The sequence below is a fragment of the Cryptomeria japonica genome, chromosome 7, assembly GCF_030272615.1.
Source record: "Cryptomeria japonica chromosome 7, Sugi_1.0, whole genome shotgun sequence".
NCBI lineage: Eukaryota > Viridiplantae > Streptophyta > Pinopsida > Cupressales > Cupressaceae > Cryptomeria > Cryptomeria japonica.
The window spans coordinates 417,367,493-417,511,671 of NC_081411.1; the positions used below are offsets into that span (position 1 = coordinate 417,367,493).

The 144,179-nt window shown below is 37.8% G+C and overlaps 1 protein-coding gene across 1 annotated transcript; it reads right to left on the bottom strand.

Moving 5' to 3' along the window:
* Positions 1 to 3,141: 3,141 nt before the first annotated feature.
* On the bottom strand, positions 3,142 to 88,869 carry LOC131033391 (metacaspase-5). The gene is made up of 2 exons (XM_057964615.2): positions 88,312 to 88,869; positions 3,142 to 4,414 (listed from the first exon to the last, which is right to left on the bottom strand). Exons 1-2 carry the CDS (start codon positions 88,685 to 88,687, stop codon positions 3,477 to 3,479), a joined length of 1,314 nt encoding a protein of 437 aa, XP_057820598.2. The 5' UTR covers positions 88,688 to 88,869; the 3' UTR covers positions 3,142 to 3,476.
* Between the last annotated feature and the right edge of the window lie 55,310 nt (positions 88,870 to 144,179).

Below are 144,179 nucleotides of genomic sequence, written 5' to 3' on the forward strand. Positions count from 1 at the left end.
TATATCATCACATGGATCTAGTTCTAGGGGTAAGCTTGCCAAATAAGGTAGTGCACAATATGACACTAGCAAAAAATAAATTGGAGTCAACGAGTGAGGACTTATTGTAAAATGACTAATTAGAAAGAGTTTAAGCCCATGTGTAGCACTTGTGATACTAGAACCTCAAAAATATGGTGAGTGGAGGATGTGTACATACTTTAAGACAACAAACAAGATCATTGTAAAGTATAGATTCCCATTGCTAAGGATGGATGACATCATGGACTATTTGAGTAGAGCAAAGTATTTTACTAAGACCCATTTAAATAGTTGCTATCATTAGATTAGAATCAAAGAAAGGGACGAGTAAAAATCTGCATTCAAAACAAATAAATGACTTTATGAATGGTTGGTTGTGCCTTTTCGGTTAAATAATGCACCAATTATATATATGAAGTTCAATGCAATAGTAATTAAAATTTGGGTAAGTTTGTGATTGTTTACCTAGATGATATCTTGATTTTAAATAAGACTATGGATGACCACCTAGAGCATATCATATTAGTATTATGTTGAGAAAAGAGAAGTTTGTTGCTCAATGTAAAAAAATGTATCTTCATGAAGAAAGAACTAGCATGATTTGGGTCTATGATCTTAGCTCAAAAAATGAATATAGATCCAAAGAAAGGAGTGGCAATTATTGAGTGGCCTACAATATCAAATGTTGAGGTAAGATCTTTTCATGGTTTGGCAAGTTTCCATAGGAAATTTCTTTAAAAAAATAGTGGTCCTTGTACACCACTAATGGAGACAACATGGGGAGATAAGGAGTTTAAGTGGACATTAAAGAAAATAGGTGTTTTGAGTTGAAAAAGAAAAAAATAGCAAAACAACCAATGTTAGCATTGCATAATCTAACAAGGTATTAAGGTGCACTATGATGCAAGCAAAAATACAATTGGGTTAGTGTTGAGCCAAGAAGGAAAACCAATAGCTTATTTCAATTAAAAATTTGAATGATGCAGGGAGGAGATATTCAATCTATGATTGCAAATTCTACTTCATAATTCAAGAACTAAAAAAAGTGCAAACATTACTTATTGCCAAAAGAGTTTTTTTTGTTGAAGCATAGGATGAAAAATCAAACTAGGTTGCATATGCATTGAATAGGAGACAATTTGCTAACAAAAGATGAGATTAGAGATAGATGGATTTAAAGAATTGAAATACTTGTATGAGATCTTGATTGTGTGGAGGTATGAAAGCATTTAATGAAATGATAAGCATTGATAGAAGCAAGTGGTTGAACTATTTGATTCAAAATGAAATGTGGTTTAAGGGTAATTAGTTGTGCATTCCAGGAAGTTCAATGAGGGAAAATTTGACTCAAGAAAAGTATATTTGATAATTTAGCAAGACATTTTGGAGTAAATAAGAAAGTGACAGTGGTGAATGCAAGTTATTTTTTGCCACAAATTTGTAAGGTGAGGACATATATTCAAGGTTGCAAAGTGAAGTAGTCAAAGGTTGGTCTGTATTAACCATTACCAATTTTAGAGAAACCTAGGGAAGATGTTAAAATAGATTTTGAGTTGGGTTTGCTAAAACACAAAGAGGCCATGATTCCATATTTGTAGTCATGGATAAATTTTCTAAGTTGGCACATTTTATTCCATAGGAAGAACAATGATGTGGTACATGTAATTGATTTATTTTTCAAGAAAGTAGTAGGATTGTATGGAGCATGAAATAATATTATTTCGGATCGGGAATACAAAATTTGCTTGCTCTTTTTGTAAGAGCTTATGGAAGAAGATGGGGACAAATTTGAAATTCAATTCTACATATCACTCAGAACAATGAACCAAGACGTGTGAAAAAGTTGGGGTAATTTATTGAGATTTTTGGTTAGAGAAAAACTAGAGAATTGAGAGATGGTACTAGCACAAGTAGAGTTTGCATATAATAATACAATGTATAGGAGTTCAAAAGAAACACCATTTACAGTAGCTTATGGCAGCAACTTAAGAAATGGATCAACAAATGAGAGACATTGGTAATGAAAAAAAGTGGAGCACAGAAACAAGAGAGTTTGTAGGACATATGAATGAAGTGTGCATATAAGTAAGAAGTCACTTAGAGAAGATGAATGGTAGATATAAAGACGAAGTTGATGAGAAAATAAGTATAAGTATTTTACGGTTGGAAGTGAAGTAATGGTGTACCACGATAAGGAAATATTTCCAAGTGGGACATACAATTAGCTAAAGGTGAAAAAGCTTGGTCCTTGCAGAATTATCAAGAAGTTTGGTTTAGGAAATGCATATGAAATAGAGTTACTAGAAGAATTGGACAAAACATTAGCATTCAATAATATGAATTTGTATTAGTATCATTAAGGAAAGTCTATAGATAGTAGCTTGGAAGTACAATAGAACAATCAAATGCCACAACAACGCAACAAGAAGATTGAGGCAATTCTAGATAATAGGATTGGGGAAGTAGAAGGAACAAATAATACGAGTATTTGGCAAAAAGGAAAGGAAGTCGTGATGAAGTCCCATCATAGACTTTAAAGGTTGAGGTAGCCGGACTTGGTTTCCCTTTAGCCACTTGAAAACAAGGGACTCACTTTTCAAATAACATTGAGTGTCTAATACAAGAGCATCTCAAATTGTAAAAACAATCTTCCATCACCCAAAAAAAAAGTCTCTCACTTTATTGTTTATTTGGAAGTTTTCATTCACATTCTAATTAATATCAGTCACTGCAAATTCTACTTTATATCATTGCAATTGCACATCTCAACTTTTGGTTGGGATTATATGTTCTACACTATAATCCAAAAGACCATAAATGATATTAAAGTGTTCTCATCAATATATCTATCTTAGCAGTTATGAAAAACATTAAAGGGGGTGTTAAATCTTTTTCCAATAGATAATAAACGTTTCATTTCAGTGTAATTTTGCTTTCTATATTTAATTTTGGCAAGTACTCTTATAGAATCCAGATATGTTGAAAAATTCAGGTATTGTTTGAATTTTGGTGTTTCCCAATCAATTGTCTTTGGATTTATATGCATGGAAAAGATTGCTAAGACAAAAGCCAGGAGCACGGAATTTTGAGAAGAAAGCAGCACATGCCTTGACCATTCCATAAAACGTGAATGCAGTTCAGTAATTGCAATCCCTTTGGAAATGTTCATTTTTTTAACACTAACAAAAGTTTTTAGAAAGACTACAGACTAGACCAGATAGTGAGTCAGCAATCAAAAATAAAATGGTTTAAATGGAACTATTTATATTGTCTTTCAGGAACCGCTAAGGCATTTAATCCACAGGAACTCAAAAAATGCCTATAAGTTGTCCTCATGGGCCCTATACGATTTACTAATGAAACCACTATCAGAACACATATTGCAAAGTCACACTTATGCAGAAGCTATGGTTTATAACTTTATACGCTCAAATGATTGAGTCATGATTTTTAAATCAACAAATGAAGGGGGCATCTGCATGCCAATCACTACAGTAGAGACCTGGGCGCTGTGTAAAACCTTGGTCTGAGAGCATCTTCCGAGCTCTCATCACTAGCTCACGGTTTGCCATGGGAACATAATGCTCAGAAAGGATTGCTTGAATCGCATTACTTAAAGCTCCATATGCATTATTTGGGTTTCCAGTAGGATTTGCATCAGCAGAAGTTTGATCAGATTGGCAACCACTGATCAACATTCCCATATCTTGAACCCTATTCTTAGTAGATCCAGCATACACTTCATGGGTGCTGGAAACATTTTCCTGCAATGCCGGCTCTAAATACCCAGAACTATCGCCACTGTCTTCCAATTTCTGCTTCAGAAACTGCTGAGCCAAATTTCCAATGGCCCCAAGGAACCCACCATCATCATTTGACTCCAGTTTGGTCACAAGAACTTTCACAAACTTCTTCACTTTGGGGCTTGCATCCTCTCTGAAAATGTCAAAAAGAGTTGCCCGGATTTTCCCAATATCAATATCTTCTCGACCAGTTTTCTCTTTCAGAATTTCAATCAATATAGACAGAGGAAGAGACCTGTTTCTAGCTTCTCCTTCCCTATACCTCAGCACCTTCACTGTTTCTTCTTTATTATATTCACTGTGGTGCTTGTGCCCATGTCGGGAAGGTAGATGAATGCCTCGAGACTCAAACGCATCATGCACAGCATCGTGCACAGTTTCAGATAATAAGTCTCTGAAGCCAAATCTTCCTTCTCTCTTCTGCTCCCCATCAAATTGGGCTTCCCTATTCTGCTCGTTCCTATTTTTAGTACTATCTCCAATTTGTTCCTTTTCCTTCTTAATTAGACCCCCACTGTGGCAAGAATCTGCAACTATTGTAAAGATACAATCACTTGGGACCTTGTCGACGAACTCGCGAAAGTCATCATCTGTATCAAAACAATTTCACGCCTTAGATTCACATTTTCATCTTATGTCTTAAATTGCATCTTTGCAATCACATATCTAACAATTATATATATAACGCTTTTTATATGCATTGTATATATTTAAAATTATGCATACATATTATAGATAATTCATAACAACCATAATTGAGATGAACTTAACTACAACTGAAATTCAATGTATTTATAAACTTGGTAATATTTGTAAAAAGTTCCAATTACACAGGAAGGAACCAATAACAAACCACCTAATGTAAATAGAATTTGAGGCTGTCCACAATTTGCAATCTGAGAAGATGCACAAACAGAAAAAGTGGGGATTGTTGCATCGCTCAAGCTCACTTGACCAACTTAGGTATTTCCCTCTGAAACAGTGAATTGGTTTGAATTTGTCTCCACTCTTGACCGTGTATCAGAAATCTCAAGATTCTGAAGTGCTACTTTTTGAAAGTTTGGAAGTAGTGGAATAGATACAAAGCCCCGTAAACTTGACTGGAGAAAAATACTGCACAAATGAGCTAAGATGCAAGTCGAAAAAATTAGATATTGGCATAGGTGTTCAACGGCTTTCATTTGTTTGTGATCGGTTGATTAACACTTGATGTTTAGCGTCTAGCATGCCTGCGATATTTAATGCACAGAAGTTTAAAGAGTTGAGATAAAAACTATTAGTTTGCACAATGGATATCAGATTTTCTATATTAAATTATGTAAAAACAGTCTTGCATATACCTTCAATATTAAATTATCTACATTAATTAGTTATTATATTGCTTACATCTTGGATATCAGATTCTCTATTTTTACTGGATACAAACTAGCCTAGAGGTTTCACCACAGTTGCAATCTCTGCCTGTAGTCACAGCATTAGTACTGGGATAATTTGCATCCCCTTTTGGTATGTTGATACCAGGAAACAGATCCTGGAGAAGTTTCTGAACGCAGGTTTTCAAGCAATGAAAGACAAATGTCTGGAAACAGCACTATCAGAGAGCGTCATAAATTATAATAATCATGGACCAATACTTTCACCTTCCTAGCTAAAGACATTTGGATGAGGACCCCTTAAGTCATTTTATTTCATGGCTTCTTGTACAAAAGCAGATTTTGATTCAGAATACTATGGTTAAAGGGTATATCTATCCTTTCCCAGGGCTTCAACTGTGGTAGACTGGTAGTTATATAGATAAGGAGGAACTTTAGCTTTTGCTTTGCCTCTATGCTGAATCCATATGGAAATGATCTGTTACTTGGTTCAACCTTAGCTGGATCAGTTTGCCAGATTTGCTTTCCTAGATGAGCACCTTTTCAAATCTGTTTCTCTAAAATTACCTGGATGGTAAGCCTTTCCCTGATTTGCTTGGAGAGAAACCAGAGGGTTTTTCCAGAATTCTGCTTTGCCTGTGGAAAAAAAGACAGTCAGGATTGAAGCTTAACTGATAGATTCTTTGAAGAATAAAACCAACAAAACATTCTGTGATGCCCCATGCTGAGAACTCTTTGGAGTTGGTCTCCATTCTCAAAGATCTCTTTGAAAATAAAGGAGAAGTTTCTGGTTGGGAAAAGTTACTGTTGATCAAGCAATAATCCCCACTAATTGAAGAAAAAAATTTAATTTTCATGGTGCATTTAAGGGACCTTGTTAGCTGTAGGCAATGGTGGCATTTCCAGAGATAAGCAAGGGAGATCACTTACAATTGTCATCAGAATATGAGGAGTTGAATGATAATTTTGCTGAGGCCAAAGCTCCAGTCTGGACTCCGAATAGCAATCAATGACAACTGGATTCCATTTGGTAGATATATTCTCCATTATGCAGATTAGAAGGTTTGGTAATTTGGTATTGACTTCAATCCTCGAAGTGGCTTTAAGATGCAATCATATTCCTCAAATGATCAGCCCCTCATTTTAGTTATTGGAACTTGACATCGATACCTTTTACAATTTTGGAAAATATATGTTTTAGGAGGTCTATTTTGCAGTTTGTTTATAATCCCAACACTTGCGATTAATTTTATTGTACTTGTTTCCCATGTAGGAGTTATTTCACTCCACCTTGAGCTTTGAAGTTGATCATTTCTATGACTAGTTCATCTTCTGATTGTTAAAACCTTGCTTCTAACAACACCCATTCTAACCCAATTTCAGACTTTCATATCTTCATTCTGAACTTCATTTCTTTTATTGTTATTGGAGGCAACCTGGAAGCTCGGTGAGAAGGAATTTTTAATCCTTAGGCATCCAGCACCTAGCTCTCATTCTCCTTCAGTTGTGTGCTTAAAAGGTTTGAACCTGAGGAAAACTATTTGGTTTTAACTTTTGCCTTCTCACTTTCAGTTTCTATATCTTCCTTTGATACAGTCCAAGACTCCAAACAATAGAGTCAATTTGATTAAGTGTAGATAATGATCCCAAACGAAAACATTCAATCTTTTATATTCTCCAAAAACGGAATAAGTCGGCCACAAATGCACCTTTGCAGCTTCAAATTTGAAAAGTGATCATGGGCAAGAAAGATTCTACTTTGAAAGTAATTGTGCCAAAAACAAACTACTAGAATCAATACGACACGTGTTGGAAAGTTAGGAGGGAAACAGAAACATAGGAGGAAATATCAAGTATTGGGGGTCAACCATATCACAAGACTCAAATTATAGGATGACAAATCGGGGGTCAAGCAATGGGCATGCCAGTAAGCGGAAGTTTTAGAGTCTAACAAGAAGGGAAGAGTGGAATTGGAAGAAAAATCATTCTCAATAAGGGAAAACACATAGCAACAGGGAAGACACAAGTATAGACCAAATTTGTATAGAGTTAAAGTTGACTCAAAATGAGACATGATGAGTTGTCCTTACTCAAAATTGCTTGGCCCCAAGAAAATACAAGTTCGAATATTCAAACATGTGTAGGCCTTCCCACATTGCATCCTCCATCGAAAGATCTTTCCACTGAATCAAGTATTCCTTGGTGTATGCCGTCATCGTCAATTAAAGGCAACTCATCCAAGGGTTCTATACATTTTCCTAACACCTATTTGAGGCAAGACATGTGAAAAACATTGTGTATCTTACTTCTCTCTAGTAGCTCCAACTCATAAGCCAATTTGCCAATACTTCTCAGAATTTTGTAAGGCTTGTAGAAATGCGGTTTGATCTTTTCCAGCCCACTTGCCTTCAAGTAAGATTGCTTGCATGGCTGTGTTGACGTGTATTTTGTACACAATCATACACAGAATAAAATACCTAAGGGTATCTTATCCTCTCTTGAATAAAGTCGCTAACTGCTGAAGATTCGCATGAAGGATCAGTTAGGATGACTTCAAGGTTCCTTTTGGCAGGGTCTCTACATGTGGATAAGCTCGCCGTGGTATGATGTGATTTGCTGGAATCACAAGGGGACTTACATTTGGTGATTGAACTTCCGATCTGCTTTGCTGGGACATGGGCTCTTACTAACTTAGATTTGAAAAAATGAAAAAAGGATAAGGGCGAAGAGAGGATCTAATCCTAATACTAAGAATGTAGGAGCAATGACTTGATTTTTTGATGAAACTCTAACTAGATCTTGTTTTGACATCAATGGAACATCTACACAAGACTAGTGCGATCTTCTAAGGGAGCTTTATGATGTTCAAATCATCACCGCAGGCATAGATACCATCCAAGTTGATGCATATCAATGAAGAAGCGACAAATTGAAATTGAGCTTAGGCTGAATGATTCCAGTTGACTACACAAGGCAAGTCTACAATCAACAAACTGCTAGTAGTATGGATATACGAATTCCACCATTAATCAATCGCATTTCCTCCATTCATCTAATCATCTACCATCTAAGATTGAAGACTCAACAAGAAACCATGCAAATTGCAAGAAAACGACATATTTCACCATTACTTCAATGAAAATGGAGTTTGTTTACAATCAATGGCAACAATTTCTTGCCTTGTCCTCCTATTCTACTCTAATTGCTATTCTATCAACTATATTCTAACTCTTCCAACTATTTACATGCTATCTCTAACTTATTGCTCATAAAATTAGCCTTTACAAATGAAATGCCTGGGCTTATATAGTGCCCACAATACAATTTGATGGCTTAGATCAATTCAAGATCAATGGCCAAGATTTTACAATGAAAACCCTAATTAGGGTTTGTTACAACCATTACATAACATTTAATGCTTGACCAATGATAAAATTGTATTGCTTGGACACATGTCCCTTCTAGAAAAATCGACCAATGGATAGCCGGAGTAGGTACATCGGAGTTTGTGCCACCTTCCATGAGTTAGGTACATTGAATCTGGACATGCTGCGGTGGACCACACTGACTGGAGACGTGATGACTAGGATGCCACCTTGTCTGACACTTGGTTGATACTCAATTTGGTAGCGTTGAGAAGTTATCTTTGATTAACTCTTCTAAAATTATTTGCTTCTTCAACGAGCCCTTGTCCTAACTCCATGTGTCCTTGATGCGCAGGATGATGATGTACCTCGCCTTGGAACGCTGGATTGAAAGAGGTCACCCCTGTCCTGGCTTGATCGTCCCGGCGAAGACCGTCCTGGCGAAGACCGTCCTGGATCCGACTTGATTTTCCTTGAAGAGATCTCCATTTGATGCCTACACAACATTTCAAAATTAGTACCATGATTTTGCAATACATAACATAAATTAGAGAGCAAATTTTAGGAAACCTAATAATAAGTCCTTTATTAATCATTTCCTAAAAACGACTATTGAGCTATGAATTCAAAATTTCAAAATTTAAGGCTATGACGATCAAAATTCAAAATCAATAAAACAAATATCGCCATACCTCAGTTGAGAGCTAACTCTAGAATGCAAAACAAGGAATTTGCCTAGGCAAAATCAAAATTAGATGGCTTCAACGTGATCTCCTTTAAATGAACGATCCCTTTATCAATTCATCACCCTTGAGGATATCTTTGACGTGGTTTTTGATGTCCTTGGCAAGTTCGCTCAAGTGGAAACTCGAACTCCTTTGATAATGCTTGTACCTTCCCTTTGAAATTCGCTCCTCCCCTTGAATGATCTTGGCGCCTTCCTTTGCTTGAAATGACTCTAACACACAACTCGCACTTCTCCTTCCAAGATCGTATGCTAATGAAGGATGTTAAATGATGATTTGAAATGAATAAACCACCTTCCCTTTATAGGCGCTTACCTTCATATTGATCTTAGGCCGACTTTGGTAAATAAGACAAATTTAAAATAAACTTAAAAGGCCGACCCTTGTAAAATGAAACAAATTTTAAATAAAGCGCCCCACTTGATTTTTTATTAATTAATAATTAATTATTAAATGCCTTTATTATTTAAATTAATAAATTTCGATTTTTATAAGGCAAAAATAATTAATAAATATCAAGCGCAAATTTTAAATGCCATTTTTAATTAAATTTGCAATCCATCGATTTTAGCATTTAAAATAAATTTAAAGAAATGTGTTTGAGCACCAAATTTTTGAAAATGAAATAATACGTACCTCATCGCCCTGGTCCCTGACTGAGGGACAGGAGCGATCCATCAATTTGGTCTTGATCCTTGCATTTTTTACGTTCAAAATCTTGATCCTTACGTTCAAATCGGCATTTTAGCTGGGTCCTTCAAGTTTGATTGACTTGTTTGTGCGAAGGAATGTCTTTAAGATGTGATATCGCCCTGGTCCCTTGGAGAGGGACAGGAGCGATCCATATGTTCTAGCTAGGATTTGCCACCTTTCAACCTTTGTTCCTCGTTCATTATCTTCCAAAGGACGTCCTTGACCTTGCCTATCCTTGCCTTGTCTTGGTTTTGACGGGACATGAGTGTTTTGATGAAAATCGCCTTGGTCCTTGTCCAAAGGACAGGAGCGATATGAGTTCCTTGCACAAATTGGTATACTTTGACGTTCGACAGCTTTGCATATCACCTTGTTAAGACGCCTTGGACCTCATACGACCTTGCAAAACCTTGACCTCACGTGATTTTTGCATGAATTGGCCAATATAATAAACATCGCTCTGGTCCCTTGGAGAGGGACAGGAGCGATCCTCAAGGTTTTGAGTTTGTTCTAGCGTTCTTCAACTTGCCATTACCTTCAATGCGTGAAATGACGTCCCTTGATTCCTCTTGGTGGCTTGATGCTTGTTTAACTTTCGAAATCTATGCCTTTATGCAATTTTCGCTCTGGTCCCTTCCTGAGGGACAGGAGCGAATTAGGATATTTTAGAGCAAATCCCTCAATGTGGCGATCCTTGTAACTTTGTGCTTGATGGAGATGCTTCGAAACGTCCTTGGCACCTTGTTCTTCGCCTTGGAGTGATTTGAATTTGAAGAAGAGGCAATATAATCATCATATCGCCCTGGTCCCTTGGAGAGGGACAGGAGCGATTTTGCTCTTGTGGGCTTCATCTCACTTTATCATCTTCGCAAATTATCTTCAACGGATCCGTTGTACCTCCTTTCATTCATCCATGCCCTGGGATTGATTGTAACTTGGCAAGAAAACCATCTAAAGTAAAAATCACTCTGGTCCTTGCCTGAGGGACAGGAGCGATATTAGATTTTTAAGTCCCTTGTTGATGTTTGATAATCTTCAATTTGTCTTCAATGGGTTCAATTCATATCCTTTCTTGCCTTCAAACATAAACTTGACTTGATCTTTGCCCAGATCGTACCTTATGAAGAATTTCGCTCTGGTCCTTCAGTGAGGGACAGGAGCGAATTTGACCCTCTAGGCAAAAACTTCATCATTTCATTGTTTTTGATCAAGTCTGGATGCTCTATCATGCTCATTTCGTCCTTCACCATGCCTTTGATGTCTCGATTCGTCCAAACAAGGTCAGGAATGGCTCAACTAAGCATTTTCGCTCTGGTCCCTTGGTGAGGGACACGAGCGATTCGCCTTGGTCCCTTGGAGAGGGACAGGAGCGCTTTTCGCTCTGGACCCTTGGAGAAGGACACGAGCGAAATTTGACTTTTCGCACTCTCTATCAGGATAATTTTTATGGAATATAACACTTTAAGTTATATTCCATATATACTTTCAGGATGTTTGAGAGTGGTTTCAGACCTCCAGGAGTTATATTGCAAAATCTAGTTTTTGGAGGTTTTTTCAGTTTCCAGACTTAGTCAAATTCAGGATCAGGACATTCCAGACTTAGCCAAATTTCAGGATCAGAACCTCCATATATACTTTCAGGATGTTTGAGAGTGGTTTCAGACCTCCAGGAGTTATATTGCAAAATCTAGTTTTTGGAGGTTTTTTCAGTTTCCAGACTTAGTCAAATTCAGGATCAGGACATTCCAGACTTAGCCAAATTTCAGGATCAGGACATTCCAGACTTAGCCAAATTTCAGGATCAGAACCTCACTCAAGCCGGACTTACTTATCCATGTGATCCCCTGGGCGACGTTCAAAATGCAAAGGCTAGCTAACAAAACCCTAAAAAAAACCTAAAGAACAAACCCTAAAAAGCAAAAAACATGGGTCCCCATTTGCAATGGGGCGATGTGTGAAAACGTCACAACAGGCTGCAATCTTACCAAAACCATGTCTCTGATCTCAAATGTTCTCTCAATTCTATGATGCTCTAGATACATCTATTGGTTTTCATCTTGTTGGAGATTATTCTTGAGTGGTTTCAAAATGTCTTGACTTTGTTTGATCACATCACTTGCTCGCAATACTTTCTTACCCACTGAAATGAGATCAATGAAGCTTTGAGATTCATACCTATACAAAACCATGAGCAATGTCATCTTGATTAACATGTGATAGGTGGTGTTGTAATAGTGCTCCCCCACGTAGAGCCACTTGATCCAAGTCTTCTACTAATCAGCAATATAATTTTTCAAATAACCTTCCACCCATTTGTTCATAATCCTAGCCTGACCATATGTTTGTGGGTGATAGTCGGTGCTGGGGTTGAGCTCAATTCCTGCTAAACAAAAGAGATCTTACCAAAACAAGCTCATGAAGCAATTGTCTCTATCACTCATGATGCTTTGGGTAGTCAATGGAGTTTTATTACTTCCTTTAAGAACAGATTAGCCATTTGTGGTGCCTTAAAATTTGAAGAGATAGCAAAGAAATGCACCTTCTCCATTATTCTATCCACAACAATATATAGACAATCCTTAACCTTGGACTTTAAGAAGTCCCATAATGAAATCCATCGAAAAAAATTTCCATTTCTGCTCCGAGATGGGTAAGGGTTGCAAAAGACTGACTACAAATGTTGTTTCCATTTTTTCCTTTACAAATGACGCATTCTTTGATATGGGTAAGGACATCATCCTCAAGTCTCTTCCATGTGAACCTTTCCCTAATCTATTTGTAGTTTTTGAAATACCCAAGGTGGCCCACCAAGAGAGTATCGTGAACTACCTTCAAAATCTTTCCCTTCAACCTTGATTTTGGTGCGAAGTACACTCTTTCCTTGTAGAGAATGAGTTCATTATAGACAATGTAATTGTAATCCAACAATTTCCCTTCCAATACATCAATTGTGAGCACATGTATACTCTATTATGATTTCATTCTTCCAATCTACAAGATCTAAGACATGGAACACATATTTGGCCTTCTAGATTGTGCAATAACCTCAACATTCTTCTTTCCTTTTGACATAATCAATATCAAAATCACATTCTTGGAGTTTGCTCACACTTTTGCTACCACATTTAGATCCTTCTAATCGAGAAAATATCTCAAAATGTTGTGATCAGTTTTGATCACAATTTATACACCCACCAAGTATTGCCTAAATTTGACCAATGCGTGCATGATGGCCATCATTCCTTATCATAGATGGAGAACCATCCTTCCACCTCTATCAGTTTTCAACTCTCAAAAGCAATCAAGTGATTGTTCTGCATTAGCATGACTCTAATTCCTTCTCCTAATGCATCACATTCTCGTGTGATAGGAACAATGAAATCCAATTTTTTTGTAATGTCCCCAACTCAAGCCATGAGGCTTAACTATGCATTAGTTGTCCTTTCCTTGGATTACCCAAGAGAAAGATGACTTAGAGCAAGGCTCAATATTCCTCCAATATTCCAAACCATGCATTTGTCCTTAGAACCACAATGAAGCTCCCAGAACAATGTGCCTTACTGCACAAAACTCCCCAATGGCGGCTTCACAATCACATTATTCCCTTTCTTTGCTGGTGTCAATGAGATGCATAGCAAAGGAAGACAGTCAGCTAGTGTCTCCCAATTAATTGCGCCCTTATTTCTAATATGTGATTCTCCCAGCACTTAATGATCTTAGCATCTAGTATGCCACACTCAAACCTGCAAGTAACTCTACTTTAAATGGCGAACAGGCTCAGAGCTGTGTAAGAAGTAGAATTAGGTAGGGTTGTTGTCCCACCTAAAAAATTCTACTGAGGTTTTTTGTCTCAACAGTCAAAGCATTCGTGTAATGCCATTCTTTGCAAAATGATCTTGAATGCCTTCTTCAAGTGAGCTACCTATATATATATCAAATTCCCTCCTCAAGTCAGCCCGAGGAAAATATATCCACCACAACATGTTAGGGCAGGTTGGCCTAGTCGACAATGCACATGTTTTAACAATTATCATTACCATAGTCGGCCCCCAGCAACTATTTAATAATTTTATTTACTTCTTGTCCTCATTTTTGAAATTTCAAAAATAGGACAACCCCTATGAATTTTTCCCTAAAATTCATAGTTTTCATCTCAAAGACGCATTTTATGATGCTAAATCTCTTCATTTGTTCTTCTAGTCTTGTATGTGTGTTTTATCGTTCTTGTCCAAGTTTTTAGTCATTTTTTATTATGTTTTTCTCTCCCTTTTGTATAATTTCGGGTTTTAGGTCACTATTTGCAAGTGGTGGGAACTTTGTGATAGCATTGCAAGTTAAAATATTAACTTGTAATTGGGTCTTGCAGACCCGATTACAAGTGGATTGGTTGTTTTTAAATAACATTTTTCGCTTGTAGTCGAGGGTTTGGAACTCGATTACAAGTTGATCTATTGTTTTCATGTTAACACTTACTTGTATTCGGGGGTTGAAGACCCAATCACAAGTGGTTTCTTGCGAAAGTAAGCAATGTTATTTATTTACTTGTAGTCAAGGGTTTAGAACTCGACTATAAGTTCATTTTGTAAGAAGCGGAAAGAGTAATGCGTTTTCCCTTGCTTGCGTTGGTGCTTCTCAAGCCCATATTCTTGGGAGGAGTTACATTAGTGATGCAGTGATTGCATTATAGGAGTCTTCTTTCCAAATCACCTATATGAGCCCTTGGGGAGACCATTTTAGGTTTCTTTTAGTTCTTTGAAGTTGTAAGTTGTATTTGAGAGCTAGGCTATTTCCATCTTTCTAGGCATGTTCTTCAATGTTTTTTCTTTTCTTGTTAGTCTTTTTTTCTTTGCGAGTGTGCTTAGACATGTTCTTTACTTTTGCGTGTTTTTAATCGCTTTGTGCAATAGGGTTTCAGCATTCAAACAATGTATTTGAAAGCCATGATTTTCTTCTTGCAAGTCTCCTTGTTCCATCCATGTATGCGCATGTTTTTCTTATGCATTTCTAGCGACGCCCATGCATTTCCTCGTGCGCTTTCTTGTAGTCGGATCTCGCAACTTCGTATGCTATTTGCATTTCCCTTTTGTGCCTACGAATCATTTACTTGCAGTCGGGTATTTCAAACCTGATTGCAAGTCTTTTCCTCCCATCAATTTGTAGTCATGAAAGCTTGCATTCAGACCTTTAAGATTCGATTGTAAGTTTGTCATTTGACTTTCACCATGATCACTTGTAGTCAGGTCCTAGAGATCCGATTGCAACCTTATCAATATCTTTCCCTTGTAAATGCCAGTCACATTTGCTTGCATTCGGACCTCTAAGACCCAACTGCAAGTGTAAATATTAGAATGTTTTCCTATTGATTGCAAGTTTCCATTATTTCCATCTTCCCAATTGCAATCGCATTCACTTGCAATGTACATCTCTAAAGTTGAATTACAAGCCATTACTTGTCATTGGGTCTTGAAGACCCAATTGCAAGCTTTTCATTACCACTCATTTGCAAATTATGTTCACTTGCAATTGGGTCTCCAGGACCCAATTACAAGTGTGAAGTATGAAATTTTCATATCATTTCATTAGTCATTTTACCTTTCTGAGTCTGCATACGCCAAGTTCGCTGACATCCACTTGCATCCTGTTTTTCAAGATCCGCAATGCTGTCCTTGTCAAAGCCTTATCCATTAAGCATTGTTCAAGCTTTTCCATTCTTTCCTCCTTCATGATAAATATTCAAATAAGTCTAGGGTTGAGTATTGATTTTCCAAGCAAGTGTTATGGCATCTCCGATAGCTTCTAAACATGTTCTCACGCTTTGGAGTTTCCATCACAGTGTTGCAGATTCCTGATCGATGACAGAAGAGTTGGCATCTCCTTCCAATAAGAAGATGAAATACAAGTATGATAAGTATTAGAATGAGATTGCTCCTTCTCAAGTGAGCTCTCCGATGGATGAGATTAAGGATACAAAGATCAAACATGTTGACATGTCTGAATTTCTCGAAAGAGTAGAGGGATCACCAAGCCATGGCATGCAGTTGCTCCTAAATAGTCACATCCATTTGGTTTCCACTTTCCCAATGACTGCCTTGGAACCAGAATTTGTGCTTGCCTGTGCCGCTCATTTTGATAGTGGATCTAGAACAATCAAAGATGATGATGGCAATATCATTATTAGATTGGATGCAGAGACTATTGACAAGATCTTCAAGGTTCCTGCTGCCCCGATGTATACGGATATCTCTATGAAGAGTGCTCTGGATCATTACAACCAAAAGAGGTCAGATTGCATAAGACATATCAACTCCAAATGGCTCAAGACTCCTAGGACCTGTTTTTCTAGATGGCTCAAGACTCCTAGGACTTGTTTTTCTAGATGGCCCAAATTGTATCGATTTGATTTCATTGAGGAAGTCAATGATATGATCACACTTCTTGTCATATTCTCGTGTAGACAGCAAGCAATGATTAGAAACATTAAATAATACATGTAAATAAATATATATATTTTCAATACATCAATTATTTTTACCGCTTAAAATACATTTTATCTTAACTAGTGGGAGTGATGAAAGGACGCGTCCATTCCCAAGCCACCTCCAGAATAGACGCCATGTTTCAAGGGGAATCGTGTGGTTTCAAAGAGGTATAAACCCGCACCCCAAGGAAACACGGGAGAGGAGGTGACAAGGAGAGACGGGCAAGGAGAAGCATCCAACAAGTAACTTTGTTACTCAGTAATAATATTTATTTCAGTTTTCATAATTTATGATGCCTAGACAACCATGAGGACTGCCCAGGGAACACATCAGTCAGCAGATGATGTGAAAAGGCTAGTCGTTGGTTCTTGTTAAATTTGTGACCTAGTTCAGTAATCAGCTTTGGAGCATTTAATTATTTGCTAACATTAAGTAGACCATAATCAAGTAAATGCAAGAATGAAAACAAGAGAGCAAGAGACCAACACAAATACCTTGGGAAAACCTCCAAGGAGGATAAACCCAGCACTAAAGACCCACAGGTCAGATTATGTATTTAATCTTAACTGTATCAATACAATACTTAGCTTGACTCTTCAGACCTGCTCCCTTTTAACATATCAGATCTGCCCCTTCTAATTACACCAAGTCTGCATCAAGGAATACCAAATGCCTTCTATCTTCTTGAACTAATTCGCACATTCCTCTTCTATATTTCGCACAGTCCTCTTCTATATTTCGCACCTTTAATTGCAGAGTTATTTCGCTGATTGCATGAGGAATGATTGATTTGAGTTTGCATTTGATCTTTATTTATATGAGCTCTTAACCCATATAACTCCTAAGTCGGCCTTAATGGATTTTGACGCCAATTTGATTTAATTGTGGGGTGGAGAAATGGGGCTGGTCCTGTCTTGGGGGCACGTTACCCTTTCTAGGATAGGACCCAGTCCTAGATGGGTTCGGATGTTGCCTTAAGGCAATCCGAACCCTTCTTACCTAGTTATAAACAACAGTTCTTCCCAGCGATGAAGAACCAGCGCCTAGTAAGCATCCCTCCCCATTGCCAGCAAGCTGGTACATCCCCAGGCCAATCCGCTTAAATGTCGAAATGATGAAGTATGTCTCTATGCAAGTTGTATTAAATCTGCTTTCATTCCTCATATAACAGTAATGAATATAATTTAACTAGTCGCCCAGATTAATTGCTAAATTGGTTCCATGCCTAAAAATGTCTTGCCAAATGAACTAAGCACATTTGTAATGTACAAAAGGGTAAAATGAACTTAATCTTCACACCAGATAGGTAACCTGCAATATCAGGTTTAGTATGCTGCATTAAAATACACTTTAGTGACAGACAGAAGAATAAAAAATAATTCTTTCATTCTCAGACACAACTAATAAGTAAAGAAAAGGAATACTAATTAATGATAGTCATGTTTCTGCAACTAGGCACAAATATAATGAATTAATCCCTACAAATTTATATATAATGGATAAATGTTAACCAAGTAATATAGTCATGAATCTATGTTTTCTGTAGGTATTTATTATCTTCCTGATATCCTCTATTTGTTAGTACATTCAAGATAATGAGTGCAAGCCAAGGGTATGCTGGGCCCATCCGCAGGTGGCCCTATTAGCCCTAAGAGATGGGATAGGTCTAGATGTGTAGCCCAGCCAACCTGGAAAGTCCTCAAAATCTAGAATGGATCGTGTATGTATTTTGTGTTGCAATAATTATGCCACTGATCTAATATTACTGCTAACATATAAAATGAAATATCTAAATGTTGCAGGAAACCGTAAATCCTTTTGTGGCCCTAAATCCAACCTTCGGTGGATAGATCAAGCCCTAATTATCAGGAAGGTGAGGTAGGAACATATAAAATGAAATATCTAAATGTTGCAGGAAACCGTAAATCCTTTTGTGGCCCTAAATCCAACCTTCGGTGGATAGATCAAGCCCTAATTATCAGGAAGACGAGGTAGGTACAACAAAGGTACATTACGCTTCTCAACAGGATAATGGGGTTGAAACAGTCTAATGTATTTGAGATCTAGATGTACAAATACATTGTGGTCATGAGGAAAGGGTAGTTCATATCTTCTGAGGTGAAGTTATCAGTGATAACCTGTGCGAGCAGCTATCACAAGTTTCTACCACTCTCACCTTCTATATGAATTCCTACTTAGTGTACATAGCAGCATCACTTAGATTGCTGGTACCGGTATGGAAATATTATGAGTAACTCACTTTGTGAGATATCCCCTTTTTTTTTCAATTTTTCCAGTTTTCAAACATCACAAACACCCGGTAAGGTTAGGAAATATAAACTCAATGCTGCTGAAAGAGAACCCTTCCACTTTCTGATCACCAAGACCCAATGTGTGAAGGTGAGAGCATATGGTGAATAGGGGATTGTTAGCTCCAATAATCAATTGAAATTACAATGTCGAGCGGCAAGTCAACTCCTTCCGCTTGTCCAGCAGGCAAAAACAACTAATAGAGAATCACTCAACCACTTTTCAGCAGGAGGACGATTATTACAACTAGGAAATAAATCATTGAACCACTTATGCAGTGGGAGGACAATTATTACAAACAAGGAAATTGATCACTCAACCACTTATGCAGTGGGAGGACTGAAGTACAATAAGATAAGATAGGCAGCAAAGCCAGCCTCTTCCACTTATTCAGTGGATCTTGTGATACAATTCAAAATAAGGTAGTTGTTAGTACTACTAATCAGCTTTACATTACATAGCATGAATTTTCAAATTAAAGATATCACTGTCCACTGCTACAAAATAATTGTTTAATGCACTCCACAAGCTACAAAGACCAACTATCCCCAAAAAACAACCTCACACTCCAAATTTCAAAATCTGATATACTTTTCCAACAAGCTGCATAACACAGACCAGCAACTTCTAATCACACTAAAATGCACACAACTCCTCCAAAACCCAAGGGAAAGACTCGAAACTGATTGCAAATGATTTCTAGGAAGAAAATGACCAGACTAAGACCAACAAACAGCAGCAAACTCACTCAAACCATTTATGCGTGCATTTCTAGGCAACTCCAACATGGTACGGCCTGGGCATGAGGGCGATTTGCATTATAAAATTCATTCTCCAAATTAAACTCTGGGAACTGGCATATAGAACTGCCTAAGGCCTAGGAAAATAAAGAGAGAATACCCAAAAGCCACAAAGATTCACCCATAGACTTATGATAAGAAAACCACTTCAGCTCTACAACCGACCAGCAACCTGAAAACTCACAAAACACCCAAAACACATCAGTAAACAAAAAATGTTACTACATCAATGAACACCATCTATTCTTCAGGATGAAGAACAGTCTCACAATCTCAACTAGTTGCTATCTTTCAAGCAAGAAGACAAGAACCAGCTAGGAGGTATGCTTTCCTCGAAGCAATCACCCTGAATTTGGCAACACTTCATTGCAAATAAACACAGATAGTCTCAAATGAAGGCCAAGGCACATATTTATAACTTCCTCCTCAAATCGAACTTCTTTTCCCTCCAATGTGGGATTGAACAACAACATTCCAATTTTCTTAATTTGCATTTCATTTCATTTTTCCCAAAATCACCCATCACATGGTGGCAAATACACTTTATAAAAAATACATTAATAAAGTGTATTATGGCATCCATAGAATAAAGTGAATTATATCATAAAATTATCTTATTTTCCTCCTAAGGCGTCTATCTTGCCTTAACAATAATTCACTTATAAAATATTTTCCTCAACCAAGAATCGCCAAACATATAATTAAGGAAATGATTTTAGATATCAATATAACTTAAGCAATCCCCCTTAAATAAATCGTCCAACCTTTGCCTTAAGTTATTATTTAATTTAAAACACCATGTTTCAACAAATACTTAACTTGCCAAAAAAAGCTCCAAAAATGTTGGAAGACAAACTGCTCAAACTGACCTGCCGGAAATAGACATCTGAACTAACTGGCTGAACCCCTACTAAAAATAGTACTTGCTAAAAATAGTAAGTGTTTCCAAAGTGATTGTTACCACATTCTGAGCAGCCATCGCAACTTACTAAAAATAGTAAGTCCAGAAAAGTCTTCAGATTCATTTGCAGGTTACACCATCACGAAGCTCTCTGTAAACCCAGAAAAACCCAGAGAAATAAACTGTCCTCGCCTCCACCTACTAAAAATAGTAAGTTTGTCAAACTCCATTGCTTGCTATGCATGTACCATCATTGTGAAGCTTTCTGAAAACCCGGAAGGAATCCAGAACCCAAACTGACAAACTTCAACATGCAAGCCACCAAAAATGTTGAAACATCCTCCCAGAGGTAGGAAACCCTAATTTTTGCTTGCCGACTAGCCTATGGGCCTCTGAAATAGGCTAACGGTCAACTAAGTTGATTACTGTTCAGAATGGACATTACACTTTGAGACCTAGTAGGATCCATTACAAGAGGTTGCAAGATGCCTTCTTTGGCCATTTCATGTGCTTATTCGATAAAACACTCAAGAACAATAGAGTATCTGAGTTATCTTGGAAGAAGGTGAATGAGTATGGATGCTTAATCCTATAGTTTCCAATGTTTCTTACATGAAAGTTGGATGTTTTGAAGATCAGCCATACATGCTACCCAAATATCCTACTGAACAAGATCATCCTGATGGAGTTAGCTAGGTAGCTGATGATAGTTCATGCAGTTCAGTTAGCCAATCATAAGTTAGGCATCAATATATCCTCACACAATCCATTGCAGATTGGCCGTTATTCCTTGACAACTTCAACAAGAGCCAAAGCAATGGAGACAAAACATTAAGAAATTAAGTTGAAGAAGTTCAAGGCAAGGAAAGATTTTGAATATTGAGGGATGAAAGACAAGATCAGGAGAGCCTTCACCCATGTTCATCGCCTTGAGGATTTATGGGTTGATCTTCACACAGAAGATGTTAGAAGAATGGACTACAATAGGCTCACCTTGGAGCAAATTGTGGATCTAGATCTAACCAAGATTCCAGAAGGAATGATTGATGACAGGAAAACTCTTGATCCAGAATATATAGAACAAAGGGTTGCTGAGGCTCCTCTTCCATCTCCTCAGTGGTCACAGAAGGAGTGTACCTCTATCTTAGACAGGTTTCAGCCCATCCTTGCTAACACCAATGCTTGGCTAAAGAACAATAACATCAAGACCATCAAGATCAAGGTGGGGGTAGAAAGTGATTCAGCAGGACCAGTTGGGCATAGGTCCAAAGTTAGAGTCAAATCCAAAGAAGGTGCTTCTTCCTCAGGCACCAAGATCAAGATAAGGGTGAGTAGAGTCTTAGTTATCCCTCCACAAGAGGTGTCACTAAAAGGGAAAGAGAAACCTCAAGTGTAAATCCATGTCATTGACCCTGAAGATGAAGCGCACGAGGAGAATACAACAAGATCCCCTCCTACTATGGACTCAAATTCTCCTCACACAATCATTCCTCAATTGTCATTGGATGTACCTATGTCTCCAATTGACTCAAATCTGGATTCTTTTTCTACAGTCCATGTGGATCATGTTATGCCAAGTACATCTACCTGCACAATTGTATCATCACCAATTGCAGATACTTCTCATGGCAACTTGGAGAGCATCTTTGATGTAAATCCTTCGTATGCCATCCTATCTAGTATATCAATCCCCAAAATTGATACTTCTATTGTAAGCTTTGATAACTTCATGTCTGAAGCCTGCCATGATTTGTCGTCTGAGCAAACACTTGTCCCTGTCCAGACTGAGGCTTCTCCTGCAGTGACAACTGTGGTACAAGTAGACCATGTTTCTTCACAAACCACAGTTGTTGATACAATAATGAACTCATTAGATTTACCCCCATGCTTGATTTCAATCACTCCAAAAAGGAAGAACCAAGAGATTTTTCCTGATATATTTGATTTTCAGCGGCTTAGGAAGCCTAAGCCAAGAGCTGCTAAGAAGGCAAAGACAATCTCACATGTGGTTGTGGATAGCAATAAGATGAAGTATGAAAAAGTGGTAGAACCTCTAGGTGAGAAACCGTCAGAAGAAATGCAGCTATCTGATTACAAGCTCACAAGAGTGGAACTAGGAAAATAGACGCATGCTGGAATTATGCATGATGCTCAATATTCGGTGGCCTCATTAGTTCAAGTTATGATGAGCTTCTGGCAAAGAAAGATAAACTCAAGGAGAAGAATGCGCAGCTCATCTCGATGATCCAAAAGATCATTAATTCTTCAGAAAAGGTTGATCCCTTAACCTCCTCTACTTCTGAAGAGTCCATCAACCAATTAGAGAAAGCTGCTCAAAAGGCCAAGGTGGTTGATTCTTAGGTAGATTAGTTAGTTGATCAAAGTACTCAAGTAGTGAGGAAATCATTGCAAGTAGTGAGGAAATCATTGCACGTGTTGAGTAGTGTGAGGAGCAAAAATAAAGTTGAATTAAACTCAGGAAGCTTTTGGCCAAAGTTTGGAATCCACGGAGAAAGATTTGAAGATCTGGCATGAGTTGGATCAGGTCAAGTTGGGCACCTTGTGCAGCAATATGGTGGTACCTAATAGGGAAACTTACATCGAATTTGAGGAGCTTATGGTCAATAAATCATTGGATATTAAGGACCTTATCAAATATGTACAGGTTACTCTTGAAATGAGTACTGAGAAGGAGAAAGATGTCATCTCTAATTCTAAGAAAATGTCTTGTGAGATTTTAAGTCAGGATGGAGAATTGCTCTCTGAAGATTTGATACTTTCCAAGTTGGTGACAAAACTTCATCAGGAACTGGAATCAGAACAGTTTACAGTGGCCTCAATTAATAGGTTTGTGAATTGTCAAGTCTTTCTTGATAAGATGTCAATTGTTCTTTAAGAACATAGAGCAGCGAAAGTTAGATATTTCGATGTCATCATCAAGACTATTGTTGTTGCAAGAAATACAGTGGGTCCAGATTCTGATGAGTTGCATAAATCAATTGACAGATTTCGATCTTTCATGGCCAGAGATAGAAGAGAATAGGAAGTGTCTCATGACATTTGAGTTTTGTTTTATGTATTTTCTTTTTAACAAATTACATGTAGTGTTGAGACTTGTAATTACAAGTAGTTTTATCACTTGTAATCTTGTAACTTGTAATTGCATGTAAACAAATTACAAGTTGGTTAGCAATAGAACTATGATTTGAATAAGTCATAGTTAGTTGTCGAAAAAGTCTTAGTTAGTTAGACTTCTCCCACTTTTTGCTCTCAGCCCCTCTCCTATATATACAAGAGGGTGCTCATTGTAATATTTATCTTTTTTAGCAAGCAAGAAAACTCTGCAGAAATTTACAGTTATAAAGGCTCTGTGCTTCATACTTGTAAATTGTTTTATCAAGTAATATCAAAAAGGCTTTGAGTTTCAAACTTTGTGTTGAAGTCATGCCCTTATATCCATTGTGTTCTTGTGTCATAGTGGTATATTTTTGCACATTTACTTGAGTTTGTAATGAGAATGTTGAAAGAAGCTTTAACCTGATTTTTTGCAGACTTTGTGATGCAAATAGTGAAGGTTAAATTGGTGCAGTTAAGTGTAAAAAGATGAGAAGAGTTGCAAGACTTTGTGCTTGTGGTTGTTCCCATTTGAAATAGTTCAGAAGTGCACCATATCAGCAGACTTTGTGTTGTTATATGTTGTATGTTGTTCTTGTTTAAATCATTTTGAAAAGGTAGATAAGATAGTGGAAAGTAAAGACTTTGAGCTTTGTTCCTATTTTCTCATCCCGGGGAAGTGGCGGAAGACTTTGAGATTTCACAAAAACTTCACTTCCTTTTACATAAACATTCTTGTTGTTATTAAAGCTCTTTAAACTGTTGTATTTGTTTTCTTAATTGCTATTTTTTTTCTAGGAAGAGAAAAGAATATCATCTTTTCTGAAAAAAAGAGAAAAGGGTGTTGTCCCACCCAAGTTAGATTAGTGTTTAGTTAGTAATAGTAGAAAAGGGAGAGCCTTCCCTTAAATTAGGAGAGTTTTTAACTCGCACGTTGTGGTTGAAACCACAATTTTGCACATCTTCCCAGGTGTACAAAATTTTCAACCAACATTATTAATTTCTTTCTTTATTTATTTAAAATATGGTGGCCGACCTTCTCTTAAAATTAGGGTCATCACAATCCTCCCATCCCGAAGATTGCTTGTCCTCAAGCAATCCACACCTGCATGACAAAACTGAATGCTAGGATCCCATATAAACCTCAAACTCTGCTTTGCCACTACAGAATGCTACTCTAATATAAACATCTCTCACCCAAACTCCATCAGCATTCTTATCAATCTTGGAACAAAGGAGTGTGTCCTCCATATAATCAGAGTGCATAATCATAGGAATTTCTAGATAACCCTGCAATTCTTTTTCGTGCCACTCAAACCCAAACAAACCAATTATCCTATGTTACCCCGATTTTCCGGTACGGGGACGACAGGGGGACGACGGGACACGTTTCCGGGACGACAAATGTTTTTGCCAAATTTGGGCATGGCGAGGGATGGCAAAGGGGACGGCTATATAAAATATAGGGAAAATTTAAAATATATAGGAAAATTCTAAATGTTCATATGAAAACATGTATAAAGCATGCATATATACATTACATTCATATGAAAACATGGATATAGCATGTGTATGATACTATGAAAACATTTTAGAATGTAAATTTTGAACATACAACACTGTCAATACTCGATATGCAATTATGCATTCATAATTCAGAATTTCAATTCATTCACATTGTCAATATGCATATCATAATAGATATTAAAGAAATAACATACAAAATGTCAAAATGCCCAAAGGCTACACTGCTGCCATATAGTTTCATTGTCAATTACGATATGAAAATCAAAATAGTACTAATGAATTAATATTTTATTATTTTGATTTCCTATTTATAATTTATTATTTATTAATTTTAAATTTTTAAATGTTTACCAATTAATTTAACAATTTAACATTTTCTATTTATAATATGAATTAATTTTAAACGTTTGATATGAATTAAATTTTAATAAATTTAAAATTTAATTAATGTTGCCTTTTAATTTTTTTAATAACAATTTGAATTAATAGGGGCCCATATTAGAAAATTAAAAAAAAAAATATTGAAAATATGACATTTTTTATTTTTTTGAAATTTTTAATAGTCTTAGATGTGGGGATGTCTCGCCGTCCCCAGGACGGATTGGGGACGTACCAGTCATCCCCAGCCGTCCCCGAGATGGATTGGGGACATACCAACCATCTATGGATGTCCCCGGGACGTGTGGACATCCCCTCGTTTTGGGGACGTCCCCTCTAAATTCTTGGCAATTTGGGGACGGGGGGAAACGTCCCTTGGCCGTCCCCAAGTACCCAAAACGTCCCTAGGACTGGGACGGGGTTTTTCGGGTCGGGGACACGTCCCCAGGTTACAAGGCAATTATCACAACATCACATCTAATTTGTTGCACAGTATTGCATGGACCAACCATTCTCATATATTGCGAGTCATCATTGCAAAATACAAATATGTCCATGCCTAAAGTTCGAGTTGATGTTGCTTAGGCATTACTCTTTCCTATCATTGAGGGGTCCTATTTGACATCTTGAGGTTATGATTTTTCGTTTTGCTCCACTATCATCACCTCATCCTTGACATCCTCTTGTTCTTCCATATTCTTCCCCTTTCAGGCTCCACCTGTGCTACTTTTGACTATTCTTCCTCCTCTTGAGTAGTGGATTGAGGCATGGTCTCTTGCAATGGAGCATAATAATCTTTTGTTGTCCCCATCAAATTCATAAAAAGAGGAAAATTTATTTTGTCTTGCATATCTTCAATCTTTTCAATAAGGTCATTGTATATCTCATAACAAGAAATCACATGATCTATTTGTTATGATGTTTTTACACATCACCCCATTGCAAATGGGGCCCCACTTTTTTCTTGTTAGCATAGGTGTTTTTACTCAGTTTGCATAGCTTCTTAGTAGTTTTGTCTCCTAACTCTTAAGGAGGGAAGTGATGTCTTGTCAATCATGAATGGGTAAACTAAGTTAGGAATTCAAATTTTGAGTCTAGAATCCATGAACAAATGTCAGGATTGGGATTGAAGGTCAAAATTCAAAATATTGTCGAAGTGTAGGAGAAGTTGCAAAATATTTTCAATTGTTGTCAGGAAAAGTGAAACGAAGAAAATGCTAAGTGTGAAGAAATGGGAGAAAATTTCCAAGGAAAGTGATACTTGGACAAGAAAATTCCTTGTCAAGGTCGGATTTTCTAACCTTGATAAGATAGGAAATAAGGGAAATTCCTTAATAAGGTTGCAATTTTTTTATAAGTCAATACTTGAAGTGTGGAATTCCTAAATTGAGGTTTGACATCTTTGTGTGGGTAAGGAATTCTGAAATGGAAATAAGATATTTCATGGTTCAAGTCTAAATTGTCCCTCTCCAACTTTCAAAATATTGCAAATTCCTTGTCTAAGATGAAAATGCACCCAACACTTCTCAAATTTCCTCTCCTTGGTGATTTAGCGCTCTCCAACTTGCAAAATTCCTTTGACAACATAGGAAATGCACTCCAAGGATATGAATTACTTCCAAATGTCTCAATTGTGCTCCATCTAAGGAAATTTCTTTCTACATCATGAAAATGTGCTCAAGGAAAAACATTAAGCATAGGGTGCTATTCCATGAGATAGGTGCAATCCCACCCTAAAAAATTAAACAATTTCCTACCTCATGATGAAATCACGCCCTAAAAACTCCTTGGCATACATGAAATCGTGCCCACAACAATTCTTGAAGGGTGTGGAAATGCGCTAAAGGAGAACTTCCTTCTCCCCTTCATTTTTGTGCCCAAGTATGCATAGGTAACATCGAAAACAAGGAAAGATAAGTCAGCTCAACCAAAACACAAGAGCAATCATTTTCCTCCATCAATTCTAAGTATTGACAAGCAGAGGAAGGAACTAATCAAGAGCAGCATCAAGTGAAAATCCTTCAAGATGAATTCATCAAATCATACAAGGAGACAAGTAAAGGAAGTGAATCAATTTCAAGTAATCCATGACCAAGTCCTAATCCCACCCTAGTGTGCAAGAGAAAGTGCAAGTTTCACATTTTTCAATGTTTATTTTAATTCACTTGCATTTTATTTGAGGATTAGCATATGTTTATATTTACAAAATTAGCGATTTGTGGTGTTTTATCTTTTCAGGAATCATGGCTAGGAACTTCAATAATGTACAATGCGAAGGATGAACATTCAAGGAGACATGAAGGATAAACATCAAGGACTTCACAATGTGAAAAGGACCAATGAAGAGGATTACTCTACAATGTGAAAGACTTTATAGCATCAACATGGAAGTAATCAAGTTCGAGGAAGATTAATGAAAAGAGGATCAACAATGCAACATGAAGACTCAACAACGACAAGAGGATCAAGGATCTGAAGGATAAGCATGGTAATGCGAAGACAACAACTACAACAAGAGGAAGCTTGCAGATTGGTGAAGAACGAGGCAAGCAAACAAATGAAGGAGAAAGATATCCCACTAGTACAAGGGAATCAAAAAATCAGGGTGAAAGATTCCAATGTTGAAAGCAAAAATGCATCACAAGGTAGTGAATTTCCGAATGTCAAGATTGAACGTGAAATGTGATTAAGAAAAGAAAGATAGTTTCAGAAGAGTTAATCAAAGTTAGAAACTTGATCACCATGATGATGCAATTTGGGAATATGAACCATCACAATCAATTAAAAGCTTAGAAATGTTGACTATCAAGAGATATTGATAAAGATTCAAAGACTTCTTTGTGATTATCGATGGAACTTTATAAGATATAAATGTTGAGGTGGCACCTATTCACATCAACCAATCAAGTTATGCCATGTCAACACATCCAAGTTCAATGAACCCGACTCATCCTATGAGGAGGACAACTATACATGTGGAAGGCACTAAATTCAATGTACCTAACCTCATTTTTCATTGGTTCGCATTCAAAGAGGGACATGTGTCCAAATTGTTGTAATGATCTCATTGGTCAATGGGTTGTTAGTTGTAACTAACCCTAATGAGGATTTGTCTTGAATTATCTCAGCCATTGATTTGTAATCAGTCCTGGCCCTACATATGTAATTGAGAACTCTATATAAGGCTCGGTCTTCTCATTTGTAAAGGGTTAATAGAGTTAAGAGTTAGAAGTAGAGTAGGAGGAGAAGACCAGAGATTGTTGCTAAAGCTATGTTGGAATAGACATATGACTTCTTTGACGATATGGTGGATTTTTGTGTCTTGTTTCAACGGATTGCATGGTTTCTACTTCTCAAGTTTTAAATTTGTTTACGTGGAGTTGATTAGTTGAATGGAACATCTTATTGTTGATTAATGGTGAAGCCTATATGTTCATACCATTTGGATTTTGTTGATTGCAAGTTGCAGTGCATGGATAGTCTAAACTCAATTGAAAGTTTAACATCAATTGCTTTATGCTCATTGTTCATGGTGTTGATGTGCATAAGTGATATGAAAATCATTTGCATACCCTAAGGAGATTGCACCATCTTTGTGTAGTTGTTTCATCATGGCAAAGCAAAGCTTGGTTTGGTTTCATCAAGTCAACAATCATTTCTTGCATTGTCAAGCGTTAGATTAGATTTCCCTACCCCCTTTCTCTTTTGTCTTTGTTTGAGTTTGAGTTAGTAAGTGTTCCAGTTCCAATAAAATATAAGTCCCTTTGTGATTACCAGCAATATCACATCATATACACTCTAAGTCTATCCATGTGCATTGTCAAAACATGACTAAAGAAACCTTGGGGTTACCTTGATCATATCAATTAGCATATAAGGTTTACTTGTTCAAGAGAGGATAGAATACTTAGTATATTATTCTATGTTTGAGGTGTCATAAAAAACACATCAACACTATTATGACAAGGTCTTTCTCACTCTTGATTTGCCATTTCCTTTGTGAACTCTTTCTTATTAGTTCTTCATATTTTGGAAACGAGAGAGCTAGCTTCAATTGTTCAATTGATGCATATATTTTTCATTGAAATGATAATCCGATGTTGTAATTAATTAAGGAGAGGAATACTCCTTATATAGAAAATTGCAAGACAATATTTTCATAATGGAAATGATCGAGAATAGAAACATGTAAGATACAAATTAAACTTCCTAAAACTAACTAAAGACGAACGACATGAAAGGAAGTTTCTAAATACTAACTCAACGACTAAGATGACCATTATATCAATATTACATTATTATTATAATACCCTCCCTTAATGGTCATTCTACTAACTACACTACAAAAGATGTGACATAATTTGTAGGTCATTTGGCCATGAATGCATAGAAGGTTGCCCCCTTCTCAAAATGCTCTGTGACATGATCTTGCTACTGAGACCCTCCCTAGTTTTGCAAAATTTCTAGATATGACCAAGTTTACCATAATCCTTCTAGTACAATCCTTCCAACATGATATTGGGTAACAAAGCCATCCCTCCCTTTATCTAGAGACATCGAGATTAGCTTCTCAAAACTTGCGCAAAAAACCCATCATGATTTTTTTTGGTAGAAAAAACAAAAAACAACACCATGATTTTTGAGGGAAAAAATCATAAACCCCTCTAGAAGAGAAAGAACCCACCATTTTTGTGTGAAAAAATGGTGCAAAAAATGAACCAAGAAACCACAATTTTTGAAAAGAAAATTGTGCAAAACCCTCCATAGTTTTTGTGGAGAAAAATCAAAAAACGCATCCACGATTTTTGAGGAGAAAATCATACAAAACCTACTAGTTTGTTCAAAAACTTTACTTGCATCCATCACAAGTAGTAAAAAGAAATAAAACTTCCTTGATTTTTGTGAAAAAATAAAGCAAAACCCTTCCATGATTTTTTGTGGAAAAAAATAAAAAAACCCATGAATTTTTTTACTAAAAAAGTTCGCCAAAAAAAAACCTAAGCTCTGATACCATTAAATGATAATTTGATGTTGTAATTAATTAAGGAGAGAAATAGTCCTTATATAGAAAATTACAAAACAATCTTTCCGTAACGAAAATGATCGAGAATAGAAAAACAAAAGACAAAAAGGAAACTTCTTAAAACTAACTAAAGACCAAAGACATGAAAGGAAGTTTGTAAATACTAACTAAATGACTAAGATGACCATTATATCAATATTACAATATTATTTTAATATTCATACCTTTCAACAATTTTTGCAACCTAAGATTTATTGTAAGTTATCGTTGCAGTCTCTTCTCCAACCTTGACAAAAAGACTAATTCCAAGATCTCTTAAGGGATGCCATGATCATTTTCCTCTTCAATCTGGCAATGCATAGGCTGGTAGGATTCCAACTCTAATACCATTGAAATATACTAATACAAAAATTTGCTATTTTGAAAGCATTTAACAATATTTCCACTTAAGTTACTCAATAACAAACTTACAATCATATCTTAATACTTGCAAACAATTAGCACAACCTCCATAACAGAATCAATCTCAAATACAAACTTGTCTATTCTCAGATCTTAATTTAATATTCAATCTTCATATACAATAGAGTTGGCCAAGTTATTCATATCGATTATCGTTGTGCACCAAGACTGTTGCCTTCACCACTATGGATGAATCGATTGATGAAGTGCATCTTGAAATGGCGTAGTTCTAGCTTCCAGACAAACACAAGGAATAAGGGTCGACAAATCTCTACATAGCTCAATATTCCCCCAATATTCCGGATTGTACATTTGTCCTTAGAACAATAATGAAGCTCCCAAAACAATGTGCCTTACTGCACTAAATTCCTTAATGGCAACTATTGCATTATTCCCTTGCTTTGCTAGTGTCAATGGGACACACAGCAAAGGAAGATGGTTGGTGTCCCCCAATAGGTTGTGCCCTTATTTCTAAAATATGATTCTCCCAGCCACTTAATGATGTTACCATTTGGTATGTTGTGCTCAAACCTGCAAGTAAATCTACTTTAAATGGCGAATAGGCTCAAAGTTGTGTAAGAAGTAGAATCAAGCAAGGTTGCCATCCCACCTGAAGAAATTACTGAGGGTTTTATCTCAGCAGTCAGAGCATTCGTGTAATGTCGTTCTTTGCAAAATGATTTCCAATGCCTTCTTCAAGAGAGCTACTTGTATATATACCAAATCCCCTCCTCAAGTCAGCCCAAGGAAATATAACCGCCACAACACATTAGGACGGGTTGGCCCAATTGACAATGCACATTTTTTAATAATTATCATTACCATAGTTGGCCCTTGATAATTATTTAATAACTTTATTTACTAATTTATTTACTTATTTATTTAAAATATGGTGGCTGACCTTCTATTAAAATTGGGGTCATTACAAGAAATTCACGAATTGGCCAAGCAAAAATAGAAAATCACAATGCACAAAGAGGAAACCTCAAAACCCTTTCATATTCTATACAAGGTTAATAGAAAGGTTGACAAAAAATAACACTTCAGAAAAGATTAAGAATGCCATCCTAGATCCTAACCATACCCTCTCAAGACTAAACATGCACAAGAAGGTCCAAATTATTGGCATGTAATCTCTCTTGCTCATAATTGATGCCAATTACAATTTTAAGGATTATAGCAGTGCCATGGATAAAAACATTAACTTTAAACATTTCATTGAAAACAATTACTCAACAAGGTGGTTACTCAAATTGTACTGAATGATAGATTTATTTATCTTTTGTTGTAAAGTTCCAACATTGATATTCTTGTGGCTTTGCTCCCAACTCAAATATTTCCATTATCCACAAATGAAGATGAAGAGATGTGACAAAAAATTGATGTCGATAGCTCCCTATGGAGAAAATTTAATTGCTTGGTCTCATTTACTTTCCAACTCTCATTTTATTTAGATTTTTGCCTATTTGAGGCCAATACTATTATGAAAACTATATAATTTTATTATGGACAATAAAATGATGGTGTAATCTAATTTGTTGCATGTATTATTATACGAGTAATTGGTAAAAATTGAATGAATTAAATGAATGATCGAAAGATCATTTATAGAGTTATAAGAGATCGATGTTTCTATTAAGAAACAAACGATGACAAAAGCAAAATTAGAAAAGTCTAATATTTACAATATTGACCATTAATAATTAACTAAAGATATTATTCTAATACCCTCCCTTAATGGTCAATCTGTCTACTTCACCAAGTTGCCCCCTGAACTTAACAAACTTATCCAAATGTAGGGACTTGGTGAGGATATCTGCATTCTGGTCCTCAATAGGAACATACTACAAATCCACGGATCCAACTTCAACCAGCTTGCAGATGAAGTGACAATGAAGCTCAGCATGCTTGGTTTGCTCATGGATGACTGGATTTTTCCAGTTTGAGCACCCCTTGATTGTCACAGAAGAGGGGTGTAGGACCTGCTTGAGACATTTGGATGTCTGAAAGCATCCTTCGAAGCCAAACCGCCTCACAAGCTGCTTTGACTATTCCTCAATATTCATCTTCTGTCAAGGAAAGAGTTATGGCCTACTGTTTCTTACTGGTCCAAGTGACAACACCTGTGCCCAAACAGAAGACATGCCCGGATGTGGACTTTTTGTCATCAACAGAGCCTTCCCAATCCAAATCCGTGAAACCAATAAGTCTGGGACCTTTGGTCCATCTATAGAGAATACAAAATTTTGAAGTGCCCTTGACATAGTGCAGGATCCGCCTTGCTACAACCCAATGATCTGATGTAGGAATTGTCATGAAACGGGATATGTAACTCACTGCATAGCTCAAATCAGGTCTACTGGAAGTGAGATATATAAAACTGCCCACTAGTTGCCTGAAATCGGATTCATTCTCAACTGGAGAACCGAATTTGGCCGACAACTTTAGGCCTTTCTCCATAGGTGTAGATGCAGGTTTGCAATCTTGCATTCGAAACTTGTCAAGTAGAACCCTAGCATGTTTAGACTGAGCGATGAAGATGCCATGAGACTGCTACCAAACCTCAACCCCTAGGTAGTAGTGCAGAAGCCCAAGGTCGGTCATGTCAAAATACTGGCATAAATTTTGCTTGATTCCCTGAATCAAAGATGTCGAATTGCCAGTGATGATCAGATCATCAACATAAATAACCAATGATGACATCACTGCTAGTAGTCTTGACATACAGATTTGAATTAGGACTCCTCTGGAAACCTTGATCTGTGAGGTACTTATCAATTTTCATGTACCATGTCCAAGGAGCCTGTTTCAGACCATAGAGTGCTTTCACCCATTTGAGTACCTGGTGTTCTTTTTCGGCAACCTTGAATCCAGGAGGTTGTGTCATGTAGACCTCTTCCTATAACTCACCATTCAAGAAGGCACTCTTGACGTCCATCTGATGGACCTTCCAACCACACTAAGCTGCCATGGCTAGGACTAATCTGATGGTCCTCATCTTGCTGCCGAAGCAAAGGGCTCCTCGTAATCAATTCCTTCACGCTGAGAGAAAGCTTTGGCAACAAGACAAGCCTTGTACTTATCCAAAGTACCATCAGCCTTGTATTTGACCTTATAGACCCATTTGCATCCAATGGGTTTCTTCCCTGGAGGAAGATCTGACAAAACCCAAGTGTTGTTTTTCAGCAAGCTTTGGTGCTCAGTTGCCATAGCTTGTTCCCACTCAGGTATCCCTTTCGCCTTTGTGTATGTCTAAGATTCATAGTTCATACACACTGCGAATGTTGACCATGAGAGCAAAATTGATATAATCAAGATGTTTGCTCGTCTTCTAAGCAGTTCTACCCTCGATGAGCTCATCATCATGAAGATCAACAATTGTCTTAGGCCACCATGTAGGCTGGAGAGTAGAAGTGCCAACATCAGATGCAGGAGGTGCAACAAGATCAGGTTCATCAAACAGAAGATCGGATGAATCCTGAGGAAAATCAGATCGTGCAGCTACAAGTCTAGGTGATCCTGCAGGAGAAGGAATTGGTGTAGGTGTAGGAACTGGAACAGTTGGAGCCCTCCCATCAAGTAGACCTAATGGAAGATGGACACCCAAGTTGAAAGCCTTGAAAGGCTGATCCTCTGAATCCACAACTGGAGGAGAGAGATAAAATGGCCCTCGTTCCTCATCAAAAATCACATCTCGAATGAAGATGAGATAATTTGTCTCGATGTCAACCAATCAGTAGGCATTGTGATCATCACTATAGCGAGTAAGCTTGAGTTTCTAGCTCTTGGCATCCAACTTAGTGCATTTAGCATCAGGGATCCAAACAAAAGTAGTGGAGCCAAAAACTTTCTAATGACTGATTCTGGGCTTGCGGCCTGACCAGGCCTCTTCGAAGTCTTCTTTACAGCTATTGTAGGAGACCAATTCAGAAGATAGACTGCAATATTAACTTCTTCAGCCCAAAACTTATTCGGAAAACTCTTGTGTGTTCAAGCATAGACCGGGCCATTTTAGTAATCATGCGGTTTCTCCGCTCAATGGCACCGTTTTGCTGAGGGGTGTAAGGTGTAGTGAGTAGGCGCTTGATGCCATGTTGTTCACAAAAATGGGAGAAGGCAGAAGAACAGAATTCTCCCCCATTATCAGACCAAAGAGTAACAATATGTTGACCAGACTCTTTTTCTACTAATGCTTTGAACTTTTGAAAGAAAACAAACACCTTTAATTTCTGATGAAGAAAATACACCCACATTTTTCTACTAAAATCATCAACAAAAAGTAGAAAATACCTAGACCCAGTAAAAAAAGGTGTATCCATAGGTCCACAGATATCAGCATGGACCAATTGTAATACCTTAGAAACTCTCCAGGAGTCGCCATCCGAAAACGGAGTCCGATGTTGCTTCCCAGCCTGACATGCTCCACAAACTCCGAAGTTCTGGGTCTGGATTTGTGGCAGTCCAATGACAAGATCTTCCCGAACAAGCTGAGAAAGATGGTGCACATGTAAGTGCCCATAACGTTGATGCCAGAGTGTACTAACAAAGGAGTGCTTGGCTGCCCTAGCAAGCTCTTGAGAATCACCAGAATCAACTAGTTTGAATAGACCATGATCCTCAAGACCCACAACAACAGTAGGCTGAGTCTCCCAATCAATGATACTACATTGATATGAATTGAAGGTCACGTCGAAGCCGAGGAGAATGTCCCAGAATTTGGCTGACTGAGAGAAGGTTGAGTTCCATTCCTGGAACATAGTACATGTTGAGGAAAATCAATTTCCTCCCTCCAGATTGAATCTGCACATTGCCCTTTCCGACAACGGTGTACTCTTCCCCTCCAAAAATAATTGAATTTGAGTAAGGCTGAAAATCAATGAACCAATCTCGACAATGAGTGAAGTGGCAGGAGGCACCTCAATCTATATACCAAGCAGAGGATTTTACATGGTCTGCAGGTCTTTTAGCCATGAAGGCGTAAAAGGTAGACTCGCTCTACTCAGTGTGCTCCGCTACATTTGCTTTAGGTTGTGAACCACTTTGCTTGGCCTATGCAGCCAATCGTTTATGGCACTCAAGTTTCATATGACCAAATTTATGGCAGTAATTGCACTGAACACTTTTCTTCTCTAGCCTTCTGATGACGGAGAAGAGGGTTTCTACTGAGAAGATTGAGATTTGCCTTTATCCTTATGAAAGGATTTGGCTGCGAATGCTTGTTATGTAGAGGATGAACTGGTACTACTACTGAATTGTTGCTTCCACCGTCCTGCTGCAGAAGTTTAGTGCAGAGATCAGCAAACTTCAAATCAACACTGGTTGAGGTGATGTTGAGTGTTTCGACAAAATGCCCGTAGGTTTTTGGAAAACTCTTCAAGGTGATGACAACCATGTCCTCTTCCTCCATATTTCGACCGATGGCTTCTAACTGGTCACGGATGTCTTTGATCCGATTGAGATGCTCCTGAAGGGATTTGCGCTCATCCATGACTATAGAGAAGAGAATATTTTTTGGAAAGAATGCTCTTCTCCTATGAGATGTCTCATGGAACGTCTTGAGATGCTCCCATATCTCGGTAGCTGTTTTGTCAGAAGGTAACTGAGGAAGCTGATCGTCGGTCACTGAGAGCTTGATGAGCATGACAACTTCACGATTTTGTTCATCAAACTTTGTCTAATCAGGACCAGCTGTAGTGGGACGAGAGACCTTTCCAAGGACCAACTGATCGATGACACGATACTAAAAAATTGTGAGCATCCACTACTTCCAAGTATTGTAGTTTCTATCGTTGAATTTTTGACTCCCCTCGAGTAGAATATTCGTCAAAGATGCCATCATTGAAAACTGAGGTCAAAGCTGGTTGACCGAATGATGGCACAAATATCGAGGCAAGAGATAGTCAACACGTGAAATCATATAAATGCAACGCATGCATAAAACGGAGGCAAAAAACTAGCACAAATTTGAGGCAAAATTGGGCATGGATCCCAATGTACAGATTTCGAATGACCCAAAAAATTCTGATAGAGACCTAGAAGAGGATTCGAAAAACCAAAAAAAAAGTGATCAAAACTTGGAAAAAAATGTTCTAGAAATGTGTGCCCTAGCCGCAAAAAAAGATAGAGGGTTCGTAAAAGCAAAGTTGAACTACTCGCCACTCGGCAAAACTCACCAAGCCCTTGGGGAAAAAACATGGTGAAAACTCGGCAAAAACTCGGAAAAACTCAGCAAAAAACTCGGCAACTTAAAAACACGCTTAAATTTAATAAAAAATGCATTTTTTTTGCAAAATTTAATGAGAAGATGCATCCAATGAGTCAATAAATGACAACACAAAAGAAACAAGTTGATTCTAGATATATTTAAATGCAAAGTGTCTACAAAATCGCATCCTCATGAGGAAAGCTGATGGCTGGAAGCCTGAAAACAATATAGTAAATAGTTTTTGTAAAACCAAAAGTAAATACATCGTTACAAATTACAATTACAACTTCCTGTTCCCAGCTCTAGCAAAAAATTTGGGAGAGGTAGATCTACAAGGTCCAGTCGTAGAAGTTTGCAGTGGGCGTGTGAGTGTTTGTACCTCCTCACTCGGTATGGCTGGCTCATCCTCCATCATGACTGAAGCTATGTTTCCACCTTCTTGTGGCACTGGCAATGACTCCTCATCCTCATCCTCTTCCTCCTCAATGCCATCTAGTGTGAAACCAAAGCCACCCCCCTTCCTCCTCCATAGCCTGCCTCTCCAAATCAGTGATCTCACCCTCGGAAAACAATGGAGGTTGGTCTTGTGATGTCCAATCACTATAAGGATCTATATCATCCAAGTCAATTGGACCACCTTCTACTTCCTCTACCTTCCTTACGCGCAATCAAAGGTTATATAGCACAAAGACAAGGTCATTGAGGCGTTTTTGCGCTAACTTGCTCCTCTTCTTCGTGTGGATTGCTTTAAACAAGCTCCAATTGCGCTTACAATTGGATGAACTGCAAAGCTGACATAAGACTTTGAGGGCAAATTTTTTGAGATGGGGGGTGTTTCCACCCCAATTTTGCCACCAAGCATCTACAAAATAAAAAAAATTGGAAAGTTAGAAAGCAAAGAGAAAAGAGAAAACATAATTTATCAGTTTATCAATCACTTTAGATCCCAAAATCCAAATGGCAAATGTTATACCTGGGGTTTGAGTGGTTCTTCCTCTCCTAGCCAGCTCTGAAGAGAATAGCTTATCCCTTCCTTCTTCATAATTTTGGAGCTCACTCACAATGAGGTCTCTCTCCTGAACATCATGTTGAACAATATATTTGAAATCAAAAATCTTCCCAAAGGCGTGAAAGCTAAAAGATCATCGGCCAAAATATCATGTCGAGCATCTCAGAAAGAGTTTCACCAAAAGAATAGTTTTATCGAAATAAAGCATAAGGAGTAAAACACTAAGTTAATATGTCTTCGGCAGAATATCTCTTTCGGTAAATGAAGGAAGCCGCTCATCGATATTCTAGTTTCATTGAAAAGCAAAAAGCAAACAAAAGGTGAGATCGAGGAAATACAACTGCCGAAGAGACTAAAAAAAAAACATTCATCGAAAAGCAAATCTTATCGATAACATTATATCGATAAAAACAGAGGGGTTTCATCGATAAAGGAAGGACATCGAAGAAAAAAGGTTTTCGGAGGGCTTGCATGATCTTTCACCGAAGAACAAAACTCATCGAAATATGATTTCGATGAAACTCGCGAATGACTCATCGAAAGAAATTTCATCGAAGAAAAGATGATTTCGAGGAGACTAGAAAATGGTTTTTCGACATGGGCCATTCGCCGATAAGGTGATATCGAGGAAAGTGAACTTTCGATGAAAGATCAAAGTGTTCAGCCGAAGACAAGGGTTTCATCGAAAACTCGATTCACGATCATTTCAGTTGAACAGTACTTCCCGCGAAGGAATTAAAAGCTCAAGTAGAGGATGTCACATCTGCAATTAAGTTTAAACATTTGAATAGCCGTTATGAACGCAGAGACATTAACTGTTGCACAAGTTGCCCATACAATTACAGCTGAATTGATCGAAGTTTCATAAGAACCAGATTGATGCCAAAAGACGGAAAATTGCAAGGAGTTTGCTGAAGTTCGTAAACGACAGACAGAAGAGCTCGACAATTCTCCAAGTAAGTGTGATTTCTCGTATTGATTGAAATTATGGAACCTTCTTCTTCTTCTAAAAAGAGTAGAAAAGGGAAGGAATTAAACCCTGAAGAGAAGCCCAAACGACAGAAAAAGGAGGGTAGAGCTTTAACTCGGGATTTGCTAGACCAGTGCCAGACATCCAGTGTGAGGTCCAAAAAAATCAAGTCAAGAGGAAGGGTTGGAAGATAGATTTGAACATCTAGGAGACATATGGACTGAAATCAGAGGACATGACTTGTTCTTATTTGGTTACAAGAGAAGGGATGCTCTTGAGCCCGTAAGTAACCTGTGGAAGAAAAATTTAGGGAAATTGGTAGTTCCGAATGTATTTGTGGATGTCGAATTAATAAAGGCTCTGGTAGATTGTTATGATCCAAAAACCAAAACCATATGTGACTACCAAGGGAATCCCATGGTGGTGATTAACAAACAGACTATTGATATGGTGTTTGATCTAGACTGGGAAGTAGAAGAGAAAATTGATATACAGAAATTGTCGCGAGAATTCTTTAACTTGGAGGACATCTATAGGACATGGAGACTACCCATTCACCGGCCAAAAGTAGGAAAGTCCTTTGTTCCATTCAGTAAAGATGACAAGGTGCCATTTGATGTCAACCAATTCCATCCGTATTTTAAGTATACATACTATGCTGCAGCCCAAGTATTAGGCTTGGAGGCTCATCCTCTCATGGATATTGGGGTTATGGTTTTATGTGTTGATCTACAATCAAAAGACCCTAGGTCGTTTGACTATGCTACTTATGTTGCAGAAGCCCTAAATCATGGATTAGAAAAGTTGAAAGGGGATCTTGTGAATGTTCATTTCTCATTGTATTCCTTATTCATGCACATCATTCTTTATTGTGGACAAGAAATCAATTTCTGGTTAGATGATTTTAGCATCAGAGCTTATGATAAGAATGGTTTGAAGAAACCAGTTCAGTTGTGGGTTTCTGCATGGGATCAAAGATTTATAAACAACCAATATTGGCACTTTCAGGAATATTTTGTGAAACCTCTTAGTGCAGCCTTCGGACAACATAGAGATTATACTTTGTCTCCTGAAATTAAAAGATTCCTCGGGCCAAAAGACTTCTCTCCAGCACAACTGGGGTGACTGGTATTGCCACCTTAATCATACAGAAATCAGGGTATTTGGGTATGAAGGAAAGCCATACATGCTTCCAATTACAGTACCAAACAGGGTGGCTAGCCTGGAGATTGTAAGACAATTGTCTGCTGTCAGTGCCAAACATCTTACAGATTTTGGTAAACAATCCATTGTGCCAGGGTTATTGGTGTTTTCTGATTTTATTGTTAAAAGTTCCAAAAGTTATCATTTACTTCAAAATAAATTAGATTATTATGGCATGACTCTAGGTGATCCTAGAGAGAACTTTGATCCTGAGGGATATATAAGAGTTGCAAGGGCATCACAGAAACTAAAAGCCGGAATACATGTGGCTCAAATGCCAGACGATTTAATCAAGAACCTTGAAAGGGAAGAGGCCAAGGTTTTGAGAGAAAGAAGCGAGATGACTTGGGAAGCCTTCAAGTGGAAAAGAGCAAGGGGGATGGTGGATGGAGACTTACTTGGAAACCTCCAAGATCCTTTGGAGATAGCCAAAAAACTACTTCAACATGAGGTAGAGATTAAGCATAGAGTGCCCCCACAGTTCCTCCATTTTATCAACACTGAAAAGGATAGTCAACCTTTGGCTCACATGTCACCAAAATCAGCTGCTAGTAGCATCCCTGCTGACTCCCCTAGAGAAGATTATCCCCCTGGTTTTGAAGCAGAGGTAGACGTGGACACTGGTGAATTTAATATTAGAGATGTAGTTGATATAAGGATGACAGAGCATGAAGACTTTGTTGCGGATGACGGGTTTGCTTCTTCAAGAGAATTCCTTTCATTCTTGTACCAGTACAAAGGGGCTCATGTGAAACGAAGTATGGCTGGGAGATCAAAAGAAGAACAGATGAGAAAGCTACAAGATGAGATTGATACCCTCATGAAAGATATGACCCCTGAGAAAGGGAGGAAAATATTAAAGGAGGTTGGTGTTATCATCTTTTCTGGTTGGGATATAAATTCAGCACTTCTGTTTGATGGATTCTTGAAGAAGCAGGACTTAAATCAACAGGTATTACCTCAAGAGATAGATAAATTGTTCCTAGGCTCAGGATATGATCCTGATCAAAAAGCTCTCCTGCAATGGGCACTGTATCCGAAAGGAAAAAGACCAATTATTGTGGATATTGAAGAAACCTTTGGACACCTTATGATCCATCAGGTTGGAAAGACTGACCCTAGGGTCACTGCTAAATTGAACCTGGATGTAGCCAAATTAAATTTGGATCAGACAGAGTTTTTGGTCAGGGAAAACATCACCTATAAGGGGTTATATGAAAGATCTAAAGAGGAGAATCAAAAGCTACAAGCAAAGATATTACAACTTGAGACAGGAACTCCTTTAAGTGAATATGCTTCATATCCCACAGGACAGAGCTTGGATGATGTCTCTGATGTTCTGTATTGGAAGTATCAAGCGGATAAGGCTACCAAACAGGTAAATAATATCCAGCAAAAGATGGATAAAATGGTTAATGATATCATTGAACACCGATTCAACACCATGCTTATACATGTTGAACATTATTGGAGGGTGTATACTGGAACCATAAAGGCGTTAAGAGAGCATGAAAGGTTAAAAGCACGATTACATGAAGTAATAAACAATATTGATATAATGACTCCAGAGGAGAAAACAGAAGGGATTTCGTATATGGAAATTCATGTTAAATTCGAAGATGTGCTAAAAGGAGATCTTAAAGAATTGGATGATGGGAGCTCTGTTGGAATGCCCTCGGTTTATAAAGAAGGAGAAGTAATATCTATGGAAGATTTGCGGAATGAACTTATCAGCATCAAGGATCGGGCTCTGTCAAAATTGGATCGAAGCAAAGACATGGCCCCTATCGTCAATCAGACGATATTCGAATACCTTTCACAGGGAGAGGAATTAAAGAAACAGAGCATCAAAATCAAGACTTTTAAAGAAGATGATTATATTCATCATTTAGGGATTCTTAATCTCTTTTTACTTAAGTTTGTTAGGAATGTTCAAATTAACAATTAGTACTTTGAAAAGACACGTCTTTTCATAGATAACATTCGCTCTCATATATATATGAGATAGATTTCTTGTAATAAAGGGTTGATAAGAAAAAAAGATGATAGTAATGTATGTCAGCTGGAAAGCTTCATGTTACACAAATTTTGATAGATACGTAATATAATCAGTTGTCTTTTCTTTGCATATGTGCTGTGGATTATTTCATTTGTTGTTGGCATTTGCTTGTGATATTATCTAAAGGAGATAAGGTTATTCATATTCTTTGAGTAAAATTCATGCTGTATGTTATAAAGTTGAAATAAAAGTTCTGCTTGTGAATTATAATTGTTCTTCGCAGTACTTACTTGGGTGGTCCCTTAAAGGTAGGGTTAAATTCATTCAAGCAACTTATGATATAAGCATTCAATCGATCTCATAGGAAATAGTAACTGACAAATCCACAAAGGGGTGGGTTTAAAAAAACTGTCTCACAAGATCACATAATAAGTCCTTAAAAAATATAGACTCTGTAGCCCAAACAGCAAAGAAGGCACTGGCCACTTATAAATTACAATTTAACACCATATCCATCACATTCTATTATAGGAATAGTTGAGTAGGAAACATAGGGTAAGTTGGTAATAGTGTATACATTTGAAATCCTAAGTATAAAGATCGAATAGCTTCTACAACAACAATCTTGAACTCATCTGCTATATCTCCGTCCTAGGAACTTATGCCATTTTGAGATAGGAGGGATCCAGATTAAGATACTAAATCTGCTATAAAAAGCATTAGTTGAAGGAACAACTAGTGAGTAGGTATACCCGCCTAGGTCCTGCAGAGCCTAAAGTGAGAGAGTTAGTAACCGAATAGGTTCACTCTATAAGTTGGCCAAGTCAATTGGAGGGTTTGATCATAGAAGTTGGCATTTCCTTAGAACCTATCCAATCTGTTGATTTGAGACCCAACACATCGGGTACCATCCTCTCAATGCATGTACTGAGGCCCTCCATGACCTCTCCATTCGAATCTGAGTAAGAACCCTCGAACCTAAAACGAGGGTTGAGGAAGTACCCTGCTGCATGAATGGGTTGGTGGAGCTGATTGTTCCACCTCCTATCAATAATTTCCCAAATGTGATCAAATTTGAGTTTATCCCCCTTGTAGTAGTTTTTGATAGACTCCTTGGCCCTATCCATGGCCTCATAAAGATATCCCATTGGGGTTTTATCCCCATCCACCAAGCGGAGAACTCGAACCAAGGGCTCTAACACCTACAATTGAAAAATACAAATTACAAAAAGTTTAATTAATGAAGTTACAAATTAGTATTGAGAGACTTGAATCAAGAATAAGTAAAAATTATAGTTTTGAAGTTACCTTCACAATCTTTGTAGTCCTTTGTGCAAATTGGTTGCCGAACACCATGAATACCACAACCTCTCCTCCAGGCTTCTTTGAATATGGTGAGTTAAGCCATTCTCCACTCTGTTGTGACCATTTCACACATCGCCCCATTAGAATGGGGACCCCCTCTTTTTCTTAGGGTTTTTGCTTTCCCTTAGTTAGGTTTTCTCTCTACTCGCTAGGTTTGGAGTGAGTGAGTGGTCACCTGGGCTAAATTAGGGTTTATCTCTGAAAGCTCGTATTAGGGTTTCTTTCAAGCTGAGTCTAGCCTAGTTTTGGGAGGTCGTTAGTTGTGAATCAAGATGGTTAGATCGAGGAAAAGGGAGAATAGGTCTCAGGTCAGGGTAGGTCTGGATTGATGGTTTTCTTGTCAGAGTCCTCTTTTCCTCTAGGTCCGAGTCGGTTGAGCAGAGTCAGTGGTCAGAGAGAGATGAAAGTGGTGATTTCAGAAACTGATGAACAAATGCACTTCATGGTGATTGAAGGAGTTTTGAAAGGATATGATCAAGGTTGTTGACTTTTGAGCCGTAATTGGGAAAGTTGATACATGTTTCACCTTGAAGAAGAGTTTTTTAACTTTGAAATGATGAAAGCCAACCTGGGAGGAGATTTTCGCTCCTGACCCTTCCAAAGGGTCCAGAGCGAAATTTTCCTTTCTTGCCTTCCTTTGACCTTGAAACCTAGCTTGACCTTGCCTAGACCCAGTATAATGGAGATTTGTCTTGATTGCGATAAGAGGAAGTTGATTTGGCCAAGTTTGTGTGAGAATGAGTTGAAAGGAAGATGAAAATCAACCTAGGAAGTGATTTTCGCTCCTGACCCTTCCAAAGGGTCAAGAGCGATAATCTTTGAAAACCTCAATTTCTTCATTGTTCAGGACAAGCTTTTGGTTTCTAAGGCATGCTTGGTGATGTTTTTTGAATGTTCTAGCCTTGTAAAGATTGAAAGATGAAGGATTTTAGTCAAGAGGATGAATTTCGCTCCTGACCCTTCCAAAGTGTCCAGAGCGAAATTCTTGAAAGCTCTCATTTTTCCTTGGCTAAAGTCAGGATCTTGATGGGGATGCATGAACAAGGGTCTATGTTTGCCTCTCAAAGAGAATTGGAGTTCAAAAGGTCAAAAATCAAGCTCAAATCATGATTTTCGCTCCTGACCCTTCCAAAGGGTCCAGAGCGAAAATCTTTGTAGCCCACATTTTCTTCCCAATTTTGTCTAAGTGTTGGTTTCTAGGGCATGTTTGAGGATGAATTGGCATGTTCTTGCCTTGAGATGGAGTTGATTGATTTTGAAGAACAAGATTTTGGCCTAAAGGAGAATTTCGCTCCTGACCCTTCCAAAGGGTCCAGAGTGAAATTCATCATAAACCTCATTTGTTGCCTTGAATGGACTTGAAACCTTCTTCCTCAGGTGGAAAATGGTCTAAGTTTGCTTCTTGAAGTGGTTTGAAGTTTGAAAAGTGAGTAATCTAGCCTAGAATGAGATTTTCGCTCCTGACCCTTCCAAAGGGTCCAGAGCGAAAATCCTTTCGAAGCTCATTTCCTCCTAAGTTTGACCAAATTATGATTTGCAGGGTATCTTGAAAGGAAGGACGGACATCTTGTAGCCTTTGGAATGTTTGAAAGCATTGAAGTGTGAAGGATTTTGGACCAAAAAGTGAATTTTGCTCCTGACCCTTCCAAAGGGTCCAGAGCGAAATTCCTAAAAAACACATATATTTCATTGGAGGAGGTCAAGTCCTAGGTTTTTTATGGCGTGGATGGAAGTGAAGTAACTTGTCTTTGCCTCTTGAGGTTGTTTTGAATGGGAGAAATGAAGAATCTAGCCCAAGTCAAGATTTTTGCTCCTGACCCTTCCAAAGGGTCCAGAGTGAAAATCTCCCTAAGATGCATTTCTTTCCTTGTTTGGCTAAAATTTGATGTCCAAGGCATGATGAGAAGGAGAATGAACTTGACCTTGCCTTTAAGAGTGTTTGGTAGCTATGAAAATGAAGGATTTTAGCCAGGAAAGGAAATTTCGCTCCTGACCCTTCCAAAGGGTCGAGAGCGAAATTCCTTACAAGCCTACTTTTTTGACCTTTCTTGGGCATAAAACCTTGTTCCTAGGGCGATGAAAGATGAGATTCTACCTTGCAAAGAAGTTTCAAGTTGAAAGAGTGATGATTTTTGGCCAAGAATGAGATTTTCGCTCCTGACCCTTCCAAAGGGTCGAGAGCGAATTTTCTCAAAATCTCTTTTTGCTATCAACTTTGTGCTAGATCAAGTGTGGGCTAAGGTAAAATCAAAAAGGAGTTACCCCTGAGAGTGACTTCAAGTTGCTAGAAACCATTGAAGTTGAAGGAATTGAGCCAAGTCAAGATTTTCACTCCTAACCCTTCTAAAGGGTCCAGAGCGAAAATCCCAAGTCCACCTACTTTCTTTGCAAGACAAGATTAAAATTTTGATTTTTATGACCTAGAGAGGAGTGAGGCAAGGTGTCCTAAGTCTTGGAGGTGATTTGAAATTGAAAGGATGGAGAAATAGCCCTAAAACAAGATTTTCGCTCCTGACCCTTCCAAAGGGTCTAGAGCAAAAATCCCAAAATCTACCTATTCCTTTCAAATTTATGCTAAACTATGCCTAGACCAAGGTGAAAGATGCCCTTGAGATTGCCCTTGAGTTGATTGTTGTCTCCAGAAATGATGATTTTAGGCCAGAGGAGGAAATTCACTCCGGACCCTTCCAAAGGGTCCAGGGCGAAAATCCTTCAATCACCTATTTTTCCTTGCAAAATCAAGTTAAACTTAGGTTGGATGAAAGAAGAGAAGTATTTCCTTGCCTTGTGAGGTGGATTGAAGTTGAAACGATGAAGAAATGAGCTACAATCAAGAAATTCGCTCCTGACCCTTCCAAAGGGTCCAGAGCGAAAAACCCTAAAAACACCTTTTCCTTCAAAACTTGAGTGAAGTCAGGCCTAAACAAAGATGAAAGAGGCTATTTGAAATTCCTTGGAACGATTTTTGACCATCAAAGATGCATATTTTGAGCTCAAATTGGAATTTTGCTTCTAACCCTTCCAAAGGGTCCAGAGCGAAATTTTGGATAGGTCCTGTCCCTGGCTAGGTTTTTGAGCAAATTTGACCTTTTTGGTCTTGTGAGGATCAAACCAATATTGGCAAGTTGAGAAGTGGATTCGAAATGAAGGAGTCTAGATGAATTGAAGTGAAGGAGATTGAAAATTAGGCCTAAAGGGTGAATTTCGCTCTTGACCCTTCCAAAGGGTCCAGAGCGAAATTCCCAAAATGCAATGTTTCCTTCAAAATAGTGTTGAGCCAAGTCAGTAGTCGAAGTGAATGGACCTTGGAGATTGCCTTGAAGAAGGTTGTTGATTGAGCAAAGGTGAGTTTTGACCTAAAAAGTGAATTTTGCTCCTGACCCTTCCAAAGGGTCCAGAGCGAAATTCCCATTCTCACCTAATTTACCCATGTGAAAGGTTAAAAAGTTGAAATCCTAGGCTTTGTTAAGCCAAAACAAGCATATGCTTGCCTTTCGAAGGATTTTGAAGTGAAGAAAATGGGGTAATTGAGGCCTAATAAAGAAAATCGCCCTTGACCCTTCCAAAGGGTCCAGGGCGAAATCCTTGAAGACACCTATTATTCACCTTGTTTAGACTAAGTCAAAAGCAAATTGCAAAATTATGATGACAAGAACATGAAAGATGGCAAGTCTAGGTTGTGAGGATTTTGATTAATGAAGTGAACAAAACCTAGATAAAAGTTCAAACAAGCCTCCTTGGAGAGACCTAAACTATGAACATTCTAATGCCTAAGGAGAATGAAAATTCATCAAAAGCCTTGATCAAGCTTTTGCATTCGCTAAGCTAGCCTATAGTTTTTCATTAAATTTGCCAATTAAAACACATTTGGGAGACTAAGACAAATTCAGATAAATTAAGGCACTTATAAATTGATCAATTAATTTTTCTAAGCCTTAAAATAAATAAAAATCCACCTTTAGCTTTGAAATTAATTTTAAAAATTAAAAAATCATATTTGAGCGCCCAAAATTCATTATTGTGCCTTTGCAAACAAGTCGGCCATGCTTGTGGAGGAGTTTTATTTTATTTTATTTAAGCCTTTACCAAGTCGGCCTAATGGCAAAACAAGGTGAGCGCCCTATAAAGGAAGGTGTGTTTTGACAATTTTAAATCATTCATTCATTTTCCCTTGTGCGAACTTGAAGAGCAGATTTGGACGTGCGAAATTGAGCAGGTTGGAGGATAATTTCCAGATTTTGGAAGATATTTGAAGGCTGGTTGAGGGCGAACTTCTTCTTGAAGGCTGATTGAAAATTGAATCCATCAAAGAGAGGACCAGAAATTCAAATCAAACATCTTTGTCCAGCAAATTCTCATTTTTCCTTCATTCATTTTTCAAGGTTGATAGCTAAAAAATCAGGGAAGAGGTATGTATAATCAGATTTTTGAAAGTTTATTCAAGATTTAGTTTGATTTTCCATAGCAATCCTTTGAAAGTCCAAGTCTTGTACAATCTGATTTCAATTCTCAATTAATATTAATTTGAAAATTCATAATTCTAGGATTTATCACATTATTTTCAAATTAATATTTAGTTAATTCCTTGAAAAGACTTAAATCCTATACCTTAAGATATTATGCTCAAACCCTAACTTTAAGCTTTTGTGTAGGTATCAAATGACGACCCCCAAGGTCAGAGGATCCACTACTCGACAGGCTCTCATCAAGGAGGATCAGAAGAACGATGAGTTGGAGACTAGGATCGTGTCCAAGTGGAGCAATATCGGAGACACAAATCTAGGAAACTTCAATGTGAAGAAGTTTCGGGAAGCGCCCTACATCGGCAAGCCGTCACCCGTTGCAAAGAAGATAATTGAGAGTGGCATTATCAAGGCCACCGGTTTCCCTCCTACAATCAAGTGTCATGAGTTGATGATCGAGTGTGCCCGGCACTATGATTCACACTCAAGGACAATCGTAGCCGAGGATGGAACTATCTTAGCCTACCTTTCAGAGGAAGCTATAAGCGAAGCTTTTCATCTCCCAGAACATGAAGACATGATCTACAAGAGCTTGGAAGGAGCTAGGTCTATCTACGAGGATGATCTTGATTCCTGTTTGAACTTCATCGACAAGAATTGGTTGCTCAAAAGTCGACCTCGCCTGAACAAGATTCCCAATACACCGCACAGAATCGACTTCCAGGAAGAATTCAAGGACTTGATAACCTTGCTCAATCGGGTTACGGGTGCTTCTCAAGCTTTCTTCTTCGACAAATGGATGTTCTTCTTCATACAAGTGATCGTCCAAGGAAAGGGAATGCTTAATTGGGCTAGAATCATTAGCAACAGCCTGGACGTGCAGTTGAGAAGACTAAATCCTACCAAGTCATTTCACATGGGTTCATATGTTATATATGCCTTGATCAGAAGTTTTGAGTATGCAAGGCTACCTCACAGAGGAGTTGTTGGGAGAGGACCTGGAGAAATAAGAGTTTGTGATTCTTATGTTCAACTGCATCATCCGTCAGGAAGTGACTACAAGCTAGTCAATGACACCTTCACAATGTATATCACCAGGACATTGCAAGGAGGGATTCACAATCGACTGTCTCTAGATGCGCAGGAGCTCGTGAAGAAGCATGGTGCATGGTTCATACAATTTCCAAAATTCACATACATCAAAGTTCATGGATGTCCTTCACCTCCCTACATGTTGCCGAGATATCCTACAGATAGGATAATACTACTTGAGGTGACTAGGCAGTTGGCAGCTTATGCAAAGGCATCAAGACACAAGCATGGAAATGGAATTCCCGTACCCATCCTACTAGGGAACTCAGTTGAAGTATGTCCTAATACTCAGGCCGCGGAGGATGTAGAGAAAGAATTATCTCTATATTCATTCACATCTTTTGCCTCAAGGGAGAATTTTGATCTTCATGGTCATATAGAAGAGACAATCGGGAAGAAGTACAAGCATGAGTTTCAGGTGGAGGACTTTTGGATGAATGTCCAAGATGATGTAGAGGTCAAAAGAAAGATGCATTCCAGGTTACCCTTGGATCTCATCAGGAAATGCAAAATTTACAGAGTAGCCGATCAAGCCCAGGACAGTGGTAGATACCTCCAACCATCCTATGAAAAGGAAGATAAAGAAGTGAAGATAGATTGGAATGAGCCAGAGGTTTCACACCTAAGAGCTTTGATGGCTCCCGTTTTATCTTGCACTCGCAGATGGGTGGATGTACAACATCAAAAGTTGAAGGAGCAGAATGTATCTATGACATTCACCTTGGAAGCAAGACTAGAAGAAGGAGAGGCAAGTGTGAGTGAAAATACTTCTCATTCCAAAGGTTCAAAGAGGAAAGGACCTGAGAAGAGAGAGCCTTCCAAGAAGAAGCAGAAAGTGAATCCTGATCGTCCACCAAGCACATCTTCTAGGCATGAAAAGGAAGCAAGTCAAGGAGAAGATCAGAGGCAGATAGTGTATGAAATTGATGAGTCTATGGAATCCATGGTACAGAATGATAAACAAGGAAAAGGACAGACACCTCAACGTTCATCGAGTCAATCTCCCTAGGTTGGTGCTAATGAGCAACAAGAAGAAAAGAATGATGATGAAGCAACATCTCCTTTCAGGGAAGATAGACCTCTGCCTAAAGAAATACAAGTGAGGGAAAGGAAATCTACCATTCCAGATTGGCTAAAAGAGAGGTTGACAAGGGTAGTTGTGGTCGAAGAAGAAGAACAAGTATTTGACTTGGAAAGCCTCATAGGAAATTCTCATGAAGTAATAGAAAAGAAGAAGGCCACAAAGATGTCAAAGGTAATTAGAGATGAGACAGGATCTAGAAAAGTGCAGATAGCTACACCAGTGGTGGACAAGTATGAGGATGAAATTCTAGCAGAAGAATATGATCTAGAGACATTTGATCTTGGTCCACTTACCTCCGAGCAGGCTATGGAAGAAGCAACTGATTCACTAAAAGCACTCAAAGACAGACTCAAAGAAGAAATGGAAAAGAATAAAAAGCTAGAAAGAGAGGTCAATGCTTGGAGGAATTATTTTAGCCATCTTAACCAGCCTTTGAGACGACAAGATCCAGCAATATCTCCTTTGCATGCACTTCCTCTTGAATCAATAAGTGAGGCAAAGAGGGTGAAGATCTTGGTCCAACTCATGAGTTCTTGGATTGATGAATCTTACAAGGTAGCCATTGAATTTGCAACAAGAATGATGAAGACGGTTCATCGAGCTATCCAAGTCCTTGAGATCATCCATAATCTAATGATAACTATAGATGCATTCACTCACATTAGAGACGTTATCATCCTAGTCTTGCAAGTGATAAGAGGGACACCGAGACAAATTCTAGCACAAGAAAAGATAATGGATGGAGGAACCCATAGCCTCTTGCAGTGTTCAGCTCTGCTCCAGATAAAGGAAGTTCTTTTCGAAGACGTCAACACCAGATGCAGCTGAGTTGAAGGCACCATCCATCCAGTTCAAGACAAGGTGTTTGAGGTGTTGTGTACCATCCTTGATAGACGGATTGAGATCGAGACAGATGTGGACATCCAGGAGTTGGAAGACAGAATCAAGGTCATCTTTTGCAAGGAAGAGAACATTGTCACAGAAAGGCAGCGAGATCAGATGTATGCTACTATGTTCCTGATTGAGAAGACCAAAGAACTTGAGCCTGGGTGGGAGACGACTCTTCTCACTGCTTTTGATCAAGTCCTCCACTTGGAAGAACGAATGAACAATCTTCCTGAGATTTCCATTGGTGAGATTGAGGGAATTGTGTCCAGATTCATTGAATATGCTAGAAAAGAGCATAGGAAAGGGAACAAAGTTCTAGATGAAAAGTTGTTATAAGATGATGTGGCAGCTTAATTCCTATTGGTCTATGTCTCCTCGTTATCTGTGCCAATTCTTATTGGCTATGGATTGATAATGTTTATCTAAGTGGGGACATTTTTGTAACAAACCCTAATTAGGGTTTAGGTGTCAAAATCTCAGCCATCGATCTTCTTTTGATCTAGGTCGTTCATTGTATTTGAGGATGCTATATAAGCCCTCACTCATTTCATTTTAAAGGGTTAGAAAAGTTAGAAAGTTAGAGAGAAATAAGTTTAATATTGTCAACAGCAAAAAATTGAGTAGTGAAAAGAGAAAGTTGAACAATTGTTATTTATTTGGCTGTGAGATCAATAAAATATTGAAGTTATGGTGTTTTATTGCAATCCTTGCGGCTATTTCCATGGTTGTTTATCTTCTTGAATCACTCTTAGTAGAGATAGCATTTAAATTTTAAGTTTGAAGGACGAATGTTGTGCTTGATCTTCGATAAGACTCACATTCCAAACCACTAGCTCCTTACTGATTGTAAGAACGCCTTGTGTGGTCAACTGGAAACATTGAGATTGATTAAGAGTTCAATCATCATTAGAAGTATTGATATGTATCTCCGTGATAGTATCTATCTCCTTGGTGATTTGAAAATCATTGAATCCCCTTAGAAGATCGCACCAATTCCAGTGGAGTTGTAATCCTTTGGCAAAACTGAAATTGGTAGAATCTTATCAAGACCAGTCCTCATTGAGTCATTCTTAGGATTAGTTTAAGTATCTCTTCCTTGAAACCTTTACCTTTTGATCTTTTTTGGAACATCTGTTAGTATTAGGAGAATCATGTTTCCTCATTTGGAAGGTAGTTGCACAAACAAGCTTTCTTTGAAAGTACGTAAGGCCCCTTGAAAAACAGTAAACACAACGACCACTGGTGCTTATCCGCGAGTAGAGATCCTACATAGCAGAACCTTGAAGTCCTTCCGATTGATCCTTTTTGCGATATCTTCAGCATTCAGAGACTTTACTCAAGAGAGGATAAGATACCTCTGGGTATTTTATTCTGTGTTTGGTCGTGTACAAAATACACATCAACACACTCACAAACATTTGTTTCAAAAAAGTCAATGCATCAAGAACACTTTGCAACGTCAAGAAAATCATTGCAAACCTTGTGACACCAACTCTCACCAAATCTCTCCCTTGGGTGTGTTGTCTCATCAAATTTAGAACCCAAGGGTGATTGTAAATATATTTGGTGATCCTCCTTGCATTTTCCAGAACTGGAGTCACTCACTCAAGTTTGCCTATGTGCTCCAAAAAAAGGTCAAGGACATGTGTTGCACAAGGTGTTCAAAAAAGAGTGGGGTGCCTCGCTTGGAAGTTTCTTCCTGCAAAAGAAGTTATTCTTAAGAAAGATGCAACCAAGTAAAACAAAGCAACAAGTACAACAAATGAAAATATTAGTAATGCCTAAAGGTGATACTTCAAAAGGATTCTACCTGCTGACACATATGTTGCTGCATTATCTGTGATGATTTGCACCACATTCTCTACCCCCACCTCCATCACAACCTGCTCCAACATTCCAGCCAATGTTTCTACATTTTTCACCATGCTGGAGGCATCAACTTACTTCAAGAACACTACATTGTCCTTGCAAGCAACCAAAAAATTTATAATGGTGTGGTTCTTGCCATCTGTCCGCCCATCAAAAAGAATGGTGCAGCCATATTTTGCCCATTCATTTTTTTGTTCCTCTACCACTTCCTTTGCCCTACCAACAGCATTTGTGAGCAACCTACAAGAACAAAGTGAAATTAGTTCTTAGTAAACAATTTTGATTTAATAAGCAAGAAATCTACAAAACAATTAAAAATGAAATCAAGTGGACTATTTAGTAATTTACTAACCTCTCACTCAACTCCTTGTGAGTAGGGGCCTTGTACCCCTTTCCTACAACTGTCATTGTGGTCACCAAATTCAGCCAATAAGGATTTTCTGCCACATTGAATGGAATGTTGTTGAAGTACCAAAAATCAGCACATGCAATGTGGCATTTCTCATGTGCCTCCCTATTCCATCCAATGGCCTCTAATGATGCTTGTGCTCCAGGTGTGTTCCTGGGCACAAAATAGTCACCTATGGACCCTGATCGTGATGCAACAGTGGCACTAGCATTGCTAGAGCCAGGTACTCTACTAGAGGAACCAGATGCAATGGGCGAGGTGGTGGTGGGTTTGCGGATACATGGGCCACACCGAGAGCCCACTATGCTCTGAAGTGCTTCTTATTCCTCTTCAATATCAATAGAAGCACCTTGAGATCCAGCTATAGCTGATCTCATGGCTAGCTTTACACTCTCCCTCTGCAATTTCTCCTCTTCCCCATCTACAAGTAGGGCATTCATTTCTCTTTTTATTTCAGGAGTGGTTCCTCTGCATTCTCTAGCATCATGTTTGTCTATGCCAGCAAGGTGGTATTTGAGGCAGTTGATGCCTCCATGAAGTACTCTTTCACACTTTATGCAAATAACTTCCCCAAGTTCGGGTCCCTCATATGCATACCTCCAAGCCCTATCTCTAGCACCTCGAGAACAGGTGCCTATATAACCGGATGCGCATGGTTCTAGTGGCCAATCATGACTTGCCATATTTAATGCTTAGTTAACCTACACATACAAAATGAAAAAAAAAAAGTTTAACATTTTAGTTAAACAATTTAGCAAACTATCTAAATTAGTTGAAAAACATTTAGACATCATTTAAAGTCAAAAAAGAAAAAAAAAACTATTAGGGCTTGATTTTGTTTTGAAAACTAGATATTCTTCAAAAAAATAGTGAAAACATCTACAAAACTTGTCAAAACTAGTGTTAAATCTTGTTCAAATAAGTTAAAAAGATATTAGACTACTTAGGAATGATTTCTAACTCATCTAAATTCAACAAAAAATAAACAAAATGTTTTAAAAAAGCATAGGAAAAAAAAAAAAAAACTAACCTAGGAATCTGATTTTTCTTGAAAATCCCCTTCAAATCCCCACTTGGAATCACTCAAAAATCACTCCAAATCACCTTGCAAGTCACTCCAAGTCAAGCTTCACCCTTCTCAGCCCAAAAACCAATCAAAAAACACAAAATGAATAACCTTTTTGCCGTTTTGCATTTTCAAGCACAGGCAAGCGAGTTTTTGACTCGGACTTGCCGAGTTTTGGCTCGCCAAGTTTTTGGCCAAAACTCGGCGAGTTATCTGGTGAGTAAAGTCGTTATTACTCGGCGAGTTTTTGCAACTCGCGGTGAGTAGTTCAACTATGCGTAAAAGAAACCCTAGATACAAAAATTCGGATCTTGCACACAGCCCGAGTTTATCCTCTCGAAAATCGCAAAGCCAGATCATGAAAATTCTGCTAAAAACAGAAGTTGTCAGAAAAGGATTTTTTTGCTGTCGCCGGAAATAACCCTAGCGCGTGGAAGAAAAGTTACAGAGGGCATCGAAAAAACGCATGGGATTTCAAAAAAATTGCCACCATTAGAAACCAACCAAAATAAAACACAGGGGTCACGAAAAACAAGTCGCAACACAGAGCCGGAACAAGTCACAATGCAAAAATAAAATGAGCCGGAACAAGTCACGATGCAAAAATAAAATTTGCAGGTCGAAGTCGCGTGAAGAATGAATTGTCGTCATCGCGAACAGATCACGAGAAAGAAGTCTACACAAAACGCGAACAAAAAAAAACCGCGTCGCCTTCATGCAAAAAAGCAAGCAAAGTCAAAAAAACCCACAAACCGGGTCACAAAAATCATTGATGGTAAACACAGAAGGTCGCGCGAGTTGCAAAATTAAAACGGATGCGAAACCCTTTTTACAGGCCCGCGGTTCTACATTTAACAAAAACCCTTCCGCTTACTGATTTTATGAATGCAGGAAAAATGCTCATGAAAAAAATCATGAACACAGAAAAAAATTTCGAAACAATTTTCACTAAAAAATTTCAACGAAAATTTTTAGAATTATAAAATTGTTCCAAAAAAACTTAATCCCACTTTGATACCATATTACACAGGTAATTGGTAAAAATTGAATGAATTAAATGAATGATCAAAAGATCATTTATAGAGTTACAAGAGATTGATGTTTCTATTAAGAAACAAACAATAACAGAAACAAAATTAGAAATGTAATATTTACAGTATCATACAATATTGACCATTAATAATTAACTAAAGATATTATTCTAATAACATCTCAAATTATGAAATATTGGGTTGGGGTTACCATACTTCTCTATTGAGTTAATTTAATCATAGTAAAATAGTTGTGGAAGCAACACTTAGCATGTGAATGAAAAGTGATGCAGTATCGAAAAAAACATGTCCTGCAATTTGAAATGGCTGATGCAAAAATAGTGCATATAATGGAGAGCCAACGTGCCAAACGGTTTGATTTTTAGGGGCGAGGTAGGGGTTTGCAAAAGGGCCGATTCCTCCCATGGCGACCACCTCAGCGGATTTGGGAGGATAGACCTTCTTACTCAAGTGTTTTTGAGAGAAAATGGAGGCGCTTGAAAATAAATGGTTTCAGGCGAGGAAAGGGAGGCAGCAAGAACTATCCTATTCGGATGCAGGAAAATGGAGGGAAGGAGCCCGGATTCGTGGAGAAAGTCTGGAAACCTAAAAGGACTCTTTCCAGGTCGCCAAATGTGCAGACCAAACCTGGTTGAAGAGTCATGCTGCACATCGAGGATGAGGAATGGAAAAATGTCGTCCATTTTCTTAGAGAGGGGTTTCTTCATCAAATGGGCGAGTGATTGACCAGCCATTCCTAAGGTCAAAAAATGGTGCGAAGACTCTTGGGGCCCAAGTTGCATTGTTAAATCCCTCCCGAACGATTTTTTTCTTATTATTTGCAGGGATGGTAAAATGAAGGAGGAAATTTTGAACGGCGAGCCTTACATGCTAGGAGGCAGAGGAGCTTTTTTAAAGAACTGGGAACCCAACTTTGATCCCTTCAAAGCTAGGATAGAAGAAGTTCCACTCTGGATTCGACTGTATAACCTTCAGTAGGAGTACTGGGAAAAAGATACCTTGCAGATGATTGGGAACAAACTAGGTAGATACCTGACGTCAAATGAAGTAGTGGACTCCATCGATTCCAGTGTCTACACCAGAATATGTAAACTATGGCGTCCCATCCCTCAACTGCCTCAGGAGTTGGAAATAGTAACAAATGAGGGCATTTGGCTACAGAAAATTGAAGTAGAGTCAAACATAGAGTTATGCAAATTGTGTAAGATGTATGGACATTATGCTTCGAAATGTTGAGGAATGAGAAAGGCAAACAAAGAGGGAGAGGAGATGCCCCCCACTATAATGGATCCTATAGAAACAAACCAAGAAAAGGAACAAATTGGGATAGAGATGAGAAATCCAAAGAAGGCTTCCAAAGAGATGACGGCGAATCAAGTAATGATAAATAATACATTGCCTCCAACAGCAATGCAACACGCAGGTGTCGCGAACGGTGGGGTGCCTAAAAATGCCCCGATGCAATCTTTGGTGGCCAATAGCGAGATTATGGAGCTTAGAGTTTCAGGGATGGGGTAAAATCCCTTCCTAGAGGACTTGAACTGTTTAGAAAGAATGAACAATATGGGGTTGATCCTTGACAGCTCGATGGTGGGATCAACTCTATGTGTTCCCTCTGGAGTGAATCATGAGAAAGAGGTAGAGAATATTGAAACGACACCGAACAAAGTGTATCCTAGGCGATCTCCTTTGAAACAAAGTCACTATGGGCCTGGAGCAATTCAAGACATAGGGGAGATGGGTTCCTCTCCCAGAGAGGAGAACTTTCGGAGTGCCCTGAAATCACCCAGAAGACTTAGTTTTGATAGCCCTAGCCATCTAAATCAAGAGGAAGATTTTTTCGACGAAGATGAGGTTGACATTGTGGAAAAAAGGACAGTCGAGCAATCTGAATCTTTGGTTACTGTTGTGACGTATTCACACATCGCCCCATTGCAAATGGGGACCCCTGCTTTTTGCTTTCTAGGGTTTGTTTTCTAGGTCTTTTAGGGTTTTGTCTGTTAGCCTTTAGCTTTCGAGTGTCGCCAGGGGGATCACCTGGATAGCAGGTTCTACTTGAGTTAGGTCAAGTTGGTGAGTGATGAAGTCTGGAATGTCCTGATCCTGAAATTTGGCTAAGTCTGGAAAACTGAAGAATCCTCCAAAAACTAGATTTTGCAATATAACTCCTGGAGGTCTGAAACCACTCTCAAACATCCTGAAAGTATATATGGAATATAACTTAAAGTATAAGTGACAACTTAAATGTTATATTCCATAAAATTATCCTGACGGAGAGTCTAAAAATGTCAAATTTCGCTCCTGACCCTTCCAGAGGGTCCAAAGCGAATTTCGCTCCTGACCCTTTCAAAGGGTCCAGAGCGAAAATCTCCATAAGACATTCTAGTTTGACCCAAACTTAGAACCAACTTGTTCCCAGGCATCTTTGAGGGCAAAACACTTGTTTGGATGGAAAAATGTGAAAATGAAGTCAGGATTTTGGCCAAGATTAGGAATTTCGCTCTTGACCCTTCCAAAGGGTCCAAAACGAAAATCTCTATGAGGGGTATTTCTTGCCTTGTTTGGTCAAATTGAAAAGTCTAAGGCATGTTGAAAGAGAAAATGGGCATATTGAAATCTTTAAGGACGTTTGAAGGAGTTAAGGAATGAGTGTTTTAGCCAAGGAAGGAAATTTCGCTCCTGACCCTTCCAAAGGGTCCAAAGCGAAATTCCTTGCAAGCCTATATTTTTAACCTTGCTTGAGCTTAAAACCTTGTTCCTAGGGCGAAGAAAGATGAGAATTTACCTTGCAATAAAGATTGGGTTCGAAAGAATGATGATTTTGGTCTAAGAAGGGAAATTCGCTCCTGACCCTTCCAGAGGGTCTAGGGCGAAATTGAGCAAAATCTATCTTTTCCCTTAGTTTCATGCCAAATCTAGAGTGGATCATGATTAAAGAAGGCCTTAGGAATGACTCCAAATTGCCAATGTTTATCAAGATTGAAGGAATTGTGCCCAAATGAGAAAAATCGCTCCTGACCCTTCCAGAGGGTCCAGGGTGAAAATTCTTCAAACACCTATTTTCCCTTGCGAAATCAAGTGAAACTTGGGTTGAACGTGAAAGAAGAAGTGTTTTTTAGCCTTGAAGGTGAATTGAAGTTGAAAGGATGGAGGAACATGCTCAAAACTTGAAAATTGCTCCTGACCCTTCCAAAGGGTCCAGAGCGAAAAACACTAAAACCATCCTTTTCTCCAAATTTTGGGCAAGGCCAAGCTTAGACATGGGTATAAAATGACATTTGAATTGCCTTGAAGTTGGGTTGGATTGCTAAGGATGCAAGTTTTGATGCCAAGAGGAAAATTCGCTCCTGACCCTTCCAAAGGGTCCAGGGTGAAATTTCCAAATCCTCCTATTTTCCTTACGTTTCAAGATGAGATTTTGGTTTTCATGACTTGAAGGGGAGTAGGGTAAGATGTTTTATAACATGGAAGTGATTTGAAGATGAAAGGATTGGAAAATAGGCCTAAAACCTAAAAATCGCTCCTGACCCTTCCAGAGGGTCCAAGGCGAAAATCTCAAAATCCCCTATTTTGCCTTGCAGGAACGAACCACGCTTGGATGGAGTGAAAGAAGAAGACCTTTGCCTAACCTTGTGGAGATGGTCCTGGGATGTCAAAACAAGACTTAGTTAGAATTTCATCAAAGGTCATTCATTGCTCTTACATTCTTAGTGTCAGAATTAGATCCTTTCCTCGCCCTCATCCTTTTCCTTTTTTTTTTTCAAGATCTAGACTAGTGAAATCCTGTGTTCTAGCAATATTCAAAGCAAATCAGACGTTTATTCATCAAGTGTAAGTCCCCTTGTGATTCCAGCAAAATCACATCATACCACAAAGAGCTTACCCACAAGTAGAGAACCTACATACAAGAACCTTGGAGTTGCCTCGACTGATCCTTTGGCAAGATCTTCAGCAGTCGGGAAACTTTACTCAAGAGAGGATAAGATACTTCCGTATTTTATTCTGTGTTCGCATGTGCATAAAAAACACATCAACAGTTACCAAACCTCTCATAGGCGAAAAGAAGAAAAGGGGGAAAAAGTCTAACAGAGAATTACTGCTATTGGTTGGCAATGCCAAAGGACAGAGAAAGTTGTGTTCCGGGAAGGGCGGTACCCTTCTTGGGGAGCAATGAAAATCCTATCGTGGAACATCAGGGGCTGCAATGCCCTTGACAAGAGATGCTTGATAAAAAGAGGCATTTATCAGGCAAAACCAATTATCTACATGCTCCAAGAAACTAAGCTCAAAGGGAACGACATTTCAAGTTTCAAAAAATCGTGGCCGGATTGGGATGGTGTCTTCGTTGATGTGGAAGGGGCATCGAAAGGATTGGGTTTCTTAAGGAAACCTCAATATGCGAAAGGTGAAATGGTGCTTTCCAGCAGGTGGTGGGTGGTGCTTAAGGTTATGGATCTGGTAGACAGAAAGGAGTTCTTAAGTATGGCATCAAATCTCTTCTTAAGTTCTGTGTGTGATAGGCTTGTAATCATAGGAGGTGATTTTAATGCTATGAAAAACCCCATGGAGAAAAGGGGTGGGATAGGAGGTTTTGGTAGGTTCCAGCAAGACTTTGCGAATTTTATTGCAAACAATAATCTTATGGAAGTCAAGTTCAAAAGTGGTCTTTACACTTGGACAAATCGGCAAGTGGTGGATGCTGTATCGCCCAAAGGCTAGACCGTTTTATTTTATCTAAGAATTGGAGTAATAGCCAAGTTACCTAGGAAGCTATCATACTTCCTTTCACGGGTTCAGATCATTTCCCAATTGTTCTAGCATTTCAAAGTGATGTGGTGTTGTTACGGTGCCCTTTCAAATTTGAAAAGATGTGGCTCAAAGATGAGAGCTTGTATGCCTTAATCTCAAAATGGTAGCAGGAAAACTCTTACTATAGGGAAATAAAGGTTGTGGCTTTAGTTCGAAAACTTTAATTCATTAAGGAAAGACTGAAAGAATGGAATAGAACTCACTTTGGCAACATCTTTGCTGAAAGACTAAAGGTCGAAACTGAACTAGAAAAATCGAATGGTTCAGTGGTGGAAAAGGGTATGTCAGAATGGGACTTCCATCAAGAAAAGAAGTTGCCCCAAAGACTCTTAGAGATTCTATCCAAGGAAGAAATTTACTGGAGAAAAATCAAGGGAATGTTGGCTTAGGGAGGGTGATCGAAACATTATGTCAAAGTGAGGAGGTGTCTCAAGCGAATCTACCAAATCAAAGATAAGCACGACAATAATCTTCTAGAAAGGGAGGATATAAATAGAGAAGCGGTCTCTTATTTCTCTGGGCTCCTTAATGAGGATAGCAGTTATAACATGGAATCGGAGGAGGATGTTTTGGACTTCATTCCAAACATGATCACTGACAAGCAGAATGAGTGTCTAATGCAGAAAATAACTTCTGAAGAGGTCAAGGTTGCTCTTTTTTCAATGGAAGGAGACAAGGCCCCAGGACCCGATGGTTTCCCTTCTTTCTATTTTCAAAAGTTTTTGGGAGATTTTGGAGGACCTAGTGGCAGTGGTGGAGGAGTCTAGGGCTAAAAGGTATATGTCCAAAGAGCTAAATAACACATTTATTGATTTGATCCCGAAGAAAGAGGAGATTCAATCCTTCGACGATTTGAGGCCAATCTCTTTATGCAAACACCATGGCTCCCTTGAAAAAAAATGAACAAGATTTGCAAGTTGCTGATTCTAATTTCTAGAGGCCAACTTAGGACTAGTAAACGAGGTGACAATGACTTGTTACAATTTGCCACGGAAAAATGCAAAAGAGATTTTAGAGAAAGATGGTAAGGTAAAAGCAAATTGAAAGGCACAAAATAGCGAGTTAAAAGCATATGTTGCTCATCTTGTGAATTTTGTATCCGAGCCAAGAACGAGCTCACATCCAAGGCTGGATGAAGGATCTCAATGGCAAGAACTTGAGGATTTGGTGTCATATGGAAGAACAATTCAATAGCGGAGTAGGAACGTTTGTGATGATGGCACAGGAAAAAATGAAAATCTATTCAGTTTGTTGAAAGAGCTACAATTTACCATTTGAAAGTGTAGACACCTAAAAATGGTCAACGCTTGCGGAATCGTACTTTAACATTTGCGCATTGCCTCATTTTAGGTTTTTGCATCGCATTAACATTTCTCCTATGTTACGCACTTGATTTTTATCATTTGCAAGCATCGAGTCATTCTTCTACATTCTTCATTTGTCTCGCTTTCGAATTTGGTCTTATCGATAACAATCTTTAATCATGATTTTGGTCGATCTTGTCAATCTCTTATCAACTTGTCAATCTCGTCGTTTTACGATCGATTTGTCATCGATCCTTGTCCTCTTCAATCATGTCAATTTGGATCGATTTGTCATTGTTCCTCGACGCATTTATCAATCAAATCATTTAATTAGAATCATGATCGATATCAATTTTCTTCAATCAAGACCTAATTGTCATTCTCGCATTACTAATTTATCTTCTAGGGTTTTGTGATTTAATCGTTTAACCTTGTTTGTCATTTCTTCCTCTAGGATTAATAAATTATTTATTTATCCTAAGTCTTCTTGTCACAATTAAATGTTTATTTAATTGGCTAATTATTCCTCTTTGTGAATTAATTAATAAATGAAAAATTATTAATTAATTTACCTAATTTCTAATTTTCATCAATTTTTTAAATTCCTAATTTCTTAATTTCCACCTTTTTTCTAATTTCCTAATTTTAATTTCCACCTAATTAACTTGTCTCTAGTTCTCCCTATTTTTGTGCTTCATGCGTCATACTCTTGACATAGCAAGATGTCATAAGGTTCTAGTTCTCTAAGCTTTGCATTGGCAATATGTCATAATTCATGACATAGAAGGTGTCATAACCTTCTTCTTTTCACTAAATTTTGCCATTTTGAAATCAATTGCCTCTAATATCAATTATCAAAATTAGGAAATTAGAAAAAAGGTAGAAATTAAGAAATTAGGAATTTAAGAAATTGATGAAAATTAGAAATTAGGTAAATTAATTAATAATTTTTCATTTATTAATTAATTTATTGAGTTTGAAATTAGAATGTTCTCTGACTGCTACTATTTTTGTAATGTCCCCTTCTCATTAGTCCGCAGATATTCACGGGATTGGCCTATCACTTGAACCTTGTAGGCCAAGAGGATTGTTTAGGGGGTCGTTTTGTAGTAATTTACGATTTCAGATTTCATGTCTACTTGATTTTATGGCAAAATAAGGAGATTACACGTATTGTGAGACGTGTGCAATTTAATTATAATATAATAATATTTTAAAAGTGCAATTAAATTAATGTGTGATAAAATAATAAAGTGTACCTACAGGATAAGAAGAGAATCTTCTAGAAGGAATCACATGATTGGATATGAAAAGAATAAATAGAGGAAGGTGGTTCATTGTTGATCATCAGTTGTTGCGAATATCTCTTCTTGTGTAGACTTGTGGAGCCAAGGGTTTCTGCAGACAATCATTTGGGAACGAAAACTCCCGATGGTTTGCATAACTAAGGAAGTGAGAGATCTTCCGAGGGGTTGCTGTTTAGAGAGGGAGACAAATCAGTCTTCCTAAGTGTGCTTATCGAGTTTATTATATTTCCATAGTGGATAGGTTCATGCTATTATCAGATTTTCAGATTGAAGGCCCATAGCATATCAATTTTGATGGGAGTAGTGAGCCAATTTTATTAGAAGACATCTTGAAGAAGACTTGTGAGTTGCTGTTGTAAATTTCTAGGTCTGAGACAAAGTTCGTATTTCACCTCATAACCCACGAATTGGATCAGATCTCATCAAGAAGTCATCAAATCTTCCTACAAAGGTCAGTGATATTTTTGGAGGAATTAGGCGATTCATCTTGAGGCAATTTGGAGGTGTTTTTGTGGAGGAATCAGTGATATATCAGTCTGAGGCAAAATCGTGGCAGTCAGCCTATACCTTCGATTTTGCTCATATCTCACATTTTTGGCATCAAATCTCCTCAATAAGAATAGCACTACATTGGCGAAGGGAAGGCGATCATTTTAGAAGAAGATTGGAGGACTTGCAGCTGTCATTCATGAATGTATCAGACCTCCATTAGCAGCAGCAGGGGCGATTTGTTAAGGAGGACAAATTGACTCATTGGAGGCTCCATAGTCCGTGATATTGCTTGCTTCTTCAAGGCGCTAAACCTCAGGTTCTTTTGGCATTATTAATTCATTGTAATCTCAGTGTGAATGGATGAGTCCATAGCTGTCACTTGTCTTCAGAAAACCTGAAAGTGTTCATCATTGAAGGTCTATGTATTTTGATCATAATGTTGTCAATGTAATGTCCTATTTGAGCATCATATGAAATAAGAAAGGAAGGAGTATTTGGTTGCATCATCATTCATGATTTTCTGAGGTCTTATGTCAATTGTTTGTCATAATGTCAGCTAGCTGTAACTTCATGTTTGTGGACCTAATCTGATATGATATATCATAAGATAGTCGTATATGCATTACTAGTAAACATTCAATCAATAATTGTCATTTGTAGTTGTTAAATTATGAGAAATACTTGTGTGACAACCTTCATACCAGACTGAAAATTTCTGAACACTCTGTCAGCATAACACCCAAATCTCAGAACAGCATAACAAACAGTTTGGACAGTTAAATATTCCTTGTTTCAGTCATTTCAGAACAGGGGATATTTCAATTTCCTTGTGTAATGGTGTTCTAAATAGTTCAAAGCCAGGTGATAGCAGATCTTGGGGGTTATCAAATTCCAAAGTGGATGGGTAATTGCCAAGTGCCATCTAAGTTGCAGGAAGATAGAGATTGTTGACTGGGATATTCTACCTTTCTACACCTTTGTCATTCACGTTTACTGAATATAATGTGGATATGCTGGAGAGTTATTTTGAGCATTAATCACAACTTGAGTAGAAGAATCAGCCTCCAATGTCAACAATATGGATTAATTGATGAAGATTGTAATTAGAATCGGTATATACAGACTTAAGTTGTGTAAGCACCAAATATTGTTTATAAGTAGCAATATTATTTTGTTAACAACATAGATAGAGAAGAATCAGAAAAAAGCCTCCAATCATGAAAATCACAGAGTTCTCAGATTGAGTTTGATTGGCGAGGGGAAAAGATAGCACATTATCTCCTAAGTGTCCAAATTATTCTGATAATTCAAATTTAGATACTTAATAGAAAATGACGATTCATAAACAGTCATTTTTAACTATTTTATATTTTGAAGTCATTATAATTTTGATCAAAATTAAAAGCATTAATTGTTTTAGGATAAAAATATTTCCTTAGTTTAGAAGGTAGGGATGACTTGTCCTTTAAAATTTTAAAGCAAGAGCTTATTGGGATTATTTTATTCTTATTTTTCCTTTAAAAATTCTTCTCGAGAGCTTATACAAAACTATCTTGAGCACATTAATGGTAATGAAAGTTTGTACAAAACCTATGTTACAAAAGTTTTCATTCAGCTTTGAAGTTAGTCTATGTAATATCCCAATTACTTTTTTTTTGTTTTTGAGGCCAACAATAGTCATCAACAAACAGATAACCCGTTAAGGTTAGAAAGCATAAACTGAAACATGCTGGAAAAGCAACCCTTCCACTTTCTGATCACCAAGTGCCCAATGTGGGAAGGTGAGAGCATACAGTGTTGAGGGGATTGTTAGCTTCAAATAACTGGAAACAATACAATGCTTGGGCAGCAAGCCAGCCCCTTCCGCTTATCCAGCGGGAATGCAAGAAACTTGGCGGTGAACCAACCAAGAGAGACACACAAAGGCACAAATCACTCAACTGCAATATTTCAGTCGGAGGACTGAAATTACATAACAATCTCAACTCAACCGCTTATGCAACGGGAGGACCATTACACTCAGACATCACTCGACCACTTATGCAGTGGGAGGACTGAAATTACAATTTACTTGATAATAGGCGGCAAGCTAGCCTCTTCCACTTTTCAACGGGGTGAGAATTACAAATCAGAATTGGTTAGTAGTACTACTACTTAACCTTACAATAATAAAGATGATGTGAGAAGAGAGTAATGCTGAATATCCAAATAAGAACATGAAATTCTGCTAACATCAAATCTGCAGGCTGGAATTGCAAAACCAGCAACCTAAGGAATCACTAAAATGCTCACAACTCTCTCAATACTTATCCAAAACACCCAAAATCAGTCCCAAACCCACACTAGACTAGTTACGATGACAACCAACCAAAGACAAGCTATCATAACTCCCTTATTAATTTGGCACACATCCCAATGCACTTCAAAACCCCACGCCTAGCTAAGGAATTTCGATTTTATCTAATAAATTTAAAGCTCAACCAAAGATGCCACAAACTTACAGTGTAAATCGCCAGTACTAGGAAGGATGAATGAGCCAATACCCATAACGTTCAGTCACTCTAGCAGAGGTATGATCAAAAATGCACTTCAGCCACAGGCAAACCAACAAATTCCAAAATCGCTCCAAACACCAAAAAGGACTAAGATACGCACTGAGAATATGGTAGATTACAGCACACAGCTAGGTAATATATTTCAAGTACGAAACCAGGAAGCACTAGGGAGACGCACTCCGAAGCCTCAAAGTTCTGATGCCAATCCGGCAACATAACAATGCAAATTTTCAAGATGCCAAGAATGGGAGCCCAAGGCTCTTATTTATAACCTCACATCACCAAATTCAAATGCAAATGCTTCAAATTCATCTTTCCCCATTTGCATTTCATTACATCTCATGTGGACCCCAAGGATGGCGCCATTCTTCAAGTCAAACCTCACGCCAAATAGCAAGGACCATGATTTTCACTTAGCAAACACTTGAGATGAAATAAAATAATATCTCCATTAATAATTTGACGTCCCCTTCTAGACATAAAATTCGCCTAGCACTTAGGAGATATTATGCACTATTTCCAAAGCCAATAAATCAATAGTAAACAAATCAAATTAATTAAATATTAAACCTTAGGATAAGGAAATAATATTCAATTATGTCACTTATGACTCCAATACTGATTATTGTCAAAACTAGGATGAAGCTGAGCCAGGAAGACCACTGAACTGCTGTAGGATCAGGACACTGTCCACTGCCAAAAATAGAAATATGCCATACTGCCACTTACTAAAAATAGTAAGTCATGAACTACTGCTCCGAAAAGCATGATCTTCGCGCCCAATGACAGAGCATGGAGAGCTCAATAGGACAGTATCACCAAAATGGCCAACCCCTGACTTACTAAAAATAGTAAGTTCTCACCTCATCAATGCTTTGTTGTCCTCAATTTTTTATTTCAAAAATTGGACTATCACATAGAAATTTTTGTTAAAAAACGAAAAAATTTACTCTATGGCACACTTCCCGAGGTAGAAATTCGCCCCATCCTTGGACTGGATTGATCGTTGATCCATCCTTAGGCTACGTTTCGAATTTCGTCGCGTTTCGAGTCCGTTTGCTATGTTTTCGCTTCAATGTAGGGGAATTTTTCGATGATTACCAGTCTCTGGTAATTTGTTTTTCAAAACCCCCTTGAAGCTTTTAGTCTTGTAGGGGAATTTTTCTCCAATTGCAAGTTTTTGGAAAACTAGTAATAAGGGATTTAAAACCCCCATTACTAGTGGCATGACTTTAAGTGTTTTGTAAAACTTGTAAACGGGTTTTTAAAACCCCTTTACATGTCTTTATAACTTAAAGTTATTTTTATAATTTTTAAATAGAACTTGTAAATGGGATTTTAAAATCCCTTTGCATGTTTTAAGTAAAATCACTTGTAAAGGGAATTCTATTTCCCTATTACAAGTAATTTTACTTGTAATTCCTTTTCTAAAACCTGAAATTTGCCTTAGAGGCAAAAATATGAACATTTTGAAAACTTGTTGTTTTATTCCTAAAACCTGAAATTTCTTCCATGCCTTTGCAAGCTAATTTGGGTTCGAATTTTTTGGAGGAAATTTAGGGATTCCTTCCAAGTGTGGATTCGCTGCAACTTTGAAGGATTCAAACCCTTCTTCCACGCATTTATCCAACTGATTTTCACCATTTGTCTTCTTCAACGTTTTTTTTTCTGAATCTTGCATTCATGCGATTTGCCATGGTTTGGGGACTCGAATCTATCTATTCCTAAGGCATTTTTGGCTCAACTATAAAAACGTTGGATTCTAAGCATTTATCAAACCATTTTATGCGCATTTTTGGTTTCGGATTTGCAAAAAAGGCCCTAAAAACCAGTCACGTTTTTTGCAAGATTTCGCACCTTTCTCATTTAAGGTATGCTTTCAATCCTAAGTTGTTTTTGCTTTGTCTTGTATTTAATGGTAAATGAAATCAGTTTCAAACCATTTCTTTGGCATTTTTACATGGCGTTTTTATAGCAAATCGGTTTTTCTTTGGTCACCATGCGTGGCTAAGTTTCTTCCTTTGTTTAAATGCTATTTAAAGGGTTTCATCTTCCATGTTTGGTTGATTCTACAAGCTTGGATCTCTCCTCATCTTTGCAAAGGTAATTTTTATTTTTGTATTTCTTTCTTGTTTCTTTCCTTGCATTTTCTTGTTTAAGTTTTAGTTTTTTTCATGTTCATATTGGGTTTATGAGAGGAAATTCCCCATTTTACAAAGAAATTTGTAAAGTAAAAGTTGTTCTTCCCCTTTGGAATTTCTCCTTCTTTACTTGCATTCGGGTTTTAGAAACCCGATTGCAAGTAAGAGGAAAATTTGTGTTCCTCTCTTTTTGGACAAAGACTTAACCTTCTTTGGTCCAAAAAAAAAATCAAGTTTCAAAATAAGAAAGATGTGTTCTTCCCAATTTGCAATCTTCCCAATTTGAAAAGAAATGTGCAAGTATAAAAAGTTCTAACTCTTGAGTTCTTCCCTTTGTTGGACAAAGACTTAACCATCTTTGGTCCAAAAATCAAAGTTTCAATGACGAAAAAATCAAGTTCTTCCCAATTTCGGGTTTTGAAATCCGGATTGCAAGTTGAAAGTCATTCCCATTTTTGCATGGCAAAGTTCCAAATGATCTTCTTGAACTTCATTTTTCACCTCTCCGCTTCCAATTCCCTCATCCGTACTTGTCATCTTCGTCATTTCCCGCATGCCTAAAATACCATTTTTCATCCATTCCTTCGATTTTCAGTTTGTAAGTAAGTTTGCATTTGGATTTAGAAAACCAATTGCAAATGTGTTCTTCCCAACTTCCAAACTGAAAATTCATAATTCATTCTCCTTTCATGCTTCGTGTTTTGCGAGTATAGTTGCATTCGGAGTTTAGAAACCCGATTGCACGTTTGTACTTCCCTCTTACTTGCAAAACATGTTTCAAAACCCGAAATAAGTCAGAAGCTTATCTTTCCACCTCTTATATTTCCTCTCACAAAGCCCAAGTACGAAAGTTGAACTTTCCCATTTGGAGGAGTAAAAATGTCTGAAGATACTGACTTTGATATTGCCTTGATACTCTTGGATTTACATTGCAACGTTTCCAGTTGTTTTCAGATGACAGATGTGCCATCATTTCCCACTCCAAAGAAGATGAAATACAGGTATGATAAATACCAAAATGAAGTCCCGCAGTCACAAGTTTCTTCCTCCCTTGATCATATCAAGGATACTGAGATAGGGCATGTTGACATGTCTGAATTCATACAAAGGATTGAAGATCCGAAGGAGGGAGACATGCAACGGTTGTTGGACAGCCATATCCATCATGCCGCATCCTTTCTGGTTGCTTCCCTAGAACTAGAATTTGTGTTAGCAGGTGCTCATCATTTTGATAAAGAGACACGAGTTATTAAGAATGATGATGGGGAAGTGATCATTCGCCTGGATGCAGAAGCTATAGAGAGGGTTTTCAAAATACCTTCTGAAACTTTCTATATAGAGATCTCCAAGGAAAGTGCAGCTGAATACTTTGCTAGAAGGGAAAATGACTGTAAGCGGCATATCAACAAATGGATTCATGAACCTCACACTGCGCTTACCAGATGGGCTAAGTTATATCGATCTGATTTCAAGAATGAGATTGGCGATACTATTACCCTTCTGAGTCGTATGATGGGATTGGAACATTCCAATGTTTTTGAACCTTGGATGTACCAATTTATTATGTTAATAAGGCAGTCTCAGCACATCTGTTGGGGTGAGATCATCAATGATGCTTTGTGTGAGCAACTTGCAGTCGTCCCTACTACTTTCACCTTCTACATGAATTCATATCTCATGTATATTGCTGCTTCACTTAGACATTTTCCAGGTCTTTCCACCAAGGGTGACCGCATGCTTGTACCAATTTGGGAATACTATGATCAGTTGCCTCTAAGGCCAAGTAGGTCTCATTTCAGAAGAGTTCAAGACGCTTTCTTTGGTCATTTTCCTGTGTCAGTTTGACAAAACCCTGAAGAACAAAAGAGTTTCAGATGAAGCGTGGGAAAGGGTGAAAGAATATGGTTGTTTGTTTCTCCAGTTTCCAACTTTTACCTACATGAGAGTTGGGTGCTATGGCAGGCAGCCTTATATGCTCCCACGATACCCAACCGATAAGATTATTCTTATGGAATTGGGAAGACAGATCATGGCTGTGCATACACATCAATCAGCCAGGCACAAGGTTGGTATGGGTATTTCTTCCAATAACCCATTAAAGATTGGTCGATATTCTCTAATGACTTCAATCAAGGCCAAGGCTATGGAGACTGAGTTGCAGGAAATCAGACTCAAAAGATTCAAACCTAGAGTTGATTTTGATTACCGAGGCATGAAGGAAAAGATCAAGAAGACCTTCATTCATGTGCATCAAATAGAAGATATTTGGGTTGATCTTCGTACGGAAAAGGAGATTCGCAAGATGGATTATTGTCGACTCACTGCAAAACAGATTGTAGACCTAAACCTCGTGGACATGCCACAAGGGATGATTGATGATGGAAACATTCTTGATTCTAAGTTTGTCAATCAGCATGTTGATGAGGCTCCGATTCCTTCTATTCATTGGTCCCATAAGGAAAACACTTCTATCTTGGATAGATTTTAGTCAATTCTTGCCAATACCAATATCTGGCTTAAGAACAATGGTGTCAAGCTCATCAAGATTAAGGTTGGTAAAGAAGAAGATTCTACAGGTCCTCTTGGGCGGAAGTCTGAAATTCAACTGGACAATAAAGAAGGTGCATCCTCTTCTAGTACGAGGATCAAATTGCGAGTCAGCCATGCAAGTGCTTCCTCCCCAGGAAACAACAGTCCAAGGCAAGGAAAAGTCACAGCTAGAAATTCGTGTGGTTGATCCTGAAGGTTCAGAGGAAGAAACTCAATCTGATAATGCCCCTCAGTCGCCTTCTACGGAATCCCCACACAATTCCCTTTCTTCACTTCCTGTTGAGGTACCCATGTTTCCTTCTGTGATAGATGTGAGTTCTCAATCGGTCCCTTCAGTTTCATAATCTCCACAGGATGTTCTTCCACTTTCAGCAGCAAAACCATCTCAGGATCGTTCTCAGGAAAATTTGTTGAATATCTTTTCGGATGATCCTTCATATGTGCCTTTGTTTGATATTGATACTTCCATGACTTGTTTTGATGAGTTCATGACATCTTCATCACATCCTGTCGTCACTCAGCAAACTATGGTGGCTGTTCAGACGGACACTTCTCCCAGGGTCACCGCAGTTGTTCAAACAGAAACTGCTTCTCCCTCTTTTCCAGAGTCAAAGTTAATGGCTTTACCTCCATGGCTAAGTTCCTTCATTGCAAAGAGGAAGAAGCAGGTGATCTCACCTATTGCCTTTGACTATCGACAGTTGAAACAATCAAGACCTAAAGCTGTTAAGAGGGCCAAGGCAATTTCAAGGGTGATTGTTGATGAAAATCGGATGAGTGGCAGAAATCGCTGAACCAACATCAGATAAACCAGTTGAAGAAATGCAGGCAGCTGATTATCGGATCACAAAAGTGCAACTAGGTAAGCAGACTCATGAGGTTGTCAAACATGATGCTCAGCAAATAGTGGCTACATTGGTACAGCGGTATGATGAAGTTCTGGCCAAGAAAGATCAGTTGGAAGTAGAGAATCAGAGACTCATGGCAGCCGGCAGCCATTCAAAGTATTACTCAACCTTCAAATGGAGGAGGCCAAGTACCTGTTTCTTCCAGTGTCAGTGAACCAGTCCAAGGTGTTGAGAGAGCCGCTCAAAAGGTTCAAGCCTTAGACACTTGGGTTGATCAATTGCATGACTTATGTTCACAAGTCATAAAACAGGTATTTGAAACAATGGTTAAATTGGAAATCATTGAAGAAAAGCTGAATCAAATTTTGGGTGCTTTCAAACTAAATTTGGAGAATGTTGAGAAGAATTTAGTTTCCTGGCGAAAGATGCCTCAACAACAACTGAGCATTCTTCAGGTGCATGATGTAATTCCTTCCAAAGTCATGTACATTGAATATGAGGAACTTCTGGAGAACAAATCCCGTGTTCTCAAGTCACTCATTGAAGAAATTGATGAGGCCTTAAAGTTGCGTGAAGCAATCTTTCAAGATGTTACCTCCCACTGTAGAAAGGCATCCTGCGACATTCTAAATCAGAATGATGAGTTGCTGCCCGAGGAAGAAGTTCTAGCAGATCTGCAACTCAAGATTCATGATGAATGGAGAAGTGAACAATTTTCAGCCGCTTCCATTCAAATATTGATTAAGTATCAAACTGAGTTGCAGGAAATCCGGTCAGCGTTGGAAAAGGGCAACTCCACGCTATGCCAATGCCATGATACCGTCGTAAAGACTAGGGTGGTGGCTATGAATACTCATGAACCAGATCCTGACGAATTGCAGAAAGTTATTCAGAAGTTCGAATTGTTCATGTCTTCAAGAGTTGCAACTTAAGTGTTTTTAACACTTGGTTGTAAATTCAAAATTGTAATTTCAGAATTGTAGTTTCCCTTTCGACAAGTTTACTTGTAAAAAACATTTTCATAATCGCAAGTTGTCATCACTTGCATTTTTGTAATTACAAGTAGGCAGGTTACAAGTCAATTTAGAATAGGACTTGTAACCTTGAATAAGTCATAGCTAGTTGTTGAATAGGTCTTGGTGGTTGAGGAAATTTCTCTAGTTAGTTAGGATCCTCCCACCTTTTTCTCAAGGTTCCTCTCCTATAAATAGAAGAGAAGGTCCATTGTATCGTTGATCTTTTGGAAAGCAAGCGAAAACTCTGCCAAATTTACAGCAAGAAGTCTTTGAGCTTATGTATGTGAATTGAAGGTTTTTGAAGAATAATAAAGAAGGATTACTCAAATTTTGAGTCTTTGAGCTACGTGTTTGAGTTTGAATCTTTTTATTTCTCCCATGCAAAGTGTTTCTAAAGGAGCTTAGTCCAATCTGATTTGAAGTCTTTGAGCTACAAGTAGAGAAGATTAATTAAAATAGGAAAATCTCTAGAAGGAGCAGCAAGTCTTTGAGCTTGCATCTATTCTTGAGAAAAATTGTTGTTTGATAATAAATAACAGCAAGTCTTTGAGCTTGTATTAGTTCTTGCCTTTGTGTTAAAAGAATAGATTATTCCAGTCTTTGAGCTGTTGTATTTTATTCGTTGTAAAATTTAGTATAGCAAAGGGTAGATAGGACTCCCAATAGTCAAGTCTTTGAGCTTGATATTGTTGTCCCATCCCGAAGGAAGTGACGGAAGTCTTTGCGCTTTCAGGAAACTTCATTTCCTTTCTCTCATTTCACTTGAAAGTAGTTACTGCTGTTCATATTCAACCGCTATCCTTTTCTGTGAAGAGAAAAGGATATTGTCTTTCTTGAAGAAAGAAGGAAGACTATTGTCCCATCCTGTTTTTATTTCAGTTTTAGATAGATAGGGGGAGCCTTCCCTTAATTAGGAGAGTTTCATACTCACACAACTGTGGTTGAAGCCACAATTTTGTTTGCTTTCACAAGTGTACAAAATTTTCAACCAACATGCTTGACCCTCATTTTTTTATTCCACCTAGCATACAAGTCTCAAGAATAGGCTAATGGACCACTGGAAGGACATCAACGAGAAGGGGACATTACAGTCTATCGTGTTCAAATCCAATAAGTACTTAGTAAGATCTATGTTCAACACTCATTCTCTCTTCTTCATTGGTAGCTTTGAGTGTTTTTTAAGAATTGCTACCTTCAGTCTCACACTTGTAGAATGTTTCTTATGTCAAAAATTCCTATGATTAATACAAATTCATTGGTCTCAATTTTAACCATTGAATAGTATTTGTTTGTAGTTCATATAGTTATTCAAATGCATAATAGAAAATCTTTGTGGTGAGATGAGTACTTGTCATGTCCCCTCTTATCAACAACTTCTTACCCAGTGAGAAAACAGAAATAGATGAATCAAGGGACACCATTGATCAGAAAATTATCTCATTTATGAGACTTCACGATTTTCTGAAGTAACATGCTATGCCAAGGATTATAACACCTGGCAAGGATCATGCATCAATTAACTAAGGGCAATAATTATCTAAGGGTCAAAACGCAGCAGCATATTAAAAGCTGCAATTCTAATTGAAGGAGCGATGATTGGTATAAGAAATGACATTTAATTTATGCTAAACAACTATTAAAAGACTAAAGTAGTGATCCCATTATCTTAAAAGACAAACGATATAAATCAAGGGTGCAGTTAAGTGAACAGATAATTGTCAACGATTAAGTGAAGAGGAACATGTTAACAAGGCAGCAAAGTATTAAGAAACAATGGTTAGATTACAAAGGACGTCACTCTCGAAAAAGGACGTAGCAATGAAAAGACATGATTTTCCAAGGCTGGTGGGGAAATATATAATGCAGAGGAACATGTTAACAAGGCAGCAAAGTATTAAGAAACAATGGTTAGATTACAAAGGACGTCACTCTCGAAAAGGGACGTAGCAATGAAAAGACATGATTTTCCAAGGCTGGTGGGGAAATATATAATGCAGATCAATACTCCAAGGACAGGATCGAAATATCTTCATTATCAGGAAGGGAAGCATTCACGTGCCTTCAGAACTTGAGTATTCCTATTTATTCTGGTGGGTATGATCTATATTAAGAATGAATATATATATTTATCAGTAAAATAATCTTTATATGATCTTAGTTATGTCATCTAGGCTGTATTAAGTAAGATTATGTACTTCTAAATCTGTGTTCTTGTGTCAATTGTTCAATTATTGTTTGATTTCTGCTTAATCTAATTCTGATCATAAAAAATAACATGGTATCAAAGCAGGTTTAAGGAAGATCATAATTAGAATTTATTAAGCATCAAACCCTCATATGATCTCCTCATTCTTAGTGTGTCTATCTTAGCATCAAAAATGGTGAACGGACTCAAGGTCGAAGATAGACTTGATGGTGCCTCTAACTTCACCTCTTGGAAGTTTATAGTTCTAATTGCACTAGAAGATAATGATATTCTCAATTTTGTGGAGAAGGAAGTGCCAGAACCCAATGATGAGAATGAGAAAACTCAATGGAGAAAGAATGGCACTAAGGCCAAGAAGATTTTGATTGATTCCGTAAAAGATCACCTTGTGCCTATTATATCCAAGTTGAAGACAGCTAGAGAGATGTTCAAGACTTTGGAAGGATTATAGGAGATCAATAATACTAGTAGAGCTCTTGCATCAAAGCAACAACTACATCAAAAGATGGCTAAAGGAGATTCAATCATCCCCTACTTCATGAAGATCACTGAGTTGAAGGACCAACTATATGCTATTGGAGATATAGTTGAAGATAGAGATTTAGTGACATTGGCTCTCAATGGTCTTCCTCAATCTTGGGAACCCTTTATCCAAGGTATCAGTGGAAGATCTAAGCTACCAAAGTTTGATCGCCTTAGGGCTGACTGTATTCAAGAAGAATCCAGGTTGACTGCAAGAGGGATCGTGTAATATCCCACTAATTTTTTTTTTGTTTTTTTAGGCCAATAACAATTCATCCACAACAAATAACCCGTTAAGGTTAGAGGAATAATCCAACAACTAAAAGGGAACCCTTCCACCATTTGTTCACCGAGAGCCCAGACTGGGAGGGTGAGAGCATACGGTGTTTCGGGGATCGTTAGCAACAATAATCAAACTGAAAATTACAATGCCTGGGCGGCAAGCCAGCCCCTTCTGCTTTTCCAACAAGATAGAAACCAAACTCTTGGCGGTAAACTGACCAAGGGACAATTACAAGAAACTGAAGTTCAATCACTCTACCGCGTATTTCAGCGGGAGGACATTACATTAAGCTATCACTCTACCACTTATTCAACGGGAGAACCATTGTATTGAACTTATCACTCGACCACTTATTCAGCGAGAGGACTGATTACAAAAACTGAATTACAAAACTTAGAAGGCGGCAAGCCAGCCTCTTCCACTTATGCAGTGAGAATTACAAATGAAAGCAAAAAGAAGGGATGATCAGTACTACTGAAACAACCTTACAATATAGAGATGAGATGAGAAGATTAATTGTAGATTTCTACAACAAGACTGTAATTTTCTGTTACACTGATCTGCAGGCTGAAAGTACAGTTTCAGCAGCCTATGGAAACATCAAAACACTCATAACTCACTCATTTTTTACCCAAATCACATGAAATCAATCCCAATCTCCCAATATAATTCTAACAATATCATCCCAACCAAATTACAACTCAAACAAACCATTATTTATTTGGCACGCATCCCAAGGCAAATGCAAAAACCCATGCTATACCCTGGAAGTTCGATTTTGTCTAATAAAATCATTGCTCAATCAAAATAGCTAAAAACTCACACATTGTATCGCCATGGCATGAAGGAAGAATGAGCCAGTACCCAGATGGATGGAGTCGCCTGGTTAAGAGATGTGAGCAAAATTCACTTTCAGCAATCCCACGACCAGCAACCAAAAACACTCAAATCCAACATCGAACACTCCATAATTCTGCAACTCATTAACCCATCAGCAATGGGAACACAAGGGCACAGCTAGGTACTATATTGCAAGTACGAAACTGAGACTCGGCTAGGAAGCCAACTTCGAAGCTCAGATTTTCAGTAGCCAAACCGGCAGCATAACGATGCAATTTTCAAAGATATGAAAATGGGAGCCCAAGTCTCATACTTATAACTCCGCACACCTCAAACCCAAATGCCATTTCCTTGAATTTCAGCGTTTTTCCTTTGCATTTCACTCCACTACATGTGGACCCCAAGAGAGGCGCCATTCCCCATAAGTCAACACCCACGCTAAAGCAAGGACCCACGTGCACTTTGGCAAATATTAGAGATAAGTTATATAAAAAATATAATATCTTTCCCAATATTTCGATATCTCTTTAATAAACATGAATTCGCCAAGAACTTAGGAAAAATAGGCATTAATCCCAATTTTTCATTAATCAGTCGTCAATAATCAGATTAATTAAATATTAAACCTTAGGATAAGGAATTAATATTCAATTATTTCGCATATGGCTCTGGTACTGATTATTAACACTGCTAGGATGAAACTGAGTCAGAACAACCACCAAAACTGCTGCAGAATCAGAACCCTGTCTACTGCCAAAAATAGAATTGTGCCACACTGCCACTTACTAAAAATAGTAAGTCAAGAATTAATGCTCAGAAAAGCATGATCATCGCGTCCAGAGGCAAAACATGGAGAGCTCAGTAGGACAGTAACACCAGAATGGTCATTCCCTAACTTACTAAAAATAGTAAGTCCTTGTTTCATCAATGCCAGACCCTAATCCTTCATTCCACCTAGCCTACGGGTCTCAGGAATAGGCTAATGGACCACTGAAAGAGCATCAATGAGAAGGGGACATTACAGATCAGTCGAAGCTCTCACAATGAAGACACTCATGTACTTGCAGCTCAAATTTCAAAGAAGAAAGGAAGAGAAAGGAGAAAAGGAAATTTCAAGAGGAATAGAGACAAGAATTCAGATGCTGCTCCTAATTCAAAGAAGAAGAGAAATCTCTCTCAAATTCAATGTTTTAGATGTGACAAGTATGGTCACTATGCTCAAGATTGTCCTACAAGACCAAAGCAACATGCTTCTATGGCGAATGTTGGTGATGTATCCCCTCAAAAGGAATCTAGAGACAACAAAGAAGGTTTTCTATTCATCTTTGCCCTATCAAGCAATGTTCCAACTAATAGCAGCACATGGTTGATTGATAGTGGCGCTTCTCGACACATTACAGGATATAGAGAGCACCTTTCAGATTTGATAGAAAGAGAAACCAACCTCCAAGTCATAATTGGAGATGATGCATGCTAGGTGAAAGGTTCTGGAGCCACCTCTCTCAACTTAGAATCTGGCATCCCCCTCCATCTAAGTGATGTCTTGTTCGTGCCAGTAATCAAGAGAAACCTTTTATCCATTTCAGCCTTGGAAGACAAAGGTTATCAAGTTGCATTTTCAGAAGGGAGAGTTCTTGCTTGGCCAAAGAACTCTAGCATCAAGACAGCACGTGTGATTGGTAACCGGCATGAGAGTCCGTACAAGCATTCCATCCGTCCAGTTCAAGCACTTCTACATGAGTCTTCCAGTTCCAGAGAGCTATGGCATAGAAGGCTTGCTCATTTGCATTACAGGGCCCTTCCATCATTGGAGAAAATGGTTATAGGCATACCTAAGCTCAGCCATGAGCATGATGGCACTTGTAAAGGTTGTGCCATGGGTAAAAATACTAAGAGTCCATTTCATTGTAGTGAAAGTAGGTCAAAAGAAATATCCATTTCATTGTAGTGAAAGTAGGTCAAAAGAAATATTAGATCTTGTACATTCTGATTTATGCGGTCCAATCTCAATAGCATCCCTAAGTAATTTTCATATTATGTAATTTTCATAGATGATTACTCTATGAAGACTTGGATTTACTTTTTGAGGTCTAAAGAGTCTGAAGAAATCCTACATAGATTTAGAGAGTTTGAGGCCCAAGTATAAAACTTGTCTGGGAAGAGGATTAAAGTCTTGAGGTCTGATAATGGAGATGAATACACTTCTGGAAGCTTTCATAATTTCTGCATTGAGGCAGGAATTAAGAAGGAGTTTTATGTTCCTTACAACCCACACCAAAATGGGGTTGCAGAAAGAAAGAACATGTCCATAGTTGAAGCAGTTAAAGCCATGATTCGTGACCAAGACCTACAAACCTTTCTTAGTGCAAAAGCCTCCAAAATAGTAGTCTATGTTCAAAACAGGAGTCTTCGTCGAATATTGCAGAACATGACTCCAGAAGAAGCCTTTACAGGGGTTAAGCCTGAAGTCAGTCATTTGAGAATCTTTGGTTGTCCAGTGTATGTTCATATACCTAAAGATAAAAGAACCAAGTTGGAACCTTTTGGCAAGAGAGGAATATTTGTGGGCTATAGTGAAACTTCAAAGCCTACAGGATTTACATTCCAGGTCAGAAACAAGTAGAGGTTAGCAGAGATGTTACATTTGAAGAAGATGTTGCATTCAAAAGATCTCAAGGTTTACACATGCAAGTAGATAATGAAGACCAAGAGACTCCTCAGGACATGGGCGTTGATCATACTCCCAAGATTCAGAGGGAGTCTACTGAACCAATAGAGGCTATTGATCCAGTTGAGCCCTTGGAACCTACTAATGGTCTGAGAGACATTGTTATAAGTCGGAAGAGACCTCTATGGACTAGACAGACTATGCAAGAGGTGGAAAAGCATGCAGCTCCTCGAGGCACCTTTAGAGAAAGCAAGAGACCACAGAGGTTTCCAGGCCATGTGGCATTAATGAGTCACATCATTGATTCTAAGCCCTCCACTGTTGAAGAAGCTTCAAGTCAGCATGTATGGAGAGATGCTATGGATGAAGAATATTGATCTATTATCAAGAATGATGTTTGGGACATTGTTCCGAGACCTGAAGGAAAATCAGTTGTATCTTCCAAATGGATTTTCAAGATCAAGCATGCAGTTGATGGAAGTATTGAAAAGTACAAAGCAAGATTTGTGGCTAGAGGATTCTCTCAAAAGGAGGGAATAAATTATGAAGAGACATTTGTTCCAGTTGCTCATTATACATCCATCAGAACTATTATTGCCATTGCAGCAGCAAAGAAATGGAAGCTTCATCAGATGGATGTGAAGACAACATTTCTTAATGGTGTGATTGAAGAGGAAGTATACATTGAGCAACCTGATGGCTTTGTGGTCCATGGGAAGGAGTTTCATGTTTGTAGACTAAAGAAGGCTTTGTATGGCCTTAAGCAAGCTCCTCGTGCTTGGTATGAGAATATTGATCAATATTTGATGGGCTTGGGGTTCTTCAAGAATGATGCAGATTCAAATCTCTACTTCAAAGTAATTGATGGTGAAGCTCTAATTTTGGTTCCTTATGTTGATGACTTATTTATTACTGGTAAAGGTCATCTCATTGACAAATGTAAGGAGGAGTTAGCTTCTGAATTTGAGATGAAGGATTTAGGTCTTATGCACTACTTTCTAGGATTAGAGGTATGGCAAAGACCCAATGAGATTATTCTAAGTCAAGGGAAATACACCATTGATATTCTGAAGAGATTTGGGATGATGGATTATAAGTCCATGTCTACACCTATGGAAACAAATTTGAATAAGTTAAGAGAGTTTGCAGCTGGTTCTAATCTAATAGATCCTACTATGTACCGACAGTTAATTGGATCATTAATGTATCTAGTCAATACTAGACCAGACATTTGTTATGCAGTGAGTGCCCTCAGTCAGTTCATGTGTGAACCAAGGCAAATTCATCTAGTTGCAACTAAGCATATCTTGAGATACTTGTGTGGGACAGTTGGAAATGGTTTGAGATATTCTTCCAGTGTAGATATAAAGATACAAGGCTACTCTGATTCTGATTGGGCCGGAAGTGTAGTTGACAGAAAGAGCACCTCTGCATCTTGCTTCAACTTGGGGTCTGCAATGATTTCTTGGTGCAGCAGGAAGCAATCTTCAATGGCTCTAAGCATAGCGGAGGCAGAATGTATTGCAGCATGTGTAGCAACTCGAGAAGCAGTTTGGCTTCGAAAGCTCCTTGCAAGATTGTTTGGACAATCATTGGAGCCAACTATTATTCATTGCGACAATCAAAGTTGTGTGAAGCTATCTGTCAATCCAGTGTTCCATGACAGAACAAAACATGTTGAAATCCAATACCATTACATCAGAGATATGGTATTAAGGAAATTTTTTCAATTGAGATATATTTGCACTGGTGAACAGATGGCTGACATTCTCACCAAGCCTCTCTCCAGAGTGAAGTTTGTGCATTTTCGAGACAAGCTTGGAGTTGTGGAGAATGAAGCCCTTACTAAGAGGGAGTCTCAGTATCAGTGATCCTTTGTAATTTGCCATTATGCATCTTTCTCTATGATAGAGAAATTTGAGGTGAAAGCCCTTGTTAATGCATCTTCATCTAAGACGAAGAAATTTGAGGTGAAAGCCCTAGTTAATGCATTTTTCTCTGAGACGGAGAAATTTGAGGTGAAAGCCCTTGTCCATCTCTGAGACAAAGATGTTGTTCCTTCCACCCTCTGGGAGTAGCCATGGTGGATGTCATGTTGAGAGACTCAATGACAACATCACGTTGAGTGACTCCGTGATGAGCATTTGTACACATGTTTCTTTCCACATGGGAGTAGCCATGATGGACATCATGTTGAGAGACTCCATGATAATATCGCGTTGAGAGACTCCATGATGAACTATTCTCCCTAATGGGTGTAGCCATTGTGAGTGTCATGTTGAGAGACTCCATGACATGAGTATCTGAGAAAATATCTCCCTAGCTAAAGAGGGAGTTTTGACGTGTTAGCAGCAGGAGACTATATGAAGACCGCCGCCCATAATCACCACCCATTTATCATTGTGGGCCGACTAAATTAAGGGACGCATCCCTTTTCCATTATATGGATGCCTCTCTTCATGTCATCCCTCTTGAGAAGAGAGATGACCCTTGATAAGGGTCACTCTTGCACATATATATAAATACATAAAAAGGATCGAAGACTTCATTCAGATCAACACAACACACAAAGTTTTCCTGATTCCCTTCATACTTCAGCAGTTCGATAATTATATCAAGGAGATCGAATTATTTTTTGGTGCAATTAATTCAGCCTTGTGAGTGGCCTCATAATTGGCTTTGTGTCAGCCATATTGTAATTGAATTGATTCAATATATAAGAGACATTATTGCTGGGTTTTTCTTTTCTCCCTCAAGTAGGAGGGTTTTCTATAATGTCCCCTTCTAGCCAGTGACCATTCCTGGTGGGGAATAGCCTATTCAGGAGGCCCGTAGGCTATTTTTGGCAGAATAAGGGTTTCCAGCTCCCAAATGGTTTTTAAGTAGGAAGCAGTTGGAATTTGGGATCTCTGTTAGTGGAGTCTTTCTGGGTTTTCAAAGAGCTACTCAGTGATATGACATGCATTCAATTCTGAGAGAAATTTTGAACTTACTATTTTTAGTAAGTTGGTGTCAGCTGACCAAATTTTTAGGGTTTTCTGGATTTTCCATGCTCTCTCACAGGGTTCGACGAGCATGTCTTTTGGTGATGATTTCATGACTTACTATTTTTAGTAAGTATCAGTTCAAGTAGTTCTATTTTTAGCAGGGCCATTCAGAGCTCCAGTTCAGCCCAGCTAGTGGGTCAGCACTTTGGTCCTCAATTCATCTGGTTTTGATCAGTATGGGGGTGCAGAATGATTTATTAAATATTAACAAGACATTCCAAGGTTAATATTTAATTATTTTTTGGGCGACTTTGGGAAATAGAAGTTTATTTTATTCAAGTGATTTTATTAATTTTCCCTAAGTCGGTGGCATAAGAGAAGTCGAGCTTATTTCATGAGCATTATTATATGTTTCTTTTTGCAAGTTTTGTCCTGGGCAAAGTTCGAACTTGCCTAAGTGGAGGGGGATGCCATTTTGAAGGGACATATTTTATAAAATTCAAATGTGTTTGGGCGCCCTTGGAGTGTAATGAAGCGACATGTAATTTGGGCGTATTTGGTGTGCATTTGCATTTGGATTTGGTGGGGCAAAAAGTTATAAATAAGAGCCTTGGGCTCTCATTTTGGATCATCTAAAGAATTTGCATTGTTATGCTGCCGAAATGGAGAGCAAATCTGAGCTTCGAAGTTGAGGCTTCCTAGCTTGCACAGTTTCGTACTTGCAATATAGTACCTAACTAGTGAGAAAGGATTTTGGTGTGAGGATTTTCAGTTTTTGGTGAGTTTTTGTGTTGCTGTTTTGGAGTGGCTGAAGCGGATTTATGTTCATAGCTCTCTGCCAAAGTGTCTGTTTTTTCTGGGTAGAGGCTCATCGAAAGCATATTGGAGAGGCAATCATTCCTCTGGAAGGGCGTTTGATTTGGTGTTGATTGGAATTTTTAAGAGCAAATCAAACCTCCCAGCTGGCCGTACCTTTTATGGGGTTGCCTTGGTTCGCGTGCCATCCGTATGTGGTGATTTTAGTGCTGGTTTGAGTTCCTTGTTTGTTCGCCTTGGTCTTAGTTGTTGTTCACCTGTGTTCGTGTGCAATTTGGAGCTGATTTGGAAGAGTTGTGTGCATTTCAGTGTTGCTGGTTCAATTCTGGAGAGGCTGGTATTTATATCAGACTTGTTGTTTTTATGTTTTAGCTTGATATCAGTTATAGTTTATGATTGTATGTTTGTAGTACTTCATTGCAATCATCTTTGTATCATTGGTTAGTAGTACTAACCTCTTAATTGAACTTGAAGTGCTCATTGTAATCCCCATTGCTTAAGTGGAAGAGGCTGGTTGGGCCGCCTTAGTATGTGTAATTTCAGTTTGTACTTTTGTCCTCCCACTGAATAAGTGGTTGAGTGATATTGTCCTCCCACTGAAATATGCGGTAGAGTGATTAGTTTTATGTATTATCCTCCCGCTGAAATACGCGGTAGAGTGATTGTGTTAAGTTTCTTGTTGTTTTCCTTGGCTAGTTTACCACCAGGAAGTTAAGTTTTTATCCTGCATTGCTTTGGATTGATCTTATGTATTATCCTGGTTTACCACCCATGCATTGTAATTTTCAGTTGGTTTTTGGTGCTAACGATCCCCGGAACACCGTATGCTTTCACCCTCCCAAATTGGGCTCTCGGTGGACAAAAGGTGGAAGGGTTCCCTTCAGTTGCTTTGGATTGTTTCTCTAACCTTAACGGGTTATTGTGTTTGATCTGTTGATCTTATTGCAAAAATAAATAAAAAATTAAGGGGAATATTACATTTTCCCAAGGTATATTGTTGTGTCAATTGTTCAGTTATTGTTTGATTTCTGCTTAATCTAATTCTAATCATAAAATATAACACACCTCATATTAGAGGATCCTCAAAAAATCCTATGGTTCAAATCTCGTGTGAAGCATGGTAAAAATATTTTACATATACATATACAACCATGCTTGAATCCATATCCACATGAAAAAATATACAAATAAGGAGTTGGCTCACCCGAAAATAGCCCATTTTGCAACAAACTTTATCACATTGCAATCTTTACTTAAATCAAAAGATGCTTTGAGGCACATTGTTAGCAAAGTGTGGCGTACATCATCATATGCTAAGACCAATGCAAAGATTGACATGGTTGATTGAGTTTTGGATGAGCAAAACTTTTAGCTTTCGATGAAGGAGATCATAGAGATTAGTTCATATTTCTAATATACTTTTTGTTTATATTTCCATTCTATTTGAGTTTTTTTCATACTTATTTACATTAATGTTTAATAATAATTTCAATTTATAGAGCTTTTAATTGTTTGCCTTCGAGTTGTTAATGGGGAGAAACCCACAATGGGCTATATATATGAGGGCAAGAAGGCCATTAGATCAATTTATATTGGGGTTGAGGATAAATATCATCATATATGGGACACCATTGATCGACAATGACACATTTAGCTTTACAATCCCTCACAAGCAACTCCCTATTTCTTAAATCTAGCATTCCAATTTCACTTAGACTTCAAGGTTGATGAGAAGGTTCTAAGTGGGTTACACAATCATAGAGCAAATGGTACTGTTGTCATTTTATGACACCCTCAGTCCATCAGTGAGAACCAAACAGAGATATGTTCTATGGACCAGCGCTGCCCCAGTTGATCAAGTAAAGAAACAAAGGAATCATGAAATGTGAAGTGTTGTCTTGTAGGGAGGCGGAAGTCATAAACTCCGGAAACCCAAGTTTCCCAAGTCTTCCAACCCCAGAAACCCAAGTTTCCCAAGTTTTCCAACCTCCGGAAATCCAAGTTTCCAAGGTCTTCCAAACTCCGGAAACCCAAGTTTCCTAAGTCTTCCAAACCCCGGAAACCCAAGTTTCCCAAATCTTCCAAACTCCAGAATCCTGAAATTCCCAAGAACCTAAGCCTTTTTCTTCCTTGACCCCGGAATCCCGAAATCCCGAAATTCTCAAGTTCCATACCTTTTTCTTCCTTGACCTCAGGATCCCGAAATTCCCAAGTCCCTTTTCCTTCCAAGCTCCGGAAACCCAAGTTTCCCAAGTCTTCCGACTTCCGACGACTTGCAACACTTCCAGATGTCATGATCAACACTCAAAGCTCTTAATGCTCGACCAACTCTTGCGACTTGTACACTTTCTTTCATGGAGCTACAGGGGCGCATTTAATGATTTTGCAGGATTTCCATCAAGTGGAGTTCAGGGCCATGCTTCTTTATGATTGCTTGATGACCTTCATGTCAGGCCTGCATGCTTTGACTTTGGAATGTCAGGCAATCCACCTTCTAGAAGTACTTTTCTTCTTGGGATTGCCTTGTCAAGGTATGGTCGGGTTGGTTGCATGTACACCATGTCAGGTCCATGCATTCCCCTGCATTCCCTGACTGACATTCCTCTGCACACACAGGGGTCAAAGCTTCTCTTCCTTGAACAATGGTCTCTCCTTTGCGATCAGTTTTCTATATAAAAGTTGTTAAACCTCATTGTAAAGGGTTCTCTCCCTGCTGGCTTGAGCTATCCTATGCTCTTTTCTTCTCTTGAAGACTTGAATTTATCTTGCATTTCTGCAACTGTAAGTTTGTCCATTGGCCTTATAATGAATCGAAATCACCATTCGTGCCTTCCTACAACTTATGAATGCTGTGTATGTGCTCTTACCTTCATTGTAAATGTATGTTTGTGGCTTTCTCTCACGTGCATGTTGTGTTAACCTATTCTAGGTGTGACTTGTGCAAAACCTTCTCCCCTTTTGACACTCAGCAATTTCTAACCTCCATATAAGTGTTTGGGGTCATTCATGCAACTGAAGTTTGTGCATCTCCAAGTGTTTCAATTGATTCTTTGTGTCATTTCTGGGTGGGGAGAGAAACATCTCTTATCATGGTGCATGAGCTCCTTTCATTTTAGCATTTCCTTCTTCCCTTTTCCTCTGCAAGTTGTTAGGATAGGTTTAGAAGGAGAATTTGGAGTGTTGAGTTGGTTCAACACCTACACTTGGATTGAGAAGGAAATCGGCCTTCTTCGGAGATTCAACCCCCTTGCGCAAGGTCCCACACTTCAGGGTTGTTTCCATGTTTCACAAGGTTGTTGAGTTGATACCTCAACAAGGGTGCAAACTTTTGTGACAACGGGTAGCTAATCCTTACTTGGAACAAAGATAATATATGAGATTATAGACATGCATAAGGGGCCCTCTTTGCATGAGACACGTGCAAGGCAACTTGAACAACATTGCGACCAGGTACGTCTATTAAGAGCATAACTTAAGTTTTAAAATTAAAGTAATATTAATGTTGGAACTCGAAGTTGAATAATGAGATTGATTTTTTTTCCTCATTTCAAATACATGGTGGGAAAGGTTTGGCACCTTTTCAAATAATTACAATTCAAGTCTTGAGCCAACCTTGCAGTGCTTCTAAGTGCGATGACAATTGTAGTATGTTTGAGCACATACACTTCAATAAATGTAATAGGTTGTCAATGCAAAGATTGAATGATCTTATCTATGTTCATTACAGCCTTTGCCTCCATCACAAATTGTACAAACTTATATCCTATCACTCTAGAGGAGGTTGATCCATGATTGGATTGGATCGTCAAGGTTGATGATCCCTTCTTCAGCAAGAACATTACATGGCTTGGTGAAGCAAATCTAGAGGTAGAGATGGTAGCCAATGTAAATGGTGAGGATAGAGAATGATCAAACTCCTTGGATGTTGCTATCCCTAATACACAGGCAGACATCATGGCCCCACCATCATCAAGGACCTATCTTGGATGCCTATGCAGGACTTGTCGTACAACAATGGATGTTGAAGCGAGTGATGCAGGCCTCTCTATGCCAAATAGTTATACTTTTAGCTTTGATATTTGTTTCTTATGTCTGTGATCAAAATAGCTTCTCTTTGATTAGTTTATTGTGTCTTTAAAGTTTATTTATTGAAAGGTGCATGATAAATGTTTTAAATTCTTATAAATTCTCGAAATTTCATGGTTTTTTCAATTTGATGAGTCTTTGCCATGTCTTGAACTAGTCTAAACATCAAGTTTGAGTCTAGTGCATGCCAAAAAATCAGCTTATCAAGTCTGAGTTGAGTCTGAGTCTTGTACCTATGGGTTGAAATAGATAAGACTACCAATTTTAGGTGTGACTATCACTCTCGACAAGATCTACTGAAGAGATACCCAAGTTATGCCATCTAAACCAAGAAGCGTAGCAAGATACTCCCAGGTTGTGGCATCGAAATTGAGCAATATTGAAATAGGTAAAACTACAGCATACAATTTTGGGTACGATCAGCCCAATGGCCAAGACCCGCTAAAGAGATACCCAAGTTGTGGCATCTAAGCCAATGGGTGTAGCAAGATACCCCTTCATTTATAGCATCTAAAAATATTGGATGTTGAAATAGGTAAACAAGGGGAGAGGACCCAATAGTTGAGCACCCTAGCTTCACGCTTCTCAAAATCATACGTGGAAATTTCAAATCACTCCCATTTTTTTACAGCAGCTTATTTGGCAAGTCCCCTACTTATAACTAAGGTTTCAGGGCTACATCATCAAATATTATACCCCATCAGCATGCTTTTTGCCAAGGTGTCTAAAACAGCCCAAAAAAAAGGGAAGACTAATGGCCATGCAAAAGGGAGACCCATAATTGTGCAGCTGATGTGGCATCACATGATTGGTTGCTTTTAACAACTATGGGTAGTCATCATCAACAATAACAACTTTAAAGTTACAACTATTGGTGTAAAAAAATGAACATTAAATTAACGAGTGTGGGTATTAAATCAACAACTACTATCGCAGCCATTGGAATGCATTCAGGTACTGGGTCCTCTCCTCTAGAGCATCTAATTTTGGGTGTGGCTATCTTGAAAGACAATGCAGGCTTAAAAATACCACCAGTTGTACCATCTAAGCTTTTGGGTGTGACATAACCCAAAGGACAAGACCAGACACCCGTCAGTTGTTGCATCTAACCCAAAAGACTTCTCACAAGAGGGATTTGCCATTCCAAAAAAGATAAGTTAAATCAAGAAAAGGCAATCGGCGATGATAAAGAAATAAGAGAGCAAACCAAACCTGTGATAAGATTCATGTCAGTGGGAACGATGCATTCATCATAGCCAGTATCATCTTCGTCGCCGGTCTCAGCAGGCAGACGAACGCCATGCCCACTATAGTGGAAAAACAGCACATCTCCGGGCTCTGCACCTCCCACCAGGCCCAACAGGGCTTTCCTGATGTTGGCCCCCGTGGGCTTCCTGAAGTTCTCATCCGTATCTATGAGCACTGTTATGTTGTCCTTTTGGAATTTAAAACGATCAGTCAGACACCGGTACATTCTCTCCACATCGTTCACACATCCCTTCAATTCCGCCTTGGTTCCCGGGTAGTTGCATCCGACCAGTACGGCCTTCTTAGCCATTGTAACTAGATTTCCCTTTGAATCTCCCATAGTCCAATCTTTCTGCAGATATATAAGATGATATGGAATTTCTCGAGAGTTAAAGATCAAGCTTCCAATTTATTTCCGTCGTTTTCCAGAGGCAACGGTTTATTATGTTTGGCACTGAAGGACGGTTGATTGCGCCCACAGCGATCCACCATTCTGGATTCCTGAATCCCAATGCGGGTGGCCAGATGGGGAGGACGTACAGTGCATATAATTTGGGGTGACCACAACGGCGGGGCCCTTTTATCATTATTTTTACTACAATTACTCAGGAACAACGTCAAAGGCAGCCTATTGGACAGCAACTTTATAATGAATTTTATGGTTTCCAACATGAAATCCAGTCATTTATTGGCCACTAAATTATTTGTATACGACAGACAGTTATCTAGAGATTGCATCGTGAAGGGTACAAGATTTTAAGGATGTGAATTTTATTTTTTATTTTTTATTTCTTTATTGTAGAGAAAATAAATCATACTATTCATTCCCCATTAAAAGTAATTTTTGCCTATATTTAATGATTTGAGATAAAAAAGAGAGGCGATGACTTAAGTTTCTAAAATAAAATATTAGGTAATTAGTGAAAATAAAAAATAATAGAAAGTTAAACCTACTTTTTGTTTTTAATAAAGGAGTAAAAACTTTATTGAAAATTATAAACAAGAATTACAAAGAGACCTAGAGCCCCGAGGTCCCAAGAAAGAACCACCAAACCAGCCCCAGATCATCTAGCTTCATAACCATCCATGTCCTCAGTAAAAATCTTTTGTAAGTCCTGACAGTAATCCCCGAAGAGATGCTTTCAACCTTCAACTTTCCAATCACTATCATGTTCTGAGGCCCACTTGGCCAAACAATCAGCTGCTCTATTCCATTCACAAGGGATGTGGATGAAAGACACTTGCTCCATTAAAGAACTAATTTGAAGAATCTGTTGTACAATCCCTGCCAACTGCCACTGAATCCCACTCACTTTCTGCTCAGTCAACAAGTTAACAACAATTTGTGAGTCTGATTCACAAATCACCTTCCTTCGTCTCAGCTCCCAAGAACGCTCTAGGGCATAGAGAATCACAAATCCCTCCATAAAATTATTAGACTGCCACCCTTTATGCACCGAAAAGAGGAAAACTACCTCCCCCATGCTATTTCTACCAACACCACCAACTCCAGTAGGGCCTGGGTTACCCCTAGATGAGCCATCAGTGTTAATCTTGATAAACTCATCTTGAGGGGGTATCCACCTTCCCACCCTTTGCACCTTCTTCATGGCCCATCTACCTCTCTTGACACAAGTTGAGGCCGGAGACAACTCCTACAGACCAAGCCTACTCACAATATCTGCCTCATCTCTACCCAAAGGAAAATTCACCTCACATTTCGATTACATTGTCTCTCAGATCATTGCAATGATCCTATTCCAAACTTGTTGAACAAACAATATGACCTCACGAAAGATCCACATGTTCCTCTCGAGCCAGATCTACAACAGAATGAAGATGGGGCCAATATACTAGACAGTCTGTAGGAAGGAGGACAGGATAGGAGGTCTACCCAAACTACTCCAGAACTCCACCAGAGAATCTGCATGGATACAAGGATGCTTCCACACCCCCCACCAATAATGCCAAATAAGTATAGAGAAGGGGCATCTGAAGAACTGGTGTGAGGAATCTTCCTCCCCATTACCACACAAAACACAGATAGAGGGCCCCAAAAATCCCCGCTTGCGGATATTGTCCCAAGTTAGGCATCTATTCAAAGCCAAAGTCCAAGCAAAGCAATTATACTTCGGCCAAGACATATTATTCCACACATGTTTCCACCAGTTCACCTCTCTTCCCTCAAGTCTTTGGTTCAACAATTCCCGGTATCCACTAGCCACCATAAACATGCCCTTAGGATTTGGAGACCTAGCAAGCCCATCCCTGCCCTTGAGGGAACTATAGTGTCTACTCGCCAAAATGCCCTGCAACTCACACACTCTTCCTCCATCCCAGCAACCGGCCACTCATTAGGAGTCTTCCACCTCTCCAAATCCATTCGTCCACACCTATAAACAACCTTGAAGTCACTCACCCTTGATCATCCAGCCTCCAAAAACCTCTGGCACAGATTCCCAAGGTTAGGGAACTGATCAAGAATGGGAGGATAGCCATCCCAAGAGTCGTTCTAGAAAAGGACCTCTTCCCCCCTCCTACAAATCCAAAAGAGTCTTGCCTTAATGAGAGAAGCCCCCCTCTTGAGAGTATACCAAATTGAAGAGCCCTTTCCCTCAAGCGGATATCTAGAGATTTCCTCCATCGAGACCCTCTGCATATATTTGTTGGCCAAAATCCTGGCCCAGCCCCGATCCTGATCAACACACCACCTCCAGTACAATTTAGCCGTCAGAGCTTCCCCAAAAATAATGGACTGTCTTAAACCAAGCCCCCCCCCCCCCAACTACTTCGGGCTACACACCAAGTCCCAATTGACAAGACTCCATTTTGAAGAGGAAAGATTGCCTGCCCATAAGAATTGCCTAGCCAGAGAATCCAGACCCTTCAAGAACCACTTAGGAGCCACATGAAGCATTCAACGATAAATCGAAAGAGCCTGAACCACTGACTGAATCAGTTGAACCCTCCCAGCAAAGGATAGCCATCTATGAGTCCAGTGTTCAACCTTCGTGCAGAATTTATCCAAGATACCCTGCCAAGACTCCCTAGGAGGGTTACTAGGAGAGATAGGAATACCCAAATAAATCAAGGGCAGGGAGCCAACTTGGAATCTCAAGATAAGAGAAATCCTCCTTTGAATAGTTTCAAGAGTGTTGAAAAAGAGGATAGAAGATTTATCCTCATGATCAGGTGGCCTGAAGCTGCAAGATAAACATCTAAGACCATACGCAAATTATTAGCTTCTTTGATCCGAGCAAGCCCCATAAGAGTCGTGTCATCCACAAACTGCAAATGAGACTACGGCTACAAGTCATTACCCCATCTCCAACCCTGAATAATACCTAGACCCACATTATGCTTAATCAGCCTCCCCATACCCTCATCCAGAAGAATGAATAAATAAGGGGAGAGGGGGTCCCCCTAATGGAGACCCGTAGACGCACCAAACAACTCAGTATGATCTCCATTGATAAGCATAGAGAAAAAAGTAGACATAACACAACTCATAACCCACTGGATCCACTCATCAGCAAAACCAAAAGCCTTGAGGATCTTCTGAAGGAAGGACCACTAAACTCTATCGTATGTCTTAGCCATATCCAGCTTGATAAACATAGCTTTTTCCTTGGAGGTTGCCATAGAATGAATGGTCTCCCTAGCAATGACCACCCCATCCAAAATTTGGTGCCCTTCCACAAACCCACTCTGCTCCTCAGAGATAACATTCTCTAGGCACGTCTTCAATCTATCCGCTATCAGCTTAGAGATGATCTTATAAATCACATTGTAGAGAGAGATAGGGTGGAACTGGCCTAATAGGTCAACCCCCTCACACTTGGGGATAAGAGCAATGAAAGTCGCATTCAATGCCTGAAGCATCTACTTATTCCTCTGGGACTCCTGTACTACTTCCTGTAAATCTAGCTTGATAATATCCCAGAATTCTTGAAAGAATTCTATCGGGAACCCATCCGATCCAAGAGATTTGTCTTTCCTCATGTGAAAGACAACCCTCTCAAGCTCTTCCAACAAAATAGGACACAAAAGCTGCTCATTCATCTCCCCCATGACAAGAGAAGGAATGCAAGCGAGAACCTGGTTCTCCTCCCCCATTTCCCCCTGAGAGTCCTCCCTGAAGAGGGACCGGAAAAACTGTGACACCTCCATAGATATCTCCTGCAAGGATAAGCACTGCTCACCTCTATCATTAACCAAAACAGAGATGGAATTTCCATGCCTTCTAGCTTTCACTAAGTTGAAGAAGAAAGCAGTGTTCTTGTCCCCCTCCTTCAGCCAATCAATACGAGCTCTCTACTTCCAGTAAATTTCTTCCCTAAGCTCTCATTCCTCTATCACCTTAACAGCCTTGTCTTCCTCCTTGAGCAAGTTCTCAGACAAACCATGCTCTCTGATTTCGCTAGTGATCCCATTCAGAACAATTTGAGCAGCTTTCTTGGCATGAAAAATGTTCCCGAAGCCCTGTCGGTTCCACTATTTGAGCTGAAACTTAACAAATTGCAGTTGCTTGGCAAAGGAGTACATGGCAGTGCCAAAGGTCAGCCTCCCTTTCCTCCACCACTCTGCTAGAAGAGCCTGCAAAGTAGGATCCCGAAGCCACATAAGTTGGAATTTGAATGAAGGTGAGCGAGCTACCCGAGCCGAAGAAGAAACCAGCTTGATGGGCCAGTGATTTGACCCTCTCCAGTCAAGAATCTCAGAACTGGTGGACCAACCCCCACCAATCCAAAAACTAGAAACTAGGAAACAATCCAGCCTCTGTGCAATCCAATACTCTCCCACCCTCCTATTGTTCCAAGTTAACAAACCATTACCAGGCTTAATGTCAACAAGTTGCAACAAGGATATATTATCTTGAAAAAGGAAAGAAGAAGGTTCCAACCACATAACCCCCCCCACCCCTTATTTTCACTCAACTCAAGGATGGCATTGAAGTCTCCTGCCATAATCCAAGGATGAAAAGGGGCCAGCCTTCGCATATAGGAAATATGAGACCATAAGTTTTGCTTACCCTGAAGATCAGTAGGGGCCTAGATGTTAGAAAACAAAATGAATTCCCCAGTCTCAAGACTAGAGAAAACCCCAGATAACGAAGATCGGCAGGCAGCCCACCAAACAGGGTGAAACCTTAAGGGGTTCCAAAGACAGGCCACCCCTCCAAAGGAACCAATTGCCCCAACACACTGACACTCGCCTCGACCCCACAGCTTCGGCACTAGGCCCATCATACTCTCCACTGGAAGTTTAGTTTCTTGCAAAAATAAGACATTAGGTGAATGATTCCTAATCAAATCCCAAATAGCTTTTTGTCTAGGGCCACTGTTCAAACCCCTTACATTCCATGAAAGCACAATCATTTTGGAGGATTGGAAAAGTGAGAATCCAAAGTCTTTATTGACCCCGACTCAACCAAATTCTCCCCCATCAATTTGATCTTATCCAAATCCTTCTTTCTGCCAACCTTTGAGCTCTTCTCTGACGCACTTTTCTTAATATCTTTCTGGTGCAAAACTAGGTGAACGGAGGACTTATTACTTTTGACCCCAGTCGGTTCCAATTTCAAAGCTATCGGGGAACCCTCCCCCTCAGCTAAATTCACCTCAAACCCAGGAGTGAGTCCCAACTGAACCCCTACTGGCTGATCCATCTCCATCTACTGGCTTCCAACCACTAGCAGGGCCTGGATAGGGTCCTCAACTACTCTTTCCGGAGCCCCCCCGATGCACCTTGATCCAAAGGGGTTAACCCCAGATTAACTTCTTGATGGCTAAGGTCATCTAAGGCCTCAAATCTATTAAAGGTATCCTCCTCCTGTCTCTCTTGTAAAGGCCTCTTTTGTCCTCGATTCTTGTTCTTTGTCTTAACTAGGACAAATCCATCAACACCCCCAGCCTCGATAGACATAGCAACTTTCCCTTTTTCAGCCCTATCTTGGCTCGGTTCCGACTGCTAAGGTTGGCGCACCACTAGTTTATATCTAGGAAACTTATGTTGTAAATGACCATACTCACGACACAGATGGCAACGAAATGGTAAAGTCTCATAATCTAACCGTTGAACCCAAGAATAAGAGCCTATGCACATATCTATAGGATCTAGCAAAGGTTTACTAAGATCAATTTCAACACAGATACTTGCAAAGGTCATTACCTTTCTCCCTAGGGTTTGCGTAGAAGATCCCATTGGCTTCCCAAGCAGAGTGGCAAGCATTCATAGCACATCTTCCCAGCAACATTCCACAGGAAAACGTGGTAAACGAAGCCACACAGGAACCCTATTCGGGAGCTCCTCCGAAGGGTTAAACCCCACATGCCAAGGTTTGATGAACAACCCCACCTGGTTGTAAAAATACGGGCCACCTTCAAAGACCCTATTGCAATCCTCCATGCAGTGAAAGTAACCATGAAGTAGTTGTTTGCCAACAGCATAATCTCCATTTCCCCCTCCGGAGCCCAAGTCCTCTGCGCCCAGTTTTCCAAAAATTGCAAAGAAACCCTCATTCCCAAAAATTTGCAATATAGCGAGTGTTTTGAAAAGTATTTGATGTCTTCCGCTATCATCTCAGAAGGAATAACTAGCTTTGGCCTCTCACTACATCTCTCCAAGCAACCATTAATCTTCATAATGCGAGAGCTACCAACACTACCAGACCCCGAGTCTGAGGAAAAAAGGTTATTGTTAAATGTCTTCATGCTCTGTAATGGGGATTTTGAGCCCATCGCAGCACGAAAATCCATGGTTGGTGGAGCCTTTGAGGCCTCCCCACCAATACTCAACATAAGTCTCGAGGTGATCAGAACCCTACACCCCAAAGGCGCCTGAATGATTTACATGCCCCCAAAACTCCACCCCTCGCCACCACACCTGGGATGGAGGTCCAAGTGAGGCCCCCAGCCCTGCTGGAACCCTCGGCTTGCTAGAAATGGCGCCCAAGTTGCACTGCCTGCACCCTCCCGCAGCTCGCCGCACGTCTCCCCTGCTCCCTCTGTTGCTCCCCACACTGCACAGACCCCGCGCACTCCTGACACCTTGCAAACACTCCCGATCACGAGCTAGGGTATCAATGCCCTAGCTTGGCCCTCTGTGACTCCCACCCACGCGACTGCATATTAATTTCAAAGGGTTATGTTCGAAAGTTAAACCTACTTTAAATAAAATACTAAAAATAAAATCAAATTATGTTAAAATTCTTAATGTTAAAATCTTAATTCTAATATTAAAAGTTACAAATAAAACTAAACTTAAAAAATTAAAAATAAAATAAAATATATTAAAAATGTAAAAAGTTAATTCTTAATTAGATAATGGAAATTATTTCTGAAAGAAGGCTAGTCTTTAGAATTTGGGTAGGATCGAGGAATGATACCTTCAATGACAAAGATGGTTACAAGGTTCTAGTTGGGTTTGAAGAACAATCCAAAATAGATATTCCATCTCGATTATGTTGGAGCAACCATTGCATGCCAAAAACAAGAGTATTCGCTTGGGTTGCAATTCAAATGAAAATTTTGGCAGCTGAAAAAACTCTGGAAGATGGGTTTTGAAGGCCTCGCTAGATGTGTACCTTGTAAAAGTGAGGAAAAATGTGTCGATCATCTACTATTGGGTTGTCCCTTTTCTCAAGAATGCTAGAGATGGTTATGTGTCAAATTAGGATGGATAATAGCCCTACAAAAATGACATTATGATTTTTTTCAAAGGTTGGTCAATCAAGCTTGGCGCGGGTCTTTTTGGGAGTCTATGGGTTATCTATTCCTCTCCTTATTTGGGAAATCTAGAAAGAAAGGAATCGCAAGATTTTTTAGGATTAAAAAATGACTATTGCATTCTTTCAAATCAAAGTGGAAGCGACAATGATAGAAGTAGTTAATAACAACTCCAGTGGTCTTACAAATCAAAAGGGTAAACTCACCAAATTGGATGGAAGAATGAGACTAGAATGGCACAGCCTCTACATCCCTAGATTTGTTGGGGATGGTGGGAATGCAATTTTTAATGCAAGATGGCAGGCTAGGTGGTAACCTCCCAAGCATGGATTTTTCAAACTTAAATTCGATAGTGCTTCATGCAGGAACCCCAAATCATCAAGTGCCAGTTGTATTATCAAATTGTGGGACAATGAGATTGTCGGCAGGCTAGTTGTGCCCTTACAGACAAACACCAACAATCTAGCCGAACTAAGTGCACTCATACAAGGTTTTCTATTTTGTAAAGAGCTTGGCATTGACAAACTAGAGATTTAAGGTGACTTAGCCTTGGTCATCAATGCTATTAGAAAGGGATCAACACTTAATTGGAGACTGAAAGCAATGGTGGAGAGGATTATAGATATCTTGAAATTTTTCAAAGAGAATACTTTGAACCACATTTTTAGGGAGGCAAACATGGAAACTGACTCATTGGCCAACTTGGTAGGTGATGGAATAGAATTTGACTCGACCGGGCCACCCATTGAAAATCATGATCCCAATACTTAATCACTCCAACGAAGGGTGATAGATGTATTAAAGATTGGTTGGACATATCATGGTGTTTTGGGCATGGGATTTGAGGAAATCATCATCATTTTCATTAATTGATTGGATTTTCTATGCGAAGAATAATTGCCTAAAGTTATATATTTTTCCATCTGAGCATGCAAAGTATAAATGTTATCTTTCTCAGCAAGATGCAGATCTATAGTGGCATCCTAGTGGTCATGTAGAGAAATGGTGTCAATCACATCACTTAGTGATGGGTTCTCTTTCTCCCAACTTGATGAAAATTTAAAGGATGGTTTGATAATAATTTGAGTAATCATGTATTATAGTGGAGGTGGCTTACAATACTACTTGGATGGTGTGCCTTCATATGTCTATATAACAAGAATTGGCTAGACAGTGAACACATTCCAACTTCTATTGTGTTAATGGATACTCCCATCCATTTGCACAACGATAAGAGAAAAAACACCTTTTTAGGATATATCTCTGACCTTCGTTTGCATTATGTGAGTAAGAATCCTGGGCTAATTACCAATGAGGCTATTTATATGGTTTTGGGACAAGAATTTCTCGTCTCTACTAACTATTATAGAGTCAATTCTTGTTGGAAACTTGAGTTATGTCCAGTTGTGTTATCATTGATGTCAACCTATCTAGTATTACTATATGTTGTAGATGGTTTGGAAGTGTGTTTTGATGTTGTTGTGTGGTCTACTATTGTTGTTGAGCATGCTTGAGGTGTTTTTGGAGGGTTGGTGTAGTAGAAATTTCAATATGCAAGAAAGAGTATTTAATGTCCCAGTGGAAGAATGCTTTGTATTCCTTTGATATGTGAATATTATGGAGTGTGGTATTGGATATAATGTTTATGATTTGTTCATGTTGGACTATAAAGTTTGCAGGTCCTCTATTGCTCAAATGGTAGATTTAATTTTTGTCATTTTTTATAGGGATGTTTGTTAGAACAAGTTCAGAGAATGCTTGGCAGTTCTCTGATATTTGGTTTTTAGTGTTGCGGCTTGGAGGATATCTTCATTTGGTTTGTGTAGTGTTCCATTCTAGTTTTCCTAATGATGGTTTGATTGGCAAATGAAGTTATGGTGTTCTGAGTCCGGTACTATGAGTTGGTCTAGTTTTTGGTTGATTATGGTGGTGTATCCTATCTGGATCATGTCTTTTTGGTCTAGATGTGCTTTGGTGGTTGAGTTTTGATGTTGATATGGGTCTCATCGTGGTGTGTGTTGGTCTACATTGATTTTTATGTATTGGAGAATATTTTTGGGCCAACTAGTGGCGTTCTTTATTGTTTATCTACACGTTTCATTTGATGTAGACCTTGGAGGATGTGTTAGTGTGTATGGTTCATTAGAATCATTTGGTAAGGATGTGTTGCGATGTGTTTGGGTCCCCTTTATCCTCTAGAGTGGACCGTAATGGATGTTATTGGTCAAGGTGGCCTAATTTATGTAATATTATTTATTTTGTCTATGGTTGACCAAGTTGAGGGTTTCAAGGAATAATCTTGTATATTAGGAGTGCATATGTATGAGTTGAGCATGGAATGAACTGTGTATTGATATGAAGTGGATGTGAATGATGTGTGTATTTGATGTAGCAGAAGTGTGAAAGATAGTTTGTGAAGAGCTTTGAGATAGTGATTGATGTTAGATGTGTTTGCTAGGGTATTGGTCGCTTGACACAGTGTTCAAGGATAATTTCATGAACAAGAGATTTTGTTCATCTTAGTTCATTGATCCTTTGCACCTATCTAAAGAACCTGTGTGTTCCTTTTGGCGATTTGTGCAACCCTTTGTATCTTGCCCTAAGGTTGTGTGCCTTAGTCTTGCAAGTCTTTTTAGGAGTAGTGAACTCCTTAGCCTTGGGCCTAAACATTGTAATCAATTATTCATATTATGAGTGTGATTCTCACCATGGTTTTTCTCTATTTAGGATTTTCCTTGTAAATTTGGTGGTCATGTGATTTTTATTCTTTTTACTCACACATTTCACAATTGTGGAAATAAGTTAATTGTGGTTTGAAGTATTTTGAGGTTCAGATTGATTCACCCCCCTCTTAGTCCCATGGTGTGTTCAATAATTTTGGCATCACCTCCTGCTTTCTTGTTATTGACAAGAGACATTGCATTCACATTTGGATGTTGTTATTGATGGCAACTTGAGTTGGATATCCAATCCACATTTCATGATTCACTCATATCGGAAGATTGATTGAGGTCTGGTGAGAAGAACAGTGTATCCGACAGAGTGTACAATTTGTTGGTTAGCGGATTATTTTGGTTGAGTATTTTTCTTTGCGTATCTCGAAGATGCATTGTGGATGTGTAATATGCATTATTTCCAGTTTATGGTCTTTGGTGTTGTGAATTGAGTAAGTTGGAAGATCGGGTAGACAGTTTTTTCTAGTAGAATAGTGTTTTGTGGCAGTAACGTGTGAAGATTTGTTGTGCAGATCGTGCAGAGTAATTTTGGTAGTTGTTTGCATGTTCGAGGTTGTTGAGTCAACATATGGGAAGCATGTGGACATTTTGTTTCGATCCGCTTAGTTGTTTTTGGATCGAATTAAGCTGACTTGGATAACATGTTTCATTTGTGTGTTATGTGTATTCTTGAAGCCGGCATGGAATTGATTTAATTTGATGTTGCAGATATATTAGCTGATTGATTTGATCATTTGGTAGATTGATGGTTATGTATGAAGTGTGTATGAGCAACTGTGTGCAGTTTCACGTGCACGTTTGGAAGATTGGTGCTTCGGTATAATGCAGAACATTAGAACAGAGTAGAGTAGTAGAGCAGAGCAAGATTGTGTATTTTATGCTTAACCGAAACTATACTCAGGCATTTGTTGATGCTGGGTAAAAGTACAAACTTGTGTCTCACTTTTATAAAGGAAAAGGCTAACAACAACAAAACAATTCAACTTCAATGGCACAAAAGTGATATTTCTATTTGGTATTTGAAGATGATGTAAACTGATGAAATGTGTAAAAATAGATGAAGTTTATGCCTATTATTTAAAAAAAAAATGGAACAAGAATTGATATGTTTTCTAATTATTAAAGTCATTTTTTTAAATTATTGAAAAATACTGCAAATCAGGGGTTTCACCTCCCACCACAAATCTATATGTAAATAATCTTGTTTTCCTCTTATTTTGAAATATGTTTTAGATGACATCCATAGCCAATGCAGAAAAAGAAAAAGAAATGATTTCGATGTATATTTTCACCGTTATAACAATTCAAAGTCGAAGTTTCCCGAAATCGATAATTTTTGTCTCCCACCAAATTGCCCCTATCAAAACTATAGAAATCCAAAAAAAAATTATATATTCTTGAAGAGGACTCTCTCCTCTAGTGTTATATATATTTTTAAATTTTTCTAATACGATTTACTATTTTTTTTGTTTTTCCGAATCAAAGTTTTCTCGAATGTTAATATACCTACCTGTAGTATTTTGTAATTTTAGTATACTCATTCTAATTGAAATTCTATAAAAATTATATGTCAACATTCCTCACTCCGATCTCTTGAAAAGGGTATTTTTAGTTTTGTTTAAATAGAATTTGATGGTCAAATTATGAGTAGAACTTGAAAGTTCTGCAAATTGGGGGGGGGGGGGGGTGTTTGTTGAGTAGGCTGCCACATAGGTAGCTTCCCCACCCTTTCCCTCATATATTAATGAGGTGATTTTTTAATTTTTTAAAAACAAAAAACAAAAAACAATTCATAAAATCTTCAATTTTTTTCTAGGAAGTTGATTTTTTTCAAGGAAGGAGGCGATTTTTTCAATGGAGGTGATTTTTTATCAAGGAGGTGATTTTTTGCAAAGGAGTTGATTTTTTTTCTTAAGGAGTATTCACTTGTGATTTTAGGAAAGCAAATTTTAATACTTTGTGTAATGTGGAATAAAAGAAATAGAGCAAAAAAATATGATCGTATAAGGGATGATTCAAAGAAAGGTCATACAAAACGTAATTAAGAGAAACCTGTTGATGTTGAGGAAGATCACGTTGATGTTGAAGATGATGCAACTGAAGTAGCGGAAGAAATTAGTACTAGTCAAGGTACGCATTTTTCTTCTTTCATGAGAAATTTGATGGAGATGAATGAGGATTCTCTTTTCAGCCAGATTTCATCTGAACACATGGTACTTGAGAGCACAATTAAATTGCATGGCAAAAACATGTGGGAGGAATATTTTGAAAAAAAATCTATGGTTGGGAGAGCACAATTATTTGTAAAGTTATTCAGGAAAAGAGAAATGACTCCTATTTTGGAGTTGTTGGGTGTCGATAATAGCAAAATCTCAAGAGATCATGTAAAAGAAACAATAGTTGAAAATTTGCAAGATGCATTGAACCTTATTGATACCACAAGTCGAGGAGTTGATTCAAGTGTTGCACATAGAGCGTTGATGACTACGATTTCTAGTAAGAGGTTGTCACATAAAAGATAAGTTACAACAATTGCTAAATTACTGCATATATCTAGAAAAACTATTCAAAGATATATTAGGAGAAGAAATATGTTAGATGAAAACACTGAAATGAATTGGGTAAATATTTGTAGACTTCCTCGAAAAGACAAAATTTCTGAAGATGTGAGAAGACTGTTCATCGAATATTGGACCAGCCACTCCTGTGTTTCTTCCAATAGAAGGGACACTATACAAATGAAAGATGAAGAGACTGGTATGAAGATTTCACATCCTAAACATTTTGTAGATACAACACAAAGTGAACTATTTGAAGCATTCAAGGAAGAACTTTCAGATGTGAAAATATGTTAGAGAATGCTTGAGAGGTTATGCCCTTGCTTTGTACACATAAATAAGGTACGTGAAACTTGTTGTCAAAATCATGTTGAGTTTCATCTATACTTGTCCTATAAAAAAGGTATGGCAGTACTTAATCCAGATATGGTCATCCTTGGAAGTACGACACAATTTGTGAAATTAATTTTATGTGATAAATCAGAAGAATTAGATGACTTCAATGTACAGTGTATAAAAAGTACATGCATTGATTGTGGAGATTTGTAAAAATTTCCATTACAAATTGAGAATATTGATGTTTCAATGCTAGTTTTGTGGAAGAGATTTCAATATGAGACATATCGAACTAAGTCAGGAGATGAATCCAAAAAAATTGCATTGAAGGAGAGTGAATTGCCCTACCTTGAATTTATGAACAGATTTTGTTCTATGATTTATCCACATACCCAACATTGTCATGGTGCACGATGGCAAGCTAAACAATTTCGTGATTCCAAAAATTGTTTTCCACCTGGTTGTATTCTTTCAATTGTAGATTTCTCCAAGAACTATACATTTTCCCCTCAATCGTAGATTCAAGCTCAATATTATCATTCTGATCAAGTTGCAATATTTGTGCAAGTGACCTATAGACATGCACAATTTTATGTGGATGGGGTAGAAAATTGTACTAATCCAAATGAACGCATTATCATCAAGGAGGTTCATTTCTATATCAGCGATGATAAGGTTCATGATAGGAGCTATGTAGCTCATTGTTTTGCAATGTTTTTCGAAGATCTTGCAAATTGTGGGATAAATGTTTCACAACACTAGATTTGGTTGGATGGTTGTGCAAGTGAGTACATAAGTTTCAATTCATTTTCATTTATATGTAAATTTGTATTTGATTTCAATTTGATAAATTTTATTTTAAATGTTCAATTGTACATGTATATGACATACAACTTTATGGAGCAGGACAATTAAAATTTGCAAAAACCTTTAATTGGCTATCCATGCAACATGCTAGACACAATGTTAAGTTTTTGTGGAACTTCTTTTAAAGTGGACATGGAAAAGGAGAGCACGATGGAGCAGGAGCATGTGTGAAGCGTGTACTTTGCCAACATGAACTTGCAGGTACTGTTAATTTTTTTTAAAATTTGTTTGTATCTATTTCTTAATATAATTTCATTTAAAAAGAAGTGCACATAACAACATCTCTAAGTTCTTTTATGTAGGTAATAGCATAGAGAATGCAAACAAAATTGTTGAATGGTGTCAAAGTCATTTTGCTAGTAGGGACACGCCATACAACAAACGTTAATTTTGGGAAGTGAAAGGTAAAATATTTTTGTTCTCAAGAATTCTTAAAAAAATTCATCAGCTTTGCATTTCACTTTTATTCTAAAGAAGTTGATCTTAAAATGTGCAAATTTCATTTCATATTTGTAATAGGTATTGATCGATCTAATCCTTACAATTGTCAAACAATTGGTGGTATTAGAAGTTTACATCAAGTGATGACTACAGGACACCACAAGCCGCCATTGATTCAAGTAAGAGAAAAATCATGCTTTTGTGTTGACTTTGCTGAGGACAATCCAATGAGTCAATACGAGAATATTGCAAATGGATGTCTCACAATGGGATATGAAAGAGTTAATCAGAATGCCTCCTTATGAAGATGATGAAAATGACATAGACATTCATGATCCTATATATTCACCTGATTATGAACGTGTTTCTGATTTAGTCATTTCAGGTGCATGTGTGCATGCATATTCTTTTATTTAGTTTTAATTTAGATCATGTAATCACATGTTCAAATTTTATAGATACATCTTACTTTTGTTTTAAATTTATATGATGTCATCTGGGTGTACATACATGTAGGTGATATTTTTGGAGTGGTTGCGGATCTTGACAATGTGGAAGTTGTAGATTATTATCTACTAAGATGCATGAAAGCAAAATTCAAATTGCCAGAAGTAACTGTAGATGGTGATGGACAGTCATATCCAACTGGTTCAGTTGTTATAGAAGGCACCTATTATCAGCAAACAAAGATAGACAAAAATGGTGTTCAATTTATTGAATACATACCTGGAAAAATAGTTCTACATTACAGTCACTTGGTTATAGTGACAAAGCTGCAATTTGAGACATTGACAAAAAAAGGACGTGGAAACCAAAAGTGGAGGTTACCTTTTGAAGAACATGAAAAATGTTTCAAGATAATTAAAGATAGAGAGGATCCAAACTATATGTATCGAGAGCTAACTTGGGCTATCTAACTTGTTTTGGTAGCTCATACTTTTATATTTGAACTAGAGTTTGAACTCATGTTTAATTTGAACTAGGACTGGATATATATATTTTAGGACCATATTAAAACTTAGAGATGATTTTTTAATATTGGATCATATCTAGTTTTTTTTTTTTTGACATGGTGAACAATGGTTTTCATATATTGTTATGCATGCTTAAGGTTGAAATGCTTGTATATTTATGATTTTATGTATTCTTCAATTACATACATACATGTGATATACATCCCCTTCAGACATGCACTTTGGACATCCCCTTAAGACATCATCTTTGGACATCCCCTTAAGACATCCTCTTTGGGCATCCCCTTAAGACATCCTAATAGGTCCTAACTTTAGATCCCCTTATGTGAAGTATGCTAAATTATATAAATTGTTACATATGCATGCTTGGTTGAAAAGATTTTAAATGTATTCTTTTATGTTATACATCCCCTTAAGACATCCTCTTTGGTCATTCCCTTAAGACATCCTCTTTGGACATCCCCTTAAGACATCATAATAAGTCCTAATTTTAGATCCCCTTATGAACTAAACTTATGCTAAATTATATATATACATTGTTATTCAATTTCTCATGAGTACACACATGTAAATTCTTTTCTTTGTTACATTAGATTATTAGTGATTATTTATATTACTTGAATTAGATTATTAGTAATTATTTATATTGTTTGATTAAGAAATTATTAGTAATTTTATTAGTAATTATTTTTATTTCTTGATTAAGAATAAGGGACTAGTCATAATTGCATTATTCATATTTATTAGTGATTATTTATATTACTTGATTTAGAAAATACATTTTGATTTTTCATTGACGTCCCCTTAAGACATCCCCTTAAGAAAAGTTAGGTATAGTCCTAGGATGTAGTCTTAAATAATGTTAAACTCTAGATTAATATCAAACTTAGCTCTTAGTTCAGTACTAGTTGTGAAGAAAATCAAGCATCCCATACTACTTGTGTTCATCACCATTATTTAGTTTAAGTGTTACAACAAACACAACATGTAATATTGTTAATAATATTTCCACAACCTACTAAAATGATATGTAAACCTATATAAACACCAATACCAATACCAACCATAAAACCTAGTATATATCATTTGCATATCAATCTAACTGAAATGTAACACATGAAATTTGAACATTGTAACACATAAAATAAACATGTAACTCAGAATTATGAAATTTATATAAACGCGTAACACAACTAAGTAGACAAATTCAATAATAATGAGTTTGAAGAAATTGAATACTAATTTAGCATGTATTATGATACCCTTAAGACATCCTTTTTTGACTAAATTATGCACTAAATAATAAATTATAAATATTAAAAAGGTGTTGATGAATTAGGAGAGTGAGAGTGTGCATGTAATTCAGAGTGAGAGCTCATTGTAACACATAAAATAAACATGTACAACACATGAAATGCAGATTTAAACATGTAACACATGAAATGTCTAGATAAACATGTAACATGTATGAAATGTCCAGGTATAATGTCTAAAATAAGGCTACAAATGCAATGTCCATAGTTCATGTATAATATCTAAATATCCACAACGTGTATATAATGGAAATTGAGTATATAATATAAATATAATGTTCACAACATGTATAATAGAAATGTCCACAACATGTATAATAGAAATGTCATATATACATAATAAAAGAAACAAGCATGTTTATAACAATATAATGAGCTATGTCGCGCCTTGTCCTGATCGCCGATCTAATTTGTTGCCTACTCCAGGGGCCTACATTGTGTACACAATTTCCATGTTAAAAAAATTATATATATAGTGGATCTTGATGAATAGGAAAAAAATAAGACACATCAATTTAAATTTAAATTTAAATATAAATTTACCCATGTATCCTGATGAATAGGAAAAAAATAAGACACATCAATTTAAATTTAAATTTAAATATAAATTTACCCATGTATCTTGATGAATAGGATCACTAGGTGCCTACAAATCTCCATATCTCGCGTCCATCATAATCTCCTGTAATATATATTTAAAATTAAAAAAATATGTCAGCGGTAGTGAATACATAGAAACTTTATATATACAACTAAGTTAAAATCAAAATTTCTAGTTTCTTATATTATTACTCTCCTCGAATGCACACCCGATGTCAAATATCTCCAAAGAGTGTAATGACACAACATCTGGATTAATAAAGTCATCCATAAGAAGAGATGAAAAACCTCATTGCTGAACTCCTGGAGTTTGTGGTGTAGGATGAACAGTAGTCTCGAGAGCTGTAGGAGGTATCGAAATATCCTCCTGCCTGGAACTACTAGGCTCTGAATCTCCTCCACCATGGCTGGTACTAGTCAAGGATCTCTGAAGTACTCATTCAATGAACTCAGACAACTACTAAGGAGTGATCCCATGTAATGTAGAGAGAGCCTAATAAGCATCCACAAGATTACTCACGAAATAGGAGCTCATCTGGCACATACAATCCTTTGATAAACGTGTGATCTCTGTAGGCAGCGATAGCTCATAATGAATATATGGGTCATAAAATAGATCCATCTCATCAACAATAGGGGTAGTATGAGAACGCAACATATATCTCCCCATGCAATCAGAAGTCATCTCATCAACCTGAGTAGCAATGTTGGCAATGCTTGAATACATGCCAACGCGTGCCTCCTCAGCTGCCATATCACTAGCACCACCTATGACCAAATCCAAACCTTTCAGAAAAACTGAAAGGTTTTGACCCACCATTGCCCTCTTACTAGGGGGTTGTATATCATGGTGTCTAAATCTGTCTGCAAATCTGCCCCTACCCTAATTTATTAATAAATCATTAATTACGTTCCTTTTACTTTATCTAGGGTTTTCATTTTGCTTTTTTAAGCAAATTCATTAGTGTAAAATGTAATCTAGTTAATCTAGTTAAAAAAGATCACATTTTTAAATTTCTTTTACCTAAATACCTTAGATTATCATTTAAGTATTAGAACAAAAAATCACATTTTAAAACTAGATATAAAATTTTACATTTCACATTTTTACACCATGTTAATATTCTATCTATAAATGCTTCAAATCTTTACCCCAACTATAGAAATTTCTCCCCTTCAGGATATTTGTTTAAAAAAATTCCCATTTTCTAGCCCATTACCTTATAGTTATACAATCAACCCACTAGCCTACTCCCAAAACCATAGTAATATGACAAACAAAATCAAACTCACACAAAAGGATTGAACCAAAGATCAAAGGACCAAAAACATTTAGGAAATGTCAATGAATCTATTAAAATGTTCTAAGAATTCTAATCAAAATAATGATTAATGGGAGGGAACCAACATTTAGAATCATGATTTGGTGGTAGAACTTGAGAGAAGTAGGGGATATATGGAGCCAAGGCCTAAATAACTAAAGTTATAATTAGAAGTTGAAATGATGAAGCTCACTATATAGTATTTATTGCACCAAAAGGTTCTAGGATCTCAAAAGGTTCCACAAAGTGATATGCAAGTTTGGAAGACAAAAATTAATCAAGCTTGTCAGTGGCTAATTTTTAGAAACACTCTCTTCGATACATGACTATTTTGATGTATATATTTTGATCATTTATAAATTTTCTAAAAATCCACTACATTTCCCAATTTATAATCAATCTAAGTTTGGTCTTTCATCTTTTCTAGTTCATTTGGATCCACAACTACCATGTTCATGCCTATTTGTTAAGCATACAATACTTGAGCTTACAAACCTCCAATGAAGAAATGAGAAGTGTGTTAATGGTTAGTGTTATCATATGCAAACTCAATTAATGGTAAGTTCCCATCTTTTTGTTCACAAGTCCTCAAGAATTTGGTTCACTCTCTTTTTGTTGATCAATCTTAAGGTGATGGGTTGATCTATAGTCCAATTTACTTCCCAAGTATGTGTATGTTTTTCTAAAACCTTGACATTATCCAAGTGTCTCAAATATGATCTTATCAAACTTACCTTTAATAAATATGATATTCTTTGGTACTCCATGAAACTAAAAGATCTCTTAAACTCTTGGAAGGTATACATGGATGCCTGAATGTAATTAGAGAGATTGTTTGTAAATTATATTCTCTTATATTGTTTGTAATTATATGTTTTTTTTTGTTCTATATGTTTTGGTTGTATGTGTTTTTAATTATATGTAATTAAAATAATATATACATATATTATTATTAAAACAATTAAAAAATTAAAAATCTATACATATAAATTATTAAAACAATTAAAAAATTAAAAATCTATACATATAAATTATTAAAACAATTGAAAACAAACAAAAATGCTTAAAAAGAAAAAAAGCCTTTCGGACCTACCTTGCTTGGCTGAAAGACTTCTTAGCCCCCCTCTCGCTCTAGCTATTTCAGACTGTGCGAATGGGGGACTAAGTGTAGTCAGCGGGTATATTTAGGACTGAGGTATACTCGACTGAGTATACCTTGCCACCCGTCCTCCACGTAGGCGCCATGTGGTGCCACACAGACTCAATCAAGTAGGATTTCTTTTTCTCTCACACTTAGCTTAAAGTGCGGCACAACACTATGCTTTCACCTTGCTATTAAATAGTTAAAACCTTCTTGTACCTCTTATAAGAATTTTGTAAGGCAGTGAGCCTTCTGAGGTTGTAGCCCCTATTGTAATTTTAGCAGTGAGCTCTAGGCAGTGTGCATGAATGCATGTGCATTCCCCTTATGTAATATTATTATACTTCTAATAGAGTATATTAATATTGTGGGTTTCAATCCCACCATGGTTTTTCCCTTAACCGAATTTCCACGTAAAAATCTTGGTGTTATGATGTTGTTGATCTTTGCTTTGTGTTTTTGCACTTTACTTGTTTTCATTTGCATTAAGTGATTGAAAGATCAGGTTAATAAAGGTAAAAATTGTAGAACACTGATTCACCCCCTCCCCTCCTCTCAGTGTTCCTTGATTCCAGTAATTGGTATCAGAGCCTAGTTCCTCGGAAGGAGCTTAACAACTTGAGGGAGATCCGAGAAGGTATTTTAATGGATTCCAGTGGTCTTAGACAACAATTACTTATTGCACTTGATGATCTAGTTCAATCCAAAGCCAAATTTTGGGAATTGAAAACAAATCTCAAGGATGCTGAAAATTTCATTCAAGCATTAAAGGAGCAATTTAGTAAGTCCAAGGAAAAGAGAAAGGAGCTCATTGATAATCTTCAGGAGAAAGAAAGTCAAAGCATTGATGAAGAAGCCCTAAAGGAAAATACAAAAGAATGTGACAGACTTGCTAGAGTTAATGCACTTCAGAAGAATGAAATGGAAGCCATAGTGATGAAACTGACAAGAGAGATTGAAGAAAGGAAGAAGAATGAGGAAAAGCTGGCTCAATCTTTGAAAGACAAATTTGAAGAACATTGTAGACTTGAAAATGAGAATGAACAACTAATGAGTGACCTTCAAGATGCTAAAGAACATGAGGAAGATCTTGGAAAGCAAGTCCTACTTCTTAAGTTTGACCTTGAAGCTACAAATGAGTAGAAGGAGAAGTTCTGGATCAGCTCAGGCAGACTAAATGAAATGCTTGCAAGTCAAAAGAATTCTAATGATACACAAGGTCTTGGATTTGAGAAAGGTGAAAGTTCCAAATCTACAAAATAGAGGAACAACTCAAGAAAGTCTCCCATAAGGCAACCTAATGCTCATAAAATCAATGGAAACTATTTTGTTTGCAATGAATTTGGTCCTATGGCTAGTTAGCACAGAAATAGGATGAATAATAATGGTCCATCTTTTACCGGTCAATGTTTCAAATGCAATAACTATGGTCATAAGGAAAATGTATGCAAAAGTGTGATAAATAACTTTAAAAATAGGAGAAATGACAGGTAATATGCATATGGTAGGTTTGGACATGTTGCTAATCAATGCAGATCAAGAGGAAATCAGATGAACTTTAGACCTATGCAAGGAAATGTTGTTTGTTATGCTTGCAACAAATCGTGTCACATTGCTAAGTATTGTAGAAGTATAAATGTGAATAGGATAGGTTCGAAAGACAAGAACGAGAATGAGAAGGAAGATGATAAGGGAAAACCAAAAGTTGAGGAGATCAGAGATAAAATGAAGAAGACTTGGGTGAAGAAGAGTGATGATAATGCAGGAAATGGGTCTAGACCTGATTTCAGTGTTGGAACCTCATCCGGTAACTAAGCTAAGGCATTCAACCTTAGGGGGAGGTTTTCAAGAAAATCTTTCAAATCCCCTATTGGAGATTTGTACCTGGTTTTGGCAAGTTGCAGAGATATGTGTGATGGTTACATATGAATTTCTAGAAGTTTCTGATCAGACTTGATTATCCATAGATGATATTTTGGGAGAACTCTATGAATATAGGGTATCCAAAATAATTAGGATTAAGTGCATTTATTATACCTAAAAGTTAGGTATGAAGATAAAAAGAAAATTGGCCTTTCATTTCTCACTTTGCATTTGAAGCGTGAGAGTTGAAGAGTGCAGTGAAGCACAAGTTCTAGAGATTCCGAGCAAATAGATTTGTCGAGTGATCTTGCATCCAGTTTGTCATAACCCTCCTTAATCACTTTTGATTTGATACAATTACTATTATATATTTTTGTGGCTGAGCTATTGAATATGATTGAATAATTATTATAAAAGGTTAAATAATGGACCCGCATACACACTTGAAGAATATAATTTAAATAGGCATTATTTAATTTCCCATTTTCAAATAGGCACATGTTGTAGGAGAAATTAGAAGCTTCTAGAGGAATCTTCATTCTTTAATTTCTTTGCATGTAACTCCCCCCCATTAAGATATTAATCAATTTTGTATGGATCCAATATTGGAAAAGAATCATTTCTTTCAATTAATTCTCTTGATAGTGGGATTGAGGGATCTTTTCTATATAATGTATGCAAGTTTTTAAAAAGAGGGAGTTGGTTATTTTGAAGAAAGAAATTTTCTCAAGTTATTGAAAGCAGTAGGTTTTTCTTTGTAGTCACATTTCATTGTAGGATTGTTAAGTAGTTGTTTTGAAGAAATTTCACAAAGTTGCAAGGAAGGATCAAGGGAGGCTAGCTTGAAGAATTTGGAGGGGATTCTACATCGAGCTTCGAGTATCCAGGTTCTCCTCTCTTCACATTCTTTTAATTGACATACGTGAACTTTGTATTTTGCAAGAAATATCTTATTTTCTCTCTTAGAATTTATTTCATATAAAATATGTACCATCTTAGTTAATTAGAAAAATTAATAAAGGAAATTCTATTAATTCTAAAAAAAATATATATGTATTTGTTGTTTCAAAAAAAAAGTAAACCTTTTCTCTTTAAAAATGCATGTAAGGATATCTATTTATTTAATTAATTTTCTATAGGGGAAAAAAAGGAAAGAGATCTTGATTTTGCTTTCTTTTCTTTTTAAGTCTAGATTTGTGCAAAAAACACTATTTTTCCTATTTAGTTATTTTTCCAAGAATTAATTCTTCTCTTTGTGAATAAAAATTAATTACCCGTGCATGAATCTTGTTTTCTTGATTTTTTTTTTATCGATAACAAGTTTAATATTTGTATTGATTGAAAGGGGAAAATTACATGCCTTCAGCTGCTCTGCAGCTTTTCCACTATCATAAGACTATATGGGGTCTCACCCCTACAAAACTCAAAATGAAACTCGAGACATAAAAACAACACTAGCTATGCCAACACTAAGGTTACATTCCTTACATAAGTGAAAAACCACCAAAAAAACCAATGACCTACTAACAAAAAATTCCTCACGAAACCATCCTACCTGAGCCAACCAAGGGCCTCCTCCTTGGAGAAATTAAGTATGGCATGACTGGGTCCTACATTAGATTGCACCATCCCAACACTGGTCATGGTTCCCAGTCGTCCTCCTCACAACTCGATGCGTTCCACAATCTTCATAATCTTCCGTGGTATTTGATGTCGCACCATCGGCCGCCCATCCTCACCAATCGAAGCTTGTGACTTCATCGGGGTCTGTTTGCCATGCAGTTTCACCCACTCCGTCGGACCCATCTTCCGCACAAAGTCTAGTACATCTCGCCACCCTTTCCTTGCATCCTCCAACTGGGTTTCAACCAAACGAGAGGCTGGCCACACCACCAGAGGTTGCACTGCATCATTCCGCCCACCTAAGCGCCTCCACGACCCTTGCACCATTCACAAACCCACACCAATCTCCACACATTCCACCAACTCCGCTAGGCCAACTAACCATTTTGGTCTCATAACGAGAGACACCACCTACGTCACCTCCTCCCTTGAACTTCCCACCATCAGTGCCAGTTCCACAAACATGGACGATATGACCAAATTAGTTCACGAGCGACAGTTAGTGTTCAGGAATTCATCTCCAAACATCAAACGAACAGCCTTCCAAATTCTTCCTCGTCCACCCTAAATACATGCTTCAGATGATGGCTTGAAATAGGGCCTCGAAAGGCAGACATTTGGCCCAGAGTGAACAGTGAGAAATTCACTTCCATCGTTTTCCGGCCACATAGCCTAGAAATAATGCTCACAAAGGAAATTGCAATCCCTCTTCGAAATGCCAAAAATCAAGGACCATAATGTCACAAAAATCTGCCACCCCGTCCATTTATTACTCCGCATGTACCACCTCACACCGCACATCACCATCAAAACCAAAGTACCATTCACTGTCATAATTGCACCTACACCGCCATTTTCTCTACTAGCCGCCATTGCAGTGTACTCAATCCACATAAGCCTTCCCCACCCCTCAACATGCATATCTAAAATGGGTTCACACATAGCTTTTCACAACTTCTCGGGTTCACCTTTCATACTCAGCACTTCATCATACAAATTCTAAGGGATCCAAATCCCTTAAGTCTTCAAAGAAATTAAAATGATCATCCAAGGAACCATTTGTACATACGTTTGAGAGCACGTCAGCTTCTGCATTCACTTCCCTTAGAACATGCGATACTTTAAAGTCCTTGAACCCAATCAAAAGGTCATGTATTCTTCTGATATGTTTATCCAAGTGCCAAGCATCCATCCTACCCCTAGCGATGCCATTCACCACTATCTGAGAGTCCCCTTCAAGGTGTAGTTTTTTCACCTCCAATTTTTTCACTATAAGAATGTTAGGCCCAATATGAAAAGCTAATGTACTGAGAGGGGAGGGGTGAATCAGTACTTCAAATCCTTCTTTCAACAATATCTTTACTGTTATGCATAAACCAAAAACTGTTGTAACATAACATAAAGCTAAAAAAAAAAAATAACAATCATACATGATTCACTCCATAACACATATATTTTGGTTACGCAGAAACTCTTTGTTAGAGAGAAAAACTGCGGTGGGGATGGCACCCACAACTTCACTACTGCAATAATAAAGGGTGCTCGGTTAGAGCTACATATTTAGCTATTTCTGATAGCTTACCCTATTAGGAGCATCAAGATCTGTTAGATCTACCTTGCTAAAGGATTTTACAACATTTAATCTAAATGTTGCACTTGGTTAAAGGCTTTACAATTTATAGACTTGATTAGAGTCTTTTACCCTGTTAAAGGTTTCTCTTACAACATCAAAATTTTCAATAAAATCTTTACAACTATCTGCAACTTTACATCTGGAATGTTATAGCAGATTCTATGTGCTCAAAATAAGATTATCTTGCTTATAGCATACCTTGGTAACCTATAAAGTAACTTGGTAAACCCTTCTGTTTACTCTGTTCTTTTACTGTTCTCTGAAGACCTTCTCGGTGACCTTTGTGTCTCTATAACAGTCATAACACTTAGTGCTTTCTCATGCATCACACATGTATTGCTTCATACACACATGCACACACACTTCTAATCCTAAATTCATGTTGTATAAATAGATCTCTTATGTCAGTGATCTGATTCATTGCTTTGATCTTACAAACATGATTTCTCAAATGAATAACTATACAAAATATTTCATTGGTTAGATGACCTCAAAATCATACAAAATCTTAAAGTGCAATTTCCAATGTGATAATGGTTCTATGTTCCTTGATCTTATAACACGTTTTCATATGTGTGTCCAGGTTCAATGAATCTGGTAACATGTTTCACTCGGTGTATATCATCTCGGTGTATCATCTTTGTTGCTCAGTAGACATGAAATGATGCTCGGTAGACAGCTCGGTGCATACTGGGCTCTGTGACTGCTTTCTTCTATAACCGACTAGATTGTGCATACCGACTGAATATTTTGATAGTAGTAACCGACTAGAGTATATAGAATGACTTTGGATATAAAACTAATGGCAATTTGATAAGTAGTAACAATCTCCCCTTTTGACATTAGTTTAGATGTTTGACAAAACTACTTTCAAAGTCATAACTCAAAAATCTATATACTTTGCAAAATTTGACTAATTTGACAGTATATACACTAGTCAATGAAATAGTTATGCAGATATACTCCCCTTATCAATATACTATACAAAACTCTGATTATGTATGCTCGGTGATCCTTGTTCAATGTGCTGCTCTTGTTCTTTGCTTACTGTTTTATTCACTGCTCGGTATACTCCCCCTGTATACTACACTCCTTTTGTTTGATACTTTGAATACTATATCACTCCCCCTTTTTGACAAACATCAAAATTTAGTTACCATTTGGACGTGGCAACTGGTCAAAAATGGATTTTTACTTTGTCTTGGCTTCGGTGAGTGTGACAAAGAGTGCATCCTTTACACTCTCCATTAAAGAATTTTGTGTTTGAATATCAGCCAATAATGATATTAAGCCATCTAAAGTGCTTCCCTCTTGTGTAGTAGAGAGGTATGTGGCTCAGTTGATCTGTTCTTGGACGGATGAAAGATGAGGAAGGAATAATGTTTGAAGTGTCATTATGTCCATCCTTATCTTGTGTTCTTCATTCCTGAGTTCCAATTGTTGAGCCATGAGCTGTTGTAGCTTGGTATAAAAATTATGAACTGAATTGGGCTCTAGGGTCAACTTATTTGAGAGATCGGTGATCTCTTTCTCAATTGCTTCTTTTTTATTTTTGATGTCCTTAATGAATAAAGAGAATGTATAGAGTTTTTGAAATAAATAAAGAATGTGCTTGAGTTGAGGGGACGACTCAGCAATAAAATTGACAAGTTATACTTTGCCAACAACAATGGATTTCTGTACCTCTTCTATCATTTTAGCAGTGAGCTCCTTGTCTTTTAGCTTGCTCAAATATTTGGATGCATCTACTCCTGATGTCTCTATCTGATTAAGGATTTCATCCAGTTGAATATGGATGGCTGCATCGGTTGACACGGTAGCTGTAGGTAGCATATCTGATAACAGTGTCTTTACCTTCTAAAGTACTTTATTTTTCTTTTGTATGGCCATTTGTTTTTCTTGTTCGGCCTTTGCTTTGCATAGTTCACCAAATTCAGTGAGTGCTTGCCCTTTTAATTTGGAGATGTCTACATTGGGCAATACTATTGGTTTTGACAAATCTATTTTGAAACTATGCTTTTTCATCTTCTTTTCTTTACCTTTGGCCAGTTGAACCAATACAATAGCTTGTGAGGCTTGATGACCCTCGGTAGGTTGCTCAGTAGAGGCAACACTTTGGTCAGTTTCTTTAGCCTTTGTAGTGTCCTTTGGTGTCTCGGTACTTGGTGTCTCAGCTGCAACATTTTCAGTGCTAGAAGGTGCTTGAGAGGTCTGTTCTTGAGTAGTACCTTTTGATGTAGACTTGTGACCTTCGGTGCCTTGATCCGTATCCTGAGGGGCTTCGATTGAGACACGTTGATTGACCGGTGGATAAGGCTGAACTTGTTCCAAAACTGATTCACTGGATACAAGTTTTGCATATGCATTGCCTTCTATCATTTCCTATTCAGGAGCCTCTGTATCCATGATATCTTTGTCTATTTGAATGGTGTCAGCAGGGTCTTGCTCGGTGACATTAGGATCTTGCTCAGTGACATCAATTATTTCAACTATAGATTGTTCACCAGCATCCTTTCTTCGAAAGATTTCCTACCATTGTTCTTTTGTTTCCTTCTCCACTTCAATATATAGGCCATTCATCAGTTTCAAGGCCTTTTGTTTGACTAAAATTTGTGTGTGGCTGTTTTTTAGATGTTCTTTTATTTCATCTACCGACATGTTAGGAAAGAGATGTACAAGAGTTATTTCTCTGATCTGTTTCTCTGAGTCCAGGGCATATTGGCACCTGTTATCAATATGTGCATATAATTCTTTTGGAAGAGAAATACATACTTCCAATGGGACCACTCGAAATTTTAGAAGTGTGCAAACGACAGCTTCTTCTATTTGTCTCTTTTCATCAGCAAATCTAGATTCATATTTAACATATTTGAATCCTCCAAATCCACCATATTCCTTCAGATTAGTACAAAAATTTTCAACACCATGTACATCTACCTTCTTGTCCTTGACAATCTGAAATTTGCTTGCATCTTCAAATTCGGTGTCACTAGACTCTTTTGACAAAATGAGTCTCCGAGTAGATTTCTTGTAAGTTTTGGTTACCTTTGGAATAGTAACATTCTTTTGTTTCTTACTCGGTGAAGCTACAGATGCTCTTGTGTTAGGTCGCTTTGTTGGAGGAGTCGGTGAGGCCTTTGATGTGTCCTGTTTCTTTCTTTTCAACACTTTTCCCTTAGGCAATTCGGTGCTCAGTGTTATAGCTACCTCTTGGGCTTCAGATTCTTCTTCGGTGATGGCTAGAGTGCCTTTGACAGGTGTGGAGGAAGAGTCTTCTCTGAATTTCTCCATTAATTCTTTTATCATCTTTGTTGCCTTTCTTGTAGCTTTGGGTACTACAATGCTCATTTTTACTTTTTCCTTCACTTCTTCATAGGTTCGATACCTCAACTCGGTAGCATGCCTTGGTAATGTAAGGAATGCATCGATTTGCTATTGTGTGAGGTCAAAATCAATCTTGTAACCCATAGGTGGCAAAGATTGAGTTCTTGGTTCCACAACATTCACATAACAGTAATCGGTGTCTACTTCAAAACATATCTCATCCTTGTATTTCTCTACTAGCTTGGGAGGAATCCGGTACCTGTTATGCATTTTCTCTTGAAACTTACTGAAGTAATCATCCATAATATCATTAAAATTATCACCTAGCTTCTTGATGAAGTCATTGATCTGATGGGTGATTGGTCAGTGTAGTTCCCAAACAACTTTACCGACTGATGGAAAGAACTTATCAAAGTAGAAAAACATGCATACAAGTAGTGATCCAAACTTTAGTGTATTTGCCGAGTTGTTCTTCTTTGGCTTCCTGATGGTGTTCAGATTCTCAAACAGGTTCTTCAACAATACCTCACATAAGTCAATTTTCATGCCTTTCTTCACAATTTTATATGCTAAGTCTACTGCTGCATAGGGTACACTATTTTCCCTTACTGATTGGAAGAAACAGTAACCAATTACTCTAATGGAAAATTTTAGTTCTGCACCAATGACATTGTTTAATTTCAGTCCTCTGCAGTCTGATTCTATTCTGGTTAAACTGATCAATTCCTTCTGTGATATCATTTTCTGGGCTTGGGCATGATCATAAATAGGGTAACCGATGATCAAATGAATGATTTCCTTGGTAATCTTAAACGGTTGCTCTTCTAGCCACATGAAGTCATCATGAACTCTGCTGAGAACAAACTTGACCCACTGGGGTTTGAACACATGGGGATAGGTTAGGGCTTTAGTTAATCCCTTTATCTTAATGTGCTCATACTTGCTATCCATTTTACATCATAGGTATCTTTGATTTCAACGTGAGCTAGTTCTTCAACACAACATTTGGTGAAGAATCTCACATCCTTGACTAATAAAACTCAATCCGAGATGAGTGAGAATGCGGTTTTGTCATCCGGTTCATATGCAACTTTAGGAGTTAAAGAGTATTTTAGTGAGGGATTTTCAATATTCTTGACAACAATGGGATCTTGGATCTTGGGTGCCATTTGTAGATTTCAGATAAAAACTAACAAAGGAAACTTAGGGTTTGAATATTTTCAAACGGCAGACACTTCACACTCAGCAGATAATAACAATTTGATAAGATCAGTAAACTAGCTTAACAATGCATAGTGATTGATGTAAATACCTTGAATTTTGCTTTGTAGGAGGTTTGATCGCCTTTGATTTGCTCTGCTATGCTCTCTCAAAAACTTGGTGAGAGAAAAATGACTGCATAAATTCTTTAAGTACACAATAAACCTTATCGAGCTCCATGCAGGTTAGGTCAAAAATATTAAATGCACTCGGTTCCACTAAACTTTCTTTCCTTTTTGCGCTTTAACTGAGTAACCAGACTTCCTTCTTTTACTGACTTGACAGGCTTCCTATTAAGTGCTCCAAAAGACTTTGATAGAATTTCAAACTTACTAATACATCTTAGCTATGCAGATTTTGAATTAAGTACATACTAAAATAGGAACTGTTAAGATTTAAACCTTGAGAGAATGCAGTCCCTTCATACCTTTACCGATTAATTTGGAATAGGTGCACCTAACTTGGTAGGTAAGGTGCTTTCTTCATTTGACACAATTTCCTTCTTTTTCCAAATCATCTTTTATTTCTCTTTTATTTCCTCAGTGTCTTCTCTAGGTTGATCTCTACAATCTCCAGCCAAGTGTCCAACTTTGTGATAATGAAAACATGCCATACTAGGATTTCTCCATGATCTTTGGTTGTTCATTCCAAACCTTATAAAGCAGTTGGCACTTATATGTCCATATCTTCCACAACATTCACACCATATACTTGCATTGTAATCCCATGGTACTGCAGAATATTGTTGGTAAGGATCTATGTGAGTTTGGTAACCTCTAGTATTTGCTCGGTGTGTAGACCACATGTAGTTATTTTGCTTAAACCAACACTTCTCGGTACTATGTCCATATCTATTGCAGTTTTTACAAAACGCTTTGAATTTTGCCTTCTGATAATTGTTAACAGACTTTGTCCTACATTGGTTAGATGTGTGACCATATTTATTGTAATTGTAACAATAACCATTGGACTTAGTGACATTCGATTGCTTACCTTTTCTGATTTGGCACTTGTTGGCAGTATGACCTTGATTTCCACAATAGTTGCAAATGGGCTTCTTTCTTTTGATGTTCTTCTTGATTCCAGCTTGTTTTGATGATTCTCCTCTCTCGGTAGTACAGATTCCCTTCTCGGTAGAGTCTTTTCCTTTGTAACTGAGTCCTGCATCTTTGTAGGGTCGTCTTGTATTCAGTTACTCATCCAACATCTTTGATGCTTCATAACTCTTCTTCAGTGTTTCTTTGGATTTCTTCTCTGTTTCAAGTTCATTGGTCAACCTTGATACTTCAAGTTTCAATGCTTGATTCTCATCATATTTCAGATTTGCTTCATGATGTGCATAACCTAGTTGATCTGACAAATTTTGTTGAATCCTAGTCAACCTTATGATTTCATCATTCTTATCAAATACTAAAGCTTCAAGTTGTTGTTTCTCTCTTTCTAGATCTCTTACTTTATCCTTTGTTGTCCTCAATGCATCAAGATTTTCAGTCATCTGTGTGCTGAAATGTTCATGTTCTCTTTTCATTGCTTTTAGTTGATCAACCAGTGCTTTGTTCTTTTCTTTTAATTCTCCAATCATTTCTTTAGTCTCTTCAGATATACTATTCTCAGATGATGTCTCAATTTGTTCCACTAACTCTTGAGAGTCCTGCAAATCATCAGATAATCTTCTTCTCACTTTCAAAGATTTTTGCATTTGTCTTTGCATGTCTGCAATCACTTGATTAGCATGATCCAACTCTTCTTGTAGATACACAATCCTTCGAGATTGTTTGTAGCCTTCCATTGATAAGATCTTTCTCTTTAGGCAGTTAAACCCTTTTCCAAGATTCAAGCTCTGATACAAATTGTTAGGCCCACTATGAAAAGCTAATGTACTGAGAGGGGAGGGGTGAATCAATACTTCAAATCCTTCTTTCAACAATATCTTTACTGTTATGTATAAACCAAAAACTGTTGTAACATAACATAAAGCTAAAACAAATAAATAACAATCATACATGATTCACTCCATAACACATATATTTTGGTTATGCAGAAACTCTTGGTTAGAGAGAAAAATTGCGGTGGGGATGGCACCCACAACTTCACTACTGCAATAATAAAGGGTGCTCGGTTAGAGCTACATATTTAGCTATTTCTGATAGCTTACCCTGTTAGGAGTATCAAGATTTGCTAGATCTACCTTGCTAAAGGATTTTACAACATTTAATCTAAATGTTGCACTTGGTTAAAGGCTTTACAATTTATAGACTTGATTAGAGTCTTTTACCCTGTTAAAGGTTTCTCTTACAACTTCAAAATTTTCAATAAAATCTTTACAACTATCTGCAACTTTACATCTAGAATGTTATACCAGATTCGATGTGCTCAAAATAAGATTACCTTGCTTATAGCATACCTCAGTAACCTATAAAGTAACTCAGTAAACCCTTCTGTTTACTCTATTCTTTTACTGTTCTCTGAAGAACTTCTCGGTGACCTCTGTGTCTCTGTAACAGTCATAATACTTAGTGCTTTCTCATGCATCACATATGTATTGCTTCATACACACATGCACACACACTTCTAATCCTAAATTCATGCTGTATAAATAGATCTCTTATGTCGGTGATCTAATTCATTGCTTCGATCTTACAAACATGATTTCTTGAATGAATAACTATACAAAATATTTCATTGGTTAGATGACCTCAAAATCATACAAAATCTTTAAGTGCAATTTCCAATATGATAACGGTTCTATGTTCCTCGATCTTGTAACATGTTTTCATATGTGTGTCCAGGTTCAATGAATCTGGTAACATGTTTCACTCGGTGTATATCATCTCGGTGTATCATCTTTGCTGCTCGGTAGACATGAAATGATGCTCGGTAGACAGCTCGATGCATACTGGGCTCTGTGACAACTTTCTTCTATAACTGATTGGACTATGCATACCGACTGAATATTTTGATAGTAGTAATCGACTAGAGTATATAGAATGAATTTGGATATAAAACTAATGGCAATTTGATAAGTAGTAACAAAGAATTGCTTCAATTGGTGCCTAACACTCAGCTTCATTGTTAGTGTCATCCACCAATCTCTTTGCTCCAAAAGCTAAAATACTACCTTTCTCATCTTGAGCAATGACCCTTGCACCGGAGGTCCCGGGATTCCCTTTGGATGCCCTGTCAAAGTTGATTTTGATCCATCCCTTGTCTTGCGGCATCCACACATGATTTTTTTCAACAACCCTAGGAGGATAAGCCCTCAAAAGCCCATTAGCAGGCCCTTGTTTTCTTGTTTTTATTATTTTCTTTATTGTGAATAAAAATTAATTACCCATGCATGAATCTTGTTTTCTTGTTTTTATTCTTTTCTTTCCAGTGAATAAAACTTACTTTGAATAAAAATTAATTACCCGTATATGAATCTTGTTTTCTTGTTTTTATTCTTTTCTTTCCTATGAATAAAAATTAATTTCCGGTGTATGAATCTTGATTCTTATTTTTATTCTTTTTCTTTCCTTTGATGAAAACTTTCACTCACTCATGGGTTTGATGAATCAAATGAAAATATTATTCCTTAATACTGAATTTTTCTTTCTACCTCTCCGTGATTATAAAGTTTTTGCACCAAAAGCTTAGCTTATTTCTCTCTGAATGAGGGTTTGATCAATTGCGTGTAATTCTTTTTGTTCTCTTATTTTCCCTCTGTGAGTAGTCTACTTCTCTGTGATTGTAACAAAGGAAATTTTCAAATGTATTTGATATTCTCTGCAAGAATAGAATAAAACTACTCTCTCAAAAATCTATTCAACAAATTATTGGTGCCTTGTGTAAACTATTTTCTTTGAAATTTTCCTTTCTGAGAAATCTGTTTCTTAAATTATTGTTTTATATCAATGTTTCCAAAAAACCATTCTCTTAAATAAACCCTTTCTTTAAATTATTGTTTTATATCAATGTCTTTGGAAAATCATTCTTTGTAAATAAACCATTTCAAAAAAATATATCTCAGGAATGTGTGAAATCTGTTGATGCCTCTAGAAAATCATTCTCTGCAAATAAACCCTTTGAAAGAAATATATCTCAGGAATATGTGAAATCTGTTGATGCCTTTGGAAAATCATTCTCTGTAAATAAACCCTTTCAAAGAAATATATCTCAGGAATATGTGAAATCTGTTGATGCCTCCGGAAAATCATTCTCTGTAAATAAACCTTTTCAAAAAAATATATCTTAGGAATATGTGAAATCTATTGATGCCTCCAGAAAATCATTCTCTGTAAAAAAAAACTAAAAAAAAACCCTCCTACTCTTATCGGGAATAAGTTTTTTTTTATTTCCTTGTAATTTCATCATACAACTATTATCTATATTTTTATTTTATTTAACCACTAGTAATTAAATTAGTAGTTATTATTTCCATAAATAAAACTTAATCAAAGTAAGATTAGGTATTAATAACTTTTAAATAGAATAAAAATATAATAATTTATTAATAATATTAATATATTAAGATTATGTTAACACTAATTTTAATAACTTTTTTTGTAATTATTAATTTTAATAATATGAATATACATACATAGAAAAGGATTGTTAATTTATCAAATTTTATTGTATCACTATTTGTAAATTCTAAAGGGGATTAAAAATTGGAAATAGGTCCCAACAATTGAATCTAGATTAGATAAATGGGAAATCATTTTGTCAAGTGATTGGAAAACTTAGATAGGAATGAACAATTTAAATTCTTCACAATGAATTTTAACTAAGTAGATTTATTTAATTGGGTGATTCATTTATTTCACGAATTTAGATTGATATTTCCTTTCTTACCTAAGTATCAATATTATTTTAAAAGGGGGTAAAATTAGAAAAAGACAAATTTAATGTCATGCAAGTTACTTTTAATGGTGGCGTATTTATTCAATTGTCGTTATTTCTATACAAGTTACACTTTCTTATTTGTCCATGCTAGTTGCATAATTGATGTCACTAGATGGTAGATCTCTTATTTAAATTTCTTCTTCTTTTTGAATGTTAATAAGATTCTACTTCAAGAGAATTTCCTTAATTTATATGTAGAGATAATTTCATGGCATATTTCTCAATATGAGTTTCAATTCTGTCTACATTAGAATAATGTTAAGTTCATTGAATATACGAGTTAGATCTCTTAGTTAGAAAACTAAACAAGAGGTGTTGGAAACTAAAACTCAGCAGCGTTTGGTATATACGGTGCCTCTAGGTCACACTTACGGGTAATGTCATCATGTTGAACTACTGCACCTAATGCCTAATAAAGTTGCATCAATGACATCTGTGGCATCGTCCCTATAAATCATCGGGGAGTAATAAGGGATACTTGGAAGTTAAAATCCAAGGGGCGAGCAATCCCCTTGGATCGACAACCTAATAAGATAATCATTAAATAAATTTACATCCACTAGATAAAATTTAGTAAACCCCTTAGATTTGATTGAGTGAAATGCTTTTATAAAATTGGCTTAATCTTGAAGAGTTGTTGACAATTGACAATTGGATCAAGGGTGACGCTTATGATAGGTATTAGGACCTAGTTGTTTTAGGCCACAAGCAATAGGCCACCTTGAGCCTTTGCTTAAAAGCTACCATCGTGGGTAGCAACTACAGAGAAACTGTCTAGGACATTGACCCTAGAAAGGGTTTCGTACCCACCAAATAATTTACATTAAACCATAGATTAGAAAACAAAATTACATACTTTATGCCTTGATCCCATGCCGAAACGGGTATGTAGGTAGTCTAGGGACGAAGTTGTCCCTAGTACTCAGGTGTTCGGGGATGGGGTGTAGGATTTTGTATAATAGATGGATTACAAAGCTTCCTAATTGAAAGATAAGGAAAAAGTAATTCAACGCATACTCAAAAGGAATCTCGTATGGATTCGCTTGACTTAGTGAGGCTTTAGGCCAAATTCTGAGTGCACTCCTATTAGAGAGGTGTAGTACTTAGTGAGTGACTCAGGAACCGGATGGTCCCGATGAGTCTAAGTCTCTGGCCAGAGAACCTCCTATCTCAAGTTGGACAGATGCCTACCCTATTTGGGTAGATGTCTATCCCGTATTGGATAGAAGAAACCTCTTGATTGGTATGGACATATGCCTAACACATATGGTTAGATGCTCATCCCGGATGGATGAATGCCTAATCCAATTGGATAGATGCCCAGAGTATGCGATTGAATAAAATAAAAAAGATTAAATAAATAAAAAAAGAAATGGTTAGAATTTATTAGGTTAAGTAAAGCGGGTTATTACATGTGCTATCAGAGCAAAGGTTCAAATCTAGGCCTTGTGCTTACTTCAACTTACACAACTAAGGGAGTGTCTTTCAATGGTAGAGATAAAATTATAAAATCTTAAATCAAGAACTAACTATATAATTTAATTTTCAGGTAAACTCTAGATGGCTAGAGGAAGGGGAAGAGGAAAAGGAAGAGGAAGAGGGAATGGAAGACGTTCTACCACTAGGAGACAAAGGGAACCTAACCATGAAGAAAAATATGAGAAAAACCATGAAGGAAATCAACAAAACCAAGGGAATAACGAAGATGGGGTTGAGGCTATAATCAACCTGCTAACCAAACAAAGGGATAAGATCAACTTCTTGGAGAAATCAATACAAGACCTTAAGTCAAGGGCAGAATGACATCAAAAATAGAAGTGGAATTGAAAATGGGAACCCTGGTAATAATCAAGGGAATCTGATGGACAATAGAAGAGAAAATTGTTAGGATTCCCACAGATACTGAGAGGGGGGGGTGAATCAGTATCTAACTGGTGAATAGAATTTCTTAACTTAAAACATGTAAAGCATATTATAACAGTGCATCGGTATGCAAGAAATAATGCAATAAATAGAAATGAAAGCAACCACATAAGAAACACACCATAACATAATATTTTAATGAGGAAACCTAGTGTGGGAAAAACCTCGGTGGGATTTGTGACCCACAATATTCACTTACTGGCCAATAAGAGAATATTACTTACAAGAGGGGCCTGCACATGCAGGAAGGCCAAGTGCCTAGAGCTCACTCCTCAAATGGGAAGTCTCACTGACTTACAATGTGGATTATACAAATCCAATAACTTGTACTGCTTTACAATAGCATCTTCAATGCCAGATTCAGAACTGGTTTCTGCTCTGTTCTTTACATATACCCCTTAACCTATATTTCGCATAATAGGTTTGCCTAATAAATTTTCTTATCCATATATACCTTATTACAAAATGTCCTACAATGACTTCTTATATATATAAGTCATTTTACAATAATATCAAGTCAGCTTACAAAGTTTTTCAATAATAAACAAAATATAATATATCAAAAATTTTGTCGGCCTCTGTGCCGGTATGCTTCCTTTCTCTGTGCCGATGTCGGTGTTCTGTGTGTCGGTGTAGAGTGTGTTCTGCTGAAACCGGTGTAATGCCTTGCTGGTGCCATAGGATTGTAAGGTTGCCATCAATGACAAAACCTTCAATCACCTACAATGTCTCATTGGAGTGTGCATATGCCAACAAAAATAACATGTTGGAACTCTCTAAGGATTTAAAGAAAATCACCCCCCTAAGTTTGATACGAAGAAAATTGGTGAAGGAGCTCAACATTGGTTAAATGAAATGGAAAAGTATTTCAAACTAAGGGATTTTAGTGAAACAACCAAGGCCTTATGAGGTTCCTATCAACTCATAGGGGAGGCAGCTAGTTGGTGCACCAACACAAATGAGCAAAATAGGTATATCAAGGATACGATCACATGGGATTAATTTGTTCACTATTTTTCATAAAAAGTGGTTACCACAATTGTTCTTTGATGAGAAGGTGGCAAAGTTAAATAATCTATGACAAGGGTCCCTATCAGTACACCAATATTGGGATAGGCTCACCAAATTGCTTAAGTACGTACTTATGTACCAGAAGGATAAGAAGGTCAAGCAAGGAAGTTCATTTCAGGACTAAATACCAACATAGGGGTAGAGGTTGACATGCATGGACCCAAAAACATGAATGAAGTACTTGAAAAGTCCCTAAGGTAGTGCTGGGTGAATATTTTGTCACCAGCATACTAATGACAAAATATATAATTCACACAATGCTATGCTGAGAAATTAATCTCTCCTCTCATCAAGGGGAGGTTCCCTATGAAATTTCTCCTCTAATTAATAAGAAATTAAATTTGTGGGTTGGTGTTGGGCATATAACTCTCTTTTTTCAGAGTTTATTTATTCACCCTTCACCTAGTTACAATTTCTCTACCTCTTCAGATACTTAAAGAAAAGAACTATTAATCTAACAAACTACACCAAGAGTTACTATTAAGCAGCACAAAGTCTCTTTTAAGGTAACACTAATTCACACTGATCGTTACAAATTAAACAATTAGAAACTTAGCTTAAAGCTCAAAGTCTTCAAGTATAGATTTCTAATCCGTTAAACTACAAATAACCGCAGCAATACAAAGCTTACCACAAGTTACTTAAACACCAAAGGATTTCCAAAATATGCCAGAAGCACACATTATACTCGCACAATTCAAGAGCTCTCTAACTCACATAGCAATCTCTCCAATATCAAGGAACTAAAGAATAAATGTAAGCAATGAACATAAGAACGTTGACTCACATAAACACTCTTATTGATACAACACAAAGTTTGAGATCAACAAAATGCTTTCCTTATTTGCTTGATAAAATTCTCACTACAAAAGCACGAAGTCTTCTTTGAGGAAAAAAATTTGCAGAGTTTTCTTAGCATGAAAAAGATAAAAAATATTTACAAATGAGGTCCTCCTTAAATAGAAAAAGAATGCAGAGAAAGGTGGGCACAATTGACTAATTCAACTACACAGTCCCACTTTATTACAACTATAGCATAAAGAAAACGTGTAGTTGCATAAAAGCTGACAACATCTATTGATGCAAATGCATGAAAAGAAAGTGTCAAAAGGGGACACTTTATTCATCTCTCCTCCTCATTGGATTTCTAAAAATCTTCGAACTTCGCAAGGATGGCTTTCATCTCTGCTTCGTCCAACATGGGGGTAGAACTGGTGATCACCCAAACACGGGAAGTTGCATCCTCGATCTTTACCTATTTCTTCTTAGCATCTTTCAGCATGGATGTGAGGACTTCAAAGCTGACCTGGATCTCCAATAGCTTATCAAAGGTATCAAGTGAGAAATCCTGTTCCGTGCAGTGATCCATCAAGGAAAAGAATTCCTGCGTGATAACTTTAGCAGTGATGAGGTTTTGGTCACCATCATATAAATAATAGGAAGATCACCAACTTTGGCAAAAATGAGGTCAACCTCATCATCGCCTTCTTTCTTTTCATGGTCTAGTTCCTCAATCATCAACCTTATTGTCTCTTGCTTATGAGACAATAAGGACAAAATTTGGATGTATTTTACCCTTATGGGAATTACCCTATTCTCAACAAGGACATCTATTCTAAAGTCCTCCATTTTACTCCAAGAGATAGTACTTTTTTCCACTTCCTCAATCTCTTGTGATAGTGAAGTTTTGAGTCGTTGCATTTGACTTTGGATTACTTCATAATCAGCCAATAGTCCCACAGTCAAACTTAGAAGATGAGAGCCTTTTGACCGTAGTCGTGAATTCCATTCATCCATCACTCGACCTTTAGCTCCTACCTGCTCAATCTTCTTTAGAGCTTTGTTATCCATTGAGGATCCTATGGGCTCGACCTCTTGAGAAGATTATGTAACTTTGAGAATAACATTGGTCAGCTGTTCACACTTTTGCTTCAACTCATTTTTATCATCCCTCTCTTGATCTAATCTCCTCAATAATGAGTTAAAGGCCATCTGAGAATCCAATTTAACATTCTCATGTGTTTCCACCCCAAGCTCTACAACCTGCATGGTATAATCCTTAGATCGTATGTTGCCTCTGTCCTTATCCGATGATGGCACCATAACCTCAGCATACTTTCTCTTAGAAATTGGGTCTACTACCACTCGAGATACTATCTTTGGCTTCTTTCTTCCTTTGGGCTTTGGAGGAGCCAGACATTCAAAGTCAAATTCATCTGGAGAGATTACCTATTTTTTCCTCTTAGGAGCCACTACTTCCATCCAAGGGGGTAATTCTTGAATGGCTGATGGAGTAGTAGCTCCCTTCTGATTTTGAGTTGAAGTTTTAGGAGCAGGTTGACTGGAGCTTAGAGCAGTCAAGAGCATTTTTTATGACACCACTGTATAAGTATCTAGTGGTACGCTCGTTGAAGTTGTAACAGTGGTTTCTATTGACACCTTTTCAGCTACCGATGGGAGAGTTGAAGGCGTTGTAGATGCAACTTTAGTACTTACCAATGGTGGAATCTCTATTATGACTATACTAACAGGTAAGTCCACTGAAGCTTCTTTTGCAAATACCTCTTCCAGGGCTTCATTAAAATCCATCATTGTAGGCTCAATGGTAGATGGGGGAATGTCGTCTAAATTGGAGAAATTGGTGATTGTGAAAAAATGTTGAGCGGCCTCTGACTGAGCCATGCCCATACTTAGATCTCCATCTTGAAAATCTTGGTCTTCTTCATTGGAGTCAGATTCAACAGAGTGGATGACTACTCGTGAAATAGTGGGGGCATCTACTCCCACTGGATGTGATACTTCTGCTGCCTGTACTTCCTCTTGTTGAGGAGTCTCACCTTCTTCAACCTCCTTTCCCTTTCCAACTTCACTGGTAGGTAGTTGTTATGGCTCTTTCACTACTGCTTCCTGTGATGTAGATGATGATTCACCCTTCTTCGACCCTTTAACTATAAATTTGATTTTGGGTCCTTTACCCTTCGATTGTACCACAAGAGCTGAGGACAGTGCTTGTGGGCTTGCCCTTCTCTTTGTTCTTGTTTCAACTGTAGCTGTCTTGCCCAATGGGCCATCACTATTGTCATCATCTCTTGAACTATCAGGAAGTTGTTTAGTCTTGAGGTTTTTCTTTACCAACCATGCATTGGTGTTTGCTAAGATAGGAGAGATCCTTTGAGTAATAGATTTGCTTTCTTTCTTCGACCATTGCACTAGTGGAAGTGGGGAGTTAGCAATCTTCTTCTCATAATAGACAGGGTCTACTATGTCATTTATGTCTTCCATGGTCATCAGGATCTTAGCTAAATCCAAATTTTCAATTTGCTCCAAGGTAAGACGACTGAAATCCATCCTCCTTATGTCCTCCTCAATCTGACAATCTGCCCAAACATCCTCAAACCTTTAAACATGAGTATAAGTCCTTTTGAGTTTGTTCTTTATACCACAAAAATAAAAATTAGTTCAGGCCTTGAATCTTCTCATGGTATTCCTCTGCATTTCCTCCTCCATATTTTTGGCCTTGCTATTGGTTAGCACTGAGTATCTGCCAATTGATTATGGGAATTTCAGACCAGTCTTATGTGCTTGTGATTATTTCTCATGCACACTAATCAGTTGTCTGCACAACTCCATAAGGATGATTTTGTCTAAAGGGAATCTTGGAATAATGAAGGGCTCACCTCAGAAACATCCAATTTGGATATAGGTGAATGTGGGAAACTGCAAAAATACATAGCCAAAATGAGACACCCTACTGTAAGTGGCCTCTGATATTCTTCTCTTCTGCAGGTCTATATCAAAAATACACTTCCATATAGCAAAGAAGGCATCATTAACCCCCCTATAATGATTACCTTGATTCTTGATAGTTAGCTGGTCATAGTAATCCCAAACAGGCACCACTCTTCTGTCACCCCTGGTAGACAAGCCTGGATATTGCCTCATTGAAGTAGCTGTGTAAACCAGGTATGAGGTCATGTAAAACTTCAGTGTGACCTTGACCTCCTTCAATTGAGCACAAAGCACATCACTAATTTGCTCTCCCCAATCAATTCTTGCTGCCCCCTTTCTGATTATATTTATGTAATAAGACATCTAGTTTTGAAAATAATGAGAGTCTTTTAACCCTCTCACTCTGGATAACATGGTTACCATGTCATTATATTCCTTGTTAAAATCACTCCTATGGAAGGACTTAGGTCATCGTGTGGTGAGGGAACTTCTCGCAGCAGAGAGATAAACAGTATTGATCACCTTTTTGCATTTATCCTCATGTTTCTCATAATACTCTTGAGCACTCTCTTGAGAGATATCAACTACTTCTTCAACTGATGAACCTTTGAAAACACTGTTAAAGAACACACTATCCAGGGTCATGATGATGTTCTGATCAGCGTCCTTCACCTGCCTTGTATTTGGATCAAAGTGATCTGCTATTGCCAATACAAATTCAAGATCATGAGTCATAATTGGGAAAGATGCATACTTATGCAACTCAGATTTTATCAGACTAGTTAGACAAGCAGGAGACTTCTGAACCCGGTCAATAAATTCTTGTATATCAACATGCCCAATTTCAGTGTCTTTGAACTCCTTAATATTTGAGTCTACTGAACTCTCTGGGTACAGATTCAAGTACCTGTCGTACTTGTATTTCTACTTTCTTGATGATGCTTTACTTGGAGAAGATTCCAACTGACCTGAGGAAGACTCAGGCTTGTTGTGAGGGAGCTTTGACATTCATGATGACTACATTTAGCACTGATGATTAGCTATTCATCATTATCAAAATTGATTTTCTTAAACAGATCAAAAAACGAGACTCAAAACAGGCTTGGGAGTAAAACTGCCAAAAATAGTAGGTCGGGGAAAAAAGTCCGACCTGCTCTTTTGAAAACAAAAATTGCACATCAGACTTTAAAGTCTGAAATGCAATTAAAAACACCTTGATCAGCACATCGGACTTTAAATTCTAATGTGCAATTTGGAATGAATTATCAACACATCGGACTTTAAAGTCCGATGTTTTAATCAAGGGAAAACAATAACACATCGGACTTTAAAGTCCGATGTGTAGGGGAAAAACTTAAAACAAGCACATCAGACTTTAAAGTCCGATGTGTAATCTAGAAAATATTAAAGGCACATCGGACTTTAAAGTTTGATGTGCTTGCAAAGGGGAAGGACAAATGGTTGACATGTCGGGTTTTGAAACCCGACATGGCAACCTACTCCCCTTCGTATATTGGATTTTAAAGTTCGATATGTGGAGGTTAAGATCCTGCATATCAAACTTTAAAATACGATATGCGGAGATACCTTTATTCAGCTACACACTGGACTTTAAAGTCTGGAATGCAGCTTTGGAAAGGGGACTTCATAGGGCAATCGGGTTTTGAAGTCCGATTGTCCTCCGAAACAAGGGAGACAATCGGACTTTAAAATCCGATTGCCTTCCGAAGGAGAAACTTGAGAAGTAAAAACAAAAAATGGGAAGGAAGACAACCAAAATGCAAACCTTGAAAAGAAACCCGAAAAGACAACAAAAACCTACCTCTTCCGCTATGATGATCGAAAAATTTGACAGCGAGCAAAATTTGAGGAGGGCATGTGGAGAAAACAGAGGAGGGCACGCGAGTCAAAACAAAAAGAAGACTAAAACGCGAAAATTAACTTTAAAAAGCAAAAAAGAATTTAAATACAAAAACCCTAATTAACAATTAAGGCGGCATTTAATACAACTCACGGTTGCATGTCGGGCTTTAAAGTCTGACATGCAAGCTAGGAACACTTGCATGTCGTACTTTAAAGTCCGACATGCAACCTATGGACAAATCACCTGCAGTTCGGACTTTAAAGTCCGAACTGCAGGCTAAAACAAACTATAGTTCGGACTTTAAAGTCCAAACTGCAGGCTTAGACCACATGCAGTTCGGACTTTAAAGTCTGAACTGCAGTTAAGAAAACCCACAAATACACATCGGACTTTAAAGTCTGAAGTGTATTTAGAAAAAAGAACCATGCAGTTCAAACTTTAAAGTCCGAATTGTAGGTAAAACTACAAACTTAAGTGAACAAGGAAAACAATAAAAATGGAAAACAAGGAACAAAATGAACTAACCGACTAAGTCGATTAAGCTCTCTCAGAGACCATCAGGTACGAAATGAACCAGTTTCATAGGGTTGCCTCATGATTTTGGCCATGCTGAAATCGAGGACAATAGCTGGCTTTGACTGGGGAACAAGCTACACCACTTGAAGCTTGTAGAATCTAGAACTTCGAGTGCCTGTATCCATTGGGCTATAGAGTCAGGTGATGAAAATACTGAAAAATAAAGAATATACATATTTTTACAAAAAGTACAAGTTTGTTTACATCGCTCTCTATTGAGTAAAGAGATTCAAATGTTCTCCACTATGAGGTATTGAGAACGGGGTACCATCTGCATATGCAAGTAAGTAGCTATGCTCGCCACATACTTCATGAATAGTGAAGGGACTTCTCCATAAGGAATCAAACTTTCCATGCAAACCCTTTGGTTTTTTCCTCTTGTCCCATAACAAGACTTGATCACCAACTGAGAAGTCACGGGAAGTTGTTTTCCTATCAAACAATGCCTTCACTTGGCTTTGGTGTGCAACAATCCTATCTACCACTTCAGCCCTTGTTTCTTCTAGCTGAGAAAGAAACATGATCCGCTTATCCAGTGAATCTTGATATGTTTCATCTTCAATGGCCTTGGCGAGCTTTAATGCTGGAAGTCCCACAGTGATCAGAACATTCACTGTGAAGAGGTGACATATCGATTGCTCTTTTTGGAGTTATATGATCCGCCCATAGCGCATCATAAAGAGCTTTATGCCAAGTCCGTTGTGTCTCATCAACAAGTTTCCTCATAATAGTAATCAGATTCTTGTTGCTCGACTCGGCCTGACCATTTTCTTGTGGATAATAGTCAGATGAGTGTGAAAGAGTAATACCATGATCAAAGCAAAAGTCAATTATCTCATAAGATGAAAAACATGAAGCATTATTAGCTACTATCTTATGAGGGATGCCAAACCTTGAGACAATGTTTTCCTTCAGAAATTGACAAACCACCATCGAGGTAGATTGCTTAGTTGGGATTGCCTCCACCCACTTGGTGAAGTAATCCGTCGCTGTGAGGATATATGTGACTTGCACTTGATGTTGGATTGACAGGTCCAATGAAGTCCAATCCCCACTGTTGAAAAGGCTCTTCAATTACTACTGGTTTGAGAGGAAGCGCAGCTAATTTGGGCCTACCAATAAATTGCTGACATTGCTCACACTTGCGAACCCAACTGTATGTATCTTTAAACAATGTTGGCCAGTAATACCTAGCATGCAAGATTTTGTGTGTAGTAACAGGGGCAGAAAAATGTCCTCCACAAGCAAGATCATGAAAAGCTTGAAGTAATCTTACTTGTTGTTGTTTGTCCACGTAGCGCAGGAAATTGCTATCCAGAGCCTTCTTGTACAAACCATTATCCCATAGGACAAAATTCACTGCTTTAAGCTTTAAAGTTCGCTTTTCTTTCCTTGACAAGTGTGCAAGACAATCTCCATATGTTAAGAGATATGCCAGGTCAAAATACCACTCATCAGTAGTGCTAACAAATAGAACATTTGGAAGACCTTGATTAATATCTTCATTTTCAAGCACCACTTCATCAATTGATTTGATGTCAGCTATCAACTGACATAGACCCTTTCCATGAACCAACTTAGTGGGCTTGATTTCCATATCATATTCTTGAATCTTGGCAACCCAGTTGCCCCTTTTAGTTCCAAACTCTTGTTGCATTAGAATCGACTTGACAACAACATCAGGAACAAGAGCAACGACATGCGAATTTAGAATACAAAATCTGAAATGCTTAACCGCTTTCACCATGGCAAAAGAATTCTTCTCCATTTTTGAGTATTTCAACTCATGAGCCTTTAGCAGATAACTCATGAATGCAATTGGTGATTCCATGCCTTCATTATTTCTCTGCATTAGTATAGTTGAATAAGTATGATCTGAAGCATAGCTATACATAATGAATTTTTTGGTATAATCTGGGCATACTAAGACTGGAGCATTTGCCATGGCTTCCTTGATCTGATGGAAAGCTTTCTTTCCTTTGGGAGTCCATTTGAAGAGAGAATTACCTTTCATCATATTGACTATATGACAAGTCTATTCAGCAAAGTCTGGAATGAATCTTCGCAGGAAATTTACTTTACCGAAGAAAGAATGAACAACAGTCTTACTCGTTGGCAAGGAAAGATCATGAATAGCTTTTACCCTTTCTGCATCAATTTTTATACCCTCTTTTGAAACAATATGCCCAAGCAATTTACCTTCGGTAACCCCAAAAATAGATTTCTTGGGATTGAGAGAAATTCCATGTTGACAACATTTCTCTAAGACTCGTTGTAGATGAAAGAAATGATCTTGACATTCCTTAGAATAAAAATCAAATCATCCAAATAAACCACAATGAACTTACCAAGAAAACTTCGAAAAGCAAAGTCCATTGCACGTTGGAAAGTTGCTCCCGCATTTATTAATCCAAAAGGCATCCTGCGATATGCAAAGGTACCCCAAGGTGTAGTAAATGCGGTCTTATGCTGATCTTGCTCTAGAACTTCTACCTGATTATAACCCGAAAACCCGTCCAACATGGACATCATCTCTGCTCCAGTAATAGCTTGTAGGAAATGATCCATGACAGGTAAAGTATAATTATCCTTCAAGGATTCCTGATTCAGGTTTCGAAAATCAATACATATCTGAATCTCACCATTCTTCTTACGTACAGGTACAATATTGGCTATCCAGGATGAATGATGAATGGGAAAAATTATCTTTGCTTTCAACATCTTCTGAACTTCAGCGAAGATGGTATCCGATATCTTTGGGTTATATTGCCTTTGCTTTTGTCGGCAAGGCATGATTCTTGACTTTAATGGGATGTCATGACAAATTTCCTCCAGGCGGAAAGACTTCAAGTCCTCGTAGGAATAGGCTAGAACATCAACATATTGTTGCAGTAATGCAACAAATTTCTGCCTCTCTTCCTGTAAGCAACACTTCCCAATATTGATCAGTTTCGGGTTAACTTCAGTGCCAATATTTACCTGCTCATACTCCATTGAGCCTGTAGCTGATTTTTGTTGCTTTCTGACATAGCGGTCATGCTTGTCAAACAACTTTTCTAAAGAAACTAGACCTTTAGGGATCTTATTTCCTTTTAACTGCAAAAACTTCTCTCCAGTTTCTGCATCAATGCTTTCAATTGTATCTTTTGAGGGGAAGTGGCTGCCTTCAAAGTATAGATCATTAAAACTATTAGTGGTCTACAAAAAATTAATCACATGATGATCATTGTTAAACACTTGCCAATGATCAGAGTTATCAGGAACAATGGGCCAAAAAAATAACTCAACAACATAAGTAGATCCTGAAAAATCTTTTTGAGGAACCAAGGAAGTTGCAGATATGGCCAATGAATTTGCCCTATCATTAAATTCATGAGAGACAATGGATATCTCAAAATCATCGAATGCTTCAATCAAATCCCAAACTTTGTTATGATAATGCCACAGGCTATCGCTCCTAGTTTGATATATATTCTGGACCTGACACATAATTAACTCCGCATCTCCTTGAGCATGCAAGTTCTTGATTCCCTTCTTCTGAGCAACATTCATTCCTAGAAGAAGTGATTCATACTCAGTAGTGTTATTTGTATTATCAAATGACAATTTGAAAGAGAAAGGAAAAAGATTACCCTCAGGAGAAACTAAAACAATACCGACTCTTGATCCAGCAGAAGAACAACTGCCATCAAATTCTAGTGTCCAAACATCATTTGGATCACCAACGTTGGCAATATCAAAATCAAGAGTCTCTTTCTATGAAGACAAAGATCCCACGGACTTCGCAACAATACTTTCACCATCATTGGAAACCTCTTCGTGGGAAGGGACACCTTCAATCTCAGGAACAATCTCAATCTCATCATCAACATGCAGGAAATAGTTACCCATTCCTGACAATTCAAAGAGGATTTGAGCTCATTGGTCATATGATTTAACAACTGTGAACTTTGATTCTTTCCCTGGAAACAACTTCTTAACATCTCCTTTGACAGGTATGCGTGCCTCAATCATGTCCATGCTTAGCTCTCCCCCCACATCTCTACAAAAATTTCTTCCTAACAATAAGCCATAAAAAGCTAGTACATTTGCTACCAATACTGTCATCTTAATCTTCTTTTCTGGGAATGCAACAAACACAAATTAGGTATGTTTGATCTGGCCTATCAAAGGAACTTGTTTGTTGTCCATAGAGAAACACCTTCCAAAGGTTTTAGTGAGTGTTAAACCTAGAGCATTAGCAACTTTTGCCGGCATGACATTTCAGATGCCCTAGAGTCAATTACACAATTACTAAGCTTAAAACCATTAATCAATAAAGAGATGTAGAATGGTTCTATCTTTTCTCTAGGAGAAGAGGAAATCACTAATTTATTCTAAAGTGAATCAAAATTGGGAAGGCTCTTTGGGGTATTGTCTTTTTCTTTAACAAATTTGACCAAACGGTCAAATTGATCTAGGTTAGACCTCAAAAATTCTACCTCAGACATTTGTATTTTGGTTTTCCTAGCATGATCTAGAATATCAAATGACTGGAAAGAATTCATTAAAGAGGAACTTGAGTTCTCATTTTGAGAACTTAAAACATGAGGAACACTAGTCTTTGATGCAGGTGCAGAAAAATTGACAGCAGTCAAAGAAGAATTTACACTTTTATCCTTTGCAACATCCTTCAAAGTAGAGTTATCTTTTGAGGGATTTGGTATAGGAGTCCCACGCTTGGAAATAGTAATCGGCAAATGTTGAGAATCTTTGATTTGAACAAGATCATCATTCTTAACATTAACAGGTGGCTAAGCCACTTGTGCTTATGAACGAGTGAATACTGCAAAGACGTCTCCTTCGCGCGTATCTGACAGATCATCTTCTTGATACTGCATAAACCTGATATTTGAGTCGCCAGCCAATTTTGCATCATCTTCTTGATGAAAATTTGCATCTTCATCACTGAAAGGAGGAAGATCATTTTGTTCAGCCTCATAATATCCTGTAGCTGAATTTTGGGGTGGTGCTTCCAACGCAAGCCTTTATGGAGCAGGGGGTAATTTGTTCTGATTACGCATGGCGTAATTGGAAGCATTATTTGGATAAGTCCTTCTTGGGATATCATGATAAGAAGTATTTCCTTGTGAGGAAATCTGCTTCTTAAGTGCTAACAACTCATTTGCTAGCTTTTGTATCATGGGATCAACAACAAAATTAGTTGAAGAGAAAGACGCATCAACAACTTGATTACTCCTCACCTTGTTAGGATCTTTCCTTATCTTACCCGTAAGGATAAGGTCGTCCTCAACCGATATAGCCATTTGTTGAGCAACATCCAAGTCTGTAGGATTGTTCCTTCGCAAAAGAAAACTCACCTCTGGCAACTAGAAGTTGATGAAAAAGCATTTCAGGTTCCCAGCAGCGGGTCTTGAAGCAATCAGGATACGATTATGCAACTTATCAAATTTTGCTACAAACTCACGCATGGGTTCCTGAGGCTCCTTCTTCAATTGTGTTAATTGTGCCAATATAGCATGATCATCTTCAGCGGACTTTAATCTCGCCTCAAATAATGTTATGAGAGATGCCCAATTTGTAATACAAGCATTCGGAAGATGATAGAACCAATCAACAACAGCTCCATGTAAAGTCTCGATGAATAATCTTACGGATACATCTTCGTGTTTGACTCCCAAAACTCCACATGTAATATAGAAGGCAACAATGTGCTCATCTGGATGTTGAGATCCATCTCCCAAAAACTTGGGCAAATGTTTCCGCATGCCTTAAGGAAGTTCGTGTAGAGGTGCGGTTAAGCTTAAAGGACCAAAAGCAGTGCCCCAAGGGCTAGCAGTGGCCATCCTTAATGGATTATATGGTGGTATTACAAAATTATTTGCAAGTGGAACAACTGAAACTTACAAACTTGACACCTCGCTTGGTACTAGAGACCTTCGTGCAGATGGAGGAAAACTTTGTGTCCGCTACAAAGGAGAAAGTGTCCGTGGAGGTGTCACAAAAGGAAAATTCAACTGCTGCAATAACTCAAATGTAGGATCAACAACTCCTGCTAATCGCTGCCCACAAGTGTAACCTTGATCAACTAGATTAGAATATAGAGATAAGCAACAATATGGAAATTACAATGAAAGTGCAGTGCAACCCAAAAGACAACCTGGTTGCACGTCGCTCCCCAACAGAGTTGCCAAAAAATTGTTGGGTGAATATTTTGTCACCAGTGTACTAATGACAAAATATATAATTCACACAATGCTATGCTAAGAAATTAATCTATCCTCTCATCAAGGGGAGGTTCCCTATGAAATTTCTCCTCTAATTAATAAGAAATTAAATTTGTGGGTTGGTGTTGGGCATATAACTCTCTTTTTTCAGAGTTTATGTATTCTCCCTTCACGTAGTTACAATTTCTCTACCTCTTCAGATACTTAAAGAAAAGAACTATTAATCTAACAAACTACACCAAGAGTTACTATTAAGTAGCACAAAGTCTCTTTTAAGGTAACACTAATTCACACTGATCGTTACAAATTAAACAATTAGAAACTTAGCTTAAAGCTCAAAGTCTTCAAGTATAGATTTCTAATCCATTAAAGTACAAATAACTGCAGCAATACAAAGCTTACCGCAAGTCACTTAAACACCAAAGAATTTCCCGAATATGCCAGAAGCACACAGTCTACTCGCACAATTCAAGAGCTCTCTAACTCACATAGCAATCTCTCCAATATCAAGGAAGTAAAGGATAAATGCAAGCAATGAACATAAGAATGTTGACTCACATAAACACTCTTATTGATACAACACAAAGTTTGAGATCAACAAAATTCTTTCCTTATTTGCTTGATAAAATTCTCACAATAAAAGCACAAAGTCTTCTTTGAGGCAAAAATTCTGTAGAGATTTCTTAGCATGAAAAAGATAAAAAATATTTACAAATGAGGTCCTCCTTAAATAGGAAAAGAATGGAGAGAAAGGTGGGCACAATTGACTAATTCAACTCCACAGTCCCACTTTATTACAACTATAACATAAAGAAAATGTGCAGCTACATAAAAGCTGACAGCATCTATTAATGCAATTGCATGAAAATAAAGTGTCAAAAGGGGACACTTTATTCATCTCTCCTCCTCATTGGATTTCTGAAAATCTTCGAACTTGGCAAGGATGGATTTCATCTCTGCTTCGTCTGGCATGGGGGTAGAACTGGTGATCACCCAAACATGGTAAGTTGCATCCTCAATCTTTACTTGTTTCTTCTAAGCATCTTTCAGCATGGATGCGAGGACTTCAAAACTGACCTGTACCTCCAACAGCTTATCAAAGGTATCAAGTGAGAAATCCTGTTCCGTGCAGTGATCCATCAAGGAAAAGAATTCCTGCATGATAACTTCAGCAGTGACAAGGTTTTTATTGCCATCATATAAATAACAGGGAATATCACCAACTTTGACAAAAATGAGGTCAACCTCATCATCACCTTCTTTCTTTTCCCGGTCTAGTTCCTCAATCATCAACCTTATTGTCTCTTGCTTATGAGACAATAAGGACAAAATCTGGATGTGTTTTTCCCTTGTGGGAATTACCCTATTTTCAACAAGGACATCTATTCTAAAGTCCTCCATTTTACTCCAAGAGATAGTACTTTTTTCCACTTCCTCAATCTCCTGTGATAGTGAAGTTTTGAGTCCTTGCATTTAACTCTAGATTACTTCATAATCAGCTAATAGTCCCACAGTCAAACTTAGAAGATGAGAGCCTTCTGACCATAGTCATGAAATCCATTCATCCATCACCCAACCTTTAGTTCCTACCTGCTCAATCTTCTTTAGAGATTCAGTATCCATTGAGGATCCTATGGGCTCAACCTCTTGAGAAGATTGTGTAACTTTGAGAAGAACATTGGTTAGTTGTTCACACTTCTGCTTCAACTCATTTTTCTCGTCCCTCTCTTGATCCAATCTCCTCAATAATGAGTTAAAGGCCGTCTGAGAATCCAATTTAACACTCTCATGTGTTTCCACCCCAAGCTCTACAACTTGCATGTTATAATCCTCAGATCATATGTTGCCTTTGTCCTTATCCGATGATGGCACCATAACCTCAGCATACTTTCTCTTAGAAACCGGGTCTACTACCACCCAAGACACTATCTTTGGCTTCTTTGTTCCTTTGGGCTTTAGAGGAGCCAGACATTCAAAGTCAAATTCATCTGGAGAGATTACCTATTTTTTCCTCTTAGGAGCCACTACTTCCATCCAAGGGGGCAATTCTTGATTGGTTGATGGAGTAGTAGCTCCCTGGTGATTTTGAGTTGAAGTTTTGGGAGCAGGTTGACTGGAGCTCGGAGTAGTCAAGAGCGTTGTTGATGACACCACTATAGAAGTATCTAGTGGTATGCTCGTTGACGTTGTAACAATGGTTGCTATTGACATCTTTTCAGCTACCGATGGGAGAGTTGAAGGCGTTGTAGATGCAACTTCAATACTTACCAATGATGGAATCTCTATTATGACTGTACTAATAGGTAAGTCCACTGAAGCTTCTTCTGCAAATACCTCTTCCAGGGCTTCATTAAAATCTATCATTGTAGAGTCAATGGTAGATGGGGGAATGTCATCCAGATTGGAGAAATTGGTGATTGTGAAAAATTGTTGAGCGGCCTCTGACTGAGCCATGCCCATAATTAGATCTCCATCTTGAAAATCTTGGTCTTCTTCATTGGAGTCAGATTCAATAGAGTGGATGACTACTCGTGAAACAGTTGGGGCATCTACTCCTGCTGGATGTGATACTTCTGCTGCCTATACTTCCTCTTGTTGAGGAGTCTCACCTTCTTCAACCTCCTTTCCCTTTCCAACTTCACTGGTAGGTGATTGTTATGGCTCTTTCACTACTGCTTCCCATGATGCAGATGATGATTCACCCTTCTTCGACCCTTTAACTGTAAATTTTATTTTCGGTCCTTTATCCTTTAATTGTAGCATAGGAGCTGAGGATAGTGCTTGTGGGTCTACCTTGCTCTTTGTTCTTGTTTCAGTTGTAGCTGTCTTTCCCAATGGGCCATCACTATTGTCATCATCTCCTGAACTAGTAGGAAGCTATTTCATCCTGAGGTTTTTCTTTACCAGCCATGCATTGGTGTTTGCTAAGATAGGAGAGATCCTTTGAGTAATATATTTGCTTTCTTTCTTCGACCATTGCACTAGTGGAAGTGGGGAGTCAACAATCTTCTTCTCATAATAGACAGGGTCTACTATGTCATCTGTGTCTTCCATGGTCATCGAGATCTTAGGTAAATCCAAATTTTCAATTTGCTCCAAGGTAAGACGACTGAAATCCATCCTCCTTATGTCCTCATTCTGACAATCTGCCCAAACATCCTCAAACCTATAAACATGAGTATAAGTCCTTTTGAGTTTGTTCTTTATATGACAAAAATCAAAATTGGTTCGGGCCTTGAATCTTCTCATGGTATTCCACTGCATTTCCTCCTCCATATTTTGGGCCTTAGGATTGGTTAGCACTGAGTATCTGCCAATTGATTATGGAAATTTTAGCCCAGTGTTATGTGCTTGTGATTGTTTCTCATGCACACTAATCAGTTGTCTGCACAACTCCATAAGGGTGATTTTGTCTGAAGGGAATCTTGGAAGAATGAAGGGCTCACCTGAGAAACATCTAATTCAGATATAGGTGAATGTGGGAAACTGCAGAAATACACACCCAAAATGAGACACCCTGCTGTAAGCGGCCTCTGATATTTTTCTCTTCTGCAGGTCTTTATAAAAAATACACTTCCATACAACAAAGAAGGCGTCATTAACCCTTATGTAATGATTACCTTGATTCTTGATAGTTAGCTGGTCATAGTAATCCCAAATGGGCACCACTCTTCTGTCACCCTTGGTAGACAAGCCTGGATGTTGCCTCATTGAAGCAGTTGCGTAAACCAGGTATGAGGTCATGTAAAACTTCAGTGTGACCTTGACCTCCTTCGATTGAGCACAAAGCGCATCACTAATTTGCTCTCTCGAATTAATTCTTTCGGCCCCCTTTCTGATTATATTTATTTAATAAGACATCTAGTTTTGAAAATAATGAGTCTTTTAACCCTCTCACTCTGGATAACATGGTAACCATGTCATTATATTCCTCATGAAAATAACTCTTGTGGAAGGACTTAGGCCATCCTATGGTGAGGGAACTTCTCGCAGCAGAGAGATAAACAATATTGATCACCTTTTTGCATTTATCCTCATGTTTCTCATAGTACTCTTGAGCATTCTCTTGAGAGGTATCAACTATTTCTTCAATTGATGAACCTTTAAAAACACTGTTAAAGAACACACTATCCAGGGTCATGATGATGTTCTGATCAGCGTCCTTCACCTGCCTTGTATTTGGATCAAAGTGATTCGCTATTGCTAATACAAATTCAGGATCATGAGCCACAACTGGGAAAGATGCATACTTATGCAACTCAGATTTGATCAGACTGGTTAGATGAGCAAGAGACTTCTGAACTTGGTCAACAAATTCTTGCATATCAACATGCCCAATTTCAGTGTCTCTGATCTCCTTAATATTTGAGTCTACTGAACTCTCTGGGCATAGATTCAAGTACCTATCGTACTTGTATTTCATCTTACTTGATGATGCTTTACTTGGAGAAGATTCCAACTGACCTGAGGAAGACTCAGGATTGTTGCGAGGGAGCTTTGACATTCGTGATGATTGCATTAAACACTGATGATTAGCTATTCATCATTATCAAAATTTATTTTCTTAAATAGATCGAAAAATGAGACTCAAAACAAGCTTGGGAGTAAAACTACCAAAAACAACAGGTCAGGGAAAAAAGTCCGACCCGCTCTTTTGAAAACAAAAATTGCACATCGGACTTTAAAGTCTGAAATGCAATTAAAAACACCTTGATCAGCACATCAGACTTTAAAGTCCGATGTGCAATTTGGAATGAATTATCAACACATCAGACTTTAAAGGCCGATGTATCAATCAAGGGAATACAGTAACACATCGGACTTTAAAGTCCGATGTGTAGGGGAAAAACTTAAAACAAGCACATCAGACTTTAAAGTCCGATGTGCAATCTAAAAAAGATTAAAGGCACATCGGATTTTAAAGTCTGATGTGCTTGCAAAGGGGAAGGATAACTGGTTGACATGTCGGGTTTTGAAACCCAACATGTCAACCTACTCCCCTCTACATATCAGATTTTAAAGTCTAATATGTGGAGGTTAAGATCCCGCATATCAAACTTTAAAATATGATATGCGGAGATACCTTTCTTTAGCTACACATTGGGCTTTAAAGTCCGGTATGCAGCTTCAGAAAGGGAACTTTGGAGGGCAATCGGGTTTTGAAGTCCGATTGTCCTCCGAAACAATGGAGACAATCAGACTTTAAAATCCGATTGCCTTCCGAAGGAGAAACTTGAGAAGTAAAAACAAAAAATGGAAAGGAAGACATCCAAAATGCAAACCTTGAAAAGAAACCCGAAAAGACAACAAAAACCTACCTCTTCCGCTATGATGATCGAAAATCCGACGACGAGCAAAATCCGAGGAGGGCACGCAGAGAAAACGGAGGAGGGCGCGTGCGAGTCAAAACAAAAAGAAGACTAAAACGTGCAAATTAACTTTAAAAAGCAAAAAAATGTTTAAATACAAAAACCCTAATTAACAATTAAGGTGGCATTTAATACAACTCGCGGTTGCATGTTGGGCTTTAAAGTCCGAAGTGTATTTAGCAAAAAGAACCCTGCAGTTCGGACTTTAAAGTCCAAACTGCAGGTAAAAATTGCAAACTTAAGGGAACAAGGAAAACAATAAAAACGGAAAACAAGGAACAAAACGAACTAACCGACCAAGTCGATTAAGCTCTCCTAGAGACCATAAGGTATGAAACAGACCAGTTTCATAGGGTTGCCTGACAATTTTGGTCGTGCTGAAATCGAGGACAATAGGCAGGAGAGAAAGATTCAAGCCCTAACAACAACAAGACAAAACTATAATGGGAACCACTCATTTAAAAGGAAGCAG

Excerpts from the sequence above, each read along its gene's own strand:
- LOC131033391 (XM_057964615.2), bottom strand. The coding sequence starts at position 88,687 with ATGGGAGATTCAAAGGGAAATCTAGTTACAATGGCTAAGAAGGCCGTA. Across the intron at positions 4,415-88,311 it reads TGACATGAATCTTATCACAG|ATGATGACTTTCGCGAGTTC; the intron begins GTTTGGTTTGCT and ends GTTTTGATACAG.